Here is a 117408-nt window from a genome sequence, read left to right as displayed (position 1 = left end):
TTACACCACTCACTGCACTACAGCCTGGCGACACAGCAAGACTGTCTCAAAAAAAAAAAAAAAAAAAAAGTAAATACTTTCTTATAATTAAATACCAAACATTGATAGTTTAACAGAAAGAAAGAAAAGAGTAGGGGGAGAATAGACACTAGATCCATTTATTTATTTATTTATTTTTGAGACAGGGTCTTGCTCTGTTACCCATGCAGTAGCATGATAGCAGCTCACTGCAGCCTTGAAATCCTGGGTTTAAGCAGTCCCTCCACCTCACCCTTCCATGTAGCTAGGACTACAGGCATGCACCACCACACTTAGCTTTTTTAAATAAAAAAATTTAAATTGTTGTACAGATGGGGTCTTGCTACATTGCCCAAGCTGGTCTTGAACTCCTGAGCTCAAGTGATCCTCCCCACTTCAGCTTCCCAAAGTTCTGGGACTACAGGCATGAGCCACCATTCCCAGCCTAGATCCTTTTAAATATATCTTATTTTATAGATTTGACTTTGACCATGCATATATTTCACATAATTATAAAACTAAATTAAACTTTAAAAAGCAATTCTAAAAATTGAAAGCAAAATGAAGTAAATGCTCCTAACTGTGTAATGGGTTGAATGGGTTGGCAGCACACACACAGAGAGGAGCTCTTCCAAAGGAGCTTTAAAGTACATTCATTTGACTGTATATTCCTGGTGGGATTTACTATATGAAGAAAACTACAAGATCAAAATATTAAGCTGTTTTCAATAATAACTGTATTCAATTATTCAATAATTATAATAATAGGGATTATTACTTTAACACTGCTGTGTATGTCGTGGAGAAAAATATAAATAAATAATTCTGTAATTGTACTTGAGAACAGATATTTGGGGCATTAGAAGAAAGGCAATTCAGATGTAAAATCTTTAAGATGAAGCAAAAACCCTAGAATTCTGAATTTGAATTGAAAGTATCAGAATGAACTCATTTTTCTTCTTAAAACATTTTTTTAAATGGTCCAATCTGCGTCCTCTGAAAAGGCCTAGCATTCTTGAACACAGAAACAATGAGTGCTTCTGGTACCCAGATGGTGATTTGTAAATGCTATTAAGATTGGTGCAAAAGTAATTACTTTGGCAAACCTCAATTACTTTGACACTAACCTAATATTTCCACCAAAGGAACCAGGACTCCTGGGAGAAATGGCTGATTGCAAGCCTGGGGAGTAGAAGTAAATGTACAAAGTGAGTTTAAGCCTGGAACAGCTCATCATACCAGAAAGCAAAGAACTAATCAAAGATCTCTATTATAGAGGCCATGTCAAAAGGACTCACGGTCAAGGTGAACAGGCTGCCACTGGACCCAAACTGAGATAATTTGAAAATCAATACAGACAATAATTATGTAAATTGAATTATAGTTAATCAAATACTTTTAAATCCAGGAGTTTGTAATTTTTTAAATTTAGTGGATACTAGAAAACTAACTTATTATATGTGGGGGAAGGAGATGGGGAAATCAAGCATTTCTTCAGCCATTTTTTTTTTTTTGAGATGGAGTCTCGCTCTTTCTCCCAGGCTTGAGTGCAGTGGTGCAATCTCAGCTCACTGCAACCTCCACCTCCCAGGTTCAAGCCATTCTCCTACCTCAGCCTACCAAGTAGCTGAGATTACAAGCGTGCACCACCACGCCAGGCTAATTTTTGTAGTTTTAGTAAAGATGGGGTTTTGTCATGTTGGCCAGGCTGGTCTCGAACTCCTGACCTCAGGCGATCTGCCTGCTCGGCCTCCCAAAGTGCTGGGATTACAAGCGTGAGCCACCGTGCCTGGCCTTTTCAGCCTTTTTAAAAGAACTATTCTTCAGGCTAGCCAAATAGTTCATAAAGGGAAGATTCTACAGAAATATTTCACATAGTAAGGGAAGATGGAATGATAGGTTTGAATATCACCATTTTGCAAATCCTAATAAATTAAGAGAGCAACAACTGCTAACAAGCAGAAAGACAGTCACATACCTCCTGATGGAAGAACAAAACATGACCTGTAAAGTAACTGGGCCAAAAAAAATATGCCCCAAATATCTGATCAAGCCTCTAGATTTAACTACCAACTTACAGGAAATTCAGGGGACAGAGGAGCATGTTAAATACCACAAAGATAGTAAGCTCCAGATCAGGGAGTGGGGGTGGAGAAATAAGATGGGAAGGAAGTCTGTTTTTTTGTTTTGTTTTGTTTTTTGTTTTTTGAGACGGAGTCTCGCTCTGTCACCCAGGCTGGAGTGCAGTGGCCCGATCTCAGCTCACTGTAAGCTCCGCCTCCCGGGTTCACGCCGTTCTCCTGCCTCAGCCTCCCAAGTGGCTGGGACTAAAGGCGCCCGCCACCATGCCCAGTTAATTTTTTGTGTTTTTAGTAGAGATGGGGTTTCACCGTGTTAGCCAGGATGGTCTCGATCTCCTGACCTTGTGATCTGCCCGCCTCATCCTCCCAAAGTGCTGGGATTACAGGTGTGAGCCACTGTGCCCGGTCAGGAAGTCTGTTAAGAGTCTAAAGAGACATATCAACCAGCCACAGAACTTTTTTTTTTTTTTTTTTGAGACGGAGCCTTACCCTGTCTTCCAGGCTGCAGTGCAATGGCACGATCTCGGCTCACTGCAACCTCCTCCACCTCCAGGATTCAAATGATTCTCCTGCCTCGGCCTCCTAAGTAGCTGGGATTACAGGCGCCCGCCACCATGCCCAGCTAATTTTTGCATTTTTAGTAGAGACGGGGTTTCACCATGTTGGCCAGGCTGGTCTCGAGCTCCTGACCTCATGATCCGCCTGCCTCAGCCTCCCAAAATGCTGGGATTACAGGCGTGAGCCACCATGCCAGGTCTACAGAACTTTTTAAATCCTGGTTCAAACAAATTAAATTTTTTAAAAGGCATTTTTTGGTTTGTTTTTGTTTTTTTAAACTATTCTTTAAGTTCAATTTAATTTTAAGTGCCGGGATACATGTGCAGGACGTGCAGGTGTGTTACATAGGTAAATGTGCACCATGGTGATTTGCTGCACCTATCAACCCATCACCTAGGTATTAAGCCCCACATGCATTAGCTGTTTATCCTGATGCTCTCGCTCTCCCCTGCACCCCACAGGCCCCAGTGTGTGTTGCTCCCCTCTGCGTGTCCACGTGTTCTCATTGTTCAGCTCCCACTTGTAAGTGAGAACATGCAGTGTTTGGTTTTCTCTTCCTGCGTTAGTTTGCTGAGGATAATGGCTTCGAGCTTCATCCACATCCCTGCAATGGATATGATCTCGTTCCCTTTTATGGCTCCATAGCATTCCTTGGTGTATATGTACCACATTTTATTTATTCAGTCTATCATTGATGGGCATTTGGATTGATTCCATGTCTTTGCTATTGTGAATAGTGCTGCAATGAACATACACATGCATGTATTTTTATAATAGAATGATTTATATTCCTTTGTGTATATAACCAGCAATGGTATTTCTGGTTCTAGGTCTTTGAGGAATCGCCACACTGTATTCCACAACGGTCGAACTAATTTACACTCCCATCAACAGTGTACAAGCGTTCCCTCTTTCTCCACAGCCTCAACAGCATCTGTTGTTTCTTGACTTTTTAATAATCGCCATTCTGACTGGTGTGAGATGGAATCTCACTGTGGTTTTGATTTGCATGTCTCTAATGATCAGTGAAGTTGAGCTTTTTTTCATACGTTTGTTGGCCACACAAATGTCTTCTTTGGAGAAGTGTCTGTTCATTCCTTTGCCCACTTTTTAATGGTTTTTTTCTTGTAAATTTGTTTAGATTCTGGATATTAGACCTTTGTCAGATGGATAGATTGCAAAAATTTTCTTCCAATCTGTAGGTTGTCTGTTCACTCAGATGATAGTTTCTTTTTCTGTGCAGAAGCTCTTTAGTTTAATTAGATCCCATTTGTCAATTTTTGCTTTTGTTGCAATTACTTTTAACATGTTCATCATGAAATCTTTGCCTGTGCCTATGTCATGAATGGTATTGCCTAGATTTTCCTCTAGGGTTTTTATAGTTTTGGGATTTACAATTAAGTCTTTAATCCATCTTGAGTAAATTTTTCTATAAGGTGTAAGGAAGGGGTCATGTTTCAGTTTTCTGTATATGGCTAGCCAGTTCTCCCAGCACCGTTTATTAAAAAGGGAATCCTTCTCTCATTGCTTGTTTTTGTTAGGTCTGTCAAAGATCAGATGGTTTTAGGTGTGCAGTCTTATTTCTGAGATCTCTATTCTGTTCCATTGGTCTATGTGTCTGTATTTGTACCAGTACCATGCTGTTTGGTTAATGTAGCCTTGTAGTATAGTTTGAAGTCAGGTAGCATGACTCCTCCAGCTTTATTCTTTTTGCTTAGGATAATCTTGGCTATACAGGCTCTTTTTTGGTTCCACATGAATTTCAAAGTAGTTTTTTTCTAATTCTGCAAAGGATGTCAGTGGTAGTTTAATGAGAATAGCATTGAATCTATAAATTACTTTGGGCAGTATGGCCATTTTCATGATATTGATTCTTCCTATCCATGAGCATAAAATTATTTTCCATTTGTTTGTATCCTCTGTGATTCCCTTGAGCAGTGGTTTATAGTTCTCCTTGAAGAAATCCTTCACTTCCCTTGTTAGCTGTATTCCTAGGTATTTTACTCTTTGTAGCAATTGTGAATGGGAGTTCATTCATGATTTGGCTCTCTGTCTGTTGTTGGTGTATAGCAATGCTTGTGATTTTTGCACATTGATTTTGTATCCTGAGACTTTGCTGAAGTTGCTTATTGGCTTAAGACACTTTTGGGCTGAGACGATGGGGTTTTCTAGATATAGGATCATGTCATCTGCAAACAGAGACAGTTTGACTTCTTCTCTTCCCCTATTTGAATACCCTTTATATCTTTCTCTTGCCTAATTGCCCTGCCCAGAACTTCCAATACTATGTTGAATAAAAGTAGTGAGAGAGGGCATCCTTGTCTTGTGCCGGTTTTCAAGGGGAATGCTTCCAGTTTTTGCCCATTCAGTACGATATTGGTTGTGGCTTTGTCATAAATGGCTCTCATTATCTTGAGGTATGTTCCTTCAACACTTAGTTTTACCACAAAATAATAAGAGCCACTTATGATGTTGAATTTTATCAAAGGCCTTTTCTGCATCTATTGAGATAATCATGTGTTTTTTGTCTTCAGTTCTGTTGAATTATGTTTATTGATTTGCACTTGTTGAACCAGCCTTGCATCCCAGGGGTGAAGCCAACTTGATTATGGTGGATAAGCTTGTTGATGTGCTGATGGATTTGGTTTGTCAGTATTTTATTGAAGATTTTCGCATTGATGTTCATCAGGGATATTGGCCTGAAGTTTTCTTTTTTTGTTGTATCTCTGCCAGGTTTTGGTATCTGAATGATGCTGGCCTCGTAAAATGGGTTAGGGAGGAGTCCCTCCATTTCAATTGTTTGGAATAGTTTCAGAAGAAATGGTACCAGCTCCTCTTGGTACCTCTGGTAGAATTTTCAGCTGTAAAGCCATCTGGTCCTGGGCTTTTTTTGTAGACTATTTATTACCGCCTCAATTTCCGAACTTGATATTAGTCTATTCAGGAATTCAACTTCTTCCTGGTTCAGACTTTGAGGGTGTATGTGTCCAGGAATTTATCCATTTCTTCTAGATTTTCTAGTTTATTTGCATAGAGGTGGTTATAGTATTCTCTAATGGTTGTTTGTGTTTCTGTGAGGTCAGTGAATATCCCCTTTATCATTTTTTATTGTATTTATTAGTCTAGCTAGCGATCTATTTTCTTAATTTTTTCAAAAAGCCAGCTCCCGTATTCACTGATTTTTTTGAAGTTTTTTTTTTTTTTTTTTTTTTTTTTTAGATGGAGTCTTGCTCTGTCACCAGGCTGGAGGGCAGTGGAGTGATCTCAGCTCACTGCAACCTCCACCTCCCGGGTTCAAGCAATTCTCCTGCCACAGCATCCAGAGTAGCTGGGACTTCAGGTGTGTGCCACCATGCCCAGCTAATTTTTGTATTTTTAATAGAGACAGGGTTTCACCATGTTGGCCAGGATGGTTTTGATCTCTTGACCTCATGATCTGCCCTCCTCGGCCTCCCAAAGTGCTGGGATTACAGGCATGAGCCACTGTGCCTGGCTGAAAGGTGTCTCTATCTCTTTCAGTTCTGCTCTGATCTTGGTTATTTCTTTTCTTCTGCTTGCTTTGGGGTTTGTTTACCTTGGGTCTTTAGTTCTTTTAGTTGTGATGGTAGGGTGTAGATTTGAGATTTTTCTAGCTTTTAGATGTGGACATTTAGTGCTACAAATTTCCCTCTTAATACTGCTTCAGCTGTGTCCCAGAGATTCTGGTACATTGTCTCTTTGTTCTCATTGGTTTCAAAGAACTTCTTGATTTCTGCCTTAATTTCATTATTTACCTAGGAATCATTCAGGAGCAGGTTGTTCAGTTTCCTTGTAGTTGTGTGGTTTTAAGTGAGTTTCTTAATCACGAGTTCTAATTTGATTACGCTGCAGTCTGAGAGAATGTTTGTTATGATTTCAGTTATCTTCCATCGCTGAGGAGTGTTTTACTTCAAATTCTGTGATCAATTTTACAGTAAGAGCCATGTGATGCTCAGGAGAATGTATATTCTGTTGTTTTTGGGTAGAGAGTTCTGTAGATATCTATCAGGTCCACTTGATCCAGAGCTGAGATCAAGTCCTGAATATCCTTGTTAATTTTCTGTCTTGATGATCTGTCTAATATTAACAGTGGTGTGTTAAAGCCTCCCACTATTATTGTGTGGGAATCTAAGTCTCTTCGTAGGTCGCTATGGACTTTTTTAATGAATCTGGGTGCTCCTGTGTTGGGTGCATAAATATATTTAGGAGAGTTAGCTCTTCTTATTAAATTGAACCCTTTATCATTATGTAATGTCCTTGTCTTTCTTTCTTTCTTTTTTTTTTTAAATCTTTGTTGGTTTAGACTCTGTTTTGTCAGAAACTAGGACTGCAACCCTTGCTTTTTTCCTGCTTTCCGTTTGCTTGGTAAATTTTCCTCCGTTGCTTTTTTCTGCTCTCTGTTTGCTTGGTATATTTTCCTCCATCCCTTTATTTTGAGCCTATGTGTGTCTTTGCATGTCAGATGGGTGTCTTGAGTACAGCATACCGATGGGTCTTGACTCTATCCAGCTTGCCGTTCAGTGTCTTTTAATTGGGGCATTTAGCCCATTTACATTTAAGATTGTGTGAATTTGATCCTGTTGTCATGATGCTAGCTGGTTATTTTGCAGACTTGTTGATGTAGTTGCTTCATAGTTTCACTGGTCTTTGTATTTCAGCGTGTTTTTGTAGTGGTTGGTAAGTTAGTGCTTCCTTCAGGGGCTCTTGCAAGGCAGGCCTGGTGGTGATGAATTACCTCAGCACTTGCTTGTCTGAAAAGGATTTTATTTCTCCTTTGCTTATGAAGCCTAGTTTGGCAGGATATGAAATTCTGGGTTGGAAATTCTTTTCTTTAAAAATGTTGAATATTGGCCCCCAACCTCTTCTGGCTTGTAGGGTTTCCACTGCAAGGTCCACTGTTAGTCTGATGGGCTTCCCTCTGAAGTGACCTGGCCTTTCTCTCTGGCTGCCCTTAACATTTTTACCTTCATTTTGACCTTGGAGAATCCGACGATTATGTGTCTTGGGGTTGATCTTCTCATGGAGTATCTTTCCAGGGGTTATCTGGATTTCCTGAATTTGAATGTTGGCCTGTCTTGCTAGGGTGGGGAAGTTCTCCTGGATGATATCCTGAAGTATGTTTTCCACTTGGTTCCATTCTCCCGTCTCTTTTGGGTACCCTAATCATTTGTAAATTCAGTCTTTTTACATAATCCCATAGTTTTCAGAGGTTTTGTTTGTTCCTTTTCATTCTTTTTTTCTCTCATCTTTTCTGTCTTATTTTAGCAAGATAGTCTTCAAGCTCTGAAATTCTTTCCTCCGCTTGGCATATTCAGTTATTGATACCTGTGGTTGCACTGTGAAGTTCTCATGTTGTGTTTTTCAGCTCCATCAGGTCATTTATGTCCCTCTCTAAACTGGTTATTCTGGTTAACAGCTCCTGTAATATTTTATCATGGTTCTTATCTTCTTTGCATTGGGTTAGAACATGCTCCTTCAGTTCGGCGAAGTTGGTTCTTACTCCACTTCTAAAGCCTACTTCTGTCAGTTCATCCGTCTCAGCCTCAGCCTGGTTCTGAGCTCTTGCTGGAGAGGTGTTGCAATCATTTGTGGGAGGAGAGGCACTCTGGCTCTTTGAGTTTTCAGCAATTTTTCATTCATTTTTTTCTCATCTTCATGAGTTTAGCTTCAATCTTCAAGGCTGCTGACCTTTGGATGGGTTTTGTGTGGGGACTTTTTTGTTGATGCTGTTTTTGTTTTTTCTTTCTGTTTGTTTTTTTTTTTTCCAACAGTCAGACCAACAAGCATACGAAAAGATGCTCACTAATCATCAGGGAATTGTAAATCAAAACCACAATCAGCTATCACCTTATGTCCATTGGAATAGCTACTATCAAAAAAACAAAAAGTGGACCAGGTGCAGTGGCTCACGCCTGTAATCCCAGCACTTTGGGAGGCCGAGGCGAGCAGATTACCAGGTCGGCAGATCATGAGGTCAGGAGTTTGAGACCATCCTGGCCAACATAGTGAAACTCTGTCTCTACTAAAACTACAAAAAAAAATCAGGTGGGCGTCGGGGTGGGTACCTGTAATCCCAGCTACTTGGGAGGCTGAGGCAGGAGAATCGCTTGAACCCGGGAGGGTTCTCTTGCAAACTGTTGGTGGGATTGTAAAATGGTGTACTGCTATGAAAAATAATATGGAGGCTCCTCAAAAAATTAAAAATAGAACTACCATATGATACTGCAATCCCACTTCTGAGTACATATCCTAAGGAATGAAAAACAGGATCTCAGCTCAAAGAGATATCTGCATTCCCATGTTCATTACGACATTATCCACAATAGCCAAGATGTGGAAGCAACACAAATTTTAATCCATTTATCCTGTGGATGGATAAATGGATTAAAAAAACATAGTATATACATACAATGAAATGTCATTCAGTCTTTTTTAAAAACCGGAAATCCTGTCATATACTATATCAACGACAACCCTGAAGACATCATGCTAAGTGAAACAAGCCAATCATAAAAAGGGAAATATTGCATGATTCCACCTACAAGAGGTACCTAAAGTAATCAAATTCATAGAGACACAAAGTAGAATGGTGGTTTCCAGGAGCTGAGGGGAGGGGAAATGGGGAGTTTTCGCTCAACGCGATAGAGTTTCAGTCATGGAAGAAAAAAAAGTTTGGGAGAACTCTTGTACAACAATGTACAAATAGGTAACAATATTGTGATGTACACTTAAAAGTTGTTAAGAGAAAGCCAGTGCGGTGGCTCACGTCTATAATCCCAACACTTTGGGAGGCCAAGGCAGCAGGATTGCTTGAGCCCAGCAGTTCAAGAACAGCCTGGGTAATATGGAAACACCTCTTCTCTACTAAAAATCAAAAAACAGGCCAGGCGCGGTGGCTTATGCCTGTAATCCCAGCACTTTGGGAGGCAGAGATGGGCGGATCACCTGAGATTGGGAGTTCAAAACCAGCCTGACCAACACGGAGAAACCCCATCTCTATTAAAAATACAAAATTAGCCAGGTGTGGTGGCGCATGCCTGTAATCGCAGCTACTTGGGAGGCTGAGGCAGGAGAATTGATTGAACCCGGGAGGCAGAGGTTGCGGTGCGCCAAGATTGTGCCATTGCACTCCAGCCTGAACAACAAGAGCGAAATTCCATCTCAAAAATAAAAAAATAAAAACAGCCAGGTGTGGTGGCACACACCTATAGTCCCAGCTACTCAGGAGACTGAGGTGGGAGGATTGCTTAAGCCCAGGAGGTCGAGGTTGCAGTGAGCCATGTATGTGCCACTGCACTCCAGCGTGAGGGACAGAGCCAAACCCTGTCTCAAAAAAGGAAAAAAAAACAAAACCAAAACAAAACAAAAAACAGAAGGGAGTCACCACCACACTGGGGCTAAGAGGCAGCTACAGCCCCTGGCCCTTTCACTCTTGCACCCCAGGCTCCTGCCTGGATCATTGCTGAATTGACTTGGTTTGGGTATTTTACCTTCCTTGGCAAGGAAAGGGCCGTTCCATTGTCAGGCTCTTCCATGGCTCTCTCAGGCTCTCAGGCTGCTCATCTGAATCCCACTGTGCCCCTTCCACACGTCTCTGCTGAGCCTGTCTTTCTGGGCTCCTGTGAACACAAGCTCTGGCTTAGCCATGTCTACTCTCCAGAGCTGGGCTGCAAGCTTGGCTCACCATGGGCAGCCAACCAGTGTCAGATGGATCCCAGAGAAATTGGGTTTACTTGGCTCTATGGCAAGACTCAGTTAAGCCCCTCCAGTCTCCCCAGCCGGAAGAAATGTCCCTTCAGCAAAGAACACAGGCGACAAATAGAGGTGACATTATCTCCAATTGACAGGTGACTACACAGAGGCCCAGAGAAGTCGGCGGCTTATCCAAGGTCACCCAGCTAGTTAATGGCAGAGCTGGGACCAGCTTCCACAGTCCTGGCTCCAGGCCTGGTGTTCCTTTAGGGACACACACACAAATCACCATCACTGGCCTCAAACAGGCAGGTTTCTCTATTACGCATGACAGGCCCAGGCCTAGTGCCTATGAGCTTTACAAGGGCCCAAGAAAATGTACTGGCTCCTAAATTTAAAAAGAAAACAGCAAAGTTCATAAAAGCAAATATTTATGAACTGTAAAGCTGTCATCTATTCAATTGCAATTGAGCTCAGGCCTTCTTTAATTATTTTTTGCTTATAACTAAGGTCAGGAGTTCGAGACCAGCCTGGCCAACATGGTGAAACCCCATTTCTACTTAAAATACAAAAATTAGCTGGGTGTGGTGGTGGGCACCTATAATCCCAGCTACTTGGGAGGCTGAGGCAGGAGAATCACTTGAACCTGGGAGGCGGAGGTTGCAGTAAGCCGAGATCATACCACTGCACTCCAGCCTGGGGAACAAGAGTGAAACTCTGTCAGAAAAAAAAAAAAAAGAAAGAAGAAAGACAGAGAGAGAGAGGGAGAGACAGAGAGAGAGGAAGGAAGCAAGGCGTCATTTTAAATTATTTTTTCTCTTGTCTTTCCTCTATTTCCCTATTCCCTACATCCCACTTGTCCCTTTAGAAATGCAGTTATAACCTTTCACTTCCCCTTCACCAGACACTCCGGACAGGGCAAGCTCATCTAACTATGTGCTTAGAAGCTCCAGGGTAGAACTCTCTCCCACCAGGGGACTGCCTTGAGAGACAACAGTCCATGTACAACCCAAAGTCTGCCTGCTATGAAACTCTCTCCCACCTGGAGAGTTCTGGCCACCTTCACAACCCAGTTCTGTCCTCAAAGACGCCAACTTGGCCACCTGGTAGATAAGGCACCAGAGCAAGTACACAGCCCCCTACCTGCCTGCTTCCTCCCCTGTGTGCCATTCATGTCTGTGTGCCAGGCCCCCTTTAAAAGCACCCACTTTCCACTCCAAAAGCGAAGTGGTACTCTCTTTTTTTTTTTTTTTAAGAAGGAGTCTTGCTCTGTCATCCAGACTGGAGTGCAGTGGCGCGATCTCAGCTCACAGCAGCCTCTGCCTGCTGGGTTCAAGTGATTCTCCTGCCTCAGCCTCCCAGGTAGCTGGTATTACAGGCATGCGCTACTACGCCCGGCTAATTTTGTCTTTTTAGTAGAGAAGGGGTTTCTCCATGTTGGTCAGGCTGGTCTTGAACTCCCGACCTCAGGTGATCCACCCGCCTTGGCTTCCCAAAGTGCTGGGATTACAGGCTTGAGCCACCGCGCCCAGCCCCAAGGTGGTACTCTTAAGGCAAGAAGCCTGTACCTCTTCCCCTAAGCTAGCTTTGAAATAAAAAGTCACTTGACTTATACCAGGACCTCACTCTTGTTATTTGGACTCTACAAGTGGCAAGCAACTGAACCTGTGTTTCGGTTACAATGCTGCATGCGGAGTGTGGGCATGTTTTTTTTTTTTTTTTTTTTGATTTTTCCGGAGACGGAGTCTCGCGCTGTGTCACCCAGGCTGGAGTACAGTGGCGCGATCTCGGCTCACTGCAAGCTCCGCCTCCCAGGTTCAGGCCATTCTCCTGCCTCAGCCTCCGAGTAGCTGGGACTACAGGCGCCCGCCACCACGCCCGGCTAGTTTTTTGTATTTTTAGTAGAGACGGGGTTTCACCATGTTAGCCAGGATGGTCTCGATCTCCTGACCTCGTGATCCGCCCGCCTCGGCCTCCCAAAGTGCTTGTTTGCCCTGATGTGCAGTGGGGCCTCCCAAATCTGAGTGCTGGGCTCCTAGAGGTCTTCACACAGATCCGCAAACAGCTCTGAACTCTGAATGGTGCAGGCCTGAGGGTCCCAGCTGAGGTCACCCTACTCTGGTGAAATCAGACACGGCAAGCGGCAAGCGAGAGCAGAGAGCAGTTGATAAAGACTCTTCCTGTCTCCAGTGAGCCCTGGGGCCCAATGCCATTCAGAAGTGGTCATCAACTCCATTTCCTTAATTTGCTTAAACAACCATTTAGAATCAGACACTCCAAGAGGCAGTACTGGCTCAAGCGAGACCCAGTCAGATAAAGCTCAAGACCTTTTCACAATGCTTGTGAGATGGGGCAGGGCAGGGTGTCCTAACTTTACCCCTGGAAGAAGGAAGCCTGCAACTGTGGATGCTGCTGGAAGATGGCCGGAGGATGAAGCCCTGTGGATGGGAGCAGATCTGAGAGAATCACAGAGAAACGGGGCCCAAGCCCTGATGGAACCATGTCTAAAGTCCACCTCTTCTGGGCTTTTCAACTCCACGAGCCAATAAATCCCCCTTGTTGCTTAATCTATTGTGGGTTGGGTTTTGTTGCTTGAAACCAAAATCATCCTGACTGATGTGAGACCTCCCAGGTCTCTCCTCCATCCACCCAGGGCACCATCTCAGAAGCCATGTTCTCTCCAGAGTGATTTTCCCTGGAGTATTTTTCACAGGGGCCGGTCTGGAGGCAACTGCGCTCAGCCCTTCCATCCTAACACTGACAGTGATGAGAGCCCATCTGAAATTCAGGACCTTTCCAGAAATATATCCTCCTTCCCTGGGAACGGCAGAGAGTAAGGGCATGCAAGCAGCCTGGCTTGGGTGGGATGTCTGTGCCAAGGACTGATCCCACAGCAAGACACAGATGCAGCATCCAGCATTTTTATTTATTTTTTTGAGACAGAGTTTCGCTCTTTTTGCCCAGGCTGGAGTGCAATGGTGCAATCTCAGCTCACCGCAACCTCTGCCTCCTGGGTTCAAGCGATTCTCCTGCCTCAGCCTCCCGTGTAGCTGGCATTATAGGCGCATACCACCACATCTAATTTTGCATTTTTAGTAGAAACGGGGTTTCACCATGTTGGCCAGGCTGGTCTCGAACTCCTGACCTCAGGTGATCCATCCGCCTCAGCCTCCCGAAGTGCTGGGATTACAGGCGTGAGCCACCGTGCCCCGCCCAGCATCCAGCATTTTTGCATCCAGCATTTTTGTTGTTCCCTCTTATTCCCTCCATGCCTTGCTAGGGATAGCCTGGTAAACAAACAGAAATCTCAAATTCAATAAGCACCCATATGATAAGCATTTACTAAACCCCCATATGGGAGCTGCCATACTAGGTCCTGGGCAAACAGTGGAATGACAAGTGGATGACAGGATGGAGCCCAATGATCTGGACAGCGGGTGGGGACGAGGAGCGGTTAAGAGTGTGGGCTCTGGATTGGAACTGCAGGTGTGTGTCCTTGGGCAAGTTACTTTGTAGTTCTGTGCATCAATTTCCTCATCTGTCAAACAACGTTTGGCCTATGTAGTAAGGGGTCAAGAAGTATCTGCTTTTATTAATAAGTATTAGTTTTTATTCTTACTTGATTCATTTTAAGAAAAGAGTCTGAGTCTAACCCACCCAGCTGGGTGGAGCTTGGGCCTGAGGACCCCCGCCCTTGGAATACAGGAGTTTTGGACTAAAGAGCTGACCAAGCTGGTTGGGCTTAAGGCAAACTCCAGAGACCAGTTCTAACTCCCGAGGCTCCCATTCCAGGCTCTTAAGGGGAAACTGCAGGACGGGCCCTCCCTTACCTGGAGTTAAGTGCAGAGAACCATCTTTCAAGGAATGAAGAGGCAGTACTGGCTCAAGCAAGACCCAGTCAGACAAAGCTCAAGACCTTTTCACAATGCCTGTGAGATGGGGCAGGGCAGGGGGTCCAAACGTTACCCCCTGCTTTGCCCTGCAGCAGGGCAAGGATTCCCCTTTCTCACAATGATTCAATCACATCCAACCAGAGTCTTAGCTGAGGCTCTGCCAGGTGCCAGGGCCTGGTCCCATTCCTGGGAGCAGAGATGAAGAGCAGCTTCCTGTGAGTCTTCTATGATGCCTTCCTACGAGCCTCCCCCGTGGTGATGCAATGGCACAGGGCCTCCTGTCAGTCAGTAAAGGCCGAAGGAATGAACATTAGCAGGAATAAGAGACAAGCTCTGAATCCAGGAAGACTTCTCGGCAGAGGCAGGACCTGGACTGCAGCTTGGAGAAAGGGTGGGCCTCTGATAGATAAAAGTGAACAGCGAGGGGAGGAAAGACTTCAGCAAAGGACAGAGGCGGGGGACCAGGGGTGCTGTGGGGCACCCCAGGGGCTGGTGTGGATGAAGCAGAGGGCTGATGGGGCCCAGAGGAGGGACACCAGAGGACGAGCCCTCAGGCAGCCCCATGAGCCTGTTTCGCCCCCCGCCAGAGGGCTGAGTCTCGCACGCAGGGGTGAGTGAAGCTCCTTTGTCCTTCTCCTCTCTCTTTCTCTGCAACCCTGCCCACGAAACCAATGATAGCTGCTTGGCACAGAGCTCCCTGTGTTTTTCATAATCACATAACCGTATGTGAGCACTGCCAGAAGAATTTAATCTCAGGAAGCAGAGAAGCATGAGGAAAGAAGGCTGGTGTGGGAGTCAGAAGGCCTAGGTTTTGGTCCTTGGCTCAGCCACTGACTTTCCCTGAAACCCTGATCTGGTCCCCCCAATCCCTGGCCCCAGATATCATTTTCTTCATCTAACCCCAGGGGCTGGCACAGAGCTGGCATTTTAAAATGTTTGAAGCCAGGTGCAGTGGCTCAGGCCTGTAATCACAAGCTTTGGGGAGGCTGAGGCAGGAGGATCTTTGGAGGTCAGGAGTTCGGGACCTGGGCAATATAGTGAGACCCCATCAAAAATTGCTTTAATTAGCCAGGTGTGGTGGCATGCACCTGTAATCCCAGCTACTCAGGAGGCTGAGGTGGGAGGACTACTTGAGCCCAGGAGTTGGTGGCTGCAGTGAGCTACAATTGTGCTACTGCACTCCAGCCTGGGTGACAGAGTTGAGATCCTGTCTCTATTTTTAAGAGTAATAATAAAATAAAAACATTAGTTGAGTGATTGAAAGTATTAGAGAGTCTCAAAGGCTCCTTCCTGTCTTGAAAATTCTGTGACTCATGTAAGAATCAGTTGCCATTTAGATGATGTAAAACAGTGGTCCCAACCTTTTTGGCACCAGGGACCGGTTTTGTGGAAGACAATTTTTTCCACAGACAAGGGGTGGGGGAGGGAGATGGTTTCAGGATGAAACTGCTCCACCTCAGATCATCAGGCATTAGTTAGATTCTCATAAGGAGCGCACAACCTAGATCCCTGTCATGGCAGTTCACCATAGGGTTCACACTCCTACGAGAAGCTGATGCCGCTGCTGATCTGACAGGAGGCAGAGCTTGGGTAGGCAGCAGGCAGAGCTCGGAGGTAATGTTCATTCGCCCGCTGCTCACCTCCTGCTGTGCAGCCTGGTCCCTAACAGGCTACGAACCAGTACCAGTCTACGGACCGGGGCTTGGGGACCCCTGATGTAAAAGGTAAGTGGACTGAAAAATTTGTTGCAAGTGAAACAAAACACGTCTATCCCTGAATCTACGGATGGAGGCAGTTTCCATCATAGCACATCACAGAGGTTGGAAGGAAGGAAATAGATCCCCAGAGGAAAATCTGGATCTAGTGTCCAGAAGGGAGGTGGATATTGGGAAGTAGGTATGGATCTGGAGAAATCAATTCCAGAAAAAAGCAAAAAGCAAAACATCCGGATTCCTGCCACTACACATACACACCCCCGTCCACCCACATACACACCCATGATATCAAAAGGGCAGCTGGATAGGTGAGTAAATAGTAGGAAAAGAACGAGAGCCACTTGGTTCCATCTAATGCTTTCAAATTACAAAAGGCCGGGATGTTTGACAGGGGGTTAGAATATCATCTGTGCAGCTGGAAACAGATGAGAAAGGTAATAGCATGAAAAGCCCCTTCCCATGGGAAGGCTCTCCTGGCTCTGACTCAGGCTTCTGATGCTCAGAAGCTTTGTCAGAAAGGTGGGTGAGCCCTCTGCACAGAAAACCAAGGATGGGCTAAGGCCCCAGGGGAGGAGCTGGCGTTGCCCCAGTTTGGAAGTGGGTCATCCTATGCTTCCCGGCATGTGAAGAGCTTCAGCTCCAGAGGCCCCGAGACTCTTTCAGGCAAGTTTATATGGTTCTCAGATCCTACATAGAAATGAGGCACCATGAAACCCTCAGGAAAGCTTCTCCCACTGCTCCCTAATATGGTGTGTCTTGTGGCTGAGCAGAGGCCCCCAACCCCTGGGAGGACCAGCCAAGCACAGTGGGAGTACTGAGGCTCTGAGGAGCCAGCCACGGTCCCTGGAAATTACATGCTCCAGAAATACACTTAGCTCTCCGGTGTGGGCCTAAGGTGTGGGACTGCCCTGCTTGAAATGCCACTGGACAGCCACCAGTCTCCAGGCTACCCAGGCATCTCCTGGGCCTGCCAGCCATTAGCACCAAGTCCAGATAACTCAAGACCAAGTCCAATACTCTAAGCCCTACCATGAGATCCCCTGTGCCTTCCAAAGAACCACAAAACTCCCACCAAGCAAACAGACTTCAGTTACTAATCAAATCAGCCTATTAATTTCAAAGATCACCCATGATAACTTTGCTGCTGGTAGAAACACAGCAACTACTTTGAAAGCGCCCTCCGCCAACTCTGGTGGCTTGAAGCTGGCCGAAGTTGGGTGCTGGCTCGCCTTCAGGATTCAGGACTGCAGGAAGTGCTCTGCAGCTGCAGGGATATTTCAGAAGCCTAAGCAAGTAGAATCTTGGAGCTCTTCCTCCTGCATGCCTCGAGATTAAGGGTAATGTACGTGCTGAGTTTCAGAATTGCCGTCATGGCTGTGTCAGGGCACCAGATTTAGAAAACTGCATCACAATCAGAGTCCAGGTTCCCGTCAGAGCCCTGTCTCTTACCAGCTGCGCAATCTTAGGCAAGGCCGTCTCTTACCGTCTCTGACTTCCGGTTTCCTCACTGGATAAAGGGAACCTCTGCTGCCAGCACGGGCTACCTGCCCTACTTACTCAGAGGGGCTGTCAGCGTCAGCGCCAAAGGTGTCAACTTACTTTATGTAAAAATCTCCGTTATGTTTATAGAATGACAATTCCAACAATGCACTGGCCCGCTGCCAGGAAGGATAGGACGTTGTTTCGTAGTAGCAAACCGGTTTTATACCAACCCTTCTTGCCTTCCTTCCCCATTGATCCCTAGTGACAGCCCACAGATTCCTGCAGTTGAGGAAACACTCTGTGGCCACAAAAGCAAGCCACGGGGATTGGACCTCAGAGCCACTGAGCCTGTGACTGTGACATCGCCATCCCCGTGGCTGCGCCAGTCCCAGCCCCGACTGCCTCACAGTGGCTTCAGGTCTCTGCCTAGGAATAATCCTGAAACCCCAGAAGGACTCACTGATTCCCAGCATCCTCCACTGATTCCCAGCATCTTCCATACGGGAGGCAGAAACAGCTGGTAGTCTTAATTAAGTAAAGATGGAAAAACCAAACTTGGCCGGGCCCAGTGGCTCACGGAAGCATTTTGGGAGGCTGAGGTAGGCAGACTGCTTGAGGCCCGGAGTTCGAGACCAGCATGGGCAACATGGTAAAACCCTGTTCTATTGAAAATACAAAAATGAGCTGGGCATGGTGGTGTGTGCCTGTAGTCCCAGCTACTCAGGAGGCTGAGGTAGGAGAATCACTTGAACCTGGGAGGCAGAGGTTGCAGTGAGCTGAGATGGCGCCACTGCACTCCAGCCTGGGTAACAGAGCAAGACTCTGTCAAAAAAACAAAAAACCTATGAGGCACGGGGTAGTGGTGGCGCAGCCTAACACTCAGTAACAGAAAAGATGAGTAAGAGTTGGGCTAAGAGCTAAGTCCAACTTAAATCCAGCCCATATTTGTCGGTAGTCTGGGAGCCTATGAAACTCTGAGTGCTCTGACAGGTGCTGAGGTGGGAAAGGCAAAGGCATGGCCAAGATAAACAGGGCAGAAGTTCCCTTGCAGTGAGGGAGACGGGTACGGAGCAGGTCACTGCAGTAGTGCGTGGCAGTGGAGACGACGCGCTCGGAGCGCTGGAGCATAAAGAATGGAAATTCTCAGCTCCGCAGGGCCGTGCAGGGAGCTTCGGGAGGGTATCTGAGCTGGGTCTTGAAGGCTGGGTACTTTTTCATGCAGAAGAGTGAGGGGCAGGCAGGCCGTCTGGGCAGGTAGACCAGCTGCGCCAAGTCCCAAGGTGTGAGGGGAACCCTGGAGGGCTTAGAGAGGAGCCTGGGGGTGAGTGGCCGGGCCACACCCAGGAACTGCAATTCTATCCCAAGGGCAGTGGGGAGCACTTAAGGAGTTTTATTTTATTTTTTATTTTTTTAGAGACAAGGTTTGGCTCTGTCACCCAGGCTGGAGTGCAATGACACAATCATTGCTGACTACAGCTTCAAACTCCTGGGCTCAAGCAATCCTCCTGCCTCAGCCTCCTGAATAGCTGGGACTATAGGCCTGTGCCATAATACCCGGCTTATTTTTGTGGGTTTTTTTTTTTTTTTTTTTTTTGTAGAGAGGGGGACTCACTATGTTACCCAGGCTGGTCTCAAACTCCTGGGCAAGCAATCTGCCTGCCGCGGCCTCCAAAGTGCTGGGATTACAGGTGTGAGCCACTGCACCCGCCTCCTTGAAGAAGCTGTAACCACAAAGTGCTTATCTTTGCATTTCATAAGGCTGGGACAGACGGAAAAGAGACAAGTTAGAGAGAGTGGGACTGCAGGAGGTGGTTCAGGCAAGAAATAAGGAGCCTGGGACAGTGGGAACAGCCAGAGGCTGGAGGGAGGCCTCATCCATGCTGAGGGTGAGATCTTTTGGGTCCTGACCCTCTCACAGGACACTCAGGATCTGCTGGCCCAGCGAGACTCACTAGCTCTCCTGGACTGTGCCTCTTCTCTGGGGGCAGGAAAGCCCTAGCCGCTCCTTCCGACTGCCTCTTTCTGCTGCCTCCCAGCTGGGTTAGTCCCTGGCTGCTGATCTCTCAGACCCTCTTGATCCCTACTCCCTCCACCCCGGTGCCCAAGGGACTGTGCTGTGCAGCCTTTGTTCCCCTCCACCATAGTGAGTGTCTACAAGGTGAAAACTCCTGAGGCACAGTACCCATTTCCACGAGGAGCCACTCCCAGCCCCTGGCTGCCCAGGCCTCTGGCTGCTGAGGTCCCTGCCCAGACATGCAAGACTTTTTTCTGTTTTTTCACCCTCCTCCCAAGGCTGCTAGCCATGGCTCCCACCTGTCCCCTGCGCTGAGCTGGGCCTCCTGATTTGGCCAGGGTGAGCACAACTGAGCCTGGATGTGGTGATGTGGGGATGCCGTGTGGCTGGGTCCCAGCTGACAGGGTGCAACGGGAACTGTGGTGAAGAGGGTGCCCAGAGCGGGTGCTCAAGGTAGCATGGGAGAGGGCTGTCATCAGATACCGTAAATAATACAGGAATCAAAGTTCAGAGAGGCCACCTGGCCTCTTCACCATGTGCAGATCCCAGGGGCTCACTGGGAAGGATACAGCTGGGGACTGTTAAAGGCAAGACCCTTGATCTCCAGGAGCCGCTAGTCCAAAGGTAGAGAGCAGATGTTCTGCTGGGCATGACCATTCCAGAGAAGAGGCACAGAGCTGCAAACCGCTAGAACTGGAAGGACCCCTGCGCTGTACCAGGGCTGGGGACACAGCTTAAAGTTAAGTTCAAAGTCCAGCCAGAAGAGGTAAACACATAGCTGGGGCCCCATGTGATAAAGTCTCTGGCAGAAGTCTGGAGTGCAGTGAGGCCCGAGTTAGCGTTCAAAAATGGGCCTTGCCTTCCATTCACAGTTGTCCTCAAACATCGCAGGCTGTGGCTCTCGTTAACTTTCTGGAAGCGGGGTATTCCGAATACCTAGACTCTGAGTCTGAATGGCCTCAAGGGTTTTCAAGAAATGATTTAAGGACAAGCTCTGTGAGTATGATTGCATCATCCAGAAATGTACCAGAATACTGATTTAGTATTGTTTTTTCTTGTTCGGAATTTCAAAACTTGAATTTCCTGCTTTACTTCACTTCAGGGGGAATCCCAGACATTTAAAACATGAGCTCTTCAGTTAAAATACCACGTAACCGATTCTCTCCCAATCCTCATCTATGTCTCCAGCCCTGAGGTTTTCCTTTGCTGCAATCAGTCTGTGGAACGGTTTGGGGTCTGCCTTTTCACATAGCGTTCCCACACACACACATTAAACACACTTATTCAACACACTTACTGTATTTAACGGCCACGCGGGGTTCCGTCATGTGCCCTGTCCTAGTTTTCAGCTTGTGTTTCAGCCAGTGACTCTATGGCTTTGGGCAAGCCTAACCTTCTTCTGAGGCTACAGATAAGCCTCACCTTATCTGTAAAACACGATGATTTGGAAGCTCTAACGTCCTTTCCAAGCCTTAAAATTTGTGGGGGTCTATGATTTCCTAGCTGTAGATCCTAAATTGTGACCACACAATAACAATCCCTAGAAGGGAAAGAGACTCAACATCTATTGAAAATTCCCCATACGGCGGGAAGGCACTGAGCAGGAGATAGGTAGGAAAAGTGACACCACGGCTTGCCAGCAAAAACACCATCAGAGGCCCCGCTAGGTGATCTCAGACCCCTTTGTTCCCAGTCCGGCCTCTGGTCTTTGTCCCATTAGGAAATGAGGGGAGGGGGACACTCTCCCTCCCTCCCTCCCTCCACAGTGAAGCCACGGCCCTCCAGGTCTTATGACTGCTCTTCTCCTCCATGACAAAGCACTTTTTGAGCCCAAGCCCAGCCTAGCAGAGTGCTGAGTCACGGTGGGACAGCAACTCTCCACCGCAACCCCCACCGCCGCCCCCTCCTGCTCCAGGATGTGCTGAACCTCCAGAAACCACCAGCTTGGCTCTTCTCTCATCCGAGGTCCCTCCCGCCACTCCTGGCCCTGGGAGGCGGCTGTCCTGGGAGACCAGCCAAACTCTCTGGCGCCTCCAAGTCACGAGGAGCAGGGTTGAACGAGGGTGGGGGAGGTAGAACCCTGGTCAACAAAGGTCCAAAGACCAGGCCACAGCTTCAGAAGAATCGAAAGGCTTGAAGATTGCAGTTCTGACACCTCAAGTTACCAGAAAGTAGGGGAAACAAGCAATCATATAAACACACACACACACTCACACTCCCCCACCAATAGATGCCCCTTCCATTGTTCCCAGCCAGCCTCCTCCCAGTGACCTTCAACAGCACAAGCTGTCCCTCAGTCTTGCTGCGATGTTCACTGCAGCTGCATGCGTGTTTAGCCAAGCGTGGAGCCAACACTGATTCAGGAAACCTACTCCCTGCAGTAGACCGACTGCCCTCCGGTGTGTCCAAAACTTCACGCTGGCTTTGTCCCTCTGAACAGCCCAGAAGCCTGGAAACTCAGCACATCTAGTTCAAAACCAAGCTGGCCTTCCCCCAAACCTGCATTTCCTCCTGCACTCCTTGGCTAAGGGAATGGCAGCAGCAGCCAGGACTACCAAATCAGAAAGCTGGGAGATCTCTTACCCACTGCCCACCCCGGCCCCCCACTTTCACCAATCAGTCTGTTCATTTGATCTTCTCCAGATCTGTCAAATCTGTGTTCTATCGCCTCTGCTCACTAAGAACTAAGGCTGCTGCCTCCCGACTGGTGCCCAGCCCTCTAGCCTCACTCTCAGCCATCCTCCACATTCAATCATGAATCCATCTGTTCATGGAACAGATACTGGGCACCAAGTAACAAGCACCTTGCAAAAAGCTGGGAGTGCAGAGACAAGACAGAAACAATGCCTGCCTTCCAGGAGCTTACCATCTACAGCACCAGCGCAGGCAATCGAAAGGGTCTCATAAGGCCAGGTGGGGTGGGTCATGCCTGTTATCCCAGCACTTTGGGAGGTCGAGGCAGGTGGATCACTTGAGGTCAGGAGCTCGAGACCAGCCTGGCCAACATGGTGAAACCCTGTCGCTATTAAAAACACAAAAATCAGCCAGGCGTGGTGGCAGGTGCCTGTAGTCCCAGCTACTTGGGAGGCTGTGACAGAAGGAGCGCTTGAACCCGGGACGTGGAGGGTGCAGTGAGCTGAGATCAAGCCACTGCACTCCAGCCTGGGCAACAAGAGTGAAACTCTGTCTCAAAAAAAAAAAAAAAAGTGTGATACATATATAGTATTTCATTAAACATACAAATATATATTACAGTTCCTAATCTTCATCACTTATATGAGTTACAAATATCAACCGAATTTGTCATCTCTGTTTTAACCTTGTTGACAACATCTTTTGTCTTACAGCTTTTCATTTTTAAGTAGGCAAATCTGCCAACTGTACTTTTATGGCTTCTGACAGCCTCAGAAGAACATTCCCTACCCCAAAATTATAAAAAAAAATCTTCTATACATTCTCCTCAAAACTTTATACCTTTTTTAAGACTTGGATTTTTAATCTATCTGGAATGTATTTTTAAATACTGAGTGAGTCATTTTTCTCCACATGACTGTCAATTGTTTCAACATAATTTGTTAAACCCATTCTTTCTTCCCTAATTTGACACAACAGTTTAGCATATCCCAACTTCTCATACATAGGTGGGCAGGACTATTTTGTCACATTAATCTAGTCATCTCTTCCTGTGCCAGTACCATACTGCTTATAGCACTTTACTGTACTTTTATTATAGCACTAAGTGCAAATCTATCAACACACTGACTCCTCCAAATGAACTTTAGAGCCATTTTGTGAAGTTTCAAAAAAAAAAAAAAAATACTGTCCCAGAGACAATAATGACTGAGGAAAAACAAAAACAAAAAACTGCCTTTTATGGAAATTGCAGTGAATTTACGTTTATTTGGGGAAAACTGACATCTTTACAAAATGAAGACTGACCAACCATTTGGGAATATAGTACCTCTTCATTTATGCTAGGCTTTTTGGATTTTTTTGGTCCAGCAGTAAGCATTTATAGTTTTCTCTATATATTTCTTGTTAACGTTATTCCAAGGTACTTTAAGCTGTTGTTGTCAATGTAACCGGAAAACACTGTTTTTTTCCATTTTTTCCCCCTATTTTCTAACTGGTGGTTACTGCTATCAAGGAAAGCTTTGGATCCTATATATGGTGACTTTGCTATACTCTTATTCTAAGAGATTTCCAGTGTAAGGTTTCTAAAAACAAAGCTAATGCGGTGTCTCTATGTTGTCTCCAGGATCAAGTTTAACCTCTTTTTATGGAACACAACCCTGCCCGACCTTGCCCCTATTCTCCACCCTATCCAGTATCCCCCAACATGCACTGTACTTTCCAGGCCAACATTCTTTTTTTTTTTTTGACATGGAGTTTTGCTTTATCTTCCAGGCTGGAGTGCAATGGCGCGATCTCGGCTCACTGCAACCCCCGCCTCCCAGGTTCAAGCGATTCTCCCGCCTCAGCCTCCAGAGTAGCTAGGATTACAGGTGCATGCCACCACACCCGGCTAATTTTTGTATTTTTAGTAGAGAGGGGTTTCGCCATGTTAGTTAGCCAGGCCTATCTCCAACTCCTGACCTCAAGTGATCCGCCCGCCTTGGCCTCCCGAAGTGTTGGTATTACAGGCGTGAGCCACAGTGCCCAGCCCCAGGCAACATACTTTCTTAAGGCAGCTTGAACAGGTCATGCATTTCCACATTGCCACACCTTTGCATATGCTCTTCCCTCTGCTCTAAATTCCCTTCCCTGTTTCCCTCCTGCACTTCACCTTGCTTTTAACTTTTTCTGCAAACTTAGCTCAGGGCTCTTGCTCAGGGAAGGCTTCCCTGACCTCCTCCTATCCCAGACTGGGTAAGGTACTCCTGGTCTAGCAGCATCCTTCTGTTTACCTTATTCTTGTAGCTCTAGCACCACGAAAAATTTTTTCCTGTAAGTAACATAGGTGCATTTAATGAAACCGTGAAAAAGAAATCACCCTAATTCCGTCGGCAATTTGTTTTTAATACTTCAGTAGAGTTGCTTTTTTAAAATAAGGTTTGGAAGTCTAGCTTTCAGCTGCAGGTTTGTGAGCATCCTGAAATTAATAGTTCTTCCACCGATGCGTCAAAAGATGCAACACAACAGTGGACCTCGAAGCCAGGACCCAGGTAGGGGCAGGGCCTAGCTCCAGCTCTGCCACCCATAAATTCACATCCACCCTGTGCCTGGGACTCAACTGCAAGCCACACACACTGGCCCCGCCCATCCGGGGTCTCTTTCACCTGTCACCCGCCATCAACCCCGTCAGCTTTTCTCCAATGACACCCAGGGGTTGTCCTACAGGGCCGCCGAAGCCTGAAGCTCCTGTGAGTGTGGCTGGTAAGAGGCCATTTTGAAAAGGCCTCAGCATGGGCTTCGCCTTTAGATCCACGTCGCTTCTCCTTTCTAACCCGAGATGTGTCCCTTGGGTGCGAAGCGACTCCAGCGATTCTCTCGGAAGCCCTGGTGGCTCACTCTCAAGACCCCCAGGGGAGGCGGTCCCCATCCCTAGGGAAACCCGGCCCGCCCAGCCTTTGTTGTAGAAACTGCACTCGGAGCCATATTTGCTTTCAGCCAAAGGCAGACGTGGTCGCCGGAATCAGAAGGGCAGGGGCGGACCCGAAACCCGCCGTGAGCCCCACTTCTCCATCGCGCTCCTTCCTGGACTCTTGAGGAAGAGAAAGTGCGCTCGACCACCTAAGTTAAGGCCCGCGTCTCCACCTTCCACCTTCTCAATCTGCAGCAAGATGTCACAAGGGCTTCCCCGCAGCTATGATTTTTAACACCATGCCCCGGGCCAGGAGCCTCAGGGTGCTCGTTCGGGAAAATGGGAGCCAAATCAGGATCACCCCATGCGCCCCCGCACCCCGCCCCCGCCGGTTCCAAGGTCCGGGCACACCTAGAGCGGGGGGCTCTTAGGTGGACTTCCCGCGCCTCCTCGCAGCTTCCCTCCAACTCCACTAAACGGGCCCCAGGGGCACAGAGACGACACCACTGTCCCCGAGGCAGTCCGGTACCGATCCCCGCTCCCGAGCTCCGCCAGAGCGCGCGAGGGCCTCCAGCGGCCGCCCCTCCCCCACCGCAGGCGGGGCCCCGCGCCCACCGGAAGGAGCGGGCGCGGGGCGGGCGGTGCTGATTGGCCGGGGCGGGCCTGACGCCGCCGCCGCTATAAGAGACCGCAAGCTACCCGCTGCGCCAAACGTTCTTCGCCGAGAGTCGTCGGGGTTTCCTGCTTCAACAGTGCTTGGACGGAACCCGGCGCTCGTCCCCCATCCCGGCCGGCCGCCCATAGCCAGCCTTCCGTCTCCTCTTCACCGCGTCCTCGGACCGCCCCAAGGCCCCCGCCGCCGCTCCAGCGCCGCGCAGCCACCGCCGCCGCCGCCGCCTTCCTTAGCCTCCGCCATGACGACCGCGTCCACCTCGCAGGTGCGCCAGAACTACCACCAGGACTCAGAGGCCGCCATCAACCGCCAGATCAACCTGGAGCTTTACGCTTCCTACGTTTACCTGTCCATGGTGAGCGCGGGCGGCTCGGGGCGGTGGCGGGGGTCGGGCGCGGTTCCCGGGGCGCGCCTGGGGCGGGCCGGGGGTGTGGCCACCCGCGGGATCCCCCGCCTCCCTGCGCCCTTCTGGAAAATGGAGGCTGCTCGAGGTTTCCGAGGACTTCTCTGGCGCAGAAAGCCGGGGCAGCTGGTTCTTCTCGGCTGTACGCTGGGAAGGCTCCCTCCTAGGCCGGGGCCGCCTCTGCACACCGTTCTTTTTTTTAAGGAGAGTTGGGTGTCCTGAAATCCTGGGTTTGCAAAACTGTCAGCCCGTGCGATCAATCCTGCGGTTAGGAAGGTGGAGTTTTGCACTCCCATCTTTTTCTCTGCCTCCGGCAGTTGGCTCTGAAACCCAGCGTTTTTTGCTTAGGTATCCAGCTTCAGTCCCCTAGGTATGGCGGGCCTGCTGGGTAACGGTGTCGAACAGCAAACCCTAGGGGCTGGCGCGAAGTGGCTTATCTTGAGGGCAGATCCCTCTGGAGCAGCCCTATCCACTTCTCGGCTCTGCTTATCTCTAAGTCCCACTTGCATTGAAGCATATCTCCAGAAATCGCCCCTTCTGCAGTCACCGAAGTGTCACCTGACCTTGCGTCTAGGGAACTTAATTTTTATCTTTTATGTATCTTACTGTAAGAGGTGTGGCGTACTAAGTGAACCTCCAGTTCTTGGATAAAGTCCACCGACAGTTACTGGGCAATAAATTTTTCAGTGATCAGTGGAATCAGTTTTCCCAAATCTTGGTCTTAGGCAGTGTTGTAGGAGTCTTCCTAGAATTGCCTTGTGATTGTCCAAACTATCCCAAGAATGTGTTCCAAATGGATTTGAAAACAGGCCTGTATTTCTGTGACTGTCATTGCCTTTCAGAAGCACTTGACCACATCAAATGTCTAAAACTGAAAATCAAATTTTTGTGATACAAGTATTTTAAAAGTATATTTGCATCAACATACTGCCCACATTTGTCACCTTGCATGGGCGTTTTAAATTTTTATTTATTTTTTTTGAGACAGAGTCTTGCTCTGTCGCCCAGACTGGAGTGCAGTGGCACGATCTCGGCTCACTGCAGCCTCCGTCTCCCGGGTTCAAGCGATTCTCTTACCTCAGCCTCCTGAGTAACTGGAATTACAGGCGCCCGCCACCACGCCCGGCTAATTTTTTGTATTTTTAGTAGAGACTGGGTTTCACCATGTTGGCCAGGATGGTCTCCTGACCTCGTGATCCAACCGTCTCGGCCTCCCAAAGTACTGGGATTACAGGCGTGAGCCACTGCGCCCAGTAGGGGTTTTTAATTTTATAAATAAATCGCGGTACAGCTGGCAGGCTCCTGAGCTCTTTGTTTTAACCATGCCTTAAGATGGTTAATCCAGGAACAGGGAGGAGAAAAGGACTAAGTGCGGGATCAGTACCCCAGCACCCTCTCATCAGACAATGGAAGTTTTCTGTGCACTAATACAGATCCTTAAGACATTGCCCCAGGCAGTGCCCATAATCTAAAGGTTCCTTGAAGTCCTTGAAGTAAACTTTGAAGGATCAAGTTTCAGTTTTCTATTAGAATAGAAAGATTACTGTTGGGTTCAATCCAGTAGCTCATCTGCCCCCAGTTTCCTTGGGCACTGACCCCTTCATGCTGCGCCTTGAGAAAGGAAGCCTAGGCTGACTATCTAGACCATCTTGCCTCAGTGTAGACCATCACAGCTACCTGTCTTTGGGAATCCCTAATATAACACATTCAGTGTTCTCCTTTCAGTCTTACTACTTTGACCGCGATGATGTGGCTTTGAAGAACTTTGCCAAATACTTTCTTCACCAATCTCATGAGGAAAGGGAACATGCTGAGAAACTGATGAAGCTGCAGAACCAACGAGGTGGCCGAATCTTCCTTCAGGATATTAAGGTGAACAAAAGATCCTAGGGGTGTCATACTTCATCATCTAGCCGTGTTTGGGTATCAGAAATCACTTAAACTAGCAGTTGCCCTTATAAAGTGATGAGACACTGGGCTTTTGCCTTTTGTGGTTTTTTTAGGCTTACCATCTAAACTAAATTAGGCAAATAGTAATGTCCCTTTTGCCAAAGCGTGGTGGTTAGAGATGACGGGCTTGCTGATTTGTAGGTTAGTTGGTAGAGATGCATTAACCTATCCTCCTCGTTCAGAAACCAGACTATGACGACTGGGAGAGCGGGCTGAATGCGATGGAGTGTGCTTTACATTTGGAAAAAAATGTGAATCAGTCACTACTGGAACTGCACAAACTGGCCACTGACAAAAATGACCCCCATGTGAGTACTGGAAACCCAGGAAATAGAGGAAATCATTTGCCTTAGGGATTGGGAAAGCTGCCCACTAACTGTCTTGCCCATTGTTTTGTAGTTGTGTGACTTCATTGAGACACATTACCTGAATGAGCAGGTGAAAGCCATCAAAGAATTGGGTGACCACGTGACCAACTTGCGCAAGATGGGAGCACCCGAATCTGGCTTGGCAGAGTATCTCTTTGACAAGCACACCCTGGGAGACAGTGATAATGAAAGCTAAGCCTCAGGCTAATTTCCCTATAGCCATGGGGTGACTTCCCTGGTCACCAAGGCAGTGCATGCATGTTGGGGTTTCCTTTACCTTTTCTATAAGTTGTACCAAAACATCCACTTAAGTTCTTTGATTTGTACCATTCCTTCAAATAAAGAAATTTGGTACCCAGGTGTTGTCTTTGATGTCTTGGGATGAATCAGAAATCTATCCAGTCTATCTTCCAAATTCCTTTTTTTTTTTTTTTTTTTTTTTTTTTTTGAGACGGAGTCTTGCTCTGTAGCCCGGGCTGGAGTGCAGTGGCCGGATCTCAGCTCACTGCAAGCTCCGCCTCCCGGGTTTACGCCATTCTCCTGCCTCAGCCTCTGGAGTAGCTGGGACTTCAGGCGCCCGCCACCTCGCCCGGCTAGTTTTTTGTATTTTTAGTAGAGACGGGGTTTCACCGTGTTAGCCAGGATGGTCTCGATCTCCTGACCTCGTGATCCGCCCGTCTCGGCCTCCCAAAGTGCTGGGATTACAGGCTTGAGCCACCGTGCCCGGCCCTCTTCCAGATTCCTTAAGTGCCTTTGCTCAGTTCTAATCACACTAATCAAAAAGAAACAGAGTATTTGTATTTATTAAACGCCTTAGTTTGGGCAGTATACTAAGGTATGGCTGTCTTGGATTCAGACAAGATTAAGGGTTCCTGACTCTCAATCCAGTGTCTGAGCTAAATGTTTCCGATGGTTCAGTCTAGCTTTCACAATTTTTATGAATGAAAGGCATTAAAGGCTGAAGTAGTCCTGGACTACTGATTTATCTATTAAACTAACCATTTGATTGAGGCTGTCATAGGACATGTTCTTCAGTGTGGACAGCTGTATGGCTGTGACTGGATCGGTGTCCTGCTGGTGTACACACCGGAGAGGACCTGGCTGGCGAAGCATCCCCGTTGGGAAGCACGTTAGGAATGTGCTTCATCCCTAGTGAGAATGGGAGAGAATTAACAGTGTGAATATGGAAGGAACCTTCATTTCAAATACTAAAATGTTGCAGTAGGAGAACAAAGGTAGAGAGGATCCTTTTTTTTTTTTTTTTTTGAGACAGGGTCTCACTCCGTCGCCCAGGCTGGAGTGCAGTGTCTCAGTCTCACTGCAACCTCGCCTCCTGGGTTCAAGCAGTTCTCCCCTCAACCTCCTGAGTTGGGACCACAGGCACATGCCACAACACCCAGCTGATTTTTGTATTATTTTGGTAGGGTTTCGTGTTGGCTAGGTTGGTCTCAAACTCCTGACCTCACATGATCTGCCTGCCTCCACACCCAGCCCAAGACAAGATTCTGAAATAACATCCTTTGCTAAACAAGCCACAGATGTTTGCCAAGTTCCTGTCTAGCCCTAGAAGCAAGACTGAAACTGTTGCCCTTTTAAGTTTTCAATTATAATAGCTGGGTGTTCTGACTGAAAGTAACTGCTTGAGAATCCAGAAAAGGGAAGTTACACACTTCCTCCCCTCATGATTGGGGCTGAAGTGGGGTGTTTCCAATTGGGTGAAAGTGCCCAGGAAATCTGGAATAAAGGGAAACATCTGATTTTGTGACAGCTTTGGGCTGACCCCAAGGAAGCATGAAGTATTTTGGTGAGGTGCCCCAGGCAGTGAGAAAATGACCTAAGGGCCCCTGACACCCTCAATGTCACCATCACCATAGTGCTTGGGTACTACCCTAAATGGTTATGGGGAAGTGTTCATCTGTCATCCAGCTGACTGCCACCCCATGGTTTTGGGTCAGCCACCCTTGCTCAAAGTAAGTTGGGGCCAGTGATAACATCTGTTCAGCTAAGCCTGGCCTGTCAGCCCTGGGACAGTTCTCTAGCAGCACTCTGGTCAGCACAACCTCAGCTTCCTTCACCTGCTCCCAGGAAGTCTTCCTGCTGATACCAGGCTCTTGGGTGAAGTGAGAAAAGGTCCCGAACACTTCCCTAGGATCCCTGTGGAGGTGGCCAAGTATATACCCCAAGCCAGTGCTGGGCGTAGGTCCAGCGTGCTCTGGCAGTGATGGGACCCTAGGAAATTGTGGAGGAAGGGTAGGTTCAGAGCAAGGGAAGCTGGGGTGGGGCACAGGGCAATACAGTGCCCCTGGTTCGGGTGGAGGACAGACCTGTTTTCCAAGGCCCAATAAGGATCCACGTGGTCTTTTAGTGTAGCGTGTATGTTGGTTGTTGATAGTTCCAAAGGTTCTTTGAGATGATTTTCGGGGATCTCTGGCATATCCGTCAGGTTAAACTCCACGGTTTTCCTCCTCACGTGAGATACTTCTGAGTGCTCCATCAAGGCCCCATCGCTCCCTGAGAGCAATTCAGAACAGTTCTTGGCCCCAGAACTCACAGTCTTTGGGCTTTTGTCTTTGGTGTCTATGCCTGTGACACTGTGAAGCTTTGACAGCACTGATGGTTCTGGGGGGAAGAACATGGGAGTGGGGCTGAGGGGCGTCTGTGGGGCACTGTAGTAGCCTGGCCTCTGATACAGTGGGGCAGACTTGAAGGCGTCTACAGCTTTAAGCTTCCAGGCCTTGTCTTCCTGGCCCCTAACGTTCTGTTTGACTGCCTTGTGGTTTTTGGGCAGGCCCTCGTGGAGAAGGGATTCCCTCTTGGGCCACAGTAGTTTGGTCCTTGAGTTTGCCCTGGGAGGATGGTGATCATGGGACTGCAGCCCTAGGAAGCGGCCAATGATGCCAGTGTGAGCGTCCTCTTCGTCCTCCTGATTGGGCTGAAACTCCATCTCCTCTTTGTTCAGGCTGGAAAGAAGCAGGAGATGCAGGGCTGGGCCAGTGGACGAAGGACTAACACCTGGCCTTCTCCCTTACCCCCTCCCCTCTCTCGGTTGGCCCAAGCCAAGGCCACACCATCTTCCTCACAATACCCCAGCTCTCACCTCTCTCCTGATCCATCCTGTACCTCCCGGTGATCCCTCCAGGCCCTGCTCACCTCACTGTTCGTTGACTCCCTCTTGACCAGAGTTAACACCCAACCCCCTCAACCACCCCTGCCTGGCATGTAAAGCCCTCCTCATCATTCACTTCCCCTTTAAAACCCCCTCACTCCAGGCAGTCAGAAACACTGGTGCCCTGGCATGAGTGGTTCAGATGAGGCCCATGAGTGACTCTGGGCAATGCTAGGGATTTGTGGTTCCAACTGGGAGCGACATCCACAAAGGGAAATTTGGCTTCCTAGCAACAGGCATCCCAGGAGCCCAAGACCTTTACCCTGCAAGGGAAAGCTTATCTACCACAGAGTATGGCCTGCCCTTGCCCAAGTTCAGATTCTTCCCATGCTCCATGGCCCAGCTCCAGACCCTGCTGGAAGCCGCCTCCAGGCAGACAAAGGTGACTGTGTTCCATGTTCTGTCCCTTTCCTAGATGTCCAGTACTTTGTACCTTGTATCCACAGTTTGAGGCTTGGGTTTGAGCTCCCTCCGTAAATTGCGCATTCCTTGGAGACAAGGTCTATGCTTTATTGTTCTGTTTTCAGCTTTCCCCCCCACAACCTTCAGCTGCTGGGGTACAGACCATGTAGGGCTCAAAGTCATCCTCCAGAAATGTTTATGACCTAAGCAAGCCTCCAGCCTTCATTTGATCACCTTCCCAACTCTTCCTCAAACTATAGACTCTAGTTAAACTCGATTGCAGTCCAGTAGGATACTTGGTTCTTAAAAGAACAAGTGGCCAGGCACGGTGACTCACACTTGTAATCCCAGCAGTTTGGGAGGCCGAGGAGGGTGGATCACCTGAGGTCAGGAGTTTGAGACCATCCTGGCCAACATGGTGAAACTGTCTCTACTAAAAATATAAAAATTAGCCAGGCTTGGTGGCAGGCACCCGTAATCCCAGCTACTCAGGAGGCTGAGGCAGGAGAATTGTTTGAACCTGGGAGGCAGAGGTTGCAGTGAGCCGAGACTGTGCCACTGCACTCCAGCCTGGGCAACAAGGGCAAAACTCCGTTTTTTAAAGAAAAAAAAAAAAATGGAAAGAGAAAAGAACAAGCCGAGAACAGCACTGGATACTGTGGAAGAAAACCTTGAGTATGAACCCTGACATGTGCCCAACACTCTAAGGCACTATCAACTCTTGTCCTGGGGAGAAAGGACCAGCTGGGATAGCCCTTCAGCCCACTGCAGCTCAAGAGGGATTCAGATGGAATCAGGGAAGTAGGACTATGTGAGGATAAGTCTGACTGCTGTGGGTGGCCTGAGCCCTTTACTCGGTAGGACAAAGTCAATTCAGGAGGTACCTGTGATGGCCTGGCTGCCTGCTAGGATATGTTTGCTGCCCCTTCCCCATCCCAGGGAACCCCACTTCCACTTCCATTCCAAGCACCGTAGCTTATCAGAAAACACAGTTCTGACACCTATAATTCCAGCACTTTGGGAGGCCAAAGCGGGCAGATTACTGGTCAGGAGTTCGAGACCAGCCTGGCCAACATGGTGAAACCTCGTCTCTACTAAAAGTACAAAAATTATCCGGTTGTGGTGGTGGGCACCTGTAATCCCAGCTACTAGGGAGGCTGAGGCAGGAGAATCACTTGAACCCAGGAGGCGGAGGTTGCAGTGAGCCGAGATCACAACACTGCGCTCCAACCTGGGTGACAGAGCGGGACTCTGTCTCAACAAGAAAAGAAAACATAGTTCTGGATGACAGGAGCCAGGTCCTAACCTTCCACTGCATCATTGATCACAGGCTGTCCTTCGAGTAGCAGATGCACCATTTGCTAGCTCTTTCTGAACCTGTACTTTAATCATCTGAACACTTGGGATAACAAACCAAAATTATTGGGAGGAAAAAATAGTTACTATTTATAAAGAGCATAGTACAGTGCCTGACACTTACTGAGGCACCCAGTATGTATTACCTAGTGCTATTCTAAGTTCCTAGGCAGACCCCTGCACTAGGAGGGGCTTCCCACCCAGCCCCCTGGCACTGGCCACACCTGATGTTGAAGGTGGAGCCCATAAAGGAGGCTCGACGGAACTGGGCGGAAGCAGCTGTGTAGGGGGGGTGTGGCTCAGGCTCATTCCAGTACATGTCTGGCTCCATCCGAGGCAGGTCCTGGTGCATCTCATCCACAGCCAGCAGGGACACCTGGTCACCAGGGACAGAAGAAGTCCCACAGAAAGGTCATCCCAGGCAGGACCTTGTACATGCCTGATGACTTGGAGGAATCTCTCCCTCTCTCTGGACCTCAGTTTCCCTGTCTGTGAAATGGGGAGATGGGTGCCTGCCTGCAGCCTCAAAGATTGAGGTGAGAATCCTGTGAGTGAATGGCTGCAGGAGCGAGGAGGGGAAGGGGTGATCATTCACTGTGAGACCTCCCTACAGAACAGTGGGGTCCTCTCTTTGGGTCCACTGTGGGGAAGGTCCATGGTATGGCCTCTCTCCCTCTCCCCATACCTGCAAATTCCTGTCGACAATCCAGTTGGTCTCAAAATCATCATCGTCCTCTCCAAACGGGTTGATGAGCTGCTCTGCCACCTTGGGGACAGGTGAGGCTCTGTAAACCCTCAGGCAGGACTCCTCAAAGCCAGCCTCCCCACTTAAACCTCAGCTGCTGCCATTTCCACACCACATGATGCCCTTCCTGCCTGACCACTGTCTTCAAAGCCAGAGTTTAGGGCTCCAGCCCCCCACACCTGTGGGCACCCACACACTTCTGGACACAGCCCCTCTAACTCTCCTGAGCCAGTCCTTCCCTGAGCACCCACAGTTGTCCCTGAGTGTATCACTCGGCTGAGTCATCACCTTTATCTCACCTCATGTATCTTACCTGGAGTTGCATAATTTTATTCATTCCTGCAACAAAGATATATACTGAAGCTGGGCTGAACTAAAGGGCGGTCTAGGTGGGCAGATTCCTGGATAGCAATCTCTAAAATGCCCTAACAAAGCCCCGAAGAGGTGGCACGCCTCTGCCTTCGGGGTCCAGGGGACATCTTACAGGCCACTGGGGCACCTTGGAGAATTTCAAGCATAAAAGTGTGATTTGTTTTGATCTGTAGAAACCAAAGATAACTGGGGGGCAGGGGGAATTTAGAGGAATAGGAATGCATGGGTGGGTGGGTGTGTGTGTGTGTGTGTGTGTGTGTGTGTGTCACAGCAACAGGAAGGGCAGAGATGGAGACTTACACCCCCACTACCAAAAAATAAAGGAAGGTAGGAAGGGAGAGAGAGTGGGTGGGCAACAGAAGGAAGGAAAGATAAAGAGTTGGAGAGAAAACTGGGATTGAGAACTCCTGTTTGGCGTACTGCCTGTGGTGGGAGGGAATACCTGGACAAGCCACTCGAGGTGAGGAACAAGACACCCCAACAGGCATCTTGAATAAGGAGAGGTGGTGCCAATCTGCCTTGTAAAGGGCGGAGGCTAGTGAACCTTAGGGCTTTTGTGTGTGTGTGTGGTGGTGGTGGTGGTGGTGGTTGTTGTTGTTGTTGTTTGAGACGGAGTTTCATTCTTTTGCCCAGGCTGGAGTGCAGTGGTGCGATCTCAGCTCACCGCAACCTCTGACTCCGGGGTTCAAGCGATCCTCCTGCCTCAGCCTCCCAAGTAGCTGGGATTACAGGTGTGCACCACCACGCTTGGCTAATTTTTGTATTTTTAGTAGAGACGGAGTTTCACCATGTTGGTCAGGCTGGTCTTGAACTCCTGACCTCAGGTGATCCACCCGCCTCGGCCTCCTGAAGTGTTGGGATTACAGGCATGAGCCACGGCACCTGGCCTCAGGGCTTTGTTTTAAGCAGAGATGAGAAGTGTCCTCACCAGCAGGGCCTGCCACTGCCACTCTGATTCCATGAATTCCCCTATTCTCTGGACAAACGTTTGAAGAATATTCTCTTGAGGGAGCAGCAAATGGTTAGACTGACTGAGCTCTCCTTGTCCCTCAAGCTGCTAAGTCTGGGCCTTGGGTGCAGCCTTGGAAGCAGACTCAGGCCTCAAGAAGGCCCCGCTGGAGTCTCAGTTTCCTCATATGTAACAACATGGGAATGTGCAGACCAGAGGGCTGTGGTCGGGGCCCTGCTCGCTGCTTTCTACCCATGAGACCTTCCTTTCCTGACAATGCGTCCTCGTCTCAGGCAGCTGCTGGCCATGACCCCTCTGGCCATGCCTCCAGCCGAGAGGGGCCCTGGAGAGGCTCACCTTCAACCAGCCAACATAGAAGAAGAACTGCAGGAATGTGAAGACGGGCACAACGAGGTCCAGCTCATGGCCAGGGTAGGCCTTGGCCGGGTTCAGAAACTGCCGCCCAACTAGACAAGTCAGGAAGAAGCTGTACACCGCCACAGTCACCACCTGGACGAGGAGGAGGAGGGTGCAGCAGCAAAGGAGTAGGTGGGAACCCTGAAATCAGGATGCTCCCGGGGCTGGGAGTCTGAGACAGGAGACCGAGGCCTTGTTCTGACTTGCACACTCACGTGACTTAGAGTCTCTGTTAACCGCCCCCCTTTTTTTTGTTTGTTTGTTTGAGACAGAGTCTTGCTCTGTCATCCAGGCTGGAGTGCAGTGGTGCGATCTTCACTCACTGCAACCTCCGCCTCCCGGGTTCAAGCGATTCTCCTGCCTCAGCCTCCCAAGTAGCTGGGATTACAGGCATGCGCCACCATGCCCAGCTAATTTTTGTATTTTTAGTAGACATGGGGTTTTGCCATGTTGGCCAGATTGGTCTCGAACTCCTGACCTCAGGTGATCCACCTGCCTCAGCTTCCCAACATGCTGGGATTACAGGCGTGAGCCACTGCGCCTGGCCAACCTCTCTTTAAAATGGGGATAATCACACCACCCCTACTGGACTGCGTCAGGCAGGAGCCTGGTCTCTAAGAACTCGGCACTTCAAAGTCTAGACCCAACTTCAAAGTGCGGACCCAACTCCTGGGGGAGCCACTTACTCAGCCTCTAGGTGAGCCCTTCCCATCCCAGCTGCTTCCTTGGTCCTTCCAGCCTCAGTTTCCCAAAAGGGCAGCCTTGCCAGCCTAGTCCTCACCTGTGTATACACCAGTGGGATACTAATCCAGTCGTAGGCATACAGGTGTCCACACTGAGTGCGCAAGGTGTTCATCTCCTGGGGGGCAGCAGGGAGGGATGGGGTTCTGAACACCACCTGCCCCCACCCTGGGCTCACCCCCACTCTTCTCCAAGTACCAGGGCCTGGTACTCATGGTCCATTCCTGGCTGTGTGGTCATGGGCAGCTCACTAAACCTCTTTGTGTCTCAGCTTCCTCATCTATCAAAAAAGAACCAGGACCTCACAGACTCAGAGAGGAAGGAGGGGCATCTGAGGAGGGACCACCTCGGGCTGTGGAATGCTATTGGAAAAGATTCTGCAACCCCACTTCAGGCTCTGGGAAGACTCTCGGGAGCTCGAGCCTTTTCTTTGCAGGAAACCTTGTTTCCTGTGGACCACAACCCTTCCCACTCCGCGGCAGCTCTGTCTGCATACTGGACTCACGTTCAGCAGGCTCTGGAGCAGGATAGGGTCCCGGATTCGACCTCCAAGCCACGCCTTCATTGACAGGTTGGCAAACCACACCCAGGGCACCCAGAACATGTTGTGTGGTAAGCTCAGCTTCTCCAACTGTTTGTGTTCTGCCGGGGTCATAAAGCCTGCAGAGTGGAGTGAAGAAAGCGGTGGGTGGGAGAACCTGCAGAAGGGATGGCTGGCATCCGGTGGCCAGGCCAGGACCTGCTGACCTATAGGAACCTCAGCACTCCTTTGCCATCTTCTTTCTTTCAACAACAACAATATTTCTGAGCACCTACTATGTGCTATTCTGGGCTGAGCATGTGGGCAGGGTATTTATTTATTTCCAGAGACTGGGTCTGGCTCTGTCACCTAGGTTGGAATGCAGTGATGCGATCCTAACTCACTGCAGCCTGGAATTCCTGGGCTCAAGTGATCCTCCTACCTCAGCCTCCCGATACTCAGCCTCAGACTACAGGCACAAGCCACCATGCCCTGCTAATTTTTAATGTTTTTGTAGAGATGGGGGTCTCCCTACGTTGCTCGGGGGCGTCTCAAACTCCTGGGCTCAAGCGATCTTCCCACCTTCGCCTCCGAAAGCGCTGGGGTTACAGGCGAGAGCCACCACGCCTAGCCTGGATCTGTCTTATTAACCAGGACCAGTTCAGGCAAGGCTGAGGGGGAGTCAGAGACCAATGTCCCATACCTCCAGAGTGGAAACCGGAGATCAGAAGGGGCAAGGGCAGAGGGAGGTAGACCCTAGTACCTCACCAGTTCCCAAGCCATCACCCTTCTTTCCATTATCTCTCAAGAGTCCTCAGACACCTACTCTCGGAGGGTGGGCTCCTGGCCTCGCCCCACCTTCAGACACCTGACTCTGTCCCGCCCAATTGGACCCCCAAATCTTGACCCCACCCCACTCCTGGCTTCACCCAATCCCCCGAGTCCGGGGGACTTTGGCTCCACCCATCTTCCATTGTTGCGGAGCCCATCATGGCCCCTGGCTCCGCCTCATCCGCCCCGTTGCTCCGGATCAGCCCACCTGCTTGCACCAGGTGCTGGGCGCTGGGGAAGCGCTTGTAGACCGCGGTGCTGACGCTGCGCAAGATGAGCACGTTGCCCAGGTTGGCGTAGCGGATGAGCGTGCGCCGCAGCAGCCGGCCTTGCTCGTCCTTGCCTTCGACGAAGCCCGACACCAAGCTCATGAGGCGGTCGGGCCACGGCAGGTTCTCGTACTGGTTCCACCAGCGGGTCACGACCAGCGTCACGTAGAAGCCTGGGCAGGAGGGGCGAGGGGCGAGGGGCCAGGCTGCGGCCAGAGCCCAGGGCCCAGCGCCGGGTGATGCCTCGGCTCCTCCAGCTTTCTGCTGCGAGCGGGCCTAGCCCCCAACCCTCCTGGAAGGCGCTCAGGAGCGGGAGGCAGGCAGAGCCTCTCATGGAGGCGCGAGAGCTCCAAGGGTTCTGTCTCCCGGGGGGGCCCCCTGCTGGTCCCAGAAATCCGCCAGACACCCTCCCCTCCCGCGCAGGGGCTCCAGGGACCATGATGTCAGCGCTTCCCTCAGAAAATGGGGTTTTCATTGCTAGCAGCAGGACGTCTTACCTAACGTCTAACTTCAGTCTCTCTGGCTGCAGTCCGCACCTTTCCCTGAACTACAGAGAGGCGCCGACCTGCCGCTGGCGTCCCCGCTTCCCCCACGACAGCCCCTTGCCTCAGCTCCTCGTGGTCCTCCCCTGGCCTGTCTGGAGCCTGGGCGGCCACGGGGACCCAGAACAGCCAGAAGGGGGAACTCACCCAGCACGAAGGAAATGGGGATGAGCTGGATGTAGCTGTCGCAATACAGAGTCAGCTTCTCAAACATCAGCTGTTGCTCTTCTGTGAGGGCCAGCCTGGGGGTGGGTGTGGGGGTGGACATGTGTGGACGAAGCGAGGAGATGGCTGAGACTGTCCCCAGGTCTAGCCCCGCCCTTTTTCAATTTAAAATGCTGTCATATATTCTGTGATTATATCTGTCCTCTATTTTATTGTTTAGATACATGTTTTTGGTTTATTGGTTTTTGTTTGTTCGTTTGTTTTCAGATAGGATCTTGCTCTGTTACCCAGGCTCGAGTGCAGTGGCACAATCATGACTTACTGCAGGAGTGGGACTGCCTCGATGCTGTCCCACATTTTCCCCAGCCCAGGTCCCCTCCTGAGGCCTGAGCCAGGTCCATGATGCTCCTTGTGCAGCCCCTAACCCGGACAGGCTAGAGGAGGCCCCCTCCAGTGGTTTCTTGTGGGGAGAATCCTCACACTGGCCACTGGGAGATGTGTAGTTCAGGTCCTGCTGCAGAGGCCAGTTTCAGACACCCTGACCCTTTGAACGCAGCTAGGGGTCAGTTTTTAAAAGCAGGCCAAAACAGAGTGTTTGGGCCGGGCACGGTGGTTCACGCCTGTAATCCCAGAGCTCTGGGAGGCTGAGGCAGGACCAGGAATTCAAGACCAGCCTGGGCAACATAGCAAGACCCCATCTCTACAGAAAATTAGCTGGGTGTCCCAGCACTTTGGGAGGCCAAGGCGGGCAGATCATGAGGTCACGAGATCAAGACCATTCTGGCTAACACGGTGAAATCCCGTCTCTACTAAAAATACAATTAGCCCGGGGTGGTGGTGGGTGCCTGTAGTCCCAGCCAATCGGGAGGCTGAGGCAGGAGAATGGTGTGAACCCGGGAGGCGGAGCTTGCAGTGAGCCGAGATGGCAGCACTGCACTCCAGCCTGGGCGACAGAGCGAGACTCCGTCTCAAAAAAAAAAAAAAAAAAAAAAAAAAAATTAGCTGGGTGCGATGGCCATATGCCTGCAGTCCTAGCCACTGGAGGCTGAGGTAGGAGGATCACTTCAGCCCAGGAGTTGGAAGCTGCAATGGGCTGTGATTGCCATTGCACTTCAGCCTGGGTGACAGAGCGAGACCCTGTCTCTAAAAAGAAACAGAGTGTTTGGCTTTAACGAGAGGGGTGAATAGGCAGACAGAGGATTTTGTTAGAGCAGTGAAACTGCTCTGCCTGACGCTGCCATGGCGGAGACATCATTACACATTTATCCAACCCATGGAATGTACAGCCCCAAGACTGAACCCTGCTGTACGCTGTGAACTTTGGGTGATGGTGATGTGTCAATGTGTGTTCAGGGATTGTAATAAATCTGCCCCTGTAGTGTGGGGGTGTTGATAGTGGGGAGGCTGGGGGCAGGGGGAGGAGCAAAGAAACACATGAGAACTCTACCTTCTGCTCAATTTTGCTGTGAACCTAAAACTGCTCTAAAAAATGAAGTCTGACTTTTTTCAGCATGCATTGGTGCCCAAGTAAAAACCAAAGACCAATGTGCTTTCTTATTGGTATTATAAGGAACTCAAGAATTTCATGTATTTGATGTTTTATAATCCATTGTAGTCATTAGTGCTTTTTCAGTTTAAAATGCTGTCATATATTCTGATTATATCTGTCCTCTATTTTATTGTTTAGGTAAATGTTTTTGGTTTATTGGTTTTTGTTTGTTTGTTTGTTTTGAGATAGGATCTTGCTCTGTTACCCAGGCTCGAGTACAGTAGCACAATCATGACCTACTGCAGCCTCAACCTCCTGGGCTCAAACAATCCTCCTGCTTCAGCCTCCTGAGAAGCTGGGTGGGACTACAGGCATAAGTCACCATGACCAGATCATTTTTTGATTTTTTTTTTTAGATGGAGTCTTACTCTGTCACCTAGGCTGGAGTACGATGGCATGGTCTCGGCTCCCTGCAACCTCTGCCTCCCGGGCTCTAGTAATTCTCCTGCCTCATTCTCCCGAGTAGCTGGGACTACAGGCACGTGCCACCACACTCAGCTAATTTCTGTATTTTTAGTAGAGACAGGGTTTCACTATGTTGGCCAGGCTGGTCTTGAACTCCTGACCTCATGATCCGCCCACCTCAGCCTCCCAAAGTGCTGGGATTACAGGTGTGAGCCACCATGCCCAGCCAATTTTTTAATTTTTTATAGAGACAGGATCTCTCTATGTTGCTCAGGTCTTAAACTCCTGGGCTCAAGTGATCCTGCCTTGGCCTCCCAAAGTGCTGGGATTACAGGTGTGAGCCACTGTGGCTGGCTCTAACTTTTTTTTAAAGTACCTTGGTGCCCTAGTAAAAACCAAATGTGCTTTGTTGCTAGCATTATTAGGAACACAAGAATTTTATGTATTTGATATTTTACAATCCATGTAATCACTAATGCTTTTTCAATTTAAAATGCTATCATATATTCTGTGATTATATTTGTCCTACATTTTATTGTTTAGATAAACATTATCTTGTTTGCCTTTGAGACAGCCTGTGACTCAGGCTGGAGTGCAGTGGTACGATCACAGCTCACTGCAGCCTCACAGGCTTCAGCCATCCTCCCACCTCAGCCTCCCAAGTAGCTGACACCACAGGCAAATGCCACCACTCCCAGCTACTTTTTAAAATTTTTGGTGGAGATGGGGTCTCACTATATTGCCCATTCTGAACTCCCAGGCTCAAGTGATTCCCCCCACTTTGGCCTCTCACAGTGCTGGGATTACAGACATGAGTCACTGCTACTGGCCTTAGATATACATTTTAATTAAAAAATAATTTTTAAAAAATGAACCATGTGGACTGGGCACAGTGGCTGACACCTGTAATCCCAGCACTTTGGGAGGCCGAGATGGGTGGATCACTTGAGGTCAGGGGTTCAAGACCAGCCTGGCCAACATGACGAAACCCCGTCTCCACTAAAAATACAGGAAAAAAAAAATTAGCCAGGCGTGGTGATGTGTGCTTATAATTCCAGCTACTCAAGGGGCTAAGGCGGAAGAATCGCTTGAACTTGGGAGGCAGAGGTTGCAGTGAGCCAAGATTGCCCTCACTGCACTCCAGCCTGGAATCACTTGAACCCAGGAGGCAGAAGTTGCAGTGAGCCGAGATCGTGCCCCTGTACTCCAGCCTGGGCAACAGAGCGAGACTCCATCTCAAAAAAAAAAAAAAATCTCTTCCATGCAGGCCCCATCCCTTGGACCTCCCTTCAACCCCAAGAGAGACCACTGCCCCAGCAGGTAAGACTCTACCTCTCAGAAACTGACCTCTACTGTGGAGCTGAAAGTGAGACCCTGTCTCAAAAAAAAAAAAAGAAAAAGAAAAAAAAGTACCATGTGGTTGACCAGGCGCAGTAGCTCACACCTGTAATCCCAGCACCTTGGGAGGCTAAGGCAGGGGGATTGCTTGAGCTTAGGAGTTCGAGACCAGCCTGGACAACACAGTGAGACTCTATCTCTCTTTCTATCTCTTTCTCTCTCTCTCTCTTTCTATCTCTTTCTCTCTCTCTCTCAGTGTACCATGTGGACCTATGAGTCTGTGTGGGATTCAATAAAACAGGCCAGTTGAGTGGCACCAGACAAATTCTGGGCTCCAGGGCTCCTCCTGGGGTTGGAGGAAGGGTGGCTAAAACCCTGCTGGCCTGGGTTGAGCAGCCTCTCAGTCTGACTTCTTTTCTCTCCCCAGCCCCCAGTCCCAGCCTCAGCTCCAGTGCCCAGGACCTGGTCAGGAGCTCAGCTTAGTCTTGTAGTGAACTGGTGCATTGGCCCCTGAGCAGGCTGGGAGGCCCCCAGGAGCTCCCAGCCCCCGCCACATCCCTCCCAGGCCCCCCACCCCAGCCCTGCCAGCTTTACCTATAAATAAAGCGGATGATGTAGTAGCAGAGCAGGAAGATGAAGAACTCGCCATACAGCAGCTTGTAGATGCTGCCCCGCCAGCACAGCAGCAGGCGGGAGAAGGAGCCTAAGCGGGCATTAGCCACTTGGCTCGTGTAGGTGATGGTCATGGCCAGGCACTTGGCTGCAGCAGGTGGGCTTGGGTCCTAGTAGAGAGGGACACGGATTTGGGGGTTGGTAGGGATCAGAGACCCTGGTCAGAGCCTGTCAGGACCCTTCCCTGCTCTGGGCCTCAACTCTCCCATAGGGACCCTGGGAGGTGGATGAAGTGGTCTCCAAGGCCCTGCCAGCTCTGACTGCCTGTTGAAGGTGGAAACCCAAGAAAGTGAGCCCAGAGGCTGCCCATTGCTTTCGCAGGGGAAGATGTAGATAGGCATGTGCATTGCCATGTGCCTTTAACTTTCTGTAATCACTGGGCACGGTGGCTCATGTGTATAATCCCAGCACTTTGGGAAGCCGCGGTGGGTGGATCACCTGAGGTCAGGAGTTCGAGACCAGCCTGGGTAACATGGTGAAACCCCGTCTCTACTAAAAATACAAAAAATTATCTAGGCGTGGTGTGGGTGCCTGTAATCCCAGCTACTCAGGAGGCTGAGGCAGGAGAATCGCTTGAACCAGCAGGTGGAGGTTGCAGTGAGCTGAGATCGCGCCATTGCACTCCAGCCTGGGCAACAAGAGCAAAAACTCTGTCTAAAAATAAATAAATAAATAAATAAATAAATAATTTGTACAATGACAAAGGCAGTAACAGCAGCAATGTCTACACACTAAGCTTAGGTCCCTGGGCTAGGCAGTGTTCTCAGCCCATCTTGTTCATTACTCCCAAGCTCTCTCAACCACTCTAGTGTGAGAAGTATGGAAGGCACCAGGCAGCCCTGTCCACCACCATATTCCCATTCCCACAACGGAACCTAGCTGGTAGAGATGCTCAAACGATGTTTACTGAATGGTGGCTCCAGGGCCTTTCCACCTGCTGATCTTCCTGCCTGGAGGAAGGTCTTCCTGAGATACCCGCATGGCTCCTTCCCACTCCAGGTTCCCTTTAGAAAGGATATTCCCAACCATCCTACCTGGAAATAGAGCCCACTGCCGCCGGTGCTCTCTGTCTCCTCACCTTGCTTGACATTTCTAGAGAGCACTTACCACTACTTGAAATTATACAGGATATCTGCCTGTTTACTGCCTGTTTCCTCCTCACAATGGAATCTCCTCTTGTGTTCTCATAGAAGGCGCTCAATGAAAATTTACTGAAGCAGTGATTGATGTCCCCTCCATTCTTTCCCTATGTGTTTTGCTGCAGCCACACTGGCTGGCTGTGCCTGATGCACACCAAGCTCATTCCCACCTCAGGGCCTTTGCACAGACACACAGGTGCCCACACACCCACGCATGTGCTGCCTGTGTGTGCACATCCCACACACATATGCAAGATGGCCATCCAACCCTGAAGGCCTCAAAGCCCCAGCCCAGTCCACCTGGGGCACCTTGTACTCACAGGTGGGGTTCCAGGTAGATCCGGTGATCCCACAGAAGGTCTGGCCACTAGGCTGGTGGGACTCCCTGGGACTCTCTGGCCAGTGCCCCTGCCCACTTTTAGAGGCTGGCACTGCCCACGTGAGTGCTGAGCCGTCACTTGACTCCCTAAGCCAGGGCCTCCACAAAGGAGTCCTTGTCTCGGTCCCTCCTTGTAATCTGCTCAGAAGCAACGGCCAGCACAGCCTGGCCACGGCCCCTCTAATTTCTTCTTGGAGGCTGTTGGACTGAGACCAGGGCTGGAATTTAGGGCAACACCCCCTCTACCATGGCCCTAAAATCCAGAGGCCGAAGCATCTGCTCCACCAGTGTTCTGACCCCTGAGGCCTTGCAGAGAGAGTTGGGGGTTGGGGGACTGTGCTGAGCCTCAACTCCTGTGCCAGGAACTCTCCAGGAAGGAGGTGCCTCTGACCAGGCCCTGGGGTCTTTGACAGCCCTCTGGGCTGTGGAAAGAATGAATACCCGGCTGCAGTCACCAGTCCTGGTTTCTGGTCCCAGCCTTGCCACCTGTGTGTGGTGACTCTGGGTGGGTTTCAGTTCCTCTCTCGGCCTCAGTGCCCTTATCTGAAAAGGATGGTGTTGCTTGGGAATTTCATCACCCTAGTAAAATGACAGAATTCTGCATATACTGGTGAGGAGCGCTGATTGGCTGCTGGTGACATCATACGTTATTCTGGCTGTGATTGGCTGGCAGGGCCCATTAGTAGATTGCTTCAGAGAGATGGAAGGAGAAGCCTGGGGCTGGTGTAGGGGGGTGAGAACTTGCCGGGGCTGGTGGGGGTTGACAGAACAGCCCTGAAATTTATGCTGCTGGCTTCCAGCCAGAGCAATATGGGAATAAGTGCCCAGATCCCCACGGGCAGCTGGTGAAAATCTCAGCATGTGATTCAATAAATTTTAATACATCAATCCATACTCAAAGGCTCTCCTAAGCTGTTGGAAGTGATAGGTGTCTACCTACACGCTCCTCTTGTATTGTTCAATAAAGAGAGCAGAGCTCCAGGCAGCAGTGGTTCTTGGTCTTTAGAGGCCATAAGAATCGCCCAAATGTTTATTAAACGTGCAGTTTTCTGGATCTTTCTCCGGAGTCTGAGTCTGTGGCCTTAGGGATGTTGCATTTTAATCAAGCACTGCAGGGGATCATAATGTGTGTGGTCTTGGGACTACACTTCCAGAAGCCCTGATTTATAATATGACCTTGTGCCTTATCCTTCCTTTCCTGTCACCCTGTCTCTGAAATAGTACTAAGAGTTAACTATGCTGAAATTGCAGGTGATTTTTCTACACACCACTTTTTTTTTTCACTTTAAGTTCTAGGATACATGTGCAGAATGTGCAGGTTTGTTCCATGGGTATACACGGTGTGCAGGTTTGTTCCATGGGTATATATGGTGTGCAGGTTTGTTCCATGGGTATACATGGTGTGCAGGTTTGTTACATAGGTATACATGTGCCATGGTGGTTTGCTGCACCTGTCAACCTGTCATCTAGGTTTTAAGCCCCATGTGCATTAGGTATTTGTCCTAATGCTGTCCCTGCCCTTGTCCCCCACCCCTACACACCACTTTTGCCTTTATATAATTATCTGCCTAGGAAAAAACCCACTATTTCACAATGACCTTGAATACTTTTCTAATCATGGCAAACAATAAAGCTGTTGTTATTATAAGAATCTCTGTAGAGGCAGCCTTGTAGGAGTATTTACTGCCTCCCCACTGCCCCATCGCTGTCCTCAACTGAAACGGGGAAAGAAACGGGTTCACTTCAGCCTCAGTTTCCTCGTGTGCAAAATGGGACAATGATGCCTACCTTGGCAGCTGAGTGAGAATGATGGATGCGACATGTGTTTGTCAACTCTCTGAACCACTGGTGCCTGTGCCTGACCCCTATGAATTCTGATTTGATTGGTCTGGATGGACCCAAGGCATTGGGATTGTTCAGGTTCTCCAGGTGATTCTAATTTTACAGCCTGTGCTGAGTCATTGCTTAAGGGGTTATTTCCCTATCCTGTATTCCCTTCCCCACCAACACATCCTGAAACTCAAGAGAGAGATTTCCATTTAGAAGATGATTAATTATATATTTTAATATATATATTCAACTATATAAATATATTTAATATATATTATATATTTTTATATTAACATATACAGATAAGTATTAATATATGTCTATAATATTACAAATATATTTATTTATATGCATACATCTATTTATACATATAAATATATATTAATAAATATATAAAAATATATGTATCTTTTTTTGAGACAAGGTCACCCAGGCTGGAGTGCAATGGTGTGATTTTGGCTCATTGCAACCTCCACTTCCCAGGCTCAAGCAATCCTCCCATCTCAGCCTCCCAAGTCACTGGGGCTATAGGCACATGCCACCACACCCAGCTAATTTTTTTTTTTTATAGAGATAGGGTCTCACTACATTACCCGGGCTGGTCTTGAACTCTAGGTTCAAGCAGTCCTCCCACCTAGGCCTCCCAAAGTGCTGGGACTACAGGAGTGAGCCACCACACTCGGCCAATAAGTATGTTTTAACTAAAGTTAACACACATGCCTGGCACCATGCCTGGAACATTGATGCTCATTCTGTACTCTCTGAAGGGGTAAAGGAAAATCCTGCCTTTGTGGAGACAAGTTCTTGTCTTCCCTGTGATAGCCACTAGAGGGCGTGCTTGACTAGCTGGCTCTGGCTGGGACAGCCTGGTTCACTGGTCAGGATCAGTGTAGACCACCGAGCTGGCACTCCTTCATCTCCCTGACACCGACAAGCAGCCATAAAGCCATAAGAGGGAGTTGGAGACACTGGAGTCCTTCCTCCCTGTTCCCTGAACCGCAGGTTCCTTGGCAATATCCCAGAAGTACCACCAGGACCATCGACAGTGCATGCCCAGTTTCCCTTCCCCTCCCAGAGGCCCCAGCATGTCCCCAACGACATTCCATGAGCAGCTGCTCCTGGCCCTGCCCCAGAGCTGAGACAGGCACACCCTGGCACAAGTCACAGTCTCTCCTACTGGGTCTCAGCTATGAAAATGTCCCCAGCTAGCCAGGCGCGGCTCAGGCACACAGCAAAGTCGTGAATGCTGATTGACCCAAGCCGTGCCTGGAACAAGAGTCCCAGGATTGACCCCCGCAGAGATGGCACCCAACCCAGTCAAGGTCACCCTCTTCTGCTTTCCGTTCCACAAAGAAAATATTCACCAAACCATTTCTCCTTCCAGAACTGAGCCTAATCTGATTCCTACCTGTACGTATTCATAGTCAAAAATTATGTAAACACTTAAATAACTCGAATGGCAAGGCCTAAGATCTGTGCCAAGTGCACAGAGGGCAGGAAAATTTTTACAGACAAGGGGGCATTTGGGTTGGGTCTTGAAGCAAGAGTAGGAGTTCGCGGAGCTGAGAAGAATGGAAGAGCATTACATATCAGGGGAACAACCCACAGAAAGTCACATAGGTATTACTGAAGGATGGTTCAGTATGGCATGTTTATCCACATTTTACAGAGGAGGACGCGAAAGCTCAAGGCCTGCCTTGTCCAAGGTCACACAGCTATAAATGGCTTGAGACTAGGAACTAGGTCTCTTGATTTTGGATCCTGAGCCCTTTCCCACTATCAGCTCCACAGTAGAGTCAGTTTCTGAGAGGTAGAGTCTTACCTACTGGGGCAGTGGTCTCTCTTGGGGTTGAAGGGAGGTCCAAAGGATGGGGCCTGCATGGAAGAGATTTTTTTTTTTTTTTGAGACAGTGTCTTGCTCTGTTGCCCAGGCTGGAGTGCAGTGGCACAATCTTGGCTCACTGCAACTTCTGCTTCCTGGGTTCAAGTGATTTCTGGCTAATTTTTGTATTTTTAGTAGAGACCATGTTGGCCAGGTTGGTCTTGAACATCTGACCTCAAGTGGTCCACCCGCCTCGGCCTCCCAAAGTCCTAGGATTGCAGGCGTGAGCCACTGCGCCTGGCCGAATGGAAGAGACTTTGACTGCAGCAGATTCCAAGCTCTCGAGCTCCCCAGCGGAGAGCCATCTCTTGGGGCAGCAGAGCAGAGCTGGGGAGATGGGTGGAGGTGCTAGACACAGAATGCTATGGCCTTCTCACCTAGGATTACCATGGCAACAGGAGCATCACAGAGGGCCTGCCACGGTGCCCTTCTAGGCCCTGCCTCAGCTGGGCAGGAAGAAGGGGACGCAGCTTGGCTGGGGGCAGTGGGCAGGGGGCCCTGGAGTGAGTCAGCCAGGCCTGGATGCTGCCTCCAGGCTCTATGTGGGACACCTGCCAGCCCACACCCCTCTCTTGGGCCAGGCACAGAATATACAGGGCAGAGGCCAAGAAAGAAAAGGAGGGGGCTTGGCATAGCTGGACAGGGGTGTTGGGGGACACTGCCAGTCCAGGGCCTGGAAGCCAGACAGACAACAGCACCTCCACCCTGAGCTCAGGAAGCCCTGATCCCCGAAGGGTGGAGTAGACTCAACATTCAAAGAGATGGACACATAAGCCCTGGGCACCACGGAAAGACGACAGAAACCAGGGAAGGCCGGAGAGGCTGGGATACACCTAGGTCCAATTTCATCAAACCCAGTCCTGCCCATGACAACGGAATAGCATGGAATAGACCAGAGCCGGACCAACTAGAGACACGAGGCTGTGAGTTCCCCCATGGACTCTGCCACGCTGAAGCTGGCCAGGTGAGGCACTGACCCTATCCACCTTCCACCTACCCCCACCCTTCCAGCTCAGAACTGGGGCTCATGGCAGGTGAGTAGCGGAAAGGACATCGTGGGTCAGGCTTCTCCTAGACAACTCTACAGGACCTGGATGCCGTCAAAGGTTCACACCCAGGGAGTAGCCTCAGTGTCCTCAGCTCGAATGGGCCTGTTGAGTTTGACGTGCTGTGAAAGAATGGTACGTTTCTCGTCCAGCTGCTCATTTTGCAGACAAAGAAACTGAGGTATAGAGAAGGAAAATGACTTGCCTGAAGTCACAGTAGGCCGCCTGTCTAGGTGAGTGCAGCATCTCCACTGCTCCAGGATGCTCCTGCGGTTCACTTCCATGGTGAGCACTGAATGCCGACCGACCGTGCTTAGCGCTGCGCTGACCACTGTGAGAGGGCAAGAACGGTAGAAATAATCATTTCTCCCCATCTTGACCACTTACTGGGTGTTAGGCAGTGCACTAAGCTCTCTTTAGAAATGTCATCTAATCATCAAAACAACCCCTGGGGAAGAGGAAGGGTCATCCATCCGTCACAGTGGGTGGATGTGGGGGAGGACAGCACAAGGGCAGGCTGGATGAGGAGTAAGCCACATTGGCCACTATCTGTCAGGTCGATGGGTTGATGGCAGGCTGCCTTAGCTGCCTTTCCCTGCCTCAGATGCAGGCTGGCTGGGATCCCACGGCTACAGCCTTCTCCACCCATGCTAGGGCTACCAGACGTAGCAAATAAAACTACAGGCCAAGCCAGGCGTGGTGGCTCATGCCTATAATCCCAGCACTTTGGGAGGCCGAGGCAGGTGAATCACCTGAGGTCAGGAATTCGAGACCAGCCTGGCCAACATGGAGAAATCCTGTCTCTACTAAAAATACAAAAATAATTAGCCAGGCATGGTGGCACACGCCTGTAATCTCAGCTACTTGGGGAGGCTGAGGAAGGAGAATCACTTGAACCCAGGAGATGGAGGTTGCAGTGAGCCAAGATCACACCGTTGTACTCCACCCTGGGTAACAAGAGCGAAACGCCGTGTCAAAAACAAAAACAACTACAGGACAGTTGGGCAAATAAGAATTTCAGATACAAAACTGAATAATTTTTTAGTGTAAATATGTCCTACATTATATAGGCTCCCAGGGGAGGGGCCTGGGAGCATCGTCCTTTTCTCTGTCGGCCCCTCTGCTTTGCTGATTTGCTTAGTCCATCCATTCCTTCCTGCTGCTGGCTTCTACAACCTGGCTTCTCAATCTGAGGCCTGGGGCCCAGTTACATCATTTGGAAGCTTGTTACCAAAGCAGAAGCCGGTCTGGTGCAGTGGCTCGCACATATAATCCCTACATTTTGGGAGGCTGAGGTCGAAAGATTGCCTGAGCCCAGGAGTTTGAGGCTACAGTGAGCTATGATCACACCAGCTCAGAACTGCAGTCCCGACTGGGTGACAGAGCAAGACCCTGTCTCAACAAAGGAAGGAAGGGAAGGAAGGAAAGGAAGGAAAGGAAGGGAAGGAAGGGAAGGAGGGAGGGAGGGACCCATTCTGTACGTCATCTTTTTTACTTTCTTGAGGAGGTTCCTTGATGCATAAAAGTTTTTAATTCATTTTGAAGGAGGGAGGGAGGGAGAGGAGGGGAGGAAGATTCATGTATACCTGCTTTATACAATTACAAGAGAGATTTAAGATTATTGTTTACACTTCAAAAGTACTAAATGCTTGTTATAAACAATTAGGAAACTACAGAGCAGTTTAAAACAAAACAAACCCCCAAACAAGGTTATCATTTTGATGTATTTCCTTCCAGTCTTTTTTTATAATTTTAATATTGAGGTACAATCCATGTCCTGTAAAATTCACCTTTTCCACTTACGTATGTAGTGTTTACATATTTATTTATGCTAAAGGCATCCTAGTAGGTGTGCAGTAGTATCTCATTGTGGTTTTGATTCGCATTTCCCAGATGGCAAACAGTGTTAAGCATCTTCTCATGTGATTATTGGCTATTTGTTTATCCTCATTGGAGAAATGTCTACCCAAGTCTTTTGCCCATTTTTTCAGTTGGATTGTTTGTCTCCTTGTTGTTGTTAGAATCATTTATATATTCTGGATACTAGGTCATAATCAAATATGTGATTTACAAATATTTTCTCCCATTCTGTAGGTCATCTTTTTTACGTTCTTGAGGAGGTTCCTTGTTGCATAAAGTTTTTAATTCATTTTGAATTTTAAAAATTAAAATTTTAATTTTGATAAATTTTGACCCTGTCAAATCCAAGGTCATGAAGACTGACCTGTACGTTTTCTTCTAAAACTTTTATCACTTTAGTTCTTACATTTAGGAATTTGACCTATTTTGAGGTAATTTTTATATATCATTTGAGGTAAAGGTCCAACTTTCTTCTTTTGCATGTAGCTATCCAGGTGTCTATGTATATTTGTTGAAAAGCTTATTCTTTCCTGTTGACTTGTCTTGGCATACATGTTGAAAATCAATTGATAATACGTATATGGGTTTATTTCTGGACTAGCACTTCTATTCTATTGAGCTATGTGTCACTTCAATATTGCATTGTTTTAATGATGTAGTTATGCAGAAATTTCAAAACCAGGAAGTGTAAGTTCTCCAACTTTGTTCTTTTTCAAGATGGTTTTAGCTCTTTGGGGTCCACTGCAATTCCATATGAATTTTAGGATTGTCTTGCCCATTTCTGCATAAAACGCAGTTGGAATTTTGATGGGGATTACACTGAGTCTGTAGATCACTTAGTCATCTTTACAACATCAAGTCTTCCAATCCATGAACATCAGATGTCTTTTCATTTATTGAGGTCTTCTTTAGTTTCATTCACCACTGTTGTCGGGTTTTCAGTGTACAAGTCTTGCATCTTCTTGGTTAAAAATATTCCTAAGTCTCTTGTTCTTTTTGATAATAATAAAGTTCCATTTTGTAAATGGAATTATTTTCTTAATTTTATTTTCAAATTGTTTATTGCTAATGTATAGAAATACAGCTCATTTTTGTATATTAACCTCGTATCTTGTAACTTTGCTTAATTTATTTACTAGCTGTAATAGTTTTTGTGTGGATTCTTTAGGGTTTGCTACATATAAGATCATGTCATGATTTTCCAGGTGCAGTGGTTCATGCATGTCATCCCAGCATTTGGGGAGGCCAAGGAGGGAGGATTGTTTGAGCTCAGGTGTTTTTTGTTTGTTTGTTTTGAGACGGAGTTGCGCTCTTGTTGCCTAGGCTGGAGTGCTGTGGTATGATTACAGCTCACTGCAACCTCCACCTTCTGGTTTCAAGCGATTCTCCTGCCTCAGCATCCCAAATAGCTGGCATTACAGGTGCACGCCACCATACCTGGCTAATTTTTGTATTTTTAGTAGAGGCGGGGCTTTACCATGTTGGCCAGGCTGGTCTCGAACTTCTGACCTCACGTGATCTGCCCATCTAGGCCTCCCAAAGTGCTAAGATTACAGGCATGAGCCACCATGCCCAGCCTTTACATTGATTTTCATATGTTAAACTACCTTGCTTGCATTTCCATGATAAATCCCACATGGACATTATGTATAATCTTTTTAACATGTTGCTGGATTGGATTTGCTAGTATTTGATTGAGGATATTTGCATCTATATTCATAAGGGATATTGGTCTGTATATTTCTTTTCTTTTTCTTTTTCTTTTTTGAGATGAGGTCTCACTCTGCTGCCCAGGCTGGAGTGCAGTGGCACGATCTCAGCTCACTGCAAGCTCCAACTCCCAAGTTCACGCCATTCTCTTGCCTCAGCTTCCTGAGTAGCTGGGACTACAGGTGCCCGCCACCACACCCAGCTAATTTTTTTGTATTTTTAGTAGAGACGGGGTTTCACTGTGTTAGCCAGGATGGTCTTGATCTCCTGACCTTGTGATCTGCCTGCCTTGGCCTCCCAAAGTGCTGGCATTACAGGTGTGAGCCACCATACCTGACCTGGTCTGTATATTTCTTTCCTTGTGAGATATTGTCTGGCTTTAGTTTTAGGGTAATACTGGCATGAGAGAATGGGTTATGAAGTATATTCTTCTCTATTTTTTGGAAGAGTTTGAGGACTGGTGTTTATTCTTTATTTGCTCCTAATCATTTCTCTATTGGAAGTTTTTGTATTACTGATTCAATCTTGTGTTTGAGGTCTATTCACGTTTTCTGTTTCCTCTTGAGGAAATTTTGGTTTCTAGGCATTTGTTCATTTACTCTAGGTTATCTAATTTGTTGTCATACAAGTTTTCATAGTGTTCTTCTGTAATTCTTTCTGTATCTCTAAGGTCGGTAATAGTTTTTCTTTTTAAAATGTTTTATTTATTTTATTATGTATTTATTTATTTATAGAAACAGAATCTCACTTTATTACCCAGGCTGGAGTGCAGTTGTGTGATCATAGCTCACTGCCACCTTGAATTCCTAGGCTCAAGGGAGCCTCCCGCCTCTGCCTCCCAAGTAGCTGGGATTACAGGCACGTGCCACAGTGCCTGGCTAATTTTTACTTTTTTTTTTTTTTTTTGAGATGGAGTCTCGCTCTGCTACCCAGGCTGGAGTGCAGTGGTACAATCTCGGCTCACTGCAACCTCCACCTCCCAGGTTCAAGCCATTCTCCCGCCTCAGCCTCCTGAGTAGCTGGGACTACCTGCAAGTGCCACCATGCCCCGCTAATTTTTGTATTTTTAGTAGAGACAAGGTTTCACCATGTTGCCCAGGCTGGTCTCAAACCCCTGACAAGTGATCCGCCTGCCTCGTCCTCTGAAAGTGCTGGGATTACAGGCGTGAGCCACTGCGCCCAGCTTAATTTTTAAACTTTTTGTAGAGATAGGGTCTCACCATCTTGCCCAGGCTGGTCTCAAACTCCTGGTCTCAAGCCATCCTCTCACCTTGGCCTCCCAAAGTGTCAGGATTACAGGCATAACTACTATGCCTGGACACATTTTTATTTTTAATTTTTATTCATTCATTTATGTATTTACTTTAGAGACAGCATCTTGCTCTGTCACCCAGGATGGAGAGAAGTGGTATGATCATAGCTCACTGCAACCTTGAACTCCTGGGCTCAAGGCAATCCTCCTGCCTCACCCTCGCCAGTAACTAGGACTACAGGCATGAGACACCATGTCCAGCTAGTAGTAATTTTTCTACTTTCGTTCCTTACTCAACAAAGTAAGAAACAGGGCCTTACTCTGTTGCCCAGGCTGGAGTGCAGTGGCAGGGTCACAGTTCACTGCAGCCTCAATCTCCTGGGCTCAAGTAATCCTATTGCCTCAGCCTCTCAAATAACTGGGACTACAGACATGTGCCACCACACCTGGCTAATTTTTTAATATTTTATTTTTAGCAGAGACAAGGTTTCCCTATGTTGTCCAAGCTGATCTTGAACTCCTGAGCTCAAGCAATTCCCCCACCTTGGCCTCCAGAAGTGCTCAGATTACAGGCGTGAGCCATCCCAGCCTTATTCCTAACTTTAGTAATTTGAGTCTTCTTCTTCTTCTTTTTTTTTTTTTTGGTCAGTCTAAAGTTTCATCAATTTTCTTGATCTTTTTGAAGAATCAACTTTTGTTTTCATTGATTCTTTCTGTTGTTTTTCTCTATTTCATTTATCTCCACTCTAATTTTTATTCTTTCCTTCCTTTTGCTTGCTTTGGGTTTAGTTTATTCTACTTTTTCTAGTTCCTTAAATTGGAAGTTTAGGTTATTAATTGGAGATCTTTCTTCTCTTTGATGTAGGTTTTTACAGCTATAAATTTCCCTTTGAGTACTGCTTTTGCTGTATTCGGTAAGTTTCAGTATGCTGTATTTTCATTTTCATTCATCTCATCTAATTTCTCTTGTGATTTTTTTCTTTGATCCATGGGGCATTTGAGTGTGTTGCTTAATTCCCACATATTTGTGAATTTTTCACTTTTAATTCTGTTATTTCTAATTTCATTCCATTGTGATCAGAAAGATAATTCATATGAATTCAATCCTTTAAAGTTTATTAAGACTTGTTTTGTGGTCTAACATATGGTCTATCCTGGGGAATGTTTTATGTGTAGTTTGAGAAGAATGTGTATTCTGCTATGGTTGGGTAGAGTTAGCATTGTTCAAGTCTTATATTTCCTTATCTAGTGTGTAGTTCTAGCCATTATTGAAAGTGAAGTATTGACGTTTCCAACTATTCTTTTTATTTTATTTTATTTATTTATTTATTTTTAACTTTTTTTTTTTTTTTTGAGACAGAGTCTTGCTCTGTCACCAGGCTGGAGTGTAGTAGCATGATCTCGGCTCGCCGCAACCTCTGCCTCCCAGGTTCAAGCCATCCTCCTGCCTCAGCCTCCCAAGTAGCTGGGATTACAGGCACGTGCCGCCATGCCCAGCTAATTTTTGTATTTTTAGCAGAGACAGTGTTTTACCATGTTGGACAGGCTGGTCTCGAATTCCTGACCTCAGGTGATCTGCCCACCTTGGCCTCCCAAAGTGGTGGGATTAGAGGCGTGAGCCACTGTGCTCGGCCGATATTTCCAGCTATTCTTGCTGACCTGTTTCTACTTTGAATTCTGTCCGTTTTTGCTTCAAATACTTTGAGGACTCTGCTGTTAGGTGAAATATATAATTGTTATATCTTCTTGATGAATTGAGCCTTTTATCATTACAAAATGTTTCTCTTTGTCCCTTGTAACAATTTTTGCCTTAAGGTCTATTTTTTATAATATTTCTTCATGTGGTTTTGAGTTACTATCTAGTGTCCTTTAGTAGCAACTTGAACAGCTCCCTTTAGCATTTCTTATAGGGCAGGTCTACTAGTGACAAACTCTTTCAACTTTAGTTTATCTGGGGATGTCTTGAATTCTCCTTTTTTTCCTGAAGGATAGCTTTGCCAGATATAGAAATCTTAGTTATATATAGATAGATAGAGAAATCTTAATCTTCTTTTGTTTATTTCAGCATTTTCTGAATATATCATCCCACTATCTGGCCCCCATGGTTTCTGATGAGAAATAAACTGTTGATCTTATTGAGATTAGCTTATATATGATGAGTCACTTTTTCTTGTTGTTTTCAAGATTCTATTTTTGGGCAGGGAGTGGTGGCTCATGGCTCATGCCTGTGATCCCAGCACTTTAGGAGGTTGAGGTGGTGGATCACTTAAGGTGAGGAGTTTGAGACCAGCTTGGTCAACATAGCGAAACCCTGTCTCCACTAAATATACAAAAATTAGCCAGGCATGGAGAAGGCAGGGGTTACAGTGAGCCGAGATCATGCCACTGTACTCCAGCCTGGGCAACAAAGTGAGACTGTCTCAAAACAACAACAACAACAACAACAAAAATCAAGTTTCTCTTTTTATCTTTGTCTTTCAATAGTTTGATTCTAATGTATCTTGGTTTTGATCTCGTTGTGTTTATCCTATTTGGGATTCATTAGGCTTATTGAATGTGAAGACTGAGTCTTCCATTACATTTTGAAAGTTTTGGGCCATTATTTCTTCAAATATTCTGTCTTCTTCCTCTCCCTCCTCTCCATCTGGGACTTTCATTATGCATATGTTGTTATGCTCGATGGTATTCCATGGGTCTCTTAAACTCTGTTTGTTTTTCTCCATTCTTGGTCCTCAGATTGTTAATCTCAATTGACTTATCTTCAAGTGTGCTGATTCTTTCTTTTGCCTGCTCTAATCTATATTGAGCTCCTCTAGCGAATTTTTATTTCAGTTATTATACTCTTCAACTCCAGAATTTCTTTCTTTTTACTTTTTTCTTTTCTTTTCTTTTTAATGTTCCTCTTAGCTCATACTTAAAACTCCAGGATTTCTATTTGTTTTCTTTTTATAATTTATCTTTATTATAGAATCCATTTCTTGTCTGTTTCAGCTCCTAGTGGCTGCCAGCACTCCTTGGCTTTTGGCCACATCACTCCTCCATCTTGTGCCTTTTTCTCTTTTGTCTGTGTCAGGTCTCTTTCTGCCTCCCTCTTATAAGGATACATGTGATTGCATTTAGGGTCTACTCCAATAATTTGGAATAATCTCCCCATCTCACAGTCCTTAACTTAATTATGTCTTTACAGACTCTGTTTTCATATAAGGTAATATTTGTAGTTTTCAAAGATTAGGATTCAGTAACTTTGAGAGGCCATTTTTATCCTACTACAGTTATGGTCCTTTCATGAAATATTATACAGCAATAAAAATGAATGTACTGGCCGGGCACGGTGGCTCACGCCTGTAATCCCAACACTTTGGGAGGCTGAGGCAGGCAGATCACAAGGTCAGGAGTTTGAGACCAGCCTGGCCAATATGGTGAAACCCTGTCTCAACTAAAAATACAAAAATTAGCTGGGCATGGTAGCACATGCCTGTAATCCTAGCTTCTCAGGAGGCTGAGGCAGGAGAATTGCTTGAACCTGGAGGCGGAGGTTGCAGTGAGCTGAGATTGTGCCATTGCACTCCAGCCTGGGTAATACAGCGAGACTCCATCTCAAAAAAAAAAAAAAAAAATTAATGAACTATAGTTACATAAAATAAGGTAAGTCTTGGATACAATGCTGAGTTAAAAAAAAAGTTTGAGAAGACTTTATCACTATCTATTTATTTATGTCTTTGATTTCTCTTTTATTTATGTCTTTTATTTTATTTCTCTTTAATGTCTTTTATTACACTGTAAGCCTTATAAAGCTTAGAATGTAAGCTTCATAGGCCAGGGCCTTGTTTTGCTCATTGCTATACACCCAGTGCCTGGAAGAGTGACTGTCAGGCAAAGAAATACCAAACAAATAACTGCTGAATGAATGAACTATTAAAATTGATATTTATGAAGACTGATATAAGCAATTACAAAAATCTTACAGTATAACAATAATTTTTTTAAAAACCAGAATCCCAAAGTGCTAGGATTACAGATATGAGCCACCATGTCCAGCTAAGGTGGCCTTTTTCAATTTGAAAACTTATATACTTCAGTTTTGGGAAACAATCTTGAATTATTTATTTAATGCTTTACCCCCTTCATTTTCTTCTGTTCCTTCTTTATGCAGACATTGAACCTCCTAAATTGATTCTCTACTTTTCTAATCTTTTCACTATTTTCCATTTCTTTCTTTTTGGGGGGTACTCCCTCAACTGTGTCTTCCAAACTTACTCATTGTTTTCATGTCTACCATCATGCTTTTAAAAAATATATCATTTTCCAGTAGTTTCTGTTGCTCTGTGAATGTTTACTTTCGTAGAATCAGGTTACTATTTCATGAATACAATACCTTCTTTTCCCACTCTGAGGTTATTAATGCCTCTCCTTCGTCCTCCTCCTTGCTCTCCTTCTCCTCCTCCTCCTCTTCACCTCCTCTTCTCCTTCTTCTTTTTTCTACGGAGTCTCTTTTTCCTGCAAGTTGCTTTTTTTCTGCTTACTAGGTTTGGTCTCTCTTAAGGTAGAGGTTCTCCTTAGTTGTCTAGTAATCCTTGATTGTTCATTATGAAGAGCGAGATCTGAAAAACCAATGGCAAGCATGTTGACTTTGAGCCGGATGGATATTTTGTTGGGTAACATTCGTCTTAGATCTCTCTTCCTGGGTCGGCCAGAGTCACATAGAGGGGCTGTCTGGAGGGTAAAGGTCTGGCTTTACCCTCCTAGTGACTGAGTGAGTTGCCATTTTGGCTGACAAGTGAGAGAAGAGGGTAGGAGGTCTCAGATTTCAGTGTGTATACAATCACTTAACCCCCTTATTCAGCTGCTGGCCCAAAGACCTTCTGTTTTGCCATCTCCAGAGAATAAATCTCCAGTGTTACGCTAGACTCAGAAAGGGGCAGTTGGCCAGTGGCATGGAGTAGAGGAGGGGACCTAGGGATCAAATTGCTTATCCATTTGCTTTGATCTAGTGCTCTATACTTCAGCTTTTTCTACCAGTGCCAGTGGTCTCTGCTGCCGCCAGCTCCTGATGTTTTGCTGCCTTGATGTAACCATAATTCAGAAAGATTTGTTGGTATCTCACACCGTAATGATGGAAGTGTCTATTTTCCCCTGTAGCTTTAATTATTCTTGCTTTAAATATTTTAGGCTATTTTATTAGGCACATATTAATTTAGATGGTTATATCTATCTGGTGAATTTTTTTAAACGTCATCATTTTATTATTACTGCATAGTGACCACCTCTACCCTTTTAATGTTTTTCATCTTAAAGTTTGCTATTAATTTGGTCTTTTTGAGACAGGGTCTTGCTGTGTTGCCCAGACTGAGTGCAGTGGCATGATTACAACTCACTGTAGCCTTGACCTCCCAGGCTAAAGTGATCCTCCTGCCACAGCCTCCCAAGTAGCTGGGACTACAGGCCTGCACCACCATGCCTGGCTAATTTTTGATTTTTTGTAGAGATGGGGGTCTCCCCATGTTGCCCAGGCTGGTCTCGAACTCCTGAGCTCAAGTGATCCTCCCTCCTCAGCCTCCGAAAGTGCTGGGATTACACATATGATTCATCATGATTCATCTTAAAGATTGGTTATTAATGCAGAAATACCACCTTACTTTTGGTGTGACTTTTTCAAGCTCACCCTTTCCATATCCTTATGCTTAGGTGGTCAGATATGCCTTTTTAAAAAACATTTTGAACGTTTTTAAGTGTATAGTTTACTGACATTAATTACATTCCCATTGTTGTGCAACCATCATCCATCCATGTTGTCTTCCCAAATGAAACTCCATACCCATTAAACAAATATCACCTCCCCTCCATTCTCTATTTTCTATTATTGATTTCATAGACTTTGTAAGTCTATGCTTGGCCAGGAGCAGTGGCTCACGTCTATAATCCCAGCACTTCAGGAGGCTGAGGCGGGTGTATTGCTTGAACCCAGGAGTTTGAGACCAGCCTGGGCAACATGGCAAAGCCCCGTCTCTACTAAAAACACAAAGATTAGCCGGGCATGGTGGTGGTGTGCGCCTGTAGTCCCAGCTATTGAGGAGGCCAAGGCAGGGGAATCACTTGAACCTGGGAGGTGGAGGTTGCAGTGAGCTGAGATTGCACCACTGCACACCAGCCTGGGCGACAGCAGAGTGAGACCCTGTCACAAAAAAAAAGAAAGAAAAAAAAAAAAAAAAAACCCCACGGTAGCTCACACCTGTAATCTCAGCACTTTGGGAGGCTGAGGCAGACGGATCACTTGAGGTCAGGAGATCGAGACCATCCTGGCCAACATAGTGAAACCCTGTCTCTACTGAAATACAAAAAATTAGCCAGGTGTGGTGGTGCACACCTGTACTCCCAGCTACTCAGGAGGCCGAGGCAGGGGAATTACTTGAACCCAGGAGGCAGAGGTTGCAGTGAGCTAAGATCATGCAACTGCACTCCAGTCTGGCAACAGAGCAAGACTCTGTATCAAAAAAAAAAAAAAACAAAACAAACAAAAAAAACTGCTTGGTTCTCCTTGATAATCTCTTGTTGTTTATTCATCTTCCGTTCGTACATTTAAAAAAATTTTTTTTAAATGTTTTGAGATCAAGTCTCACTCTGTCACCCAGGCTGCAGTGTAATGGTACAATCTTGGCAGCTCACTGCACCTCTGCCTCCTGGGTTCAATCGATTCTCGTGCCTCAGCCTTCTCAGTAGCTGGGACAATAGGCGCGTGCCACCACACCCGGCTAATTTTTGTGTTTTTAGTAGAGATAGGGTTTCACCATTTTGCCCGGGCTGGTCTCAAACTCCTGGATTCAAGCGATCCACCTGCCTCAGCCTCCCAAAGTGCTGGGAGCCACCATGCCCGCCCATACATCTATATTAACAATAACTTATCATATATGTCAAAATTAGCTTTAAGAGATGATTTGTAATGTTCCCAACACAGAGAAATGATAAATGTTTGAGGTGATGAATATCCCAGTTACCCAGATTTGATCATTATACATTGTATGCTTGGGTCAAAAGGTCACATATACCCCACAAATATGTACAACTATAATGTAGCCATAAAAATTAAAAACAAATTTTTTTTGTTTTTTTGTAAATTTTGTGTATGTTCTTTTTCTTTAAAAATAGATTCTAAAAATTCATACGTTAACCTTTCAATATCATATATAGGAGACCACTACCTGGAGTCCCGTAGCGTCTAAATCTGTTGTGTGTTGTTTCTATTGATTCTTATTCACAGTGGCTAGCATCTTTATGTGCTGGTGATCTCTGTGAGCTCACTGCTTGATGCTCACTGCCAAGCTCCCAGCTTTGGATGTACTTTCCTTTGTGGGCAAGGAAGTGGCTTTGGCAGACAAGGCCTAGAGCTTGATAGACAACACGTCCTCAAAGAATTATGGCTTCTTTCTAGAATTTTTTTTTTTTTTTTTTTTTTTTCTGTAGCAGGAAGATTCCTCTCTGCTCCAAGTCCACCACATCACTAGGAGAAGAGATTCTCCAACCAATTCCATACTTATCCATAGGAGCCATCTTTTTGATATGTAAATCTGTTCACATCACACTCCTGTGTAAATCCTTTAATGACTCCTCTTTGTCTTTATGTATAAAGTTTGAACTCCTTACCTAGCATACTGTATTAGTTCATTCTCGCACTGCTATAAGAACTACTCAAGGCTCAGTAATTTATAAAGAGAAGAGGTTTAATTGGTCCACAGTTCTGCAGGCTATACAGGAGACATGGCTGGAGAGGCCTCAGGAAACTTACGATCATAACTGAAGGTGAAGGGGAAGCAGGCACATCTTACATGGCCAGAGCAGATGGAAAAGAGCAAAGCGGGAGGTGCTACAGACTTTTAAACAACCAGATCTCAGTTAGGCGCGGTGGCTCATGCCTGTAATCCCAGCACTTTGGGAAGCCGAGTCAGGAGGATCATGAGGTCAGGAGATCGAGACCATCCTGGCTAACACGGTGAAACCCCATCTCTACTAAAAATAGAAAAAAAAAAAAAATTAGCAGGGCGTGGTGGCAGACGCCTGTAGTCCCAGCTACTTGGGAAACTGAAGCAGGAGAATGGCATGAACCCAGGAGGCGGAGGTTGCCGTGAGCTGAGATCACACCACTGCACTCCAGCCCAGGAGACAGTGTGAGATTCTGTCTCAAAAAAAAAAAAAACCCAGATCTCATGAGAACTCACTTACTATCACAAGAACAGCAGCGGGGAAATACATAAATACATTACCATGATCCAATCATCTCCCACCAGGCCCCTCCTTCAACACTGGAAATTACAATTCGACATGAGATTTGGGCAGGGAGGCAGAGCCAAACCATACCACATACAAAGCCCCGCATGATCTAACCCCTGACTCTTTTGCCAGCCCCAACTCTTTCAATGGTCTCCCTTTCCACTCCCAAACTCCTGCCTCACGAAATTTTTCCAGACTCCTAACCTTAAGTCTAGGTGAGGAGTTCCTGGATGTGCTCCCAGATGACTTTGCACTTCCCCTATCCTTGTACCTGAACTGTGGTCCTGTGTGCTAGTCTGTTTTGCATTGTTATAGGGAATACCAGAGACTGGGCAATTTGTATAGAAAAGAGGTTTCTCTGGCTCGCAGTTCTGCAGACTGTATGGGAAGCATGGCACCAGCATCTGCTTCTGATGAGGGTCTCAGAAAGCTTCCAATCATGGTGGAAGGTTAAGGCGGGGCATGCATGTCACATGGTGAGAGAGAGAAAAAGAGAGAGATGGGGGAGGTCCCAGACTCTCTTTAAGAATCAGAGCTGGCTGGGTGCGGTGGCTCATGCCTGTAGTCCTAGCACTGTGGGAGGCCAAGGCGGGTGGATCACCTGAGGTTAGGAGTTTGAGAGCAGCCTTGCCAACATGCTGAAACCCATCTCTACTAAAAATACAAAAGTTAGCTGGGCATGGTGCCTGTAATCCCAGCTACTCAGGAAGTTGAGGCAGGAGAATCGCTTGAACCTGGGAGGTGGAGGTTGCAGTGAGCCAAGATCGTGGCATTGCATGGGCCTGGCACCAGGCAAGAAAGAGTGATCAAATAAAAGTTTTCTGTACCCCGGCCAGGTGTGGCTCACATCTACAATCCCAGCACTTTAGGAGGCCATGGCAGGCAGATCACAGGGTCAGGAGTTCGAGACCAGCCTGGCCAACATGGTGAAACCCCCATCTCTACTAAAAATACAAAATTTAGCCAGGCATGGTGGCTCACACCTTTAATCCCAGCTACTATGGAGGCTGAGGCAGGAGAATCACTTGAACTCGGGAGGCAGAAGTTGCAGTGAGCTGAGATCACGCCACTACACTCCAGCCTGGGCGACAGACTGAGACTCCATTTCAAAAAAAGAATCAGATCCTGCAGCAACTTATGACCACAGAGAGGGCACCAAGCCATTCATGAGGGAACCAAGCCCCCATGACTCAAACACCTCCCATAAGGCCCACCTCCAACATTGGGGATCATATTTCAATGTGAAATTTGGAGGGACAAATACCCAAACCATATCATGCTGTAATTAGATGTCCGAATCCCCCTCTACACATAATCCCCTCCTAAGCTGTACACTTCATGAGTGCAGAAACATTGTCTGTCTGGCTCACTAATACGCCATCAGCACTTGGCATGTGTGTTCTTAAATATCTGATGAATGAGCGAACACCTCTACTGAGCTCCCAGTGTTTTTCTTATTGATTTTTGCAAATTCTTTATATGTTAAAGATATTAACGCATTGCCATTGCCTGGGAACATTTTCCCCAAGTTATTTGCCTTTTAATTTTGGCTTTCTTTTTTTTTTTTTTTTTTTTTTGGCAGGGAGGAGCATAAAGAAGCTTTACATTTGAATGTGGACGGATCTATTGATCTTTTTCTGTTAAGATCTCTTCAAAATGTTTCCAAGTATAGAAAGTCTCTCCCTTGCTAGATGTGTAAAAAGTGTTCACTTCTATTTTTTATGCACACGGCTGTCCATTTAATCTTCCCAAAGCAGGGCTCTGATCATTTCTCTCCTCTGCTCAAGAATGTTTAACCATCTCCTTGGAGCCTTTAGAATAAAGTCCAAATTCTTTAACTCGCCGCCAACGCTTCTCAGGATTTAATCTGAGGCTGCCTTTCCAGACTTTTTTTCCTGTCTCCCAAATGAGCCTGAGCTCCTGGCAAAGTGAGGGGTGTTCCTCTCTGTCTGTGTTGTGCCTTTCCACCTCCAGGCCTTTGTACCTGTTGGTCCCTCTGCAGGGAATGCCCATCCTTCAGTTCTATATGGACTTTTTTTTTTTTTTTCTTTTTTGAGACACAGTCTTGCTCTGTTGCCCAGGCTGGAGTGCAGTGGCATGATCTCTGCTCACTGCAGCCTCCACCTCCTGGGTTCAAGCAATTATCCTGCCTCAGCCTCCCGAGTAGCTGGGATTACAGGCGTGCGCCACCACGCCTGGCTAATTTGTGTATTTTTAGTAGAGACAGGGTTTTTACCATGTTGGCCAGGCTGGTCTTGAACGCCTGACCTCAAGTGATCTGCCCACCTCAGCCTCCCAAAGTGCTGGGAATTACAGGTGTGAACCACGGCACCCGGCTCTATATGGATATTTAAATCCTATTTATTCTTCAATCCCTACTTTCTTTAAAAAGCCTCACCTTACCCTTCCTTCCTCCTGAGGCAGTGAGTGGTGGAGCTTTGGAGTCAGACAAACCTGGGTTAAAATCCGAGTTCCTTTACTTGTTAGCCATTGGCCAAATCCTTGAACCTTTCCAAATCTCAGTTTCCTCATCTTTAAAATGGGAACAGAAAGCAATGAAGGACCACCAAGGACCGTGGGGCCTCTGCGAGGATGAACGGAGTCTGAGATTGCACGTAAAGATCCCAGCACAGTCTCCAGTTCACCCCACATTCTGCCACCTTGGAAGGGAGTCATCAGCTCTCTGGGGGTCACACCCTCCTCCACTGGTCATGCTTCCCCCTCAAGGTTTCTGGTGGATTATCTGTTCTCTAATAATTCCAGGAGGTGGCTGCGCTTTCCTTCTGAGGAGTTGAGAGTGGGCGAACAGGTTTCATCTCTAGGAATTCGGCTCCGGCCCCAGGCATCTTGGTCGGACTCCCACGCCCATCTGGGCCCAAAGGAATCCCCTCCTTCCTTCCTTCCTTCTTCATTTGAGGTCAGTTTCATTACCGGGAAATGTTGACATTTCCAAAGGGATTCACCAGCACCTCCCGCCGCTCACCATCAGCACCCCACAATATGATAAGTCAAGTGGAACAAAGATAATCCTCCCAGGTTTAAGGTGGGTAAACTGAGGCTCAAACTAGCTTCCATATATTTGTGTCTAGAACTCGTGGGTCTTTGCAGCCAGAGAAGGGATTCGCTTCGCCTGAGGGGCCTGGGCAGCTGTGGTGGAGAACTAGGGGAGCTCTGGCCCCGGAGCAGGAGATGGACCAGGAATCCTGTCTCTCAGGGCCTCTGCCTTGTCCTCAAGTAGGTTAATGCCAGTCTCTCAGAGGCTGGCCTGGAGCTCAGTGTCGGTGCTTGCTTTGTGAACTGACTTTGGGAGTAGATTATTTTGCCTGCATCATTTGGGAAAGGAGCAAAGATGAAGGCTCACTGGCTGGGGTTTTACCTCTGGGGCTGAGAGTGAGGATGGAGACTTCCTGGACAGTGAAACAGCAAGTTTAGCTTCAGGAGGCCTGGCTGCCAGCCCAGCTCTTTACCCAGCATGCTGTGCCACCTGGGATAAGTGCCTGCCCTCTCTGGACCCCAACTGCCCTCCCTATAACATGGAGATGGTGGTCGCAGGAGGTCTGTTGTGAATCTTAGTGTTCTCAAAGTGCTGTCCTGGGCTGAGCCCCTCCCTGAGCCCAGACTGTCCCTGGGGCCTGGCTTCACCAGGTTGGCCTGACCAAAGCTGTGACCCCATTCGGCGCCTCCACGCCCTCTGTCCTGCCCTTCCCTGAGGGGCCTGGGTCTGGTCTTGGTCAGGCCTAGGGAGAGAGCAGGGAGCCTCCAGGCCCGAGTTTGACCTCCTGAGTCGCCTCCCCTCTCCCTGGAGCCAGAGCCAGCGTCCTCTTTCCCTCCTGCCTGAAATCTGAGCTCAGGGATCCAGGGAGGACTTTGGCTGCAAAACATTCCATCCCGCTGTCCAAACACTCTGCACAGCTGGCGGAGGGAGGGGCAGCCAGAACCGGCTTTCAGGAGCCCTGGGGCTGTTGTGTTCATGGAAATGGGGGAACCCTCACTCTGAGGACCAGCGCTGGCTGACCTGAGGAGGTTCACAGGGTCAAGGAAGGGTCCACCTGCACACATGTTCCTGGGGCTTACTGCAGCGCCCAGCCCTGCAGGGGAAAATCCAGTTGCTTCAAAGTCTGCCAAGCCAGGTGTGCGTGGCCGCCTCGAGCCTGCCAGCGGGGAGGTGTCTGGGCCACAGGCAGGCGGATGGTGGCCTTGTGAGCCTCCCCTCGTGACTGAGCTCTGTGCAGAGGCCGGGGAAGGGCAGGCAGGAATGACGCTGAGATAGCAAGCAGGGGAGGTGACTTCAGGCAGCAGCTTTTACTGACAAGATGTCCCAGACTTGGCTGCTTCTTGCTGTGACTCACCAGTGACCCTGAATGAGCCTCTGAGCCTCAGTTTCCTCATCTGCAAGAAGACAGGATTGGGCCTTTTCTGGCTCTGCCTTTTTTCTAAGAAGTTACAGCCAAAGACAAGATCCTCACAGCTTCTCATCCAGTCCAAGCTGTGTCTAAATGTCCAAAAATATAACAGGTTTTTCCATACAGTCTCCAGCAACTCTGACTCAGTTTCCCCTCTCCCCCCAACAAGAGGCTTGTGGGGCCTTGGCAGGGAGGGAACAAGTCCCACCTACATTGCCATCAGTCAGGCCAAGCCCCTTCCCCTCCTGCCTCGTTGGGGTGATGGGGAGATGCCCCCCTTCACACATCCTGTTTTCCATTAATTGTTTCCAGGTGGGCCCAGAAGGTTGCCCAGCAGAGGAAGGTGGGGACACAGGAGAATTGAGCAGGGGGATCAGAGAGGAGCAAAAACAGGAAGGGGGTGGGAGCAGGCCATGGAAAATTCATTGCCAGGAAAGGGAGGCCAGCATCTGGTTTGCATTAGGCTGAGAGAGCTTCGAAGCCCAAAGCCCAAGTGGGAGATACTGTTTTCCGCTGGGCGGGGCAGGCCGGGGTGTGAGGAACTGGCAGCTTCTCCCCAGCAGGGACTCAGAGGCTACCCAGAAAGAAGAGGGAAGTCCAGGGAGAAGGAAATAGGGAACACTTCTTTCAGTCCACACTGTGGCAGACACTTCACAAATGTTATCTTCTTTTTTTTTTTTTTTGAGACAGAGTTTTGCTCTTGTTGGCCAGGCTGGAGTGCAATGGCAGGATCTCGGCTCACCGCAACCTCTGCCAACTGGGTTCAAGCAATTCTCCTGCCTCAGCCTCCCCAGTAGCTGGGATTACAGGCATGCGCCACCACGCCCAGCTAATTTTGTATTTTTAGTAGAGACAGCGTTTCTCCATGTTGGTCAGGCAGGCTGGTCTCAAACTCCCAACCTCAGATGATCCACCCGCCTTGGCCTCCTAGAGTGCTGGGATTACAGGCATGAGCCAACCCCTGTGGCTTTCTTCTTTTTTTAAACCTTGTTTTTTTTTGAGACGGAGTCTCACTCTGTCGCCCAGGCTGGAGTGCAGTGGTGCAATCTCGGCTCACTGCAAACTCTGCCTCCCAGGTTCATGCCATTCTCCTGCCTCAGCCTCCCAAGTAGCTGGGACTACAGGTGCCCCCCACCACACCTGGCTAATATTTTGTGTTTTTAGTAGAGACGGGTTTTTGTTTGTTTGTTTGTTTTTAATAATAGAGATGAGGTCTCAGTTTGTTGCCTAGGCTGGTCTCAAATTCCTGGGCTCAAGCGATCCTCCCACCTCGGCCTCCCAGAGTGCTGGCATTACAGGCGTGAGCCACTGCACCTGGCCACAAATGTTATCTGCTTTAATACTCACTACTTCACAGGGGAGAACTGTTCCCATTTTATATAGATGAGGAAACTGAGTCCCAGAGAGGTTAAGTGACCTGCCTGAGGCCACACAGCCAGCGAGTGGCAGAACTAGGATGAGAATTCCGGCCAAATGAAGACAGGGTGGCACATTCACACCATCCCACAAATGGATGGGGTCTGTGTACCAGGCAAGGGGACACTGAGAAGGGTGACGAGGATGGCCCAGCCTCTGCGCAGAGGGCCACTCAGTTCTTGCGGGAGTGTGCACCAGTTCCGTGGGGTGTTTGTCATGTGCAGGGCTAACCATGTGTCTGAGGGCTCTGGTGTCTGCAGAGGAAAAAAGTAACCCACAGGGGAGGGCTTCCTAGAGGAGGGGGTATGAACAAAAGAGAAACTTACCAGCAGAGGCAGGATGCAGTGGAGATTGCAGACAGGTGGGATAGTATGTGGAAAGAAGAGGAATGGGCACATCTGGGCAGTGGCAACTGGCCTGGTGTGCTTTGGAGGGTGAGAATCCATTTCATAGTTGGAGAAACTGAGGCACAGAGAGGCTAACGTGCTCAAAGGCACACCGTCTGAAAGTGGGGTTGAATCCAGCCTGTCTGACCCTGGGCCTGTGCTCCCAGCTGCTACCACTGAGTTGTTCCTGGGTGGTGGCGGTGAAAAGTTTTAAGGGTAGCGAGACCCCGTCTCTCCAAACAAAAAAAAAAAATTAAAAAATTAGCCAAGCATGGTGACACATGCCTGGAGTCCCAGCTGCTCAGGAGGCTGAGGTGGGAGGATGGCTTGAGCCAGGGAGTTTGAGGCTGCCTTCCCGCCTGGGTGACAGAGTGAGACCCTGCCTTGAAAAATTAAAAAAAAAAAAAAAAAAAGACAAAACTAGGAATCTCAAATCTAAGAAAAAGAATTAAAAAATAATAATAATAACAGTTTTTTGTTTGTTTGTTTGTTTTGTTTTTTGAGACGGAGTTTCGCTCTTGTTGCCTAGGCTGGAATGCAATAGCACGATCTCAGCTCACCGAAACCTCCGCCTCCCAGGTTCAAGCAATTCTCCTGCCTCAGGCTCCCGAGTAGCTGGGATTACAGGCATGCACCACCATGCCTGGCTAATTTTGTATTTTTAGTAGAGACGGGGTTTCACCATGTTGGTCAGGCTGGTCTTGAACTGCTGACTTCAGGTGATCTGCCCGCCTCGGCCTCCCAAAGTGCTGGGATTACAGGCGTGAGTCTCCCTGCCCGGCCAATAACAAAGTTTTAAGTGGATATTCAGGCTTGTGGTCACAGGCGGGAGGGCCTGTCAGGGCTCCACAGCCAGCTTACGACAGCTATGACAGGGTCAAGGCTGGACAGGCAGTTTCCAACGCCCCAGCCTGTGTGGCGAGGGGACAAGTAGACCATCTGGGAGCCTGGCTGAAACACGGGGCCTCCTCTTGAGGTGTCTCATCTCCCCTGGCCCAGAGCCCAGGAAGGAGGGCCCAGTGTCTTCTGCTGCCTGAGGAGCCACAGGAGTTAATAATTACGGGGTTGAAGGAGATAGCGGCTGTCCTGGGAGGTGGTGCCTCCCTCCCAGGCTGCTGCTCTGAGGAGATAGCAAAGGTTAGTGTGAGGCCCAGCCTAGTGGGGGGAAGAAGGCTCCTGCTACCTCCCTTCCCAGCACCCTCCAGAGGGACCCTCAGTCTGGCCTTCCAAGCATGGACTCTTCTGAGGAGCACGCCAGGTGCCCCGCCCGAGGGACATGCCCCGTGTTCCTGGCCATGAGTGCAGGGACTGTCCGCTACGCCCCATTAGGCCTGTGCCCTGCACTTGAGGGGAGCTTGAGAGAAGAGCCCTGGGGCACAGACAGGTGAGCTCAGGACCTGCGGCATGGAGGGGAGGGGGAATCTTGGCGAGCTTCAGGGCAGCCGGTGTGAGAAGCTGGGCTCAGAGAGTCCTAGGGAATGGCTCTGACTGTCTTGTCCAATTTGGTGGCTGTAGAGAGGTGGAGACTGAAGCTCAGATAGGGCAAGACACTCATTCTGGGTCACACAGTGAGCTGAGGTCAGACCTGTAAGTCCAGAATCAGGGCCTGGGTCATCCAGGCTGACTGTCTCCTACTCCTCAGCTGCCTTCAGCCAAGGGTCTGTGGTCAAGGCTGTCAGGCTTGGGATGTAGCAGGCAGAGGGGGATAGAGGGAGGGAGGGTCAGGAGGGCAGTGGCTTGTGGGCAGAGGACACAACTTTTTTTTTTGAGATGGAGTTTCACTCTTGTTGCCCAGGCTGGAGTGCAATGGTGCGATCTCGGCTTACAGCAACCTCTGCCTCCCGGGTTCAAGCGATTCTCCTGCCTCAGCCTCCTGAGCAGCTGGGATTACAGGCATGCACCACCACGCCCAACTAATTTTGTATTTTTTAATAGAGACAGGGTTTCTTCATGTTGGTTAGGCTGGTCTCGAACTCCCGACCTCAGGTGATCCGCCTGTCCTGGCCTCCCAAAGTGCTGGGATTACAGACGTGAGCCACCGCGCCTGGCCCAGACACAACTTTTATTTCTCCCTTCCCTGCCACTGGCCAGGCACCTATAGCCTGTGCTCAGGAACCTCTTGCTGCCTGGCTGCACACAGCTGCAGCTGCCAGTGAGCTTCTAGTTTCTGGATGGTCTTTTTGGAAAACTGGTGTAAGAGGACTCAGCCCCACTGCCCCTGGCTGTGTGATATCTGGCAAGTTCCTTAACTTCTCTGAGCCCATCCTTTTTGGCTGAGGAGCAAGTTCAGCTGAGCAGTAGGGTCCTCCCTACTCGGGGAGGCAGTGAGGCCTAGGAGTCCATGGTAGCAGGAAGCATGGATGACAGGCTATTTTTGGTTAGAAATTGAGTGTCGATGCTTTCTGAGTGGTGACCACACACTTGTCCTTCGAGACCTCGCTCAAGGGCCTCCCCAGTCCACCAGCTGTCCCAGGCTGAGGACTCTTCCTCCGGGGACACAGCCCTGAGCTGACGCCTCCTCCACCCACTTTATCTCCCACTGGTCTGGGTTGCCATGACTTATCTCCTCCCGGTGCTTGTGAAGACTTGAGGGCAAGGGCCCTGTGCTGGGTTCCTTTTGTGTCATTTTCTCCTCCTTCTCTAAACAGTGAACAAAACAAGGGCCAGGAAGACAACAGTTGCTCAAGACCTACTGATGAGGGATTCAAGCCAGCAAACACATGTGGACATCTGCTTTGGGTGGGCCAGACCCTGAGCTGGGCTGGGGGCGGGGTGAGGGAACACAGCTCCAAGAAAGAGAGAATCCCTGCCCTCTGGAAGCCATGGCCATGGAAACAACTGCCCTGCTGCGTGATGGCTATGGGATGCCTGGGCTGAATGATTCTAGAAAGTTGGAAGGGATGCTATGGAGAACTGCCAAGGTTGTTCACTGCACAAAATCCTGGCCAAGGGAGCAAGCAAGGCATAGAATCCAGCCTCGCCTCCACTCTCCAGATTCCCTACCTTGTTGTGCACTATGCCCAGTGGGGAAAGAGCATTGTTGTCTATTTGTACTCTGGACATGGAGGTCTTAGAGAATACCTCCCTCATCCTCCATCCTCCATCATGGAGCCCCAGGAGGGCAGAGCCTATGTCTGCACAGTTTCCTTCTGGGTCACCAGCCCTTGCATGGCCCATAGACTATGCTCAGATGGAGTGGCTGAATGTATGAATGAGTTGAATGAATGAATAAAATGTGTCCTCAAATGAAGATCTGACTAACTTGAGCCTGGGGCCTGAGTCAGTGGGCCTGGAGGGGTTCAGCACTAGGACCTCTGGTAGCACCTAGAAGGGCAAGTACCTCCCCCCAAGCTCCCAGTCCTCCCCCAGACAGGGAAGGTGGGAGCCATGGTTCCTGGTGGGAGAGAAGAGGGTTTCTGCTCTTACTGGTCCAGTCCCAGGCTGAAGTTGAGACCAATGATCAGGACTCAGAATGGGTGGGACAGAGGAACTGAGGGACAGGTAGACCAGTGGTCTGGGATTCAGGGAAAGGTTTCACGGAGGATGAGGAACCAGACAGGTGTGCGTAGGTGTGTGTGTTGGTGGGGGTGGGGTGGGGAATACTATCCAGAGGGCAGATGGTGGGTAAAGGCAGGGATGGGCACAGTGTGTTAAGAGGCAGGAGGCTGGGTGAGGAGCGTTGGACCAGAAGTGGAAACTCCTTCGGGGTAAAACTCAGAGAGTAGGACTCAGAAAACTTGTTTCGGGTTTGTCCCCTCCCCTTCCCAGCAGGCAGGATGTTGCACAGGGACAGGCACTAAGCCGATAGACTAGGGAAGGAGTGCCGGTGAGGATGGGGGAGGGTGTCTGCTGGCCTTAAGTGACAATCTGTGTGAGAATCCAAGAGCTGAGAGCCCGGGAGCCATTGTAGGTTCTTGAGCAGGGGTGGCCCAAAGTGGGTGGTGCAGAGGGCGATTGGAGAGGACGAGTCAGCTAGGGAGTCTGAGCGCGGCGCGGGCCGCGGGATGTTGGGGGCCGGGTTCCTTCCCCGCGCCGCGGTCTCCCTGTCCCGGCGCGGCGGGCCGGGTGGGGCCGGGCCCTGGGAGCGCGCGCCCGATCCCAGCGCCGGGCCGGCGAGGGGCGGGGCCGGGCACGTGTCCTCGGGCCGCCCCCCTCCGCCACGTGACCCGCCCAGGGCAGGGTCGGGGCTGGGCTGGGGGCCGCGAGCCCAGGCAGCTGAGACCTACTGACCGGCCGCGGGCTGGGCTGACAGGCGGTGGGGCGGCTCGGCCCCGGGAGGAGTCGGCGGCGGGCAGGGACGCGGCGCGGGGAGGACGCGGCGGCGGCGCTGGGAACAAACGCCCGGGCGCCCCGAGGCGCCGGGATGTGGAGCGGGTAGGTCCGCGCGCGCTCGCGGTCCCGCGCCGGGTCTGGGCCGCGGCTGCCTCCCGGGACAGAACGATTGGGGGGGTCCCCGCCGGATCTGCGCCGCCACCCAGAGGTGCTGTGCGCTCCCGCCCTGCCTGCAGGCGAGCCGACTTGCAGCCAGGAGACTCCGGGGGAGGGGTCGGGAGTCTCTCTCGGGGTGCAGGATGCGAAGGGTGGGCAGCCGGACCGTCCCGGGGTGACAGCGTCAACTCCTCCTAGATCATCAGGAGCGCAAGTGAGAAGAGTCGGGGTATGGGGAAGAATGTGCACGACTCTGGGGCATGCACCTAGAGGAGAGACCCCCAGTCCACTCTCGCAACCCGTCCCTCAACCCCCTCGGCTGGATGAACTCTTGGAAAGCAGTGTAGCTGGGAAAGAGGGGCTGGGTCTCTGCCAGGGCGGCTCCCAAGTTGAGGGCAGAACCTCCTTGTGGGGCTCCCGAAGTGCGGAGGCTCTCAGAGGTGTGGAGTGGGATCGCCCTGCAGCCTGGAGTGGGGTAGCACAGATTCCGGGTTCTGGATTAGTGGCCCCTGTGGCTATGTCTGTTCAGGCCATTGGTTCTCAGGGGCAGTTGCAGTTCCTGGCCCATCTGATGTGGCACCCCCGCCCTGTATGTGCAGAAAGGTTGTGTTTTTGTGGAGTTGGCCAAACACTCCCCAGTGGCCTGGAAAGACCAGGTCCTGGAGGAAATGTGGCCCGAATGGGTGACAGGTTGTATTCCTGTGCCCCCTGGGTCAGATGAGTGGTCCCAGGAGAGGGCTACTGCCCAGCTACAGCTGGGGAGTGAGCAAAGCCCCCCCTGGAAAGGCAGGCAGGATCCACTTCACTCCATGGCACCTAGCAAAGGCTGAGCTGCGATGCTAGGGGAGAGATGGCCTTTCATCCCCAGCAGGGGTTGCAGAAGAGAGTGGGCTCCTGGTAGGGGTGAGGTGTTTTTGAGACGGAGTCTTTCTCTGTCACTTAGGCTGGAGTGCAGTGGCGAGATCTCAGCTCACTGCAACCTCCGCCGCCCGAGTACAAGCAATTCACCTGTCTCAGCCTCCTGAGTAGCTGGGACTACAGGTGCACGCCACCACACCTGGCTAATTTTTGTATTTTTAGTAGAGACAGGGTTTCATAATATTGATTGGGCTGGTCTCGAACTCCTGACCTTAGGTGATCCACCTGCCTCAGCCTCCCAAAGTGCTAGAATTACAGGCTTTCACCACCACGCCCTGCCCTAAGGCTTGAGACTCTTAAAGGGAGAGAGTTGAAGGCCACCAGTGTATTCCTTGGCATTGTGCTGGGAGGAAGGAGGCTGGCTTAGGAGAAAGTGCTTGATGTGGGTTTGTGATACCTGGAGAGGTTAGGGCAGTCCTGCCTGGGGTGAATTGTGTTTGGGGAGTAGCTTCCTCTGCAGGAAGCCTGTGTCTTGTGCCGGGTGGACTCAGGCAACACAGCCACTGAGTTAGTTGCTGTGTGACCTTGAGAATGTGGACTTCCTTCTCTGGGCCTTTAGGTAAAATAAGTGGTTTCTGGGGGTGGGAATGATCTCAGGTCAGAGAATGTCCTTCTCTGGAGGCATCCAGGCCAAGGCCAGACACAGCTGAGAGCCACGAGTAGATGGATGGTTGCTTCGAGGAGAGTCGGAGAGCCTTAAATCCTGGGCAAGGACCCCTCCCCCCCATCCAGCCCCCCTGCCATATTCCCAGCGCCACTCTGGATGAGCCAGCTGCCAGGCTGACCCCCACAGAATCCTCAATGTGGCTCACTTCCTGCATGCACCCCTGCACCCCCGGGGGCCTAGCTGGGTGCTGAGCTCATATCATAATAGGTGCTTCATAAATGCAGATGGAAAGGATGAGGGGCAGTGAGGAGCTGGGGGAAGGGGTGAGGCAGAGCTTGGGGGTTATCTTGAGCTCTGTATTTCAATGGCCCCCTATATGGGTGTGGAAACAGGAATTTAGAGTCAGGGGCCAAGCCGCCAGCCCCCACTGGGTGCTTGGTGTCCTAGGAGCTCACCCAGACCCCAGCAGCAGTTGGGAGGGGTCCTGTTCAGAGTCATACTTGCCAGGTGACTGACCAAGCTGATGACAGCTCTGGCAGGTGTATATTTGGAACTGCTGATCTAGAATAGGAGGAGCTGGGATTAAGAGTCGGTGACCCAGGCGGGGTCAGTGATGTTTCTGGGCTTGGTTTCCTCACCTGTGAAATGAACTGAGCTCTGTCTCTTGGTGGCTGTGCTTTGTTAATGGCCGGGTCCTGGTCATGGCCCCAGCCCTGGGCTGCTCTTCTGGGGTGGGCGGCAGTGGCTGGGCTCTGCAGCAGCCTGGGTGAGTTCTCCTCCTTGGGACTCCTGAGCCTGGGCCCTGAACTCCAAACCCAGAGGCAGCTCCAGTCTGACTTTAGGTGCTCCCCAAACTGGGCTGCTCCCCTTCCAATTCCCCACAGTTTCACACATTCATAGTTTTGGGTGCCAAGCCTGCTCCAAGGTGACGAGGTGAGGACAGCGTCTTGAGTACTTCTGTATCTAACACAGTGCTGGGCACTTGGGACTTGGCCAGCGGAAGCCAGCGTTCGAGTTCCCACATGACAGTGTTGCAGCCCCCTCCCCCCCGGTCTCAGTTTCCCCAGAGACAGGGCTCATCACGCCTATCTCCAACCTCCCAGGGGTTGGGGAGCATGGTTTTGTGGCAGGCAGAGCTGCAGGGGCCACCAACTGGCTGTGTGATCCTGAGCAAGTCACTTCCCTGCCCTGGGCCTTGGCTATTCTAAGGGCATGGATCTGTGAGCTCCTGCCTGTAAGGCCTAAGTCACGGGGGACTAGAGGCCATGAGACAGAGTCTGAAGTATGGCCCGAGGGCTCCAGGGTCAGACATGCAGGCCTCTTCATTGGGAAGGGGTTGTATAACCCTCGCTGTTGCTGCTCCCTGGACCATGATCTAACTGCCTGCCCTACCCCTCAACAGGTGGAGATCTTTCCTGCTGTTCCGTAATCAGGACATGGGTGTCGGGGGCAGACATCCTCATTAGAATCCTGCTTGTCCTAGAACCTCCGAGCTCTGCATAGGATTTATGCCCAGTAGGTCTTGGGAAATGAGGTAGCAGGAGGGAGATGCAAACCGAAATAGGATGTGGTAAGAAGGGGGCTGCCTGGTGGTGCAGATTGGATGGATCACGGCTGGTGGGGTGCCTGGCACATAATGGGTGCTCAGTATACACGCTAGCTGTTGGAGGCCTTCGGTGTCAATTCTTGGACTGAATGGGCAGGGTCACCACAGGCAGATTTGAGGATGTACTGCGTGCCCGGCCCTGTAGCCGAAGAGTAGTGAGATGCGCCCCCACCTAGGCCCTGTGCTGGCTCCCGTGGAGAGACAGGGCTGGATTCCCCTGCCAGGGCTGGGCTGGGCTGGCCTGGCGGCCTGACTCACCTGCTTTGGATGTTCTGGTCTGCTTCCCATCCCCCGCCGTTCCTGACCTTCTCTCCCCCTCCTCCATGGTCTCTACTAGGACGTGCTGTTGTGCCCTTCTGCCCACTCTGGCTCCCCCTTCCCCTGTGGCCCAGGCCCTCCTTGGTTCCCACCTGTCCGTTTGTCCCCTCCTTGCTTTGAGCTCATTGGATCCTGGCCCAACTCAGTGAGACTCATGACGATCTCTTTCATCCCCGGGTCCTGGACACTCTTCAGCTCCAGTGTCCAACACTCTCGTCTGTTCTTCCGGCTGGCTCTCAAGCCCTTGTCTCCGCTGACAGTCCATCATCCAGGCTCAGGTTGCGGCTGCTTTCCCAAGCCAGTGCCACTCAACAGCGTCACCCCATCCTGCCTATTCCCCCTCAGCTGCCTACGGGACATGCCACTTCCCAAATGCCTCAGCCACCCACTTTCCTGTCCCTGAAAGACCCCCGCCCAGTTCCTCTTTCCCAGCATGGGCACCACTGTTCTCAACTTTCACCTTTTCCTTAGTTTTGAATTATCTTAATTAATGCCTGCTTTTTCCTGCCCCCTATCCAGCTGCTGGTCCTCCCACAATTCCCCCTTCCCATCTTTTGTTCTGTGTGTCCCCTCTGCTGTCCCCTCCTAGGCCAGGTCCTGCCTGGCTGTACAGCAGTCTTGGGTGGCACCCCTAGTACTTGGGCACTGTCTCAGACTTCCTCAAACCCCATCTGCCTCCTGCCTCACTTCTCCGAAACCGCCATTCATCCCCTTTCCTCTGGGTGACAGGCCACGTGATGCGCTATGCCTGTACTCTGAGTTCAGTTCCCATCCTGCCGCTTCCTTGCTGTGTTTTCTGGCCAGGTTACCATCCCTGTCTGAACCTCAGGGGCCTCATCTGGAAACCAGGTGGAGGAGCACATCTCCCTGCAATTGTCCCGAGCTTCCAGGCCACGACACCTGTGGAGTGGTGTGCTGGAGTGGATGTGGCCAAGCACTTGGGAACCTGACATGCTTGTGGGTTGGGGGCTGAAGACTTGGCTGCTCTTTAGGGGAGCTGAGCTTTGCTGGGCTTGCAGGCTGGCTTGAGAGCTAGACCACCAACTCTTTCCTGGGACTCCCTTGGTCCCTGGATATGAGTCACATGGCTGTCAGCCTTCATCCCCTCAGCCTCACTGCACAGGCAGAGCGTGAGTCTGAATAGGCCCCTGTGCCATGGTACCGCCCCCAGGAGCCAGGCCCTGGGTCGGGGTTTCTGCAGCCTCCCTCGAGGCCTGGGCCCTGGCAGCACGCTGAGTGGTCCCAGTGTGCCCTCCCAGCCCTCTCCTTGGCCCAGTTTCAGAGCCACCCGTGCTGTCCCCTCCCCTGCTTATTTAATGAATCCACTGTGCCCATGACCAACAGGGGTCTTTAGTTCCAGGAGGTAACTGGACAGGGTCATCTTGGGCACTGGTTGAGGGATAGGCTGGTCTGGCCTCTGGCCAGGCCCTGCTGGCTCAGGGAGATACTGAGGCCGCGGAGTCTAGGTCTCCTTCTTATTTTGTGGGTCGGGGCAAAAGCCCTGCTGGCCGTCCTAGGGCAGGCCTGGTGGGGTGAGGATTGTGGTTGCTGCGTTTTCTCTTAGCTGTGTGTTTCCTGGGGAAGTGACCCAGGGGGCCTTTCCTGTATGAACTGCCCGGGGCCCTCTCGGCGGTGGGAGCTGGCTCTGGGATGGGGGATGTTGGCTGCCCCATCTACCTCTGACCTTGACTCCTACCCTCTGAGCAGGCCCCTTTCCAGAGGCATCTGTGGCTCATCTCAGATGCTGGGCTCTGTTTCCGCAGGGAACGGGGACTGAGGAGGTTTGTACAGAGAGCGGTGGACCGGGACTGAGGAGGGTAGGGACGTTGGGCAGCAGAACCCTAAGTAGTCCCTGCTTGTCCCAGGACTGAGTTGGCCACTGACTTGGGTGTTCACAGCTGGGTTTCCAGGCCTCTGGTCTGGGAGGCCGCAGTGTGTGTGAGATCGGAGATTCTGGCTTCGGCTGGACCTGAGGAGCCCAGGGTCCCCTCTTTGAAATTTCTGAGTCTCAGGAGTGGGCCTTGCAGCCCGGAAATGAGGGAGAGGAAGGTCTGCAGATTCCAGCTACCCTCCAAGGGCAGGTCAGGCCCTTCTTCCCCTCCTGCTCCTGCCACCTTTGGCGTTGGGGAGTTGGTGGCTACCGGGTGGTCCCACTGTTCCCGTGTCCCACACTTCCTGACATTAGAATTGGGCTTTGGGCTCTTCTACTGGGGGGGATGGGAAGGGTGTCACAGACTCTGTCTCAGGCCTCCTGGACCACTGTTTCCTCTGGCTGCAAAATTGGGCCCTGTCCCCACTCCGCCCCACAAGGCAAAAGTGAGTGCCTGTTGGGAAAATGGCGAGGACAGCCAGCCACACCTCCAGCCCGTGTGCTTGGGACCAGCAGGAGAGAGAGTTAGTCTTTCACTGTGGCCAGAGGCCCAGACCACACTGGTGGATGAAGCCCGGCCCCCAGGGGAGGGCCATCAGTCTGCTTCTCCTCGGTCAGGGCGTAGGCAATGGTGAGAGTCTTCTGTCCTGTCCTGTGCTGTCGCCTCTTGCCCTTGGCCTGCAGTGAGCAGCCTCCAGCCCAGCCTGAGTGACTATGGCCATCCTGTCCCACCTGAGGGCTTGGGCCGTGATGATTAAGGTGGGGACACATATCTATCTCTCCATCGACAGTGTCTATGCCACACAGGGCTCTCTCCTAATACCCTTGTTTGGGGAAGTCTTGTTGGCAGGGGTCCCCAGGCCTCCAGTTTAAGCCGCGGGACCCAGAGGCCAGGCAGGCTTCGTGGGCATCTCAGCCAAACATGGCTGTGGATTGAACACGATTCACCCAGCGCCAGGTTGGGACTGCTCTTAGAGCTCTTGATTCTTAGAGCCCCTCCTGCAGGATTTCAGCTCCTATCCCTCAGGTGCGGAAGCAGGTTCAGAGAATTTCAGAAGCATTCTCAGGGGCTCATGTGTACCCCAGGTCAGAGGCTGACGTGGACCCCAGGCTTGCCCCATCTGGCCTGTTCTCTCTGCCACAGCTCCCCCTGCCCAGGCCTTCCCTTCTGGAAAGGGGGTTTCTGGGCCTGCGCAGAGTCTGAGAAGCCAGTTCGGGCCAGAAGTGGGTCAGATTTCCCTACTGCAGCCAAAGAGGAGCCTCCGAGTCCCCCTGGGCCCAGCAGCCCTTCATCTTGAAGCAGATGTGCGGATTCCAACACTCATACTCCCCGCCCACCTGCCCTTCCCCTGCAGTGGGGAAGCTTTGGGCCTGGGCTGAAGACCTGGCCAGCTGTCCCAGCACTGTCACTGACCAGCCGCATGACCCCCAGCAAGTGCCTTCACTCTGTGAGTCTCTGTCCCCTCATCTGTAGAACGGAATGATGCCACGAGTGCCGATCAGAGAGTTTTTTGTTTGTTTGTTTGTTTGTTTGTTTTGAGACAGTTTTGCTCTGTCGCCCAGGCTGGAGTGCAATGGCACAATCTCGGCCCGGCTAATTTTTGTGTTTTTAGCAGAGACGGGGTTTCACCATATTGGCCAGGCTGGTCTCGAACTCCTGACCTCAGGTGATCCACCTGCCTCAGCCTCCCAAAGTGCTGGGATTACAGGCGTGAGCCACTGCGCCTGGTGGCTGTTGAGAGAATTTTAAAGGAGACAGCGTGGTTAGAGACCTGGTAGAATCTGGCAGTGTGAGTCCCCAGGGCACAGACCCCAGCCCAGGGCACCACCGTAGCTCTCAGGCTGCGGGGGACCGTTGCCAACAAGACTTCCCCAAACAAGAGTATTAGGAGAGAGCCCTGCCTGGCATAGACACTGTTGATGGAGTGATGGATATGTGTCCCCACCTTAATCCTCAAACCCACATCCCTGTCAGGCAGGACCCAGCCTGAGGAGCCAGAGCGGAGGGCAGGTGGAGCCGGGCAGCTGGACGGATCTGTGTGAAGGGACTCACTGCTGGAAGTGGGCTCCTTGCTGGAGTCTCTGGGGACCCATTTTCTGTGTGTTAACCAAGGGAGAAACTGAGGCTCAGGGGCTGCTTGGTGACCTTCCCAAGGTCCTGAGGACAGGGAGGGGAGACTGGTCCACAGACTTGCCTCTCACTCCTCCCTCTGCCTCAGCTGTCCTGAGTCCCACATTCTCCTTGGCCTTGCCTTCCCCCTCTGGGGCAGCCTCCCTGAGCCCCTCCCCCCAACTTCCCTCACTGATATCAGCGGCCTGCCCAGCCCCCCAGCCCCAGCCCTGGCTGCTGCGGCTCAGAAGCTGCTGGCTCAGGAGCCTCCAGCTTTTGCTGAGTGAGCGAGTCCAGAGGTGCTGTCTTGGCACAAAACACCACTGGCCGGGCCTTCGCCCTCCCTTCCTTCTCCAGGGTCCACTTTGGAGTGGGGGGTGTGGATGGGGGGAGTGAGGCCCCACACCACCTTCAGGGTCTGCAGCTTCAGGGAAGGGAGGGTCCTGAGGCCCAGAGAAGTGGGTGTTTGCCTGAGGTCACAAGGCAGGCCAGGGGAGAGCTGGGACTGCTCCCCACCAAGTCCAGGGGGACAGGAAGTGGGTCTGTCTTGCCTAAGATGTTTGCAGAATCTTCCTGCCTCAGCCCTGCCTGCCCTGGCCTCATCCTTCCTCTCGGGTCCACCCCGAAAGGGGCAGAATTTGCATTAACTGTATCAGTGAAAGCAGCTCCTGCTTGAGTGCATCCGAGGTGCCAAGGTTTTACGCACACCTCCTCTGATCATTCAGTGGCCTTTGAGGTAGGGCCATCGGCATAGGCTTCACTTTATACAAGTGGGACTCACGCCTGATGCATTTACAGTCGTCCGTTAGACAAACAGGCTGCGCACCTGCTGTGTGCTGCACACCTACTGTGTGCTGCACACCTACTGCATGTGCCAAACGCAGCCCTCAGCCCTGGGCTGGAGGGGGTGGTTGACAAAGAGGAATGAGCCTCTTGCCCCAGGAGACTTTGTGCTTGGACATTTGCCCTTGTAACAACCCTGATGATAGCTGGTAGTGTCCCAGTTTTCAGATGGAAAGGCTGAGGCTCAAGTGGTAGGCACATTGCCCCGGAGTGGTTTCTGGGCTCAGCTCTCCAGGCCTCAGGACCCCACCCTGAACCTGCAGATGCCCTTGTTTGTCTCCAGCCCACCCCAGCCAGACCAGGGCCTCCCGCCACCCCTTGCAGCTGTCCCGGTCCCCTGGAAGAGCACGGACCCCTGCCAAGGCCACAGGGAGTCCCCAGGAGCCCTGGTGGAGACCTCTGCAGGGGAGGAGGCCCAAGGCCAGGAGGGCCCTGCAGCCACCCAGCTGGACGTGTTGCGCCTGCGCAGCTCTTCCATGGAGATCCGAGAGAAGGGCTCTGAGTTCCTGAAGGAGGAGCTGCACAGAGCGCAGAAGGTGGGTGCCTGTAGCAGGCTTGGGGGGCTTTGGTGGGAAGAAGTCCGCTTGGGAGAGCTGTGGGCTCTCAGGTGCCCAGAGATGTGCCCAAAGGAGAGGGATGTGCCCTCGCTGAGGCCAACTGCAGGCCAGGCCTGTGCTGGGCACACCGATGGTGGTCTCGACTGCAAACCTGCCCTGAGCTCTGATGAACTGGCAGGCAGGGCTTCAGCTTCATGCTGCGGCTAAACAGAAAAAGCATCATCAACTGTCAGGCACCAGAGAAAGTAAGCTCTGGGCCCCACATCAAATAACCGGGGGATGGAGCCTGGTCAGGTGGGCCTGGTCCCTCCCGTGCCAGGCCTGGGGATGCTGAGGGCCTCAAGTGCCTGCGTCTTTTCCTCCAGGAGCTGAAGCTAAAGGACGAGGAATGTGAGCGGCTCTCCAAGGTGCGGGAGCAGCTAGAACAGGAGCTGGAGGAGCTGACGGCCAGCCTGTTCGAGGTACACGGGCTGAGCAGCGGGAACAACTTGGGGAATGGGTCACCTTGGCGTCCATCAGCTCTTCGCCACTCATGCAGGGACTGCCTTCTTCCTAGGAAGCTCACAAGATGGTTCGAGAAGCCAACATGAAGCAGGCGGCATCAGAAAAGCAGCTGAAGGAGGCTCGGGGCAAGGTGAGGCCCGTCCCCGCCTGCCCAGGCCAGCCCAGGCACCCGCCCTGCCTCCCGGCTCAGCGAACAGTGAGCTTCGCTGCCTGAGTGGACGCTCGCCTGGCCCAGTGGGGCCAGCAGGAATGGGTGAACCCAGGCCCAGGGAGGGAAGGGAAGGGTGGGGATCTGAGATCACAGGGCCCAGTGCCCCGGGACTCCATCAGTGATTCTGCTGCAAGGCAGAGCCTTTTCTGGGGTCGTGCTGGGGCTGGGAGGACCCTGTGATTATTGTACCTTCTTCCTTGTCCTCCCAGCCCCACTTCACACAGCAGAAACCTCACTCAGTGTGGCTGTGTGAGCCTGGGCAAGTTGCTTCCTCTCTCCAAGCCTGGTTGCCCATCTGCAAAATGTGAGGCCTGGGCCTTTCCTGGCTCCTGGGGGCCCCCAGAATTCTCATGGGAGGCCTAGCCAGCTCCCAGACACTTGTTCCTAACAGAATCCTGCTCACAGCATGACCTTGGGCAGACCATGTCGCCTCTGTGAGCCTCAGTTTCCCTATGTGTAAAATGAGTGTCTGGGTCTCTGCCACGAAGGCTGTTCTGAGGGTGTCAGGAGGGACTAAGTGCTCATCGCTGCAGGGGTGCATTATCCTGAGTTGGGCTGATAGGCGGTGGCAGCCAGGATGGCATCCAGCCTGGGTGAGGGTTGACAGCCATCCCATCCCATGCAGATCGACATGCTGCAGGCAGAGGTGACAGCCTTGAAGACACTGGTCATCACATCCACACCAGCCTCTCCCAACCGCGAGCTTCACCCCCAGCTGCTGAGCCCCACCAAGGCTGGGCCCCGAAAAGGCCACTCTCGCCACAAGAGCACCAGCAGCGCCCTCTGCCCCGCCGTGTGCCCCGCTGCGGGACACACCCTCACCCCAGACAGAGAGGGCAAGGAGGTGAGGGCGGGAGGCGGGCTCTGGGTACGGGGAAGGGTGGCAGTGCCTGTGGTAGGCAGGGCCAGAGCCCAGTGAGGACCAGCCTGCCCCATGCTGTGTGACCTGGAGCCTGTCCTGCGACTCTTTGGGATGTGAGGGCTGGGCAGGTCCTTTCTCTCCAACCTCCTGTGATCCGAGGCACTTGGCCTGCAGCCTCCAGGGTGCACCATCTGGGGACCTGAGGCCCCCTCCCTGCCCCGCTGACTCCAAGCAGTAGGTAGTGGTCTCTGCACCTGAGCCTGGCTTTGGCCCTGAGGATGGCTTTGGCCCTGAGGATCTGGGGCTTCCACTGAGACACACATTTCCTTGGCCTTAAGAGGCCAAGCAGCAGCCACTGGGCCTCAGCGGGGAGGCTGCCTGAACCCCGTGTGGCCACAGCCTTGAGCCCCAGGACCACCTGGTTACAGCCCTGTGCTCAGGGGGTTCCTGGCGCCCTCTGACTGTCGGGCGGAGACAAGCGTGGCCTTTGGATGGTGTCTCCATCCCACCTCAGCTGGCCACACCAGTTGCTGGGTCCAGGCTGGGCTGGACTCATGGTCATGGTCCGTAGGCAAATGCGGCCACCTGTCAGCACCTCAGCTTCCTCACCTGATAAATGGGGCCTCCTGGGGCTGCCAGAGGAACCAAAGAGACAGGGACGTCAAGAGCTGAGTTCAGGGCTGCACTCAGAGGGCTGTGGTGCCTTCAGCTTCCTGGGTCCCTGGCGCCAGCCCACTCAACTCCATCCTGGCTTCCACCTCTGTCTCCAGGGCCTCCAGGGAAGACGAGCAGGCCCTCATCCACCTCCTGAGCTCTGAGCTTCTGAATGTACATTAACTTCTCCCCTTCCTCCTGTTCTGTCTCTGTGCACCTGTCTACCTGTCTGTCTGCCTGTCTGTCCGTCCATCTGTCTGTCCATCCGGCCCAGCCCGGGCTGGCCCCGCTGCTCTCCCTGCTCCTCTGCGTGGTCCCCAGCAAGGCGGTTCACCTCACCTACGAGCCGGCCTGGCAGCTCCCTCCTGGGGAGCCCCCAGCCCCCGCCTCCACTCCCTCTCCCTCCTTTTCCCGACAGGTAAATGACCCCAGAGAAGGGCCTCCCACTTTGCCCCCTCCCAGCCTCCCTCCCTCTGCATGCGGCCTGGGGTAGGCCAGCAGTCGCCTCCGAGGCGTGGGCCCAGGGCAGCCTGTGTGTGTCCCCTCCTGTGTGCACGTGCCTGTGTACCTGCTGGTACCTGTAGCCTCCTGCCAGTTGCTCTTTGACTTTTCCTCCTCAAGGAGGCAGTGATGGTCTTCAGGACAAAGCCCTGCACCCCACTCTAAAATCCTATTGCACCAAGAAATTTAACGCCGACCTGGAAACAAAACTTGTAGTTCTAAATTCTTTGGTGCAAAGGGCAGAAGGGAGTTCTGCTGCCGCTGGACTTGGCTTCCCTGCACGTCTGCTGGGGACTGACCTGCTGGCTTGCTGGGCCTGCCCCACGCCCTCCCTCGCTCCCCTTCAGCTCAGCCTGCATCTTCTGTGCTGGCCCTAGTCCCCTGACTGCCCCCACCCCGCTTGCCCTCCCCCACAGGTGGACACAATCCTGTTTGCAGAGTTCCAGGCCTGGAGGGAAGCCCCCACCCTGGACAAGACCTGCCCCTTCCTGGAAAGGGTGCACCGGGAGGACGTGGGCCCCTGCCTGGACTTCACCATGCAGGAGGTGAGGCATGGCAGAGGCGGGGCCAGCTGGGGGACCCGCCCCTCCGCCAGGGCCCAGCCCCTTACCACCCTGCCTGCCACCCTGGTCTGCCGCAGCTCTCAACGCTGGTACGGGCCGCCGTGGAGGACAACACGCTCACCATTGAGCCGGTGGCTTCGCAGACACTGCCTGCAGTGAAGGTGGCCGAGGTTGAGTGCAGCAGCACCAAGTAAGCTGAGGGTCTTAGCTCCTTCCTGCCCATGCAGGAAAGCTCTGCCAAGCTGTGTGCTCGCTGCGCCGAGGGGCGGTCAGGATGCAGCAGCGCCAATGGGACAGGGACAGTTGCTGCCCTCACAGGGCAAGGAGGCAGTTTGGCAGGTTTTCTGTGAACCTGCAGGCTCTCCAGAGAGGCTGGGAGCTGGGGTCTGCCTCTTCCTGACTGGCCTGCCCTGTGCCCTCCTTTTCTTCTTGAACCATGATTGTCAGTTGCTGGCTCTGCCCCTGCCAATAAATAATGCAGTAGCCCTGGCATTTGTCCTCCAGCTACTCACCTGGCATTGAGCAGGGGAGCAGCGGAACAAAATAGCCAGGGGGAGCAAGGGGCAGAAATTGGGGAGGATTTCACCTTGGCAGCCAAGAGCTGGCTGGGGATGGCTGGTACCCTGGTGGGAGGCTCATCATGGAGAGGGAGCATTTGAGCCAGGTTTTGAAGGATTAATAGAAGTTTGCCAAGCAGGGAAGGGCATTTCTGGCAGAGGGAACAGAATGTGCAAAGGTATGAGAAGCTGGGATATTAACAGAAGCACCACTGGGGCATCTGGCTAAGCAGTGGGGGGACAGGGAATTGGGGTGGAGGCTGCAGAGGCTGTTGGAGCCAGAGTGTAAAGAGCCTTCACAGGTTTGGGCTTTAACCCACCAGCCAGTGTGGCAAAAGTCATCAATAGGCCTGGTGCAGTGGCTCACGCCTGCACTCTGGGAGGTTGAGGCTGGTGGATCACCTGAGGTCAGGAGTTCGAGACCAGCCTGGCCAACATAGAGAAAATCCCATCTCTACTAAAAATACAAAAGATAGCCAGGTGTGGTGGCACATGGCTGTAATCTCAGCTACTCTGGAGGCTGAGTCAGAAGAATTGCTTAAACCTGGGAGACGGAGGTTGCAGTGAGCTGAGATCGCACCACTGCATTCCAGTCTGGGTGATAGAGTGAGACCCTGCCTCAAAAAAGAAAAAATGTCATCAGTAGCTGCCACCTGAAAAGAGGCTCTCCGGTCCATCAGAGTCCCAGTGAACCAGGAGGCAACAAATGCTCTGATAAGTCCTGCAGCCAAGGAGCTTTTTAAACCTTCTTTTATTTGGGATTCTCCCTATGTCTTGGGAATTAGGAAAGCAAGAGGGAAAGATGATGGGTTAGACGTGGGTTTTTGGAGGAGCCCCTGGCTCTGATGTGGAGAAGAAAGAGAGCAATGAGGCAGAGAGTTGGCCAGAAGGAGCCGAGGGGATGCAGGCCAAAAGCCCTGCTGCTGTGCCCTGACCTGGGGACCCGGTGAGCAAGTGGAGGGTGAGGAAGAGAGAGCTGAGCAGATCATGGCCAGCAAAGAGCAGATTTGGGGAGTGGGGCCCAGATGGGGGTTGCTCAGGGCCCACAGAGACCCTGCGTGTGGGTGGCTGAAGATGCTGAGCGCAGTCAGGCAGGACTGGGGGAGGCGAGAAGAGGGTATGCGAGAAGGCTTTTAGACGGGGTTGGTTGGCACACAGCTGAGAACCATGGGGGTTAATGGGGTCAGAAGGCCTGGATGGGTAAAGCAGGGGAGCCGCTGAGTGTTGGGAAGGGGGAGGCAGCCAGACCTCAACCCTGGCCTAGCTGTGGGGAGGAGTGCCTGGTCTGAGTCCCCAGAAGTGGAGGGAGAGGCATTTGCAGAGCCTGCAGAGGATGGGACTCTGTACACCTGGTATGAGATTAACCAATTATCTTGCCCAGTAGGGGCAAAACAAGGGTTCTAGGGGTAGAGCTCAGCTTAGTTCGAGGACTGTCTCGGGGACGGCTGGGGCCAGCTCCCTTCTCTGCCTGGCTCTGGGCTCCTTTAGAAGCCTGGTGGGGGAAGGGAGGCCTGCCCCTCCCCATGTATCCTCTTGGCTGCTGCATCTTCCCTGCATGCAGGAGGAGGGGGAGGGGGGCGAGCCCCAGCCAGCCCTCATGACCCGTTTTGCTTTCCCCCAGCACATGTGCCCTGAGCGGACTGACCCGCACCTGCCGCCACCGAATCCGGCTCGGAGACTCCGAAAGCCACTACTACATCTCGCCATCTTCCCGGGCCAGGGTGAGTCAGCCTTTGCAAGCGTTACTTGGCTCCTTTGGGGCCACCTGGGTGCTGGGACTCTGGGCCCTGGGCCTGGGAGTTATGAATAGCACTACACCTTGATTTACTTACTTTTACTGATTTATTTTTTTGAGACGGAGTCTTACTCTGCCACCCAGGCTGGAGTGCAGTGGCACAATCTCGGCTCACTGCAACGTCTGCCTCCCAGGTTAAGCAATTCTCCTGCCTCAGCCTCCCAAATAGCTGGGATTACAGGCATGCGCCACCACGCCCAGCTAATTTTGTATTTTTATTAGAGATGGGGTTTCACCATGTTGGCCAGACTGATCTTGAACTCCTGACCTCAGGTGATTTGCCTGCCTTGGCCTCCCAAAGTGCTGGGATTACAGGTGTGAGCCACCACACCCAGCCTTACATCTTGATTTACAGAGCAGGGTACAGGCTCAGAGAGGCACAGAGACTGACTTGGGCCACACAACCAAGCCATGGGCAGTGGTTTGATAGCACGCAGTTCCCCGTGTCGGGAGTCTAAGCGCTACTTACTGGATTCTCTGCTCAGGGACTCGCAAGGTCGCAGTAAGCTGTCAGGGGACTGTGTTCCTTTCTGGAAGTCAGGGTCCTCCTCAAAACTCACACTGTTGGCAGCATTCAGTTCCTTGTGTTTGAAGGACTGAGGTCCCTGTTTTCTTGCTGGCTGCTGGCAGGGGATACCCTCAGCTTCTAGAGGACACCCACAGTCCCCTGCCACATGGCCTTGTTGCACAGGGCAGCTGACTTCAAAGCCATTAGGAGGGCCACTCTCCAGTTGGCTCAGACGCAGCCTTATATATGAAATGTGGTCGTGGGATGACATCGCCCCCCTCTGTCATTCAGTGTCACCTAAGCCAGGAGCGATGCTAGAGTTCTGGGTGAGTGCAGGGCTCCTGACACCCAGACTCAGGTGCTGGCCAAGGCTTTGGAGAAGGTTCAGAGGTGCATCTGGTGCACCAGGCTTATGTCGGCCGTGAGTGCCAAGGGGCCTCTGGGAATCCCAGCTCCCACCCTCCCCTGCCGAGTGACCCAGACCAGGACACGGGTTCTCACCAAGCTGGGGATCGAGGACAGGGATTCCTCTTCCTCTGTCCCCCTGTTGACTCTTAAGAGCATTGAGGAGAATGAGAGAACATGCTTGGAAACACGTTTCCAGTGACACAGTTCGAGCAACCATCTCAGGCCTGCTAGAGGCTCCTCGCGGGGGAGCAGGTCTAAAGGGGACAAACGGTCCCTTTGCTGGCAGCAGACTGTACTGTCCTTGCCAGACTCCACAAGGCCTCTGAGCGTGAGTCCTCCCAGCGTTGTGCTGAGCACCCATTTACTGAAAGGGAGGCTGAGCCTTGGCAAAGGAAAGGGGTGTGCTCAGGGCCACATGGCCGAGACCTGGGATCCTGGCTCTGAGTCCACTGTAGCCCCTACCCTGTGGATTTGTGCCCACTGGCCACATGTCTCCATCACCCCTTTCCAGGCCCAACCAGGGCTCAACAGCAGGCCACACGAAAGATATTCCCATGCTCAACAGAGTCACCTCTAGCACTTTAAGTCCCTGGCCTGGGTGTCCTGCTGCACTGGGTGAAGCTGGGGGAGGGAAATGAGGTGAGGGTCCGAAGTTTTAGGATGTGGTCCCTGCCCTGAAAGACCAAGACGTGTGGGGTCTACAGGGAGAAGTGTTTCCTCCCCAGCACACTCCCTGGAGAGAGAAAGCCCCCGTCCCTGCTATTCCCTGCTCATGAGCCTCTGTGGGCATCCACTGTCCCTGCTCCTGTCCTGAGCTCTGCCCTGCCCAACCCTCCTGCCGCAGCCTCTCCTCAAGCCTCCCTGTGCAGCGCTGTCCCTGCCACAACAGGCTGATCCCCCGACCTCGCCCCGCTCTCTCACACCTCCCTACCTTTGCCAGGCCACCACCGTCCTGCCCCTCCCCAGAGCTTCTCCGCTCCCCAGCCTGTGGGTGCGCCTCTCACTCGACGTCCCTCCCCGGGAGTGTTGGACATTCAGTAGGGGCTGTTGCGGACAGGCACAGCTGCCAGCTACCTTCCACCCTGTCTTAGGCTGGGTTCCATAGAGGCAGAGCCTCACCAGGAGATTGTGTGCAGCTCTCAGGAGAATGAGGGAAGGGATGGGGGAGTCCAGCTAGGACGTGGCCTTAGCCACAGCCCAGCTTCAGCCCCATCCACCGGGCTCTTAGCAGAGTTCCACCCTGAGGCAAGGGGACTGTGTGACTTCTATCTCCACACAAGTCAGTCATCGACTGAGGTCTACAGGAGGTGGAGGTACGGGGGGGGGGGCACCTCGGAGCCATTAGTGCCCAGCAGCTGGGAGATGGGGCCCAGGCCTGGGAAGGGGCCCTGGGCCAGGCACCAACAGTACCCTCTCCATGGTATGAATCCTCATAGCAGTGTCTGAGCCAACACAGGGTGCTCGGGGCCTGGCATGGAGCAGGCCTGAGGCTCCAGGGGCCCCGGGCAGCCCAGGTGAGCGGCTTCTGACCCCCTTTCCTTTCCTAATGTTATGAGTAGCACTGGACTGAGGCCTGGCTGGCCCAGACCTCCAGCATCTGGAGCAAGCCGGCCTGTGAGAAGGGTGAGCATAGACTCTGGGACAGGCTGCCCGGTTCATCTCGCAGCTCTGCTGCACGCTGGTTCATTAGCTCCGCCATCTCCGTGATGGATATCAGCAGCTTCCCCTAGGTGGTTCCGCATTCCCCCATGTAAAATGGAATAATAAGCGCGTCTGCTTCATTCGCTGCAGGCGCTTGATGAAATGGTTGCTGCTATTGTTATTATAACGGTGCTAGTCATGCTGTTGTTGATTACTACTTGAAAGCCCAGTCCCAGCTGAGTCAGGGAGCACTGCCTGGCTTTGCGGGGACCTGGGGCCTCCTGCTCTGGGCTCAGATCCGCCTGTCAGGGGATCCTGTGTGCGGGGCTGGCAGGTCACACCGTCCCCGCCTCTGCCCACAGATCACCGCAGTGTGCAACTTCTTCACCTACATCCGCTACATCCAGCAAGGCCTGGTGCGGCAGGACGGTGAGCGCCCCCTGGTGGCCGGTGCAGGGATGGCACACGGGAGTGGGGCTGGGTGGGGAAGCGGCCTCTGGGCCCAGCTGCCCCTAGTGGAGGCGAGACTCAGCTAAGAGGCTGCGGAGCGGGGAGGGCTGTGGGTTAGTAAAGGGTTCACACCATCCTCCTGGGTGCTGAGCTGTGTATCTGAGTCCGTCCGGCTGGTCTTTCTTCTGCCACCAAACCTCTCCCGGTCCTGCACAAGGGGGCCACCCCTGTGAATCTCTCCCTGGCCCTGGTGTGGCCATCTCCTCCTGGTCACCTGAACACAGGCTCGCCCGCCTCCAGCCTTTGATCCCACTCTACTCCATGCTGGACAGGGCCTCCCTCCACCCCCTTCCCCCACAGCCCATTCTGCAAGGCCTGGCTCCCTGCTCCTCCACCAACCTTTGCTCCCTGCTGAGTCTTCTGAACCAGTCTGGCCCCACCCTCTGAGTAAGGAGCCATCTTCTCTCCATCCTGGGGGTCAAGTCCCCTTGGAGGCCAAGGCACGCTGGGTGTTGACGCCTGTTAGATCCCCGGATGGCCACTGTGGTCCCCCCTTCACTGCGCAGGGTCCTTGTGAGAGGGTCCCAGGGAGGCATCTGTGCCTTGTCTAATGTAGTTGCCAGGTCTGGACCACCGCTGTTGCATGTGACAGCGTGTGCCTGCGTGTCTGCATTGGGCTGTGGGGGTGGCCGTCAATGTGCAGACAGATCCCTCGAGTGTGGTCGACACTCAGCAGTTTCCAAGGCTCAAGAGTGGAGCCTCAGAGAGATCCAGCCACTCGCTGAGGTCATCTGTTTTGGGGGCTGGGGACCCTAGGGTGCTGTGCCAGCTGCCCCGTTCAAAGCCACGGGAGGGGACCTGGCCATCTGCCCGAGGTGACCCTGAGCTGTCCCTGACCTGTTCACCCTCTCTCTGCCTGCAGCAGAGCCCATGTTCTGGGAGATCATGAGGCTGCGGAAGGAGATGTCACTGGCCAAGCTCGGCTTCTTCCCCCAGGAGGCTTAGGGCACAGCCCAGGCCTGAAGGGGAGCTCTGAGACAGAGCAAACACCCACCCCAGAACAAGCCGACACACAGGGAGACGGGCCTGGAGCCAGCCCTGAGCCAGAGGCAGAACGGATGGACAGACAGGCCATGGAGGCAGCACTGAGCCAGCACCACATGTCCATCCTGGGACAGACAGAGGGACAGACGGGCCTGGACTTCACAGCAAGACCCCTCTCTCTTCCCCACTGGGTTCTGCCACCACCAGGAGGATTTCAAGAAAGCACCAAAGACCAGGGAGCTCGGATCCATACTCAGGGGGCCTCAGCCCTTGGGAGGGGACACCTGAGGCAGCCAGCGCCCCCTCCCCAGTCCCCAGAACCGCCTGCAGGTGCCTTGTTGCCGGCATGTCTTCAGAAAGGGACTGTTCGGGGTGGCTGGATCTCCAGGGTACCCTCCGCCCCAGCTGCCAAGCCCTGGGCCAGCGGCGCCCCCTTGTGGCCATGCCATGCCTTGTTCCCGGTGGCCTCCCTATTGGACTGCTGGGAGGGGCTGGCAGGGCCTCCGGAGCACAGAACTGCCCCAAAGCCTTGTTAAGATGAGTCAGGGCCCCCCTCCCTCCCTCCCTTCCTTTCCCCCTTCCTCCCTCCCCCTTCATAAAGGCCTCCCTTGTCACCTTCCCTCCCACCCCATCTCAGCCCTGTGCTCCTGGAGGCCCTGCTCCCAAAACGCTGGAAGGATTGGGGCAGTTTCTCCCACAGTAGAACACAGACAGGGCTTCAGATCGCCCACGCCTGTTTTCAGCTGTGGGTGGCCATGCAGACACGCGCCCTGGCATGTGGGGCCTGGGTGGGCAGGCAGGACTGGGCCCTCCCACCCATCAGAGCCCACTCGGGACCAGGGTTCAGGGCGCCCACCTGGACACATCCCTCACCAGGTCCGGATTTCCTTCTTTGGATGGAATGTAACGCGATCTCTATTTAATAAAGGAAGGCTTTGTTGGTACAGGCTGGGTGGCCACGCGCCCTCACTCCTGCACCCTGGGGCTCTGGCCAAGGCTTGGGCATCTGAAGGAATGAAACCAAATCCTTTCCCTGCCCACCCTCGTGCTTGGGATTAAACCCAAATCCTGAAGCCACCCCACCTCCGCCATCACCACTTACTTGCTGTGGGGAGGACTATTTGAGTCCTCCCTTAGTATTCAGAGGGCTGTGGGTTACTGGGGGATGAGCCAGGCCTCCCTCTCCCCGTGGCTGGTGGCCTGCTGTCGGGAAGAATGGCACCAAGGCTGGCTCTCCCGCTGCCTCACTGTGGCACCTTGGGCAGGTCCTCCCCTGGGTCTCCTTGCCTCCAGCAGTGGCCTCCTCCAGTCTCGTAGAAGCCTGCAGCTCAGAGGCAAAGCATCCAGGCCGCCTGGTGCTCAGGGGGACAGTGACAGGATGGATTGGTGATATCTGCTGGAAGTACAGGCAGGGACCATGGAAGCTCTGGGTTTCCCAGCCCAGGTCTTAGGTGGGCTCTCCCCAAGGGGCAGCAGTCACAGTTGGAAGAGGTGGGGGTGGCCGGGACCTCTGAGGACCCGGAGTGGGGCTGGGAAGGTGTCTTGTGGTGGCTGAGCCCCTCCTGACCTGTAGGGATGTGGGCCCAGGCCAGTAGGTGCCTTCCTGGGGTGGCGGAGAGCACAGCAGCTTCTGAGTCGGATCAGTGTGTACTGGGCTGGTGACACCTTGTGGGGACTTCCCTATTGGCCTGAGGCTTTGGTGCCACTCAGCTGGTAGGTCAGGCTGGCTATGGACTGGCCGGGACCACATGAAGCCCTTCACCCATGCTGGGGACACCTGTGCTTGAGCTGAAAATGTCCGGGGGAAGACTGGCAATCACAAAACATACCAGAACATGCACAGTCAGATGGGAGAGAGGAAAGCAGGCAGGCAAAGGGGAGGGTGTCAGAAAAGGGCACAAGAGGCTGTGTTCACTGCTGTGATCCCCACAGCCTCTCTTGAGTGGCAGTCACTTTCTTTCCTCTCTGTCAGTCCTGGGTCAGCTGGAGGCCAAAGGAAGTTGGAAGTCTGGGCCCTGGAGCTGTCTAACCTACCCCCAGCTTCTGTGCTCCTGGCCCAGCCATACCCAAGACAGGAGACACCAGGCCACACTCCGGGAGCCAGGCAGATGGTCCCACACCCCAGACCCACGCTGCCTGCCCTGCAATGGCATAGCCTACTGTCAGACCCCAGGTGGGGTCATAAACAGAGAACTGAAATGCCTGAAGCATGGACGCACACTCTCAGCATCTCTCAACGAGAGCTAATAGCTGAGCACTGACTGGGCCAGGCATGATTCTAAAGCCTTTATTTATTTTTTATTTTTTATTTTTTTGAGACAGAGTCTCGCTCTGTCGCCCAGGCTGGAGTGCAGTGGCCGGATCTCAGCTCACTACAAGCTCCGCCTCCCGGGTTCCCGCCATTCTCCTGCCTCAGCCTCCCGAGTAGCTGGGACTACAGGCGCCCGCCATCTCGCCCGGCTAGTTTTTTGTATTTTTTAGTAGAGACGGGGTTTCACCGTGTTAGCCAGGATGGTCTTGATCTCCTGACCTCGTGATCCGCCCGTCTCGGCCTCCCAAAGTGCTGGGATTACAGGCTTGAGCCACAAAGCCTTTAAATGGTCTAATTCATTTCATCCTCACAGCAACCTTATAAAGTACTATTCTCCCATTTTGTAGATGAGTAGAATGAGGCACACAGAAGTGACACAGAGGAAATGATGGCCCCGGGATAGGAATCATGAGCCCAGCCCTGGAGCCCACAGTATGAACCAGCATCCTGGATGCCCTTTCCTAGACACCTGCAATGTGCTTAGAGGTGGCTGGGGAGGGTTAGCTGACATCAACCACGAGGGAATTGTTCCTTTTGAATGGATTTTCTAGATAACCCACTTGGGCCTCTCTGGGTACCCCTGGCACGTGTGAACATTTTAACCCTCTTTGGCCCCCTCTTCAAACCTAGCAACAACTCTGGCCTCTGAGGATGGAGGCACGGAGCCGAGACCAGCTGCGCACTGGTATGCTTCACTCCTGCAGGATGCTTTCCAGTCTGCCAAGCCTGTCCTGATGGAACTCCTGCCGGGGCTGTGCACCTGGGCAAAGTCGCTCCTCTCTGGGCTTCAGTTTCCTCACCAGTGAGTTGGAAAGATAGGACTAAATGGCTTTTGCAGCCTCCTTGCCCTTTTCATTTTATTATGGTAAAAAACCCATAACTTGTACTACCTTAACTCTTTTTTTTTAATTGTTGTTGTTGTTTTTGTTTTGTTTTGTTTTGAGATGGAGTCTCACTCTGTCACCCAGGCTGGAATGCAGTGGTGCAATCTCGGCTCACTGCAACCTCCGCCTCCTGGGTTCAAGCGATTTTCCTGCCTCAGCCTCTCAAGTAGCTGGGTCTTCAGGTGCACCACTATGCCCAGCTAATTTTTTGTGTGTGAATTTTTTTTTTTTTTTTTTTTTTTTTTTTTTTTTTTAGTAAAGACGGGGTTTCACCATGTTGGCCAGGCTGGTCTCGAACTCCTGACCTCAAGTGATCCTCCCGCCTCAGCCTCCCACATTGCTGGGATTACAGGTGTGAGCCACTGTGCCCGGCCTTCCCTTAACCATTTTTAAGTGTATAGTTCAGTAGTGCTAAGTCCATTTACAGTGTTCTGAAATATCTCCAGAACATTTTCATTTCACAAAACTGAGACTCTATACCCATTAATCAACCCTCTATTTCTACCTCCTCCCACACCAGGCAACCCCCATTCTACTTTCTATGAATTTCACTGCACGAGGGCCCTCATTTAAGTGGATGATACAGTATTTGTCCTCTCGTGACTGGCTCCTTTCACTTCACATCGTCATATCCTCAGTGCCCATCTGTTGTAGCATGTGACAGGATTTCCTTCCTTTTTAAGACTGAATAATATTCCATTGTATGCATAGACCACGTTTTATTTTTTATTATTTATTTATTATTATTATTTTTTTGGAGATGGAGTTTCGTTCTTGTTGCCCAGGCTGGAGTGCAGTGGCGTGATCTCAGCTCACTGCAACCTCCACCTCCTGGGTTCAAGCAATTCTCCTGCCTCAGCCTCCTGAGTAGCTGGGATTACAGGCATGTGCCACCATGCCCGGCTAATTTTTGTATTTTTAGTAGAGACGAGGTTTCTCCATGTTGGCCAGGCTGGTCTCAAACTCGTGACCTCAGATGATCCGCTCGCCTCAGCCTCCCAAAGTGCTGGGATTACAGGCGTGAGCCACCGCGCCTGGCCTGACCACGTTTTATTTATCCAGCATCTGTGGATGGACAGTTGTGCTGCCTCTATCTCTTGGCCATTGTGAATAATGCTGCTAAGAACATAGATGTACAAATATCTCCTTAAGACTCTGCTTTCGGTTCTTTTGGGTATATGCCCAGAAGTGGAATTGCTGAATCATAGGGTAGTTTTATCTTTATTTTTTAAAGGCATTTTCATACTCTTTTCTATAGTTGGCTGTAGCACTTCACATTCCTACCAACCATGTACAAGGTTCTGCATCATTGCCAACATGTGTGATTTTGTTTATTTTTTGAGACGAGGTCTCCCTCCCTCCAGCCCAGGCTGGAGTACAGTGCCATGATCTCGGTGCAGTACAACCTCTGCTTCCCAGGCACAAGCGATCCTCCTACCTCAGCCTCCTAAGTAGCTGGGACTACAGATGCATGCACCACCATGCCCTGCTAGTTTTCGTATTTTTTTGTAGAAATGGGGTTTTGTCACGTTGCCCAGGCTAGTCTCGAACTCCTAGGCTCAAGAGATCTGCTCACCCCGGCCTCCCAAAGTGCTGGGATGCCTGGCATGATTTTTTCATTTATGTATTTATTTATTTAGTAAAGACAGGGTTCCTGCTATGTTGCCGAGGCTTCTCTTGAACTCCAGCACTCAAGCAATCCTCCTGCCTCGGCCTCCCAAAATGGTGGGATTCGAGGCCTTTTTATTTTTTACAGGAGCTCTCCTAACAAGCGTGAGGCGGTATTTCATTGTGGTTTCATTTGCAGCTCTCTGATGGTTAGCAGTGCTGAGCGCCTTTTCCTGTGCGTTGGCCCTTTGTGTGCAGCTCCTCTTTCCTGAGGAGCATACTGAGGAGCTCCACCTGGCCTCCACAGTGATCCCTTCAAGGAGGACTTGGCCAACAGGGCTGTGGTCCCTGCCCTCACCCACAGCTCTTGCACGATTCTGTGGCCCCCTCCTTCATCTTCCCCATCTCTTCTGGGGGCAGCTGGGGAAAGTGGAGGTTCTAACCTATCACAACCCCCAACCACCTCACACACAGGGGCTGAGACCAGGCCAGGGCTGGCCCCGAAGAAGGAGCCCCTGGGATGGCCGCCTCTGACCACTAAGGGCTGCTGAAGGTGGGGCCAGGGCCATGCCCCCAGTGGATGGGGCTGGATTTTGGTGCAGGGGATGCATTCCTCCAAGAGTCTGCCTTCTCCATTCCTGTGCTGTGTGAACATGGCGGGGACCAGGGCCACCAGCCATGCTCTTGCACCTGCACACACATGTGCCAGGTTGGGGTTCCAGGATATGGTCAGTGGGTGCCTCAGTGGAGAGGGGTCCAGGCAGCCCCGGTGCCTGATGACATCATGCACCTTGCTGGATGTCCTGACAAGCAAAGGCAGGAGCTCCTGGTACCAGGGAGACCTCAGAGGCCCCCTCTGCCCTTCTGGGGATACTGGTCCTCTTTAGACCAAGACAAAATATTAGCTTATCAGAGAAATATACTTAGGGTTTTCTAAGTGCATTTCCCCAACCAGCCAGTCAGCTATCGCCTGTGAACTGGCCATGTAAGTCTCTGCCTCCACACCAGACCCACCGATTGACCCCCGGGTGGTTCTGCTGGAAGCCTTTCAGGTGGTTCTGATGGAAGTCTGACGACCAGTGCTCTGGAAGTAACCTTAGCCTGATTTGAATTCCTTGTTGGTGTGAACGCTTAGCTTTTAGGAACAGGTATATTTATCACAAAGAAATCCAAAGCAATAGGGGAGGTACCTACACTTTCAAAAGGACTTGAATTTATGTAAATTTAAAAAGGGGGTGGGGCTCAGGTGCAGTGGCTCATGCCTGTAATCCCAGCATTTTGGGAGGCCGAGGCGGGAGGGTCACTTGAGTCCAGGAGCTCGAGACCAGCCTGGGCAACATGACAAGACCTCATTTCTACAAAAATAAAATAACACCAAAAATTAGCCGGGTATGATGGCGCGCGCCTGTGGTCCCAGCTACTCCTGAGGCTGAGGTGAGGGTATCTCCTGAGCTCAGGATGTGGAGGCTGCAGTGAGCTGAGATCATGCCACTACACTGCAGCCTAGGCGACAGAGTGAGACCCCTGTCTCAAAACAAAAAAACAGAGGCGTGGGGAAGCAGTAACAAGCACAGGTGTCCTCAGCCCGTGGATGGCAGCGCCCACCTCCACCCGCCAGTGCCCTCCTGCTCCCCTTCCTCCCCCCTGGCTACCCCTGGGCATTCCCAGCCCTGCAGCGCCGACGCTGGCGGGGAGGCCACCCGCCCCCAGCGGAGGGCTCCGCGATAGCTGCAGCGGCGGTGGGGGTCCCGCAGACTTTGGGGCCCATGGTTTGAAGGCTGTTCACAGGCACCCCGAGACAGCATCCCCCCTCCGGGCGCACTGGATTTGACATTGCAGGACGCGCTGCTGGAAGCCCCCCAGGCCGCGCAGCTCACAGACCCGGACTCCGCCTCGGGTTCCCGAGGGCGCGGGGAGGCGCTGCGGGACGCCCAACAGGTGCGTGTTATGTCCCCAGGCCCCGCGCTCCGGGCGGAGTAGAGAGCTCGGGAGCCCGCAGCCCGGGGAGAGGGGGCGGGACGGTGTCCCGGGGCAGGGCTGGGTGGCGGCCACCGTCCTCCCGGGCGGGGCGGGCCGCCTCGACGCCGCCCTCCCGGGCGGCCAATGGAGGCCGAGGCCCCGCGCCTGGATTGGAGCGGGCGCGGGGGGTCAGCCAGCCTCGGGGGCCGGGGCCTGGCCGGGGGCGGGGGGCAGGCGAGGCAAGGCGGGCGCCGTCCGCGCGGTTATAAGGCGGGGAGTTCCCTGCGCCGCGAGCCGGGAGGCGCACGCTCGCTCGTACGGCGGCCGCGGCGGCAGGGCGGGGCCGGAGCAGCGGGCGGCGGCGGAGGCGGCCCCCGGGAGCGCTCCTCGCTTCCCTCGGGGTCTCGCTCGGACCTCGGCCACCGCCTGGGATCCCCAGGACTCGTGCGTGCAGCATGGGCGGCGTCGGGGAGCCCGGTCCACGGGAGGGATCCGCGCAGCCGGGGGCACCGCTGCCCACCTTCTCCTGGGAGCAGATCCGCGCGCACGACCAGCCCGGCGACAAGTGGCTGGTCATCGAGCGCCGCGTCTACGACATCAGCCGCTGGGCACAGCGGCACCCAGGGGGCAGCCGCCTCATCGGCCACCACGGCGCTGAGGACGCCACGGTAAGGAAGCCGTAAGGAAGCCACCCACCGGCGGGTGGAGCCTGGAGCTCGGTCGTGGGCGTAATGTCCCGCTCCACCTGTGGGGCCTTAGCATCCTCCCTCCCCTCGCTGACCTTTGACCTCCACGCCGGGACCCAGAGTTGGGGTGGACTAGCCAGGGTCAGATGTGGGGTAGGGAGGCCAGTTCCCTGTGTGGAGGACCCGCAGCTGTCCACGGAGCAGGTCTGCGGGGGAGGAGGGGGCCTCAGAGGTGGGTGTGTCATGCTGCAGATCCTGTCCTCGGTGAGGGGCTGCCCTGTTGCTCGCAGGTCCCTATTTCAGTTCTGCGTCCCCATGCTGGGTGCTTGCTGAGTGCTAGGGGTGGGGCAGGGCAGGGTCCTCAGGGGCCGGTAAGGAGCTGCCATTAGAGGCTGGGGGCTGGGCCGGCCTGAGGTCTGTGGCTTTCCCAAGAGCTTCTGTAAAGGGCTCAGGGACAGTGACTCACCTCTTCGGGCTAGCAGCTGCACGTGGGAGGGCTTTGCCAGCCAGGCTGGGTGGGCCTCTCCGGGAAGCACAGTCACCCCAGGAACAGGCTGGCCCCTGGGGACCCCAACTTCCCAACCCCAGCCCCTGTCTAGACAGGGAGGGATGTAGCCTGGTCTCAGGGTACTGTCTGGCTGGAGTGCGGTGGTGGAGCAGCCGGACCAGCCCCTTTTCCTCAGTTCCCCACCTGGATAATAGGGGTTGGGGCCATGATGCCCTGTCCTGACCATCCAAATTTCTAGGTTGGCCACACTTGAGTATCAGGAAGGTCTTCAAGACCTGAGACATGACTTCTGAATGCTGGCGCTTTGGGCAGCAGAGGAGATTCTGTCCGGTCCTGGGACTATCGGTGTCCGTCTTGCCAGGGCCACCTGCTCTCTGCTGATTGCCATCTCCAGCACATTGTACAATCTTCACTGGACTCTTTGAGGAAGAAAGCCCCTCTTTTCCCCTCCACACCATGAGGCTGAGGAGTGAGAATAAGAATCCTCCTGAAATTCTAAAAAAAAAAAAAAAAAAAAGAGAGAAAGCCTTATCCCTGGGTGCTCAGGGGCCAGACGCTGGCCCGACGGGACAGCACAGCCGTGGGATGAAGCAGCCCAGGGGCAGTGTTTGAGTGTGCAGGTGTTTGCATGTCTGAGTGAGTGTGGGGGTGTGTGCCTGCCTTTCTGCCAGGGCATGGCGAGATGAGGGGCACAGCTTCTCCCCATTGGCCTGGCTGAGCCCTGGCCTCCCTTCAAGGAGTCTTGTGGATGCCTGCTCTGGTCTGTTTTAAAAAAATATGTTTTATTTATCATTTATTATTTGTTTAAAAATAGAGACAGGGTCTCACTATGTTGCTCAGGTTGGACTCAAAGTCCTGGGTTCAAGCATTCCTCCTGCCTCAGCCTCCCAAAGTTCTGGGATTAAAGGCATGAGCAACCACTCCCGGCCTGCTCTGGTCTTTTGTAACCTGGAGGACAGTATAGATACAGAAAACTTTACTCCCCGCACCCCCCACCAACCGCTAGAGAGAGAGGAGTCTTGCTCTGTCACCCAGACTGGAGTGCAATGGCGCCATCTTGGCTCACTGCAACCTCCACCTCCCAGGTTCAAGTGATTCTCCTGCCTCAGGCTCTGAGTAGCTGGGATTACGGGCACGTGCCACCATGTCTGGCGTATTGTATTTTTAGTAGAGATGGGGTTTCACCATGTTGGCCAAGCTGGTCTTGAACTCCTGACCTCGTGATCCACCCACCTCCGCCTCCCAAAGTGCTGGGATTACAGGCGTGAGCCACCACGCCCGGCCGGGATATAGAAAGCTTTTATTTCATCACTCTTTCCTGCCTGATGCCAGGCCCATGCTGGGGTTCCTCCCAAGTGGAATTACTGACTTAACATTTAGCTTGGGATGCTGAGACTTCCATCACACAGTTTTCTCATTGATTCGCAGCCAAGAATATCTGTTTTAAAAACGTCTCAGGCCGGGAGCGGTGGCTCACGCCTGTAATCCCAGCACTTTGGGAGGCTGAGGTGGGCAGATCACCTGAGGTCGGGAGTTTGAGACCAGCCTGACCAACATGGAGAAACCCTGTCTCTACTAAAAAAATACAAAATTAGCCAGGCATGGTGGCGCATGCCTGTAGTCCCAGCACTTTGGGAGGCTGAGGCAGGAGAATCCCTTGAACCCAGGAGGTTCTGGTGCGCCGAGGTCGCGCCATTGCACTTGGGCAACAAGAGCAAAACTCTGTCTCAAACGAACAAACAAATAAACAAAAAATATCTCTCTGCTCCTTGGGGCTGGGTCCCAGCTCTGCTGTTGGAGGCGCTGAGTGACCCTGAAGCAAAGCAGGCATGTCACGCCTCTGTGCCTCAGTTTACTCATCTGTAAAGTGGGGCGAGCTGGGGCAGACAGTGAGCTGGCTGAGGGCAGGATCATGTCTTCTCAAGTCCGTGGCCCAGGGCTGCCATGTAGTAGTTTGTATTCGGTAAATGCTGCTGGCCCCTAAGTATGACTGTGCCCTGCAAACTGCAGTGTATGGTGGGACAGCCCTGCACGGCTACCCCTTTCCTGGGTGTCCTTAGCTGGTTTCGGTCCTATCTGTAGTAGGAAGGGAACACTTTAGGCTGTCTCTTAGCTCCCTCAAGGCCCCACAGCCTGGACTAGAGTTGCCAGAAACACTTGGTCCAATCAGGACAAAGGGACTGAGGTTGCTGGGGCGGAGCAATCAGCCTTTGTCCATGACGAATCCTCAGGGCAGACCAGGGGTTGGGCCAGCCCAGTGCCCTGTGTAGTTGAGCCCAGGCCCCAGGCATCCCATCCTGGGCGGTGGCCTCAGGTGGAGGTGGGGCAGCCAGTTGCCAGGGCTGTGTTCCGGCCGTCACCTCTCACCAGCCCCGGCTGCCCATCAGCTGTTCTCATGTCCAGGCAATGAAGCCTTCCTGCCAGGAAATTCCCAGAGTTTCTATGCCATGAAGTCAGCCTGTGACCATCTTGGGACACAAGGCCGGGTGCCCTGGGGAGAGTACTCTGGGCCCTTGGCCAGGTTTGTCTGAGAGTCATAGGCAGCCTGATACTAGTGGAGCCAGCCAGGGAGATGAGGCCCAGCCGCTGCTGGCCATAAGTATACAAGGGCCATGTGCTGAGCGCCTACTGTGTGCCAGGTTTTGAATTCAGTACTTGATTTATTGAAACTGTCTCTTTTAATCCTCAAAGTGCCCCTATGAGGCAGGTGCCATTTGTTGTTATTGCCACTTGACAGATGAGAAAACAAAGGCTCAGAGAGGCAGAGTGGCTTGAAATTCAGTGATTGGTCCGGGATTTGAATCCACAGCCATGTTCTTAAGTGCATGCTATGCTGCCACCTAGCCTGTTTATTTCCAGCACTCATTCGTTCTTCAATGATTGACTCATTAAATCCACCAGTGAGCATCTTCTCTGTGTCACGTACGGTTCTCACCTCTGAAGATGTAGCTGTGAGCAAAACTTCTACAGGGAATGAGTTCACAGCAGAGGGATCAGCTAGAGCAAAGGCTCAGAAGTGGGACCGTGTGTCCTGTGTTCCAGGAATACAGTGTGGCTGCAGCAGAGAGCAGTGGAGAGAGAGCCTGGCAGTGAGGTCTAGAGGCAGCCGGGCTGGCTCATGCTGGATGTTTGTGTCCTCGGAAGGACTTTGGCTTTATTCTAAAGAGGATGGGGAGCCTCAGAGAGCAGAGCAGGGAAGCCTGGGGAGTCTGATGGACATTTAAAAGGATCCTTAATGGAGAGAGCGAAGGCAGAGCCTTCCAGAAGGGCAAGAGAAGGGAGGATGGAGACCTGCCCTCCCCCAGGGGAGACCACTTAGAAGAGGTAGAGTGTGGCCAGGGCAGAGAGCAGGAGAGGCTGTGGACACAGGCACACTGGTCCAGTGCGAGCCATTAGACATTAGATTTAGCTGCATGTTGTCTTTAGAGAGGGAGCCAGCCTGGCCTCGCTCTATGATCTTGGACACATCCTTTCACTTCTGTTTCTCAGTTTCCCCATTAGTGTGATGAGGATGAGAATGCTTGTGTCCTGGGCACACTGTGAGGGTGGTGCTGGGCCTGGGTGCCTGGTTACCATGGGCAACAAAGCTGTATTCATGGGTGTGGTGAACGCATTGCCCACAGCTCCTCAGGGCAGACGGGTTTCCCAGCAGCCCCTGGTGCCCTTTCGGCTGAAGCCCTAACTGGGAAAATCCAAGTTCCAGCAGACCCCTGAGCCCTCTGCCTTCAGGCCCTCCTTCTAGGCGGTCCTCTGAGCCTGGCCTGAGCTGGAGGAGGTAGTGGCCAGTGCTGCGCCGGAGGCTGCATCATAGTAATTGCAGCCAACAGTTATTGACTAGGCACTGTTCTGAGGGGTTTAGATGTGGTAACTGATTGAATTCGCCTAACAACTTTATGAGGTAAGTCCTATTGTTAACCCATTTTGTAGATGAGAAAGAGTTTGAAACTGGGTAGTATAATGGAACCTTCTTGGGACCCTTGAAGGACCCTTTGTACTTGGGCCATGAGGGTAGGGTTTGTGTCTGGGTGGGAGCTGGGGAGGGACAGGACTAGGACCAGGCAGATTTGAGGACACGGGAGTTGGCGGGGGGTGGCTCCAGAGCCACTCCACTCCCTCCTACCATACTGACTGCCTTGAAAGTCCCCTAATGGCCACTCCCATGAAGTGGGACTGCTCTGGGCCTCTCGCAGGCATTTTCTGCAAGGCCACCGCCCACCCAGGCCCCTTCCCCAGAGGAGTTGCAGTGCCCTGCCCCTTCCTTGTGGAAGAGTTGGCGTCAGCAGGATACTGCCCCTGGGCGTCCCTCTCGGTCTCTTCCTGCGGGTTTCTGATGAAACAGCCAGGCTCCAGTAGTGGAGCCAGAGGTCAGTGGTGGAGAGAGGACCAGGAGCCAGAGGGTATAGCTGCTTTGGGGCTACTGTGGGGTCAGGGACACCTGTGAGGCCAAACATCCTGGCTGCAAAAGACTTCACATATATGCCCACCCTTCGCCAGGACATTGAGGGGTGCTGGGGGACAGGGATGGCTTCTTGGGGACATCTGCTTTCGAGTTGGGCTCCGCTACACAGGCCAAATTTGGATGTCCCATGTTTAGAGCTGTGTTTCTTTTGGACCTCTTTGGGCCTCAGTTTCCTCATCTGTAAAATGGGATATTGATAGTGCTTATGGAGCATGGTGTGCTGGGCATGCTCCTGCTCTACCCACCCACCCGGGAGAGGAGAGAGGCAGGAATGTCCTGGGGGTGTCCTTTGAGGCATAGCCCTGTCACCCCAACCTCCTACAAAGGCATGAGAAGGCAGCGAGGACAGACCCCGACCACCTGAGCCCTCAGCAGCCCTGCCACACTCCCTGCTTCACCCCCTTCCTGACTGATCTGGAACATTCTGGATTCTTCTAGGGAGTGACCAAAAATCCCTCCCTGCCCTGCTGTGTCTCTGGGGTGGAAGGAGGCTCCCAGCCCCTGCTCTATCCCAGCCTCAGGCTTGGCCAGGACTTAACAGGCAGGCAGAGAAGCAGCTTCTCCACTCTCTTCCCCGACACCTACAGGCCCCTCCTGCAGGCACTTACCTCTAAGTGGACTCTCAGGAGGAGGCGCATCAGGGCTGCAGGGCTAGGAAAGAGCTGGGCTATGGAGCTCTTGCCAACCACCAGGCCCCTTCTAAGTGCTTTAATGCCACCGACTCCATCCTCCCAGCAGCCTTGTGAGATGGGGATTTGTGGTTCTCAGTTTACTGATGAGAAATACTGATGAGAGAGGGGTGTGGTCTTGACTGGGGCTCCCTAGCCCCTGGGTAGCAGCTCAGATTCCATCCTGGGCAGGCCGGCTCTGGGATCCCTCCCCTTACCAGCTGCTGTGTGGGCTTCATGGTGGGGCTGGGGCAGGGCATGAGCTCTTGGGACCAACTGAGCCACTCTAGGCTTCCAGGGACCAAGGCCAGGCCGAGTTGTCTCTGTGTCCTGAAGGAGCATGAACATCACAGAAGATAGGCCTGGGTTCGAATCCCAGCTCTGCCACTACTAACTGTGACCGGGGCAGATGTCCCTTTCCGCTGAGCCTTCATTTCCTCACCAGCAAAATGGTTCGTGCCCCTGCTGGGGGCTGTGGAGGGTTGGCTCTTGTTTACTTGTTCATACCTGCTGTTGAGCAGCTGCTCTGTGCCGGCCTCTGAGGATGCCACTGTGAACAGAGCCGGTCGCTGCCAGAAGTTTGTGTTTAGGGGTGCCGTGTTGATTCCAGCGCTTTCACCCACCTCTGCTTCGGTACCCAGTGAAAGACCTCAAGTACCGCTTTCCCCTCACTTGGGTGTGTGTGGGGGTTGGGGGGACAGGGCTTGGTGCACATACCCCTGGGTGCACTTAGGGTGGGTGAGGGTGGGACCTCCCACAGTTCCCTGAGGCTCCATTGATGAGGCCCAAGAACCAACCACCCTCCTGCCCCCGCAGCCCACGCTCCCAGCAGCTGGCCCTTGGCTTCTTGAGATAGTGACTGGCCTCATGGCAAGGACCCCCGCACCCCACCTAGGAAAACTGCTGCCTCCCCTCTGGTCCAGGAGTGGCCACAAGCACAGTTTTTCATTTTTTTCACTTTAAGTTCTGGGATACATGTGCAGAATGTGCAGGTCTGTTACATAGGTATACATGTGCCATGGTGGTTGGCTGCACCTGTCAACCCCTCATCTAGGTTTTAAGCTCCACATGCATTAGGCATTTGTCCTAATGTTCTCCCTTCCCTTGTCCCTCACCCCCTCAACAGGCCCCGGTGTGTGATTTGCCCCTCCCTGTGTCCATGTGTTCTCATTGTTCAGCTCCCACTTATGAGTGAGAAGAGACCTGGGCTCTGATCTAACCTCAGTCAAATGGAACTGTGTGACCTTGAAGAAGTAGCTTAACCTCTCTGAGTCTTAGTTTCTGCGTGGCCCCCCCACCCATCCTTAAGGAAAGGCCCAGAGAGGACCAGGTCACATGACCTCAGCCAGTTCCAGAAAAGGCTGTTTGCTGGTCTGTCAGGTTTCAGCCTGAGTCCAGGCCCCTGCCCTTCTCGCACTCCCTGACAGCATGAGAAGCACAGCCCTGGGGTGCCCACCCAGCCCTGAGAGCCCAGCCTGCTTCTCAGGGAACTGTCACAGCCCCACCTGTCCCTCCCCCAACTGGAGCCCTGTCAATGGCTTTGGGGTTCTCTGACACAGCCTTGAGGGGGCTCATACCTCCCCTTATCATTGCAAGGGATAGATCTGGCTTGAAGACCCTTGGGTGGGCTTGGCTCTGTCCTCCCCGTCAGTGCCTCGACAGGGCTGGCCTGGGTGAATCAGGACCAACGGGAAAGGAGGCGAGAAGACCAGTCTGGACCCAAGATCCTCAGCTCAAGAAGGTGTCCCCAGAACTAACACGGGATGAGAGAGGGAAGGGCTGGGAGGGAGGAGATTCTGGGGCCGCAGCCACAGCTAGCATGTTGTACCAGGTGCGTCTGTGCGTGCCGGCTGCATCTTTGCGTACCTTGTGTGCAAGGCTGTGTTTGGCTGAGTGTTCATGTGGGCCGTGATTGTGGGCATGTTTCTGAGTGATGCCAGCTGGGGTGGGCTGGTGGGTGTGTCTGCATGTGTGTGTGCGTCTGGGGAGTCGCAAAGGAGAGAGAGAGACCCGGCATCACGCCGGCTCAGCCTGAAAAAGATAGGACATCCTGGCATGTGCTGCAACATGGATGGACCGTAAGGACACTGTGCTGAGTGAAACAAGCCAGAGGCAAAGGGACAAACGTGATTTCTCCCAGATGAGGTTCCTGGAGGAGGCAGATCTGTATGGACAGAAGGTAGCGTGGTGGTTGCCAGGGGCAGCGGGAGGAGAGAATGGAGAATTAGTATTTAATGGGGACCGAGTTTCAGTTGTGGAAAGTGAAAAGGTTCTGGAGCGGGATGATGGTGATGGTTGGGTAACACTGTGCATGCACTTAATACCACTGAGCTGTACACCTAAGCATGCTTACAATGGTGAATTTCATGTATATTTTACTACAATTGTTTAAAAATTGGCTGGGTGTGGTGGCTTATGCCTGTAATCCCAACACTTTAGGAGGCCAAGGCAGGAGGATTGCTTGAGCTCAGGAGTTCAACACCAGCCTGGGCAATATGGTGAAACCCCGACTCTACAAAATATATAAAAATTAGCCTGGTGTGGTGGTTTGTACCTGTAATCCCACCTACTCAGTAGGCTAAGGCACAAGAATCTCTTGAACCTGGGAGGCAGAGGTTACAGTAAGCTGAGATCACGCCACTGCCCCCCAGTCTGGGCAACAGAGCAAGACTCTGTCTCAAAAAAGAAAAAATAAATTTAAAAATTAGAGGCTAGGTGTGGCTCACACCTGTAATCTCAGCACTTTGGGAAGCTGAGATGGGGGGGATCGCTTGAAGTCGGGTGTTTAAGACATACCTGTGCAACATAGTGAGATCCTGACTCTATTAAAAAAAACTCAAAAGTTAATGAGACATGGTAGCATGTGCCTGTAGTCCCAGCTGCTGGGGAGGCTGAGGTGGGAGGATCACTTACGACCAGGATTTCAATGCTGCAGTGAGCTGTGATTGCGCCACTGCACTCCAGCCTGGTGACAGAGCGAGACCCTGTCTCAAATAAATTTTTCAGTGTTTTTGTGGGCTGGGCGTGGTGGTTCATTCCTGTAATTCCAACACTTTGGGAGGCTGAGGTGGGGTGGATTGCTTGAGCCCAGGAGTTTAAGACCAGCTGGGCAACATGGCAAACCTCATCTCTACAAAATAATTAAAAATTAGCTGGCCCTGGTGGTACCCACCTGTACCAACAACTACGGGAGAGGCTGAGGTGGGAGGATCACCTGAGCCCAGGAGGTTGAGGCTGCAGTGAGCCGTGATTGCACCACTGCACTCTAGCCTGGGCGATACAGCAAGACCCTGTCTCAAAAAAAAAAAAAAAAAAGTCACCCAGTGGGGTCAGCAGAACCCCAAGAGTCTTCTTCCCTCCCAGCTTCCCTGTACACCAGCCCCAGCTCCGCAGGTAGCTGGGGGCCCAGACAGCTTCCTGGGGACCCCGCAGCCTTCCCTCTGCCCCTTTTTCTACGAGTTTTGCTGCCCCTGTTTCAGGATTCATGTCCAGAGGGGGTGAGATCTGCACTTATACAGCCCCTCCTCTGTGATGAAGGAGCCAAGTCAGCCCAGGTTATTCTAGAAGGGGCACCCTACCAGCCCCCCAGTCCGCATGCTGCCCTGGGCCTCTAAAAGCAGGCAAGGGGACCCCCAGCAGATCATGTCGGTGTTACCTCTTAGTGGGTGCTGGAGGGACCTGAAGTGCTTTCTTCCCCCAGGGTAGAGAATGTCCTGGCAGTGACTTCAGGGCCCAGCTGTCACTTCCGTTTTAACCTACACCAGCTGGTAGGCTCACTAGCAAGGGGACAATAGGAGGCCCCTGTCCTCAGTCAGCTTTCTGCAAAGGTGTTTCCTTTAGCAACCGGGAGGCCTCCCTTCTCCAGACCCGTGGGGACAACACCACCCAGCTGCTGGTTCTATAGTCGAGGCTGCTGTATGGCTCTGGCTAGCCCATTCAGAGAGAGACTCTGAAAGTACAAGGAAAATCATCAGTCCAAGAGCTGTGAGCAATTAGTGAGCCGATTACCATACCAAGACCACTGGCAGACCCAGAGGGCTACGGGAGCCCAGGTGTGAAGTTCAAGCTTGCTGTAGTACTTCTGGGGCCACTTCCTGGCTGGTCTCTTTCCCTGGCTGTTATCTTTCTCCTGGTCTGTCTTTTCCTCTCACCCTCTTTCTTTACTCTTTCTTCCTTCTCCTGCATTGTATTCCACCCCCATTCCAGCTATTACACAGAATCGCAAGAATGTTAGATTATTCATTTTATTTATTATTTTTTCTTTTTTGTAAAAACAGAGACAAGGTCTCACTATGTGGCCCGAGTGGGTCTTGAACTCCTAGCCTCAAGTAATTCTTGTGCCTCAGCCTCTTACAGTGCTGGGATTACAGATGTGAACCACCATGCCTGGCCCATTTTATTTACTTAAAAAAATTAGGCTGGGCACGGCGGCTCACGCCTATAATTCCAGCACTTTGGGAGGCAAAGGTGGGCAGATCACCTGAGGTCAGGAATTAAAGACCAGCTTGGCCACCTGGGGTCAGGAGTTTGAGACCAGCTACTTGGAAGGCTGAGACAGGAGAATCACTTGAACCCAGGAGGTAGAGGATGCAGTGAACTGAGATCGTGCCATTGCACGCCAGCCTGGGCAACAGAGCAAGACTCTGTCTCAAAAAAAAAAAAAAAAAAATTATATTTTCTACTCCTGCTTCCTGCTTTGTAAGTCAAATGAGTTTAACTGTTCAAGTGTCTTCCTTGCAAACCCCCAAGGACTCAATGTGTGTGGCTCTTGACTGATCCCCCCACCCCATGACCCAGTGATCCTCAGTTCCAAGTTTTCCTACGTACCCTTCACCCACTGCTTATGTTTGTAAAAACGGGGTGAATCAAATGTTTGTGACCGAGATCTTATTCTACATGCAGTGGAAACATGTATGACTTACAGAAAGCTTTTTAGAAAAGTAGAACCTTTCTTCGTGGTTCAAGAAATCGGAGTCTTCCAGGGAGGTCCTTCTGTAAATCCAGAGCTGTAGATGTTTGACCATGTTCAGAGAGGGGCCCTTGTGCTGGGTAAAGCGGATGGAGCACAGCAGGCAATGGGTGAAAAGCAGGACAACCTGGGGCCCTGGGAGGACCAGGGAGGGCCCATGGGCAAGGCGGACCCACTTGGTCCCATGTCTTTGACTATTCATCAGCCGGCTGACTTTCTGTCCACCTGTCATCTGCTCTGCCCATCCATCCATGGTCCTTCCGCCCGTCTCTGCTGGCTGCTGCTGTGCTACTCAGCTGTGTCTGTCTGTCTGCCTGACTGTCTGCTCTCCTTCAGGATGCCTTCCGTGCCTTCCATCAAGATCTCAATTTCGTGCGCAAGTTCCTACAGCCCCTGTTGATTGGAGAGCTGGCACCAGAGGAACCCAGCCAGGATGGACCCCTGAATGTGAGCAGGGCCCTAGGGGAGCCTCAGCCCCTGAGGGAGGGGGATGGCTGGAGGGCTGGGAGATATTGTCACATGGCCAGGAGCAGCTCCCTCGGCATTCGCCCAAGGGGATGCAGGGTCAGGGCTGGGCCTCCCCTCCCCTCCCAGGGGGCAGGCAGTTGAAAGTGAAGCCATAGGGATGCCCTGAGAAGTCCAGGGCTTCAGATCTGGTTTAGCCAGGCACTCATTTGGATCCCGAGGCAAGCTCCCTCCCTCTTGTCACCTAGCATCCCCATCTACAAGGAGGATTTTAATGAGCTGGTTTCTCTCCTGGCTCTAGTGTCTTACCCACCCCATACCTTCTGGGAGGGAGAGGAGGCTTCGCCACCAGCCAGTGCTCCAGCTCACACCCCGGGCTGGGTACTCTCGACACTTCATTCCCCTTTGCCTACACCCCTTGGGCCTGGTGCTGGGAGGAGTGACTGGGGCTCCAGGAGAATGGGGGTGGGGAGGAATTTCTTCCTTGGCTGATCGGCCCTTCTGCTATGGCAGGCACAGCTGGTCGAGGACTTCCGAGCCCTGCACCAGGCAGCCGAGGACATGAAGCTGTTTGATGCCAGTCCCACCTTCTTTGCTTTCCTACTGGGCCACATCCTGGCCATGGAGGTGCTGGCCTGGCTCCTCATCTACCTCCTGGGTCCTGGCTGGGTGCCCAGTGCCCTGGCCGCCTTCATCCTGGCCATCTCCCAGGTGACCCCGGCTCTGTGTTGCAGCCACCCTAACTGCCCAACAGACGTGGGCCCCCATGCACGCGGGCATTGTGAACATATTTGCTAAATGAACGAATGAACCTATGAAAGGATGAATGGATGAATAAACGGATGAATGAGTGAACAGCCTGAAGGCCCATCACGCATGTCTGTGGGTCAAGCTGCGTTCCAGATGAGCCGAGAAGTTCCTTCTTTAACAAATCCTGATCAAGCACAGGGCCACTGAGCCACAGGCTGCTGCCCTGCAGCTTCGTGACACTTACAAGCCCCCTCCACTTCCCTGGGACTCAGTTCTCACCTGTAAAAAGAGAACACTGGCCCACAAGGATCTTGAAATGGAGCATTAGCACAGGGGTACCCTGCAAGCTGAAAGGATTCGCTGGGGCCCCAGGCCCTGGTGGGCTCCGTCCTTCCCAACAGCTTCTGACCCTGCCTCTCTCCCCAGGCTCAGTCCTGGTGTCTGCAACATGATCTGGGCCATGCCTCCATCTTCAAGAAGTCCCGGTGGAACCATGTGGCCCAGAAGTTCGTGATGGGGCAGCTAAAGGTGAGGGTGGGGTGGGTGGGCAGCCAGGTGCTGAGTGGCGCTGGGTCTGCCCAAGTGTGTGGGCACAGAGTGGGGGGCACAGCCTGCTCCTGAGAGCCCCCTCCTCCTCCACAGGGCTTCTCCGCCCACTGGTGGAACTTCCGCCACTTCCAGCACCACGCCAAGCCCAACATCTTCCACAAAGACCCAGATGTGACGGTGGCGCCCGTCTTCCTACTGGGGGAGTCATCCGTCGAGGTGGGTGGGGAGGGACGTGGACACCCTCTGGCTGGGCCTGCAGCTGAGGGGGAACTGATGCACTGGGTCCCCACTCTGCCCCTGACCTAGCCCCTGATCTAGCCTCCACTCTGGCTGAACCAACCCCTGCCCCCACGTCTTTCCTTCCCACCTGCCGTAGCTGCTGGGGACGACCAGCCCAGTTGTTAGAATCTAGAATTGCCTTTGACCCTTGGCCCCAGCCAGCCCCGTGACCTTGCCCAGGAGAAGGAGGTGGCCTGGAGAGCTGCTGTCTCCAGCCACTGCCTGTCTCCACAGTACGGCAAGAAGAAACGCAGATACCTACCCTACAACCAGCAGCATCTGTACTTCTTCCTGAGTGAGTGTCCATCTGTCCTTCTGGCATGGGGGAGTGCCTGGGCCTGCACTGTCCTCCCTGCTGTCCTGGACCACTCCCCGCCACTTCCTGGGGCAGGGGCATGCCTGTCAAGTCTCCCTTGTCATGGCACCCTCCCAGCCTCTGCAGCCTGTACACTCTCCCAGCACCATGCCTTTGCCCCAGTTGTCTCCCGTGCCTGGGACACCTTGCAGTCATGGGCCATTACAGCCCTGCTGGGAGCCTCCCCAGGCCCCACGTAGAATTTCTTCCTGCCCTCACACTAGAGTGGTCTGGAGCCCTAGAGTCTTTGGGCAGTTGTTGGGGTGGACAGAGCGAGGACTCAAGGCTGGCCCTGACCTGCGGTGAAGGGTGGTGGCAGGTGGTGGGCCCAGTAAGGGCAGCCTGAGGAGGCTTAGACACAGGGTCGGGAGTGATAGGGGTCATTCTAGCTGGACGTGACCAGCACCAACATCCCAGGGACATTCCTGGAGTAACAGAGCCCCTCACTCTGCGGCCCACCCACCTGGGCAGTCCAGCCCCACTCCTGAGCGCTCTCGTGCCTCTTCCTGCAGTCGGCCCGCCGCTGCTCACCCTGGTGAACTTTGAAGTGGAAAATCTGGCGTACATGCTGGTGTGCATGCAGTGGGCGGTGAGTGGGGTTGCCCAGGACCCCGGGCATACGGCTGCCGTGGCAGGAGGTGGTGCCTCGGGGGACAGTACCTGCCCATGAAGGCAAACAGGGTGCACATGTGCGTGCAACAGTGGGGCTCACATGTGTGCGCGCAGCAGGAGAGCGAGTGTGCCCGTCACCGTACGTGTGTGTGGGGGTTGAGGAGTGGGGGGTGTGTGGGTCTCTCTCGGTGAGGGTGTCTTCCCAGGAGGAATTGCTGGGCCGACTCTGCCAGGCATCTGTGTTCCTGGCAGGGTCTTCCCCAACACACCCTGCATGGCACCTTTGTCGCTAAAGTCAGCCTCGTGAGCTGACAGGGCAAGGACCCTGTTCCTTTACTCAACTGAGAAAACCAGAGGGGGTGGTGGCCTGTCCTGGGCTCTGAGGCAAATTAGGCAGGAGGGTTGGATGCTGAGGTCCTCCTCCCACCCACCAGGCGTCCAGACCTCGGGGCGCCTGGAGACTTCTCGGTATTGCCTCTGCCCTCCTCTGCAGGATTTGCTCTGGGCCGCCAGCTTCTATGCCCGCTTCTTCTTATCCTACCTCCCCTTCTACGGTGTCCCTGGGGTGCTGCTCTTCTTTGTTGCTGTCAGGTATGGCAGGGGGTGGCGAGGTCACACACAGGCAACAGGTGACCCCACTGCACCCCCCAACCAGAGCTCCCCTTTCCCGGTCTGCAGAATGGGGCCAGTGGCACTACCTCCCTGGCTTGCTGGCGGAATCATGTGAACACAAGCGTGACAGGAGCCCAGGGTCAGTGGGTTTAGGGAGCGTGGCCTGGCTTGTAAGTGGCCCCGTGGGGGTCAGAGCTGCTCTGGGCTCAGCCTCACAGTGGACACTGCTTCATTCAGATTCTTTAAACACTGGCAAGGGGGCGGTGACCACACTCCTATTGTACAGATAAGGAAGTTGAGGCCACTTGGAGACAGCTGCCCTCCAGCCTCCACTCAGGGTGCCTAAGTGGTGAGCTGGACCTAGGGCAGTGCCCGAGCCTCCCCACAGGGTCCTGGAGAGCCACTGGTTCGTGTGGATCACACAGATGAACCACATCCCCAAGGAGATCGGCCATGAGAAGCACCGGGACTGGGCCAGCTCTCAGGTGGGCAGCAGGGGTGGGGCTGGGTGGGGCCCGTCCTGGGTGGGGTGGGGGATCCCCGCTAGGAGCCAACTGGCAAAGGAGGGATGAGGCCCTGACAGGGCCGCCAGGTGGGGGATGGCGGGGTCAGGGATCTGCAGCAGCTTTCTCACCTGTGCCCCGCCGGCTTCCGGCAGCTGGCAGCCACCTGCAACGTGGAGCCCTCACTTTTCACCAACTGGTTCAGCGGGCACCTCAACTTCCAGATCGAGCACCAGTGAGTGTGGGTGCTGGAGGCCAGTGGGAGGTGGGGAGTGTGTCCTGGGAGGGGTCCTGGGAGGGGACCCGTGGGTGGGGCCTGTCTCTGGAAGCCTCCCACTTCAGGTGCCAGCACACGCTCCCCACCCCCAGCCTCTTCCCCAGGATGCCGAGACACAACTACAGCCGGGTGGCCCCACTGGTCAAGTCACTGTGTGCCAAGCACGGCCTCAGCTACGAAGTGAAGCCCTTCCTCACTGCGCTGGTGGACATCGTCAGGTGAGGCCGCAGCCTGGCCCCTCTGCTCTGGTGGCTTCCCCAGGGCCTATGCCTGCCCTTGTCCAGGTCAGCCTCCTGCTGAGCCCCCGGGGCCCCTGAGCCTTTCTGTCTGTGTCCCATGCCCTTCCTCCCTTCCCCAGCCTTCATGCACACAGCGAGAATTTCTGGAGCACCCGCTGCAGACTCACAAACACAGCAGCGCCTGCGGTGAGCAGGTCTCTGCAAACCTGCCTCCAAAGGCTGAGGGAAAGAAGCTAACAGATCCAGTTTCTCAGAAAGAAGCACTTAATAGGGACTTATAAACAGAAGCCATGTCTCAGGGCCGGGCGCGGTGGCTCATGCCTGTAATTCCAGTACTTGGGGAGGCTTAGGTGGGCGGATCACTTGAGGTCAGGAGTTTGAGACCAGCCTGGCCAACATGGTGAAACCCTGTCTCTACTAAAAAAAATACAAAAATTAGCTGGGTGTGGTGGCGGGCACCTTTAATCCCAGCTACTTGGGAGGCTGAGGGAGGAGAATCATTTGAACCCGCAAGGCAGAGGTTGTAATGAACTGAGATTACGCCACTGCGCTCCAGCCTGGGCGACAGAGCAAGACTCTGTCAAAAACAAACCAAAAACCGTATCTCAGGCAGCCAAGAGTTGGTACCTCCCCTCACATGCCCTCCAAAAAGAACCCTCTGTATAGCAAGCTTTTAGGGTGAGCCCCATGCAGGTGGTTCTTATGAACCTGGTGATCACTGGAGACAAGCGTCTACAGGAGGAGGTTATCTATGCCATGAGCTTGGCATTCGGGGTCAAGCATCGGTTATCAGATTTGCTTGAAGATGGCATTGCCCTTGCCATTCGACAGGCTGTTTTCCTACAATCGGAGCAAAACAGGCTCCAGGGAGCTTCCTGCCCTCTTGGAGCTGATGTTCCTTCTAGCAGAGGAAAAGGCAAGCAGTTAAAATAACAAATAAGTACATTACAGGAGATGGGCAAAAGAACAATGAAGAGCCCCTCAGGGTGGAGACAGGGGAGGGGAGGGGGCGGCCAGGCAGGGGCTGCCGTTTTTAATAATGTGGTAGGGTGGGCGGTATTGACAGGCTGACCTGTGAGCAGGGACAGGGAGGAGGGGAGAGGCCGCGACGAGGGACGTTTAGGCAGAAAGCAGAAAGCGCTTGGCCCCGAATGCCAAGCTCATGGCATGGATAACCGACGCGGGCATGCAGGCGCTCAGGGAAGGGACACGCCCGGCTTGCATCTTGGAAAGCTGCCCCTACTGGGAATGACTGATGGGCGGGAGTCGAAGTGGAAAAGTAGAGCAAAGGACACTGCAGCCATGCAGGCGAGGGGTGATGGGGCTCAGCCCTTGCGGTCACCTTGGAGGTGGGGAACAGAGGCCAGATTCCAGGTCTTTGCACACGCTGTTCCCCTTCCTTGGGTGCCCTTCCTTCCTATGCTGGGATTCAGACGCCCACTTCTCCTTCATGATCCCTCCCAGCCTGATGCTGTGAGCCCCTGCCATTTGGCACAGCCCTTTAGAGCGCCTGGCACAGGGCTTCCTAGCAGGTTGTTGACATTTCTGGCTCCACCGCCTAATATCAGGCCCAAGATGGGGTGGGCAGGTTCCACATCCTCTCTGTCCCTGGGTTGCAGTGCCCAGCAGGAGGAGGCAATGGAGAACTCGATGCAGGAGGGACAGGCCCACCCAGGCTCATGCCTGGACTTGGCTTTGGCTGCCCTCCAGCTCCCCTACCCCACACCCCTCACCCCAGTCTAGATTCCATTCCAGAGAATGAGCATTCAGCTGTTCTCCCAACCCACCCTCCAGGCCCACATCCCTGCCTGCCCCCAGGGAAGGGAACCCACAGGGAATGGAGATAGCTCCGCTCACACTTATCATGGGGGATACAGGGGTGTTAGGATCTTGCAACTGAGATCCTAACACCCACCGCCACTGCCACCCCCACCTCCCAGATCCCTGAAGAAGTCTGGTGACATCTGGCTGGATGCCTACCTCCATCAGTGAAGGCAACACCCAGGCGGGCAGAGAAGGACTCAGGGCACCAGCAACCAAGCCAGCCCCTGGTGGGACCGACACCCCCACCCCTCCACTGGCCAGCCTGGCAGTGCCCTGCCTGCCCTCCTGGTACTGTGATCTTCCCCTCAGCCCCCTCACATGTGTATTCAGCAGCCCTACGGCCTTGGCTCTGAGCCTGATGGGACAGGGGTAGAGGGAAGGTGAGCGTAGCACATTTTCCTAGAGCAAGAATTGGGGGAAAGCTGTTATTTTTATATTAAAATGCATTCAGATGTATTATGGAGTGGAGTGGTGAATTTGCATGAGTTTTGAAGCTGGGGTCTGCCCAGACTCCCCAGCAGCATTCAGGCCCTCGGCCATCACTGTGTGTGTTGGGCTGGCGGCGGGGTGAGGGGGAGCGCTAAGGAGCTCCCTTCAGCTCTAGATGCTCTGGGCCTGGGAGCTCATGGCTGCCTGGACTCAGACCTGCCCGAGGGCCTATTCACTTCCTGCTCATGCTGGGCTTACAAGTCACTTGACCCCTCTGCATGATGGGATGAGCTGGCCCAGCAGATGAGGACCGAGGGCTGGGGGCCATGTCTGCAGACGCCTCTGGACATGGACTGGGGAAGATGGTTGTGCCTCTGGACCTGCACTGGCCTCCCACAGCCCTCCATGGGCCTCAAAGGGCCCCATGCAGCGGGCCACCTGCTGATCTCAGCACCACACCTGGCATCACACCAGTGGTGGTGGTGCAGCCTGTGCCCAGTGGCCTAAGGAGGCAACGTCGATCTCCCTCAAGCCCACCTGGGACCAGGTGCTTGCCTGTAGTTACTGCAGTGAATAAGCTGGACCCCTGAGGCATGGCCATTCCTGTCCCTGAGTCCCTGGAGTCAGGTCTTAGGCTCCTCGTCTGGCAATGGGCTGGACTGTGCCTGTGGGTTTTGGACAGTTCTGGGGAGGGCTTTTTTTTTTTTTTTTAATTATTATACTTTAAGTTCTAGGGTACATGTGCATAACGTGCAGGTTTGTTACATACGTATACTTGTGCCATGTTGCTGTGCTGCACCCATCAACTCGTCAGCACCCAACTACTCGTCATTTACATCAGGTATAACTCCCAATGCAATCCCTCCCCCCTCCCCCCTCCCCATAATAGGCCCCGGTGTGTGATGTCCCCCTTCCCGAGTCCAAGTGATCTCATTGTTCAGTTCCCACCTATGAGTGAGAACATGCGGTGTTTGGTTTTCTGTTCTTGTGATAGTTTGCTAAGAATGATGGTTTCCAGCTGCATCCATGTCCCTACAAAGGACACAAACTCATCCTTTTTTATGGCTGCATAGTATTCCATGGTGTATATGTGCCACATTTTCTTAATCCAGTC

General features: G+C 51.9%; 4 protein-coding genes across 13 annotated transcripts; 3 read left to right on the top strand and 1 right to left on the bottom strand.

Moving 5' to 3' along the window:
• The first annotated feature begins 24997 nt into the window (after window positions 1–24997).
• FTH1 (ferritin heavy chain 1) lies at window positions 24998–28748 on the top strand. The gene is made up of 4 exons (XM_009185852.3): window positions 24998–26023; window positions 27797–27943; window positions 28204–28329; window positions 28421–28748. Exons 1-4 carry the CDS (start codon window positions 25910–25912, stop codon window positions 28583–28585), a joined length of 552 nt encoding a protein of 183 aa, XP_009184116.1. The 5' UTR covers window positions 24998–25909; the 3' UTR covers window positions 28586–28748.
• A 426-nt stretch (window positions 28749–29174) lies between these two features.
• BEST1 (bestrophin 1) lies at window positions 29175–48358 on the bottom strand. 6 transcript variants are annotated; one of them, XM_031653636.1, is made up of 12 exons: window positions 48233–48358; window positions 47999–48051; window positions 42751–42938; window positions 38847–38941; window positions 38097–38330; window positions 37043–37197; window positions 36578–36655; window positions 35737–35889; window positions 33999–34079; window positions 33538–33689; window positions 30714–31349; window positions 29177–29538 (listed from the first exon to the last, which is right to left on the bottom strand). In XM_031653636.1, the coding sequence occupies exons 3-12, from the start codon at window positions 42900–42902 to the stop codon at window positions 29520–29522; spliced, it is 1755 nt and encodes a 584-aa protein (XP_031509496.1). In that variant the 5' UTR covers window positions 42903–42938; window positions 47999–48051; window positions 48233–48358; the 3' UTR covers window positions 29177–29519. The 6 variants fall into 6 exon arrangements, with proteins under 6 accessions (XP_003909763.1, XP_031509497.1, XP_017803806.1 ...); XM_003909714.5 differs by lacking the exons at window positions 47999–48051; window positions 48233–48358 and adding an exon at window positions 44288–44988 and having other exon boundaries at window positions 29175–29538; XM_031653637.1 differs by lacking the exons at window positions 36578–36655; window positions 47999–48051; window positions 48233–48358 and adding an exon at window positions 44288–44991 and having other exon boundaries at window positions 29175–29538.
• Window positions 48359–48493: 135 nt separating this feature from the next.
• On the top strand, window positions 48494–92296 carry RAB3IL1 (RAB3A interacting protein like 1). 4 transcript variants are annotated; one of them, XM_009185862.3, is made up of 10 exons: window positions 48494–49022; window positions 81377–81629; window positions 82016–82111; window positions 82207–82284; window positions 82991–83209; window positions 84799–84927; window positions 85023–85135; window positions 87124–87223; window positions 90217–90283; window positions 91227–92275. In XM_009185862.3, exons 1-10 carry the CDS (start codon window positions 48994–48996, stop codon window positions 91307–91309), a joined length of 1167 nt encoding a protein of 388 aa, XP_009184126.1. In that variant the 5' UTR covers window positions 48494–48993; the 3' UTR covers window positions 91310–92275. The 4 variants fall into 4 exon arrangements, with proteins under 4 accessions (XP_009184126.1, XP_003909765.1, XP_009184125.1 ...); XM_003909716.4 differs by lacking the exon at window positions 48494–49022 and adding an exon at window positions 69558–69777 and having other exon boundaries at window positions 91227–92296; XM_009185861.2 differs by lacking the exon at window positions 48494–49022 and adding an exon at window positions 69558–69777 and having other exon boundaries at window positions 91230–91450.
• A 6061-nt stretch (window positions 92297–98357) lies between these two features.
• On the top strand, window positions 98358–116321 carry FADS3 (fatty acid desaturase 3). 2 transcript variants are annotated; one of them, XM_031652727.1, is made up of 12 exons: window positions 98358–98778; window positions 109737–109847; window positions 110379–110492; window positions 111042–111143; window positions 111258–111380; window positions 111678–111738; window positions 112311–112387; window positions 112904–113001; window positions 113411–113507; window positions 113681–113760; window positions 113895–114020; window positions 115982–116321. In XM_031652727.1, the coding sequence occupies exons 1-12, from the start codon at window positions 98566–98568 to the stop codon at window positions 116031–116033; spliced, it is 1254 nt and encodes a 417-aa protein (XP_031508587.1). In that variant the 5' UTR covers window positions 98358–98565; the 3' UTR covers window positions 116034–116321. The 2 variants fall into 2 exon arrangements, with proteins under 2 accessions (XP_031508587.1, NP_001138558.1); NM_001145086.1 differs by having other exon boundaries at window positions 98566–98778; window positions 110379–110576; window positions 115982–116033.
• Window positions 116322–117408: the final 1087 nt, after the last annotated feature.

Source organism: Papio anubis, chromosome 12, assembly GCF_008728515.1.
Source record: "Papio anubis isolate 15944 chromosome 12, Panubis1.0, whole genome shotgun sequence".
NCBI lineage: Eukaryota > Metazoa > Chordata > Mammalia > Primates > Cercopithecidae > Papio > Papio anubis.
The sequence above is the reverse complement of the archived record's forward strand: the minus strand, read 5'-3'. Positions and strand labels throughout refer to the sequence as shown.

Coding starts and splice junctions, on each gene's coding strand:
- FTH1 (XM_009185852.3), top strand. CDS start 25,910: ATGACGACCGCGTCCACCTCGCAGGTGCGCCAGAACTACCACCAGGAC. Junction 27,944..28,203: donor TCTTCCTTCAGGATATTAAG/GTGAACAAAAGA, acceptor CTCCTCGTTCAG/AAACCAGACTATGACGACTG. Junction 28,330..28,420: donor CTGACAAAAATGACCCCCAT/GTGAGTACTGGA, acceptor ATTGTTTTGTAG/TTGTGTGACTTCATTGAGAC.
- BEST1 (XM_031653636.1), bottom strand. CDS start 42,902: ATGACCATCACCTACACGAGCCAAGTGGCTAATGCCCGCTTAGGCTCC. Junction 38,942..42,750: donor ATCATCCGCTTTATTTATAG/GTAAAGCTGGCA, acceptor ACCCACCCCCAG/GCTGGCCCTCACAGAAGAGC. Junction 36,656..37,042: donor TGCTCCAGAGCCTGCTGAAC/GTGAGTCCAGTA, acceptor GCTGCCCCCCAG/GAGATGAACACCTTGCGCAC.
- RAB3IL1 (XM_003909716.4), top strand. CDS start 69,626: ATGGACTCTTCTGAGGAGCACGCCAGGTGCCCCGCCCGAGGGACATGC. Junction 69,778..81,376: donor GAGCCCTGGGGCACAGACAG/GTGAGCTCAGGA, acceptor GTTTGTCTCCAG/CCCACCCCAGCCAGACCAGG. Junction 82,112..82,206: donor TGACGGCCAGCCTGTTCGAG/GTACACGGGCTG, acceptor CCTTCTTCCTAG/GAAGCTCACAAGATGGTTCG.
- FADS3 (NM_001145086.1), top strand. CDS start 98,566: ATGGGCGGCGTCGGGGAGCCCGGTCCACGGGAGGGATCCGCGCAGCCG. Junction 111,739..112,310: donor GCATCTGTACTTCTTCCTGA/GTGAGTGTCCAT, acceptor CTCTTCCTGCAG/TCGGCCCGCCGCTGCTCACC. Junction 113,002..113,410: donor CTCTTCTTTGTTGCTGTCAG/GTATGGCAGGGG, acceptor GCCTCCCCACAG/GGTCCTGGAGAGCCACTGGT.